This window comes from Dromaius novaehollandiae, chromosome W (genome assembly GCF_036370855.1).
Source record: "Dromaius novaehollandiae isolate bDroNov1 chromosome W, bDroNov1.hap1, whole genome shotgun sequence".
Lineage (NCBI taxonomy): Eukaryota > Metazoa > Chordata > Aves > Casuariiformes > Dromaiidae > Dromaius > Dromaius novaehollandiae.
In genome coordinates, this window is record NC_088130.1 from 54,955,921 (window position 1) to 55,100,099 (window position 144,179).

At 41.3% G+C, this 144,179-nt stretch overlaps 1 protein-coding gene across 2 annotated transcripts; it reads left to right on the top strand.

Annotated features, from left to right (window-relative positions):
• Positions 1 to 30,438: 30,438 nt before the first annotated feature.
• LOC112983604 (PI-PLC X domain-containing protein 3) lies at positions 30,439 to 107,975 on the top strand. Of its 2 annotated transcripts, XM_064500093.1 has the most exons (4): positions 30,439 to 30,557; positions 76,924 to 77,632; positions 105,339 to 105,475; positions 105,676 to 107,975. In XM_064500093.1, the coding sequence occupies exons 1-4, from the start codon at positions 30,455 to 30,457 to the stop codon at positions 105,690 to 105,692; spliced, it is 966 nt and encodes a 321-aa protein (XP_064356163.1). In that variant the 5' UTR covers positions 30,439 to 30,454; the 3' UTR covers positions 105,693 to 107,975. The 2 variants fall into 2 exon arrangements, with proteins under 2 accessions (XP_064356163.1, XP_064356162.1); XM_064500092.1 differs by lacking the exon at positions 105,676 to 107,975 and having other exon boundaries at positions 105,339 to 105,669.
• The last annotated feature ends 36,204 nt before the right edge of the window (positions 107,976 to 144,179 follow it).

The window sequence follows — 144,179 nt, forward strand, 5'->3', positions numbered from 1 at the left end:
CAGTGGTATGAAATGAAGCCAGTCATGTTGCAACAGGTAAATCTGTTTTGATTATCAAATGAATAGAAAGTTTAGGGATTATTCCCAGTTAATTTGATATACATGATATTCATTCCCTTTTCTGTACACACTAAATATTTCTATATTAGCCAACGAAGTTAGACAATCCATTGACCTGAAGGCTTTGCTCTCATTTGCAGTTTAATATGCCAATAAGAATGATGTAATTTCCTAAGAATGAATAACTATGGGCTAGCTGGGAGCTAATGGGCCAAGGTGTGCAGAGAAACAATCAAACCCTTCTGGTCATTAATCCCCAGGATCAACACGTTCTGGTTATTACTGGGTAATTATTTAATAAAGTCCCTTTCAACAGGAAGAGAACCACTTTCTCTGAGCACAACATGCAATGTATCTGTCATGGTTTATTCATTCTGGTTGAATCTGATTCTCACTCTGGAGGATGCATTCTTGGAAGATAATATATCTATTTTAATGTTTCTGTTGTTTTCAATACTGCAAAAACAAGAGATGACGATGTTTATGAACTCTTTCAATCTGAAGCATTTTTTAAAAAAGCAATGCACATTAAAGGCAGTGTTTTGGGCTGGGCATAAAGAGTAGTGGTGAAGGGAAATGATAATTTTGAAGGAGACACACCTGCATCTGTGACTAGGAGAAGATGACATATAATTTGAGTTTAATATCTCCTGCCACAAATATTTTTGCCCTTTGCTGTCCAGAAATGGAATGAGATTTAATGTACTATTTGATTTACTATTAAATGTATTTTTGAAATAATTTCTTTGAAGAGTAGGTAGTCTTCAAAAAGAATTATCTTGAGCTGTTTTAGCTGGACGCATATGTTACATGGCAGTTAAGTGTAAGTCTTAAACTCAGGCTGCCATGCCAAAGTTATAGGAATTCAAGATAAATTTAAATTTCTAGAGTATTCACTTAACATTAGTATTTTTTGTGTAGGCTCATAGAGTAAGTTCATTGAATAGAATATGTAAAATCTTAAATGAATATTCATGAATAGTTCTTTTTCCCTGCAGTACTTGGCCAGCTAAACTGATCAACTTCTCAAATCAAATTAGAAAGCAGATCCTTCCCTTTCCTTTGTGAACACTTTATGAGTTTAGGTACTGATCCAGACTTAGTGGGAATTAAATATAGTCAAAATTATTTCAATCCCTGATCAGTAGCAGTCTGATCTTTTTCATGATTAAAAGGCACTTTTCCAAGAAACAGATACCACTGTCAGCAGCCTGAAATGAGAACTCTAAGTGCCTTATTGATACTCCTTGGTTCAATGGAGCTGTTATGAATTCATATAAACAATGAACAAGATTGTACCTCCTAATACCTTCAGATCTGTAGTTTTCTATTCTAATTACAGATCTGTGATGGAAAATCAATGGGAGCATCTTTGTAGCCATTTACTGTACAACAAAACCTGAAGAAGAAGTTGATCAGCTGGAGCAAATCCAGTGGAGGGCTACTGGGATGCTCAGGGCTGGGGCACCTGCCCTGCAAGGAGAGGCTGAGGGACCGGGGCTCCTTCAGCCTGGAGAAGGCAAGGTTTTGGGGGGCCTCAAAGCAGCCTTCCGCACATATGAGGAGGGTATCGAAAAGACAAAGCATTGCACTCCGTGCAGCAGCGCATGGTGGGAGGACGAGAGATGACAGGTATAAGTTGAAAGCAGAAATGTTCAAGTGGATATAAAGGACAGCTTTCCCCCACAAGGACAGCGGATCAGGTTGCCCAGGGAGGCTGTGTGGTCTCCATCCTTGGGGGTTTTCAAGACCAGACTGGATAAAGCCTTGAGCAACCTGATCTGACCTCTCAGTTGATGCTGCTCTGAGCAGAAGGCTGGAGGAGAGACTGCCTGTGGTCCCTGCCAGGCTCCGTTACTCTGCAATCTCAACCCCATTTAGGAGACAGTCCACAGACAACTCTGGTCCTATTTGCTTAAATGGTGGCAATACTGAATTTGATGAAGCATGCAATTTCTTCAGACTGAAATGGCATGCAAATCTCTTCATTTTTAAAACAAGGTTATAGTTTGAAACTCTTATTAACTCTCTCTTCTGTTTCTACTGTTTTCTGTTCAATGCCTGACTCTTACTGTGACACACTCATGCCAGCTGACCACACTTTTCTGTATCGCATGACTTTTCATTTCAAGTAATGGTTCTCTCTTACAAGCTAAGAAGCTAATTTAGGATGTTTTATTGTGTGCTTACAGTCATTCTTTCATCACTGTTTTTTCTATATGCGTTGACCATCCAATGTTCTCTTCTTCAGTGTGAGCAGTCCTTGAAAACTGACTGGATCCCTGGGCATAACAGAGCTGATACTGAATATGCAAGGTTTGTACAGTCTGTATTTGCATTTATAGTTGAGTCGAGTGAATATTTCTTCTCCTAGGATTGAATTGGCTCAGCTTGGAAATCCTCATCTCTGTGAGGATTCAGCAGTGCACATCTGCTATCTGTTCATTTCTCAAATGCTTGGTGCCTTATTTACCATCTTCTGCTGTTACCATATAAATGTTAAGTATAATGGAGTTTGTTTCATGCCTTACTCACTGCTTAGGTTATGAGCAAGCTGCTGTGCACTGGCGCTCTAGAAACTATAGCTAATGGTGTTTTTTCAAAATTTAGGGAAAGTTCTCCCTGTTATCTTATAAGAAACATGCCAAATCATTACCCAGTTCATGCACCCCAGTTTTAGAGCACTCATTTTTCAGTCATGACACTGTATGGAATGAGGTCAAGTATATGTTACCAAAGTCAATGCTTCAGGCAAGTTACCTTTAGCCACTCAATAAATGAAAACAGCTTTGTCTGATAAAACTTGTTTTCCATAAAATCACATTGGCTCAAGTTAATTATTCTCATCCGCTAATTTTTTACTAGTTGAACTTATGTGACAGACTAGATAAACTCTACCTAATGTCAGCCAAGGAGGCTCAATGAATTAGGTGCTTCTCCAGCTACAACTGGAAGACCGATACGGCAGGTAGCAGAGAAGAGTGGGGGCAGCAGGTAGTTCGGATGTTGCTTTGGGAAGTGCCTCAGGTAGCAGCTCTGAGTGCTGGTAAGTGCTAGAACATGTTGCTGTGGAAAACGCACAAAAAAAAGAAAAAATAGAATATCCTAGGGAACAACTGAGGAACTGTAAAGAGTAAACCCTAGTACAACTGGGTTTTCTGGGTTTTCTCAGTCTCTTACTGTAGAAGAAGAGTGTGGACTCTGGAAAAAAAAAGCAGGGAGAAGGCAAGGAGCATGGAAAAAGCAGAAAATGGGTGAGGCCAAATAGGCCCTAACCTTTGAGGTGAGTGGTATCTTTTTCTTGTCTGCAGTGCAAAAACCTTCACTGTTTGGGCAGAATAAAGAGCAGCAGTGGCAGTCGTGTTGCTATGGCAGATGTAAGATAGCTCATTTTCTGGGGGCTGAATCTCCTACAATTGATTATTTGATTTCCTACTATTTTGCCTGAGATTGCTATCAAATTAACCCGCCATCTGTCATTGTTTGCTCCTGCTGAAGTGTGGACAACATTATAGCTCTTTAAGTTCTCAGTTATTTTCTCTGGCCTTTCCAAAAACTTATTTTAAATAGAAAATCTAGGGCTAGAATTTTCCACAGTAATTTTTTTTGTGACTTGTGTAGCAGTTACCTGGCCCTGTAGACTCAAATGTTTATCCCCTGTATATAGTTTGGTGTCCTTCTCTGGTTGCTGCTGGCCTGGGAACCACTTCATCATTGTCATGAAAATAATTAATCTAATACCTCATCTTGCCTTTTTCCAGGTACAGAACAGTAAATGATTATAGAAAGACTGTTACTAATGAGGTAGAAACTACTGTTCAGTAAACAGGTGCCTATTTTGCTTCGAGTTTTTCTGTTCTTAAAACGCTTCAGTGAAAGTTGCTTTGTTCTTTGCCCTGCCTGTAATGGATTTTTCTCTAACATTGCTAACTTTTCTTATTACACTTTCCCACACTTTGTGAGCTAGACATTATATTTGCTTTACCTTTTCCTCCTCGTCTCTTTTTATATGTCTAGCTTCTGTCTTGTCTTCATTTATCCAATAGGAACCTTTGCTCAAAAAAGTCCTCAGTCTCGCCTGTAGCTTTTTGAGCATCTGAAACTTTTCTTAAAGGAATACAGTGTTCATTCTTACTCCTGCTCTTTTTTTCTGAATTTTTCTTCCAGATAAAGTTGCCTAAAACTTTCCTCAGGTGCAAGAAAAGAACTGTTTCCTTTTTATCGTTACTGAAGGTAATCCATTGAATCTTATTTTACAGGATTCAGAAGGAACTGGAACAGGTGAAGCTTTCAGACCTTGAAAGACTTATAAGCAGGAATGTAAATGAAACTTCAGGGAGACCCCCCCCCCAACTTTTAAAAATGATCCTTTAGTGCTAAATTAAAACTTTTCAAAATGCACAGGAAGTTAAAAAAACCAAAAACACCAGTTAGTAGTCTGAAGAGATGAATAGATAAGGATGGAGTCCTGTAGCGTGCCAAGTAGCATCCAAGCCAAAGATGCAAATATCGATATAACAACCTGGCGAAAACTACAGTCTTATCACATATACTGTTCTAATTGGTTTACTGTGTTCAGTCTATCCATACATGTTAAATACGGAAAAAAGAAGAACTAAAAAAAGAAAAACAAACCAACTCATAGGTGGCATGCCCAGATTTCAAGCTGCCACCCATTTTTTTTCTTTCTTCTCATTATGCACACAGAACTCTGGTTTCAGGACCCTAAGGTGAGCAGTGGTGCCTGTGATATATGGTGCCATTCTTCTGCCTACCTGTTACCTGCTTTATTTGTCTTAACCAGCTTAAAACCAATGTTTTTAACATTGCAGACATGCAAGTCCTCCCACTAGATTTCTGCATTGCCAATTACATTAAATGTCTTGTCGTAAATGAGGAATTTCCAGTTCTTTTTGCTTCCCACTGCAAGTGCCAGCAATTGGAGTACTATTTCTTTTCATATTTTCTGTCATTGTAGGTCAATTTTTTTCAGGATTTTCTGAGTTAGTGTCTATGTTACATTTGTCTCCTTTGCATATTCCCTTATATTTTTAAAGTAATACCTTCCCTATCGCTCTGCTTGCTTCCATTCCTAATAATTGTTGTTGCAACACAGGAGATACAGGTCATCCAGTCTTTCAGAAAGCTGTACTATTTAAGGCTGTGCAGAAAGAAAAACTGTTTCATTCTAGTAATATGGCTAGTGATGTGCCTCTATTATTGTTTTCCTGTTCCTATCTCACTAATGGGGACAGAAAAAAAAGGGATGAGCTTCTTCTCTAATCTGTCTCACTTTGTTTGATATTGTATTGGTCCCAGTGTATGTCATCATTAGTGGAGGGTTTCCAGATGTGTTCATAATTCTATCCAGTTCGTGCAGTTAAAGCGAAATCTCAAGATTTGTGCTTTTCTTTCTTCCTCCAAGGAAACAACACACACAATCCTATTGTCCTTGCGTCCATTACTGAAGTTTCACTCATAGCAATCTGGAATAACAGACAGGAAAGGCTTATAATCTTGTATTGATAATGGTTGTTCATAATTTCGGTGTGGCTGAAGAACTTCTCTTGGTTGATGCTTACTTCATACCACAAGGATGCCCGTTAGGTTACATCCTCTGTAGTTGTGTTTTGCTTCTTCATAGACAGGTTTTTTGGCAGTCAGCTTGCTGAAAACCAGGTAACCATCTGATCATGCGAGATTGTGCTTTATATTTTGAGTCATAGCCTGCATGTCCTCTTACAGAGACAGGGTACATATATGTTATTACTGTAATTCCTCTGAAATCTAAGCATCTTCTTCCTTAGCCATGCTGGCTGTTCTGCCACCTTTCAGATCAAATTTTTAAAGGCTTTCCTAAACAAAAGCAGGGGCTCTGTAGGAGCCTGATGCTTATCCCTCCATGCTGGCATGAAGATTTTGTCAGCCGCTTACTGCTTATGTATGAAGCCGAGGCACCCTCTGCTAACACCAGTGCTGTAATGCAGGTGCTGGTGCATCCAGCCAAACGCACCTGGCCAGAATGGGGCACCTCAAGGACTGCAAAGATAAACTGAGTTACATTGCTGTCCCCCCGCATATATGGGCAACAGCAGATCTGTTTCCTTGTTGCCTGCACATCTTCTACCTTATGTATTCCTTGGGCAAACCAACTACAAAAGCAACTACTACAGGAAGAAAGCAATGAAAATGGGTCCCAGGGAGTTCACTGAGAGTTATAACCAGTACACTGTGAATAGCAAACAGGAGGAAGCATGCCTTGGCTTAGGGATGTGGCCAGGGCATTGGATATTGATATGAATGAGAGAAAGGAAAGATTAAGAGAAGTTGCTAAGCAACGAGGGAAATTATTCTTGGAAATGACATTTGGACTGAAAAGGGCCAATGTCTGATCTAAGCCTTCCTGTTGCAGAGGGGTTAACTTAATAAGACTGCTATGCAGCTATCTGCAGTGGGCTCTTCACTGTCTTAAATGGAAGTTACTTAATAGCAAGAGAACTGATTTAAAGACGGAGAAGTTGTAACTTGCAGAAGTGAAATGGGCTAAGATAAAACTAGAGGGAAAAGACAAGATAATAACTGCTTGCAATGAGAGAGGTGAAGCCCTGTCATTGCTGGAGTTCGAGCACAGATAGCACTGTGAAAAAGAGCACATAACTGTTCAGTACATCAATTTGTTTCTGCGCGGTATATTTACAAGTGGCGTGTTAGGTATTTTTTGTTTAAGAATATGATATAACAGTATAGTAACACGTTGGAAAACATAATGTTGTGCAAAAAGGAACAGAATTATAATGGATCACAACAGTCACTTATGTATTGGCCTCCTGAATTCGTATTCAGTATCAGTATAAGAATCATATATAGCTCATTCCCAACAGCTAGTCTAAGAAGAGTTCCCTGATGGCACCACCAGATGTGTCTATCTATGCCACACACAGGAACTTATTATTTAGTGTTGTCCTGGCAAGGCCAAGATCTTTAAAGCAGTCTATGGATCAGATCAGATCCACAGCACTGGCAAGGCACCCAAATTACCACTGATTTCAACAGGAATTTGAGTTTTTGAGTGTCTCACAAATTTGGTGGTAGCTCCTACCAAAGGATCTTGACTCTCTTGTCAGATTCTAAACAGTATCAAGAGTACACATATGAAGTGTTTATTTCTAATAACTTTAATAATCAAGAAGCTTTATGAATAATACTCCTAGCAGGCAATGTTTTTTGTAATGTGCCTCATAGCACTGTGAGGCCAGAGTCAGCTTACTCTGGTGGAAGGAAGAGAACTGCAAGAGAGCTCTGCAGGGTTCTGGTTTCTGCCTGAGCAGATGGAGGCACTAGACAGCCCCAGGGAGCAAAGCACAGGCTCACGCTAAGATACAGAAAAATCCTGTTTCTGTGATCCTAAACTCTAACAATTACAATTTAACCATGTTGTCTCTCACCAGTCATTTAGTCTAGCTCTGTGTGTTGAGCTAAGTAATGTTAAGTTTTGTACTAATTGAAACTAAGAATCTAATTTTGCACTGTTCTCTAGTGTGGACAACAGCCCTGCTATAAAAGGATTGTATCAGTACAGATCCTTCCTGTAAATTCAGTAACATAAGCTGTGTGAGAGTAACAGCCTTTCCATTATGAAACCATCACATGACATTAGCAAGGAAAAAGCATACGTTAAAAACAAAGACCATTTCGGTATTTTAATTTTGAAGTTGATCTCATAAAATGTTAAGGCCTAAACATACTATCATCTTAACCCCTTTTGCTGTCCCTGTAGCTAGACACGTACAAGAGGAGTAGGACCTGTGATTCCTGAATTTATTGCTGACCCATCTTCTGCTTTGTCGTATGGTATATGCTTACATCTCTGCTGCACCAAAAACCAAAAAACCCAACTCTACCGAGAAAAATAATGCCCAAGCAGTGCATGTTTGCTGCCAAGGTTTTAAAGCATGTCAAAATCCTGAAATAATGTCATTGGCTATGCATCTGGGGGAAAAAAAAAAACTGTTTGAAGTGAAAACCAACTTTTGATTGAAATACCCTGTTCTGCATCTGCAGACACTAGTCCATTTTCCTCAAATAGATCTACCAAAGATGATTTCCCTCACAAATAAAAAGCCATTTGGGAGCAGAAAAAGTAGACAAGCTTGTTCTCCTTTTCCAGTTTATGAATAAAAATGAAGTGTGAGAGAGAAATTTATTGGTTCTGAAATCTTGAAGGACATAGTCAGCAGAAACTATCTGTTCAGTTCACTGTATTTCTTAATAAATCAGTTTTTAATGTAGAATATGATTCGATAAGCTTATTTTTTTCTTCTGTGTCCAGCAAATTCAAAGCAATTTAACAAATGAAACTACTCTTAAATTCTGTTGCAGTATTTTACCTGACTTCCAGTTTCCATCTAAGTGTTGCTGAGACATATCACAAGCACAAAGTTTCTGGTAAACAAGGCGTACACTGTTTACATCTGTGTTAGCAACTATTGTAAACGATTATGTAGCTTAACATGGTTATTCAGTCTTATTTAATCTTGTGAATATATTGTGTGTATCCTTGTGCTATCAGGAGGATTTAGGAAATCTATTGAAAGAACTATAGCAGTTGGAAATTCACATGTAATTATAGCTCTCACAATGTGAATCAACTTTTCTTTGGGAAAATAAAAGGAGAATAAGATTAAGATGCATGACGACATAAACGAAGACCTCTTCTGTGGTGCTGGTATGGTGTTTTACATGAATTTATCCTGATAAAACTGTCTAGATCAGGTTTTTGAATCAGTCTGGCATAATCTGAGCATTATGAGATGTTAGAAACTCACAAGACAGCATGGTGGGATGTGTATTTGCCATCGCTAAGTAGCAGTGAAATGCACCAGACACGGCTAAGGAGACAGAAAGCAGACGTGGCAGGAAAAACAGGCACTGGAAGCTGCAAAAAGAGAGGTGCTAATGGAGCTTGAGTGCATGTCCATTTTCACAGACATATCCCATTTCAGCGAACTCCCTTTGCCCAGTCCAGAGCACAGCAAGCAAAGGACTACGGGAATTGCAGCAGTTGGACGTGCCTCAATCGAATGTGCACAGCCCACAGGCAAGGCTGGCTTAATCATCATTAGAAATCATTCCAGGTCTGAGTCTAAAATGATACAAAATTGCTAGAAACAAGCAGTACCAAAACTGAAGAATCTTTAAGTTCATCTCTGATTAAACCAATTCAGAGAAAGCACAAGGCCAATGTCTGTGCAGTCTCAGACTAGGGAGGGATGGAGAGGACAAGCTGGCAGCAATATTGCATTTGCCTTCTCCTGAGTTTCAATATCACACGGGCTGATTTGGGCCAGGGAGCAGCACAGGGATTGCTTTAATACAGATAGCTAGTGATTTTTACCGACAGAGAGTGTGCTCTGACCGCACCTGTGCTAGCTGGGGAATTGGATGTATGTGGCTTAACTCCAAGGTTACGGGGTCTCTTGCATTAAAGTTGTCTGTCACTCCAGGGAAATCTGCCACTTTCCAAAAGGCGGCTTTCTGTCCTTTTGTGACATTGAAGCACTGCTCCAAGTGTAATGGAATTGACCTGATTTTGATTAGGTGTATATAGTCATCTGTTGTATAGTATTTCATGACCATATCTGTGGTCATGAAAACAGAATGAAGTGTAGGGGAGAAAAGGAAAAGGTAGCAAACATCAGAATTTCAACTGTATTTTTCCTCTCTTTATCCATTTAGAGCACCGCATCTTTCCATTAAGTATAGTAGGTGAAGACAAGAGTTTGGTACTTCTTTTCCTTGTTAATACTGAATGCTCTGCAGTGCAGTGGCAGTAGCACAGTTCAGTGCAATGTGGAGACCTCTGTCATTGTCCCTTTCAAGGAGCTTGCAGAATAGGGGGAGGGTTCAGAAGTCACATTTTGGTGTGATTATGAATGCCCTGGTTCAGCCTCCCTGAGGACTTTTGCACTGAGAGCTCTTTGCAAAAGATAACCACAAGTATAAAGTTACCAATCGAGTATCCCCATTAAAAAATGTGGTAGCACTAAAACAGACACACAAATGAATTTCAGACTTAGCTCTTTCAGAATGATAAAAATCCCTGGCAAATCTGCTTAGATTTAAGAGAAATTGAAACATCCAGTGAACATATGTGTTTTAAACTGCCATGGGAAAACTTTTGAAATACATTTGTACACATCTGCTGTCTTATTTTTCATGCTGTTATGGTATCCAAGTATTCACAAAATATTCATTGACAGTGAAGTTAGGCTTCACATGCAACTGAATGTTAGGTCTAAAAACAAATGACTGGCTCCATACAGAACATTAATGTGCCAGATGTGCTGGTCTGTGGATTGTAACAATAAGCAGACTCCCCACATGGGCGCAGCCAGATTTGTCTTTCAGCTGTGATACCAGGTTGCCATTTCACCCGTGACAAAACTGTTCACTTGCTTCTATTACAATATGCCAGCGAATGACAAAGACGTGCCTCCTCAGCTACAGCAAATGTATTGTAATAGCTAATCAGAGAATAACCTTTCTTCAGGGGAGACAAAGCCGCATCTACCAGCCGAAGAAGCTGTGAGCTCCCTGAGAAGCCCCCTGGACTCACTCAAAGGACACACAAAACCTGGATGAAGGCTGGGATCTTGGGCAATAGCTGAGCGTTAGGTGGTCATATGCCACTGTTGCCTGAAACTTTCATTTGGGATAGTCAGTTGGTGACCTGGTGCTGGCTGCAAGGTACAGAGGTGCCTTTCCATAGTAATCTCAGAAGCTCTAAAACCTTCTTAAAAATCAGGATCAACAACTGAAAATTGACATCACTATCAGTCTTTGGGTATGTGTGAGTGATAGGAATTTAAGCTTATCAACCTGTCATTATAGTTGCATTGGTAGATGGCTATGTGCATCTATTTTATTTCATCTGACAGAGCTTATGAATTCACAAATCGAAAAGCATAATGAAATGTGTTTTAGCTCATCGAGGTGGCAGGCTCTCCTTCTTCCATTCTGTGTTCAGGTTTCCAGTGGAGAACACAGTAGCCACAACCTTGTTCTCCTTTGGAATGAGGATGCTAAAGTGATTTGAATCTGGCAATATAAGTAATACTCACTTCATCTTATTTATGTTTTTACACTAGTATACAATAAATATCACATCTAGGTGCATGCAAGCACGTGCTGTCTAATTGCTTATATGTCAGTAATGGAATTTAAGCTAGTTTTTGGCTGCTTTTCCCCCTCTGAGCAGCATAAATGCTTGAAAATATTGGCCTTTGTCAAGAGCAGACTAACGTTGCTATCAGTCAACACATTAGTTTCTGCACATTCACCTTGGAGCAGTCACTGTGTGAGCCTGTGCCCTACGGTCACTGGGCTGAAGAGGGCCGTGTGCCAGCCCTGCACATCCCTCTGCTCTGGAAGTAGGATAGAAGTCAATTATAGCTGCCTTGCTAGCGGTCTGGAGTTTTTCCAGCCAATTCTTGCTTTTCTGTAGCCAGACTGGAGACGTGGGTCTGTCACCGCTCCGGACAGACCCTCCTTCTCCATAAAGAGCCTTTGGAGCATGACACTGCCCTAGCTCAAATGTGTGAGAGTGATCTCCACGCCACTTCCTAATGATTTTATCCTTTAGATTTGCATTTTAACCGTTATGTTAAACCAATCAGCTCATCACCAGAGTGATCAGACCTCTATCTTTTGTGACCCCTAGTAATGACAGGGGCGGTGGGCACAGACTCCCTGGCCACCAGTTTGCGGGTCGCCTTCTGCCCAGCCCTGAAACGGGGGCAGAAACACCTCCTGCAGAATGGCCCAAATACCTGAAAAGAGGGAGCATGTCCCTGCTGGGGTGTGTTTTTCCACCTCTCAGGTGCCAGGGCTGTGAGACTGGTGTCAGCTCCGCGAGGGGCCGGTGGGGAAGGGCCCCTGAACCGCTCGGCTCCCGCGAGCCCATGGCTCTCCGGCGAACGACCCCGGCCAGCGTTGCTGCAAAGGGACCTGTGGGCACGGCCCAGCCGGCTTTCCCCCAGCAAGAACATCACGACTCCTACCTTAGTCAGTTTTTGTTTGCATTTTTTTGTTTTCTTAGTATAAAGCGTAACCCCAGAAACACTTGGGCAGTAATTGCACTCCTCATGAAACATAATAATCCCCAATATTTCCCAGGGGGACAAGGCAAATCATACACTTTTCAGTTCAAACTCCAGAATAAAACAACATTTTTGCTGTATTGTAAAAATATAATGGCCCTATGCTGAGAGACAAATAGTGCCGAGACACTGTATGATATATTTATTTAGTCACGCTCTTTGCCTCTGCTTGTTAGTGGATTGCAGAATATTTGAGATAATTCTTTAAAGCAATGATCAGTGTTCATGTTTGGGTTGGGGGTAAATGTTGTCATAGATGAAACAGAAATAGAGACAAAACAGCTTCAGATGAGCTTTACAGAGAAAAAAGTGATTTGCCTCCTTTTAGTTTCTGTGAAGGAAGACATGAAAAGAAGTTTCTTGCTTGGCTATATGGACACATGTATCTGTGTGTGTTTTTGTGTGTGTGTCTACATGCATATAAAATAAGTCTTGAATCATTCTTAAAAACTCTCTTCAGGAATAGAGAACCACTGTAAAAGATCAAGCATCTGGAACTTAAGAAGAAGGAAAGTCATACCGGCTGTTTAAAATCCTATATCTCATTTATTGACTCTTAAATTCCATTTAAGAGTTGCAAAGGCCTATTGAATATGCAAGTTTTGCTCCTAATAAATAGGTGTATTTTATTGTGCTGCCAGATGATCTCATGGGAAAGACAGCAGAATCTTAAAAGCAATCATAATCCGCTTATCAGTTACAAACCCTATTGATTTACTTTTTAAATGAAAATGTAACTGGAAAGGTAAAATATTTGCTTTTAAAAGATGACAATTTTACTGACTGTGTGGGTTGAGAATAAAAGAGGCAACTGACTGAAAGCCTGCAGATTTGATTGAAGAATCAAACAGAAAATTATTCTTGCATGTGTTAAAGCATAGACAAATAGCCTAGTTTGCTGTGTTTATGGTGGCTGATAGTGATGTGGGATGAGAGAGAAGGCAGGGATTAATAATATTTTATTGCTGCTTAGGGAAATTTTAAATAGAACCACTGAGATCCTTTACTGATTAAGGCTTCATAAGGGAATTTTATTCTTAAGAAATGACCCTGCTAGATACTGTGTAAAGAAGCAGAATCTTCTCACAGATGGGTTTTGCATGTCGATTGGGAATTTGGAGCTTTAGAGCTAACATGTGTTTATGCTTTAGAATAATAGGCACAGAAGACTACTTTTTTAGCCACCCAGGAGCCTTATTCCAGACTCTACAGGCTTTTTTTTAAGGCACTTTCTCCAACCACATAGGATAGAGACAAATTCTCAGGGAAGAACTTGTATGTCATATAGGGAAATTTGTTCACAGGGAGCCAAAGAAAAAGCCCCCCCCCCCGACTAAAACCAACCAAAATCTGGCTATGTACCTAACTGCTGCTGGAAGCTATGTACTAGGCCTTGAGACTGCATCTCAGAAGTGCCAGTCATGGATATTTTATAGATACTTTTCTATATATAGAATAAATAGCAGTAAGAAAGGAAGGAAAAGTGGAAAGTGTAGAATTCAAGAAACGAGGACTCCAGTGATGAGCTGCTTCAAAGGGTTTAGCAGTGTGGCATGTTTACTGTTTCTTTCCTGAGATGTAGTAAATCACTCAGTAATTTCTATGTTCCCACAGAGATGGAAGATAGACATTCATTAGTCTCATTCATTGTAAGTCACTGACTATAGGGAAAAAATCCTCCCTCAATTAGAAATCTGGCCTTTGCATTGTGAATCCCTGGTTAAACATACTGTTTTACTGTTCAAAAGGCATCACCTGTATTTCAAAAAAGCAGTTTGTAATACAGGCAAAATGCATTTTATCTATAATTTCAAGAAACTGAACACGTAGGGTCTGACACCTCCTGTTGACAGAGGAAGAGAATTTGTCTGGCATCATCTAATCTGATCTTCTTGGTCCAACGAAGAGAAGGGACCTAGGACTGCACTCTTCTCATGGTCTCTTGTCTTCTCTTCCCGTGGCAAATTGTAGTTTTGTGGATTTGTGGAGAGAGAGGGAGTGTCCAGTGGATCTTAGGTTTATTTCAGGAGTTTTGAGGAGGTGAGAGAAAGAGGGGAATATGGAGAATGTGCACTTTTGGACTAAACTTCTGTTACCTGCCAACCTGCAGTCACTGTGCCTCTGCTCGGGATACCAGGTGCTGCCATCCAGCCCCACACACCAGAGTGTCCATACAAATCCGATGGATGTATCTGGGATCACCTTCATTTTAGTCTTCTCAGGTGATGGATTTACTCGTTTTTTGCATCCACTCATTCACAGACACATTTACTCCTAGAACGGGAGTGTTATTGCAGAGTAGTGGTGAAAAAAAAGATTGTCCTTGAAGGGATTTGCAATATGCAGACCCACTGGCAGCTGGTTTCATCTCTGAATTTAATTAGTTTTACTAGACGTGATATAAGGCAGTGTTGAAATTGGTCCATTATTATCCTATAGTCTGTCTGCTTCTCTGTGCAGGATTAAACATACACTGAAAACCTATGGGCAATGTCACTAGGAAGCTGAAGAACTCTGCATTTACAAACAAGCTAAAGGGTGAAATATTAAGACAAATACTTCTCTCTAATATTCTCTCTAACAGGCTGCTTCCTTTAACTAAAATAACAAACCTAAATAAAATCATGCCATTTAAAGAGACCTAGCTTGCCAGAGGCAAACAAGTGCACACGAGGCATAATTGCTAATCAAGAGGATAGACTGCTGACAAATCATGAAACATTTGCACTGCTAGCTCATACTTTGAGCACTTCTGTAGAGAAAAGGTATCAACATCAGAAACGTTTAAGTGTCATGCTAGAATTTTTTACTCTTTGAAGCCTGAAAGCCAGGGAAAGCATAAACTACACATCTTTATTTCCACTGAGATCCTTTCAAATCTCATATTAAAAAATACATTCAAATAATTATAAATTGGTGAGCATTAAAGGAACTGAAATGGGTTTGTATTTTCCACAGGTCTGGTTCTCCTTTTGTAGGGGTTTTATACCAGAAAAATGTTATCCATTTCAGTGTTTATGTATAGATATGTATCTATATATCTACAAGAAAGAGATTCAGGTTTTTCACTTTTCTGTGAGGACCTGAAGGACGTTTAGCTGTTCATATGAGAAGAGCACAAGCAGAATATCTTGTATTCAAAAAGGCAGCAGTGATCGGCTGCTCCTTTTCAGTACCTTGTGCCACTTCCCGCAGAGGAGGCAGCTTGCCTCTCTGCAGATACCAAAACACAGGTGCACACCATAAAACTGAACTGGAACTTGGATCCTAAATGAAAAAGATCTGTGATCCTTTTGATACCATTAGGCATGCAATTAGTCCCACAGATTTGGTGATACTATTCACATGATTTAAGTTCTTTTGTAACTCATAAGCGAAATCCAACAGATGCTTAACTCTTTTGTTGTAATAGGCCAGACAGCATTTACTGAAGGTCTGAGAAACTGCTCTTTGAACCAAAACCTGTGTTTGATCATGTTTGGTTAGAACAGGCGGGGGAGAACAAGCCTGATTTTGGTATTGCATTTGCTCTCAAAGATAAATTGTATTTTCTTTTTGGACATTCAAAATGACAGTGAGACCTGAGCTACAGAACCAGTGTCAACAGAATTGGACACCTGGAATCAGGTAACAAATTCTAAAAATTTTTGATCCAATATTTTATATAAATCAAGGCTTACACCACTGCAAGAGTTTGCTACTCGGAGGAAAAAATGTCTTTCAGTAGCATGCCTAATAGTATTATTTTCTTTTTATATTAAGGAATTCAGAGCCCAGTCCTGAAGAAAACCGAGGAGCGGTCCAAAGGTGGACAGAGGCCCTGGGAGCTGCTGTGAGGGAGGCAGTCCCGCTTCCACCTTCTGCACGGAGACCTTGGCAAAGCTCCTGGTGGTGGGCAGCCTCATCCGGCTGCCCAGGGTGCCCCACTGCAGCAGGTAGCCTCATCCCAGGTGTAAAACGTTGACACAAGAGAGTGCTTGCTTGCTTTGCCTAACCTGTAGGTGTTAGCTCTGCACCTGAAAAGGGTTTGCTCGAAGAGCCTGATGCATAAACAGCAGCTTTTTCTAGTGAGTCCTCAGCTTCTGAAGCAAATTTCATCTTAACTAAAACAGTAATTTATTTCAGGAAAATAGCGCTATCTGTCATAATCGTACTTGGCAAGCCTCAGTAGGTCTACAGTTGTTATTTTAAAAGCCAGTGTTTGCCAACATGGTAAAATCAAGATGCAAGTATCTTTACTTCAGATACGAAATAGTGTTGAAATGCCCTATGCTGAAGTTTGGCAAATTTTGGCAACTATTTTAACAGTGAATAATTACTGAAATTACTCTTTGCTGTGCTATTGTTCTCCTTTCCATGAGAATTACTGCTAAGACAGCTCAGGAACAGCAGACTCAGTGGTACCACTTTTATAAGCAAAGATAAAGCCTTGGAAAAGTATTAACACATATCTACATCTGTCATCTAAATGCTGACTGATTTAAAACAGATTATTCTTTACATATTGAGCATTTGGTGTACTAAACTGAGGTGTTTAGGTTATTTGATTGATTTCCATTTTCATTACAGTCCCATATTTATTTAGTCTTGTCTCCTGTTTAATGTTAGGGATAGGTATTTGGGTTCCACCTTTTTTCCTCAAATCCCCCATATATTGCGTGCACAACAGTTGGCATTACAGTTCAGTTTGTTGCCTGGAGACAGCTGTCGGGATGCACGGTAGTATAAATCACACCTGACACTGTTGCTAAGGAAATAAGACCATCTCCTGCTTTTCCTTTAGGCCTTGTAATAAGAGAGGCAAACAAAATAAGTGGTTTGTATTCAGGATATTTAAATATTGCTTTAGTTTAGCAAAAGTGAAAAGGAAACTACATAATGTACATCTGTAACAGCTTTCCTGGGGAACAAATACTGCGTTTTCTTTCTTCTGAAGGTGATTATTGGAAGCACAGGATTACAGCTTGTTGTGTGATGGAGGAGAATAATTAGACACAATTTGGATTTAGGGCATAGCAACTCAGTAAACTTTTTGGAGGCTTTTTAAATTTGCAGAGCAGTGCCTGCTGTTCACCCTAATCTTTATGGTGCTTTGAAGAAAAAGAAGTATTTTTGTTACCAAAAGCCTGATAGTAAAAGTGAAAATGGGACCTGAGAAGTTACTTCTTCAGTTAAGAAGACCATAAAAGAATTTAATTTGTCGAGTTCATTTATTTCTTCCCTCTATGTAAAGAATCACAGAATGCATACTTAAGTTGTTCTTGACAAAATACTTGTTAGAGACTTAGTTAAGTAAATACATTTGGGGAACAATGGCAAATCTGTGAACACATTTCTCGGTCTCCCTCAGCTTTCTGTTAAGCCTCTTTCTCTAGAGGCGATTGCAGAGAGGCTGGCTGGGGGGACTGATCACCTCTTGCTGCCACCAGTCTGTCACACCAGCAGGAAGGAGTCAGGCAGCTCCTGCTCCATGCTGATTTATTCTTATCCCTTGGTTGAGAGCAGTGTGCAAAGAGCTCTTTTTTTAAATAAAAATAACTTCACAATGTGCACAGTAACAGTTATTTTGCTCTTTTCTAAAATAAGACAGACTTCTTGAACAGCTTTCTCATCTTTTATCCTCTGTAAAACCCATGCAAGTCCCAAATCAGCATAGCATACCAAATCTTTGTATTGCATAGTGTTGGAAACAAAGTTCATCACTACAGGGAAACAAATCCTTGGAAATTTCTCTCTCGAGAGATTTTAAGATATTTAGAGGTATCTAAACATTTTGAGTCTATTACTAGTATTGTAGCTGATTTATAAGTCTCATAATTATTTCTCTACTTATCATTTATTTATTTTGATTTATACAAACAATAAAGAAAGAACCCCTGTCCCTAGGCACGCCTCATAACTTTTGAGTATCTTAAATCTCTGAAGCTTTAACAGACAAAACACCAGCAATAATATTTACTCCCTTTCGTAAGTATATTAAAGACCCCATTTTAAGTTCTTGACATTTATCCTCCTGAGACTTTTTGCCCTCAGAATCAAGGAAAAAAGGACAGGCTTTGTAGTCTGGACCAGAATACCTTTCTTTGGGAGAAACAAATATCAAACAGTTCAAATCTTTCATGGCAATTCCTTCCCTTTGGTGCTGAGCAAGGCCAACCTCACGAGCCGCTGGCCACTGAGACGAATGGTAGAGATGCCAAATCAAAAGCTGGCCCAGGATTTCACACATTTTAACCACCTACATACTAGTATGCTAATTATTCATTCATATTATTAAATTGCATCACACTAGCAAGTAGAGGTTCCAATTAGCATGTCACTGTGAGAAAAACCTGAACTAAAGAATTTACTACTATAGGAGAGAAATTACTGTAGGGCAAGAAGTGCACAGGAGGAACGTGGAAGAGTTAACGGTGAGGCATTTCTCGTTAGGGTAATGAGCAGTGCTGTCCGTATACCTTCCTAACCATTGTAAAGTGTTCTGTAGGCACTGTGCTGTAAGTGGATTAAAGGAGAATTTAAAAGAAAGTATTATTCTTCCTCCTTTCTCTTACCCTCTTATCTCTGATTGACACATGTAGTTTTAACAGAGACAGGCACTGCCTTTTTATATTTTTATTTTAAAATATTCTCGCGTGTACAAGAAACACCAGAACTTTGTTCTATATCTAACAAGACTTCCTTTTTTCAAGGACTGGATGTACAGTAAAAGGATGTTCAGACTATTCCAATGTACTTTTGTAAGGATTTTTTTCCCCTAAGGTATTATTTCTTGGTCAGTAAAACAGTTATCCACTGCTATCACGCACCCAAAATCTGAAGTCCTTTGCTCTCGTATTTTTCTTTATTATTCTTCACTATCCTGCAGCTCTTCTTTGTGCAGCAGACAGAAGGTGGCATTTCAAACCAATCTCAGATGAACTTTTCTAACTTACTGAAAGTTGCTGAGCTCTTCCTAGTAAAGAAAATTGCTAGAATTGCTAGCAAAAACTATTGGACAACAGAATTGGAGTCATGGCTATCAGATATCTTCTTCAAGAAGGCTTGAAACACCTTTAGTGTGAGTGATTCATCATTTCCTAGCCTGATTTCTAGCTTCAAGTGTGCATGTTTGAAACACATTTCTCAAAATGACTTTTTTTCTGGAGGCAGCAGAGTTTAAAAGTATTGCTTTTGCCTTCTGGATGCCCTTAGTTTGGGGAACTAAGGGTGCCTTTCTCCAAATAGGTCAAGAAAATTTTCAGCCTGGAATCCCAAGTTTGTTTCCAGGCAAGAAGAATGATACAGTAGATCACAACTTTTTACCAGTAATTTTTTCTCTTTCACACTGAAAAAGTAGATCAAGCTTTTCATTTTCTTTCCACAACAGAGCAGCTGTTTAGCCAACAGTGTGACTTGAAAAGCTTTGCCACATCCCTGGGAAAGTCCAAGCAGCAGTCTTGAAGACTGGCTCCCTTGCATTTGGTGGCAAACTTCCTATTGACTTCAAAGGGGCAAAGATTTTACCTGCTATATCTCCTCAGTCTGTGTGTGATTCAAGCTGTTTATCATCCAGAACATTCAGAAACCTCCCGTTGCCATTTCTCTTTCAGCAATGGAAAATTCTTCCAAAAATGAAATTCTAAAAATGGGACTGAGTGTTGCCTGCTTTTTCACTTCATATGGCTAGTGGAATAACACATCAACACTCCTGTTTTTCAGATGGCATATGTTTAACGTAACAGTGAGAAACATTATCAGTCTATCTTTACAGTTTAGCTGCTGATGAATATGCTGTATCATTTTCATTCAGATAGTTTAACAAAATAGTAATGCCCTGAATCAATACACATTTTCTTCCATTCATGAACAGGTACTGTCCGATTGCGATATGCTTATATATGTATATTTGTATAAATCTGTTTTTTACAACTACATTTCACCCCGTTAACCCAGAAAGAACACAGTTAATATAGAAGAATACTTAAAAGTCTTCAAATTTAAGCTTGTACTTAAAATTAAACTAATTAAGCCTAAATACTTTGTTAAGCTCTGCCACTGTGCTCTGTTTCGAGAGGTCCTTTCATTTGTTTGGGGAGTAGTGACACCAAAACCCAAGCTGTTTCTCTCCAGCTTCTCCCTCTTCTCCAGGTTCCTTGGTGCTTCTCTCATTTTACCTTGCCATCGCTGTGGGCAAAAGCGTTCAGTTCCCCGAGTTTTCCGGAACCAGCCTCAGTTTCAAACCCAGCACCTGAGGTGCTTTTTCTGTAACACAGCAGGTGAGCAGTGAAATTCCCAGCACCTTACCAGCCACTTTCCTTCTGACATTATTTTAATTTCATCCTCGAATAAGTGGGCTTTACAAAGCTCTAACTACTATGCAGAAAACATCCAGAAACCCCTCTTAGGTGAAAGTACAACTGCAGCACTAGCTAGATTAAGTTTCAGCTTTCCACAGCAGTGGAAATTGGAACTCTATTGCTTTGTACACAGAAAAATGTATTTCAGTTAAGTCTGTATGGGTCTGTGTGCACGTCATCGCAGACCACGTGGCCTTGCAACTTGAATTCTTCCATTTAGTTGTCTGGTCCATGTGAGCCCCCATCGACCTTCACAGTGCTTGGAGCGGACATGAGGAAAAGTAGATGTTACACTTTACAGTATTGTCATGTTCTAACTTGCTAAACCCTGAAGAAAAATATGTTTCGAAAGCAGCTGATCCAGAGAAATAACTTGACATATTGCTGTAAAGGATTGCTTTTCCTATTACCCTGAAAGAATTTAATGAAAAGAGTGGGTCTCTTGGAAAAACAGAACAACTAGAAGACATGGCAAAGTGATTGTATCCTGAGTTCAGGAAGGCAAAAGAAATGAGCTGCTTAGACCTGCATGAAACATCAACTTTATTTCTTTATAGGACTGACTCTTCGGATTTGCAAATAACATTTTGAATTTGTACTCCAGTTTTGATGGGAGAGCCGCCTTTCCTTAAGAAAAAGGAAAAGAAAAGAGATGATCCTGAATGCTCGTACTGAGTGCCAGAGGGGAAGCCGTGAACGCCTGCCTGGCCCCGCAGCTGCTCCCGAGCGGGCGCTCGCGCTGCCCTGGGTCCTGCCCGCGAAGAGCAGCAGCCGACCTTTTCTCTCCAGCTGCAGAAGCAAGTTCATCTCAAATGAACCGAGCGCGTTAACCCCATCTCTCCCACCACTGTGCTGAAGAGATCTCTTTCTCCCCTGCTCCCATATATGATTTAGTTGATGCCAAAAGATACTTCTGAAGAGAAGGTTTTGATTTGGTTATCGCATGTTTTTTTCCTAACAGGCAGGAAAAATTCAATAGGCTTTTGGGTGTCAGGAAAATGCAGCTAGCCTTCCAGGACTCAAATCAGAAAAGCTCATGCTGAAGTTCCCTTTGCTAGGCCAAGAACGTATGTAGGTGCTTCACTGAATCAAGGCCTTATTCTGATTCCTAGACTATTGCATCAAATGAAAAATATTTTAAAATGAGAAAATGCTTTTGAAACACTGGCAGACTGTGAGGAGCACATTATTGAAGCTGCACTCACCAGTCCTTCAGGGTCCAGGGCAACTTTGTGAGACATGCTGGCAGTAGTTGGCCCTGGAAATAAAGTTCAGAGGCCTGATCCCTCCCTGACGGCTGCACTGAAAGCCAGGACCCAGCGTGGTCCACATGACTCCATGACTTCGAGAGAAATGAGTTACTAAATTCGATCTACTGTAACTTGTTGGTTTATATTGCTTGCAGATTATGTGGGGAGAAGTCTCCTATGGCTTTTTTAACCCCTGTCTTTCCCAAGGGAATTAGGCAAATATTGTACAGCCTAGCGTAAAATGTGTGACTTATATTGCAAAAATAATGAGTTTTAATTCTAAGGGGATTGTATTTTTATTAGGCATTCCTCATATCTTTTATTCACTCGGTGTCATACAGATCATTACACTTTCAAACTTAATTATCTTTATAATCCAGAGCTGCACTGCATTTAATGAAATTGTTTTTAACAACTTTTCTTTCTGGTAGCAAGTCATGATGCACAGCAATTAGAGCCAATCCTACAGGCAAAAAAATCAGAAACAGATACTTTATTTCCTAACTTTAGTTAAAAATACTTATGGCCTTTTGGAATGGTTCATTAGGTACTGCATGGTCAGGCGACTTAGATATTAGGTGCATAATTTAATTTGCCAGATAGGTCAAGGGCTAGGCAGCAATTCAAATCAGAGAGAAACAGAGCTGAGTTCGCAGGAATCACGGAAAGAGCTGTGTGGCAGAGGGTCACACTCTCCAAAGAAAAGGTGGGACCAGCTCCTCCACCCCATCGTCCCTGAGGACAGAGATCTAGGGACTGAGCTACACCCCACAGCCTGGCCTCTCACATTTGGCCCTAGGGTTGGTCTCTGCTCCCCTCTCTGGCTGCTCTCAGTAGTGCTTGGAGCCTGGCTTCCCCCAAAGGGTATGTCAGGGATGTCGTGGGTCCCCCGTAGGCAAACTGAATTTATGCTCTAGCTTCTCTGGGCTTTGAGGTCTGCTACTGTGGCTCCCTGGCCCCTATCAGTGTTTCAGGGTGTCACCTACTTGGTTGCTGACCACAGCTCTCTGTTTCCAAATGTCTGGTTTTCCAACTTCCTCGGGGCCCAGCATCAGTCAGACTCGCATTTCCGCAAAGCTTTGCTTGACCCCCCAATGTGTGGTCCTTTATTAGGCAGTATGAGAAGTCATGCTATCAGGTAAATATCATATCCTACTAACACCATGATCATCAGCAGACCCCTCAATCTGGATCCAAAAGTTGTGAGCCCATGTTCCCCTTGTAATAATTTGACTGTCTGCACTGCATTGTATCAATTGTTATCCTATTGATCATCACTTTTTATTGTGCATCTTAATGTCACACATTTAATTCATGCAGAAGCCCACCTAGTGGGGATCTAGTTCTGCATGCCGTATTTGGTTGTTCCTGGTCTGCAGGTCCTCACTGTGCTATATCCTTTCCAGGACCAATATAAGTCAATTCCTTTCTTTAATTAGCCTGGGCTCAGTAGCCTGTTTAGTTTGACCTGTTGAGGTCTCTATCACTTCATTACTTGGCTGCAGGTAATTAGCCAAACGTGACGTGTAGTGCAGGTTTCTAGGTAATGCAGTTGCCTTGTGCCCAGCTGTTAGTTACCTGGCACTTGGCCGAGACATCTGTGCTCAGTGTTTTCCAAGCCTGCAGCACACTGTGTGACTTCCAAAGGTGCTCTTCTCCCCATCTACAGCTCTCTTCCCTCCACCGATCTTGGAAGATATCTAGAAGAACAAGGTGTTTAGGATCCCTGTGGCCTGTGATTTGCATATAGGATCTAAGATTCTTCATAGTGCAGAGCCTACCTAAAAGCCTGCTGTCTGCTCACGGGACACGCTTGCCCACAGACGTCCCTGGAATCTGTCTGCCTGGGGAATTGTCAGGACAGTGGAGTCTGGCATAGACTTTCTTGCACCCTCTGTTGTGTTAACGCCATCCAGCCTTGCAATAATCTGCAGGCATGTTGATACCACCAGATCTCCAGGAATCAGCCTTGTATATCAACTTCCCCCATTGCCTCGAGGGATTCTTTTCCTGTCTTTTTTACCTCCTGTTTTTTCCATTCTTTTGTTCTGTCCCTCTGTCTCTCCCACCTCATTCTCTTAGGCTAGAAGAACAAATATTCCTAGTTTCAGGTGTATTTTTATGTTGTTCCATGGGACTTTACCTCCGAGCAACTACTGTGTAGCATTCCTTAACATCATAAGGTGGAATGGGATTCACTATGGAAAAGGTCGACTTCCCAGACTTAGTTGTCGTCTTTGTTTCTCTAGCATCATCTACCTCTTCCTCTACAGAAGCCAGACTCATCACCCGCTTCGCTGGGGTTGAGACAGTGCCCTGCATCCTGCACTACCTGGCCGGCAAGTCACAAGGTGGAATGACTACGCTGCTCATACCAGTCACAGGGTGGGTGTAACTAAAATGAAACATTATCTCTTCCCCCCAGCATGCGCTGCGGCCTACGAGATGTGGCTAGCGTATTCATTTAAGTGTTTGTTTGCTAAAATCTCATTAGTCCCACTGACTATTTTCAGCACCTTCTGGGAGTGCTTCATTACCATGCAAATAGGAAGAGCCTGTCTGGAAAGCCTAATCCAAGATGCAGAAATGCCTCTTTTATGAAACATGATTCCAGTCAACAAGAGTAGAGCTGACCATCGTTAACGCTCTGCAGCTCCTGTTGGAAAGTTTCTGTATCATTTGTCACGCTCCTCGGAATCAAGCAGGTTAAAAATAGAAAAGACTTTTCACCTCTAACAGCTTAGGTTATAGGTAGAGTAGGTGCATCGACTATTTACATAATATCTGCTCTTACCAACTGACACTAGTTCTTCATCCAGGGAATCCAAATACCACTGCATTCAGTGGAGTATTTTCATTATCTTCACTGATTTTGAACTTTTCTCCAACAGGCAGAGAGGCAGAAATATTTTGTTTATTACTGCTCAATATTAATCATTTAGGCAGTCATTAGACATTTATTTGCTTTCATTATTTTCCTATTTTATTGAGTTCCCACTTCCTGTAGCCTCTTTTAAATAATATCTACTAGAGAAGATGAATGGTTTGCCTGGTATTTGTTTTTTTTTAAACTAATCTTACAGCAAGGAAGTGGGAACTGCATAATAGTGCATATGTCCTGTTCAGTCACAGCTGAGATTAATTACAAGATGCCATTCAGAGTATCTTGAAGGTAAAGAAAGAGTCATAAAATATCAGTCACTTTTTATAGGATTTAATTTCCATACTTTAACAAGTAAAGAAATACTCTATTATTAGACCATCTATTTAGAAATAACATTTCTTTTTCCCTCAGTTGCTGAATACCCTGTCTAGCACATTTGAGCTATATCATAAATGGCTGACATTTACAAACTGACTGCATCTTACATCTTTGGTGGTCCACTGTAAAATCCTGCAAATGCTATCCACTACTAATAATCTCATGCATTTCATTCCTGCTACCTTCATTGATTTTTCTGCATATAGATTTTTTTCTTACCACAATGCAATGACATAATAAATATTGTCAAATGAGCATCATTTCTTTCTTGACTTGGTTCTGTCTTGCACTTTTAACAGTTTTTGCCCTGACTTGAACATCCCCGTTTTGTCTATGCTAGGTACAATCCAGAAGGTAGGATCCCAGCATTCAGATAATCTGGATTCTTCTTACTGTGTCTTCTTATAGTGTTTTCTATTATCATATCTTTTTTTAGTGAAGATTTCAGTTTGACTGGCCAAAAATTTCAATTCACACAAAGGACTGTGTTTTTTTGACAAAATTAAATAGAATCCATTGGAATATCTGACTGTTTTGAAAACTTCTTTTTTCTTGTTGTTAGAAAGCTTAAAGATTGTGAGGGGAGAGACAGGAGCAGAGATTGGTTTGGAACTTTCAACTCCTTTTTTAAAACAAAAAGTAGAGATTTTCCTATTCAAAAAGTCTTCTGGGACCACTTCAGTGCTTTTGTTTGGCTGCGCAGGTTATGATCAGCACTGGAGCCTGCTTCTGCATTGCCTCTGGTCACTCCACTGCTAAACTAAACAATGTAGCTCTTATTTTTGTACAAAACCAACTTTTATTCTTGAAAACTTGCTGAAATCGATATGTGTGAATGAAGTTTTCTCTGCTAGTTCTTTACCAGGCTAAACATGGGGCCTTTCAGTAACAGAGACGCTCCTTCATGAGAAAATGTTCATGAGCTTCTAAAGAAAATTTTGAAACATTATAAACTCTATTTAGGAATAAAAAGTGATTTATTTCCCATCCTTCCTTGCATCGAAGTTGCATCTTTTTATGTGATCTTATAAAATTGGCTAGAAAATAGGGCTTTTCCTACTTTGCCATCACTGCACTCGGTAATTCCATTATAGTCTGTACAATAATTCCAACCTTACCAGCCGTGTTTGTTTTTAACCACGTAAAGATGTAGCCACTGCTGCATTTTTAAACAAACATTTCAGATGCCACATAATGTGGGTGATATCTGAAGATCTTTCATTTCAAAATGCTTTGTGCTTTGAGTCATCTTCTTGTTTCATAAGGCCTTTCCTAAATACTGCATAGCTCAGAATGACAACCTCGGCACACAAAACAAACGCTCCCTTCCGGAAACCTTAGAAACAATTTTTGGAGAGGGACAGCTCCACTTGAGTACTGGGTACATGTATTATAATTCATCTTTTACTATTTTTATTTCAGTTTTCTGGATTTTGGTTAACTATAGCAAACTGCCTTTCCATACATTTTGATTATTTTATTCTGTTTTAATAGTGGATGTAATGTATGTATGTATGTAATATGTATTTTGGATCTGATTTTTATTCACACTAAGACGTGCACTTTTCTTGGGACCTCTGTATGTTACTGTAATAGCTCTGCTTTGGTTATAAAAAATGCAAGTATAAATGCCTATTGGATATTCACCCATCTGGGCCACAGACTCTGTAGTTTCCAACAACGACAGAGCAGGAATAACACTAAAATCCATATTGTCAGCTGCCTAGGACAAATACAGCTTCTTTTCAGGCTCAGTACCAGCACCAGCAAGGGTGGTCAGTTTTTTATGGCAGAGAATGACAAATAACAGTGCAGAATAAACCACATTTTCTTTTGGTGGAAAGAAACACAGATAATCTTCGCTACAGAATGAAGAAAAGACTATTTACCCTATTTTTACAAGGCTTTGTGTTTATTCAGAAATTTTGCAGGCTGTTTTGACAGCATGAGTACTGCCAAATACAGATTGCCTAATGAATGCACGGTGAGATTGTCAAAGTAGCGTGATGAAGTATGAAATGACAATAAAAAGACTTATCACCTCCTCTATTCATCTTTATGGCGACTTTAAAAATGTCTCTTCTCATTCAACCATTCTACTTTCTTTGTCTTTTTAAGGTTATATGCACTCGTCTTACAGATAAAAAGGACTTTTTACTCCTGTTAGCCATGAGGAATAACGAAGTTGAGAGTAACTTGGATTCACTGGGTTCTCAGGCAACGAGAAGATAATTGGGAACTCAGCCGCAAACAACTGCAAGGACTTTGCTGCATGGGATTGACTGAGGACATCGTTTGAAAGCACAAGAGCTACACAGGTGGGATGGTGGCCAGGATTTGCTCTAGAAAACCTCTATTAATAGAAGCAGGCTGTAAGAGGGAGAAAAACACTGAACCTCAGAAGCTGAATTCACCAAAAACTTCAAATATATAAAAACTGTTAATTCATTTTGTGTTCAAAACCTCATTTTGAATTTATTAACACAGGATTTAGAGTATCCTCTAAATTTAGAGGAAAAGATCCTGTTACTCCTTCGTTATTCACATGATTAAAATAGATGCCGAGGACATGTGAAAAGACAAAGTATCTCACTGCTGAAAGGACAAAGTTTAACTGTGAATGTTCACCATTAAAATGCTAATTTTTTAGAGAATGAAAACAATAGAGAGCCTTTTTTTACAATAAAATTATTTTTGAGTGCTGAAGTGACATAAGCCTACTGGTTAAATTACTTTGTTTTTCTACTGAATGGGTTCAGTAGAAGCAGAGATGCTGTCACTATTCATCAATGCAGTTATAGTCCCAGATTGGAGAGAACACAATATGCGATAAACAGATAGTATGATTTCTATTTTTCTTCTCTTCTTGCCATCTTCAGTGAGCTGAACATAGTTGTCATTAAAAGAGCAAGGGTGGAATTTTTCAGTGTTTTGGCACTGCCTTTCATTTTCACTGTATCTGGTCCCTCTCAAGCTTTTAAAGTATTGGATATATGCAATTCGCTTTCTTTGATACCTCAGGTTTGTTACGTGTAGGAATTTCAGTAATTTAACCCCTTCCCTCTAAATAGGAGCAAAAGACTCTATGGATGCTCTGACTTTGCTTTACAGGCTACCATTGTTTCAATCAGTTAAAATCAGTTAAACGGCAGGTTTAAGCTACACCAAACTAAGCTGCTCTTCAGTCAGAGTCAGAGATGAATTTGCTCTGGCTTTTATTAAACTCTTCCCAAGTTGATAAGTGGACATTTCCTTATTCTAAAATTTTAAACCACTGAAAAGCTTCAAAAAGCCACCTTTTTATTTTAAGTCAAAACTTTAACAGAAATGTTCCTTTAAGCTGCTAGAGGAATATTTCCTTCTTTCTGTCCCATATAAGCTTCCTCTCCTATCCCACTTCCTTCCAAATAATTGAAGTCTGCTTTCTTAGCAGTTAAAGTGTACTAGAAACAGAGACAAACATCTTCAAACATGATTATTGTGAGACATCTTAGAGAGGACTGCCTTTCAAGAAGTAGAGTATCCATGCTTGGAAACTGAGATTGCTAAGAAATCTTACTTTGGACATCAAAAAGTTAAGAGATACAAAAGCTCTGATTACTTTTGGAAGCAAAGGCCAACTTTCTACCTAGTGCAAAGAGGGACATTTACAGTTCTGCACTAAAGCAGAAAGCATTACTGAGAGACCTGAAAGAGCATCAGATAGTTCTAGCATTATTACATAAAATGCATATAAATATGACAGGGTTTTGCTTGTATTTGTTTTATTTTTGCTCTGAGTTACACCCAAAGCCTCCTGGCTTTAGAGACTGAAGGAGATCAACAATAGCATTAATAACATGCCTAACCTTTCAAAAAATGGTGTCTAATACTTTTATGTCAGAAAAGACAGAACACATAGTGGAACAAAAATTCAGCAGCAGTTTTCCAGGTTACCAGGGGAACCTGTTAATAACTTTGACACTTAAAATGACGTGACCCAATCTTGTTAATAAAAGCTTTACTCCTTACTTCAACACTTTTTGGAAATCTATAGTCTTTTGGCTACAGTTTCTTGTTCTCCTCCAGAGACAATGGGAAGCATTATCTTCCATCTTCAGGTCATTACTGGGTTTTGTGTCTTTACATGATTATGTGGACTTCTCGTTTTCGTGTTTGTGTGTAATATTTACTAATATCAATGCTTTTTGGAAAGAATGGATTGGCCTGCTAACAGGCAGGGAGCTACCACTGGAAAAATTATACCAGCCTGACAGTTTGTTCACTCCTCCCCCTTTTTCATGTACTACCCGATTCAAATTCAACATCTCTCCCGAGGTCAACCATCTGTTCGTATTTCTCCATTCAAATTCCACCCTAAGAGCTATTTCTATTGCAATAAATGAGTCAGCACATTTCCCTTATTTAAATACCTTAAAATACTTAGTCCTTTTCCAAGAAATTCCTCCTATGTTTTGTGGATGAGGGAAGAGCTTGTCTTTTTACTTGCTCTGGGAATTCAGACTCAAAGAGAAAAAAAAAATGCTATTAAGCGTTGCCTGCATTTTTATTTTTAAGAAGTCAGCTGTTACGGAAAACGTTGAGTAAGAATATAAACTAGAAGACCGGAGTCTGGTCTCCTGGGAATTCAAGGTGAACTCGTAACTGATCGTCTTTCACGTGCGGCTCTTCCCAGGCATTGGTTTGGATAGATGCATCAAATAAACTTCTCCAGAAGTCAACAAACCTTGAATATCAACATGTTGAATTCTAGAGCCGAGAACTGTTACAGCATTTCGCAATGGCTCGTGGAGCTTTATCGGGTTCATTAATTCATTGTTTCAGGGGCAGAAATGCAAACGCTGGGTTCATGCCGACGCTTAATACGCATCTCGAAATAGGGACGGCTGCGCTGGGAGCAGCGACCACGGCTACCCCCGTCGCGGAGAGCAGAGAAACTCGCCCCCGGCGCACGGCCGCCCGCAGGAGCCCGCGCTGAGCCCCGGCCCCGGCCCCGCAGGGACCCCCCGCGCCCCGCGCCGCCTCCTGCGCCGTTTCCCCCGGCCGAGCCCGAGGCGGCGGCAGCCCGCGGACGGCAACTTCCCAAACTCGGGGCAGCGCCTGCCCCGCGGCCGCCAGCGGCAGGGCAGCGGCAGGACAGCGGCAGGACAGCGGCAGGACAGCGGCAGGACAGCGGCAGCGGCAGGACAGCGCCGGGCGCGGGCCGAGGCACCGGCACCGGCGGCGCGGGCCGTGCGCGCCCTCCCGCGGGGCGGCGGGGCGGTGCCGGGCGGGCGGCGCCGGGCGGGCGGGGCGGCGCCGGGCCGGGGGGCGGCGGGAGCGAGCGGCGGCGGCGGCGGCGGCGGGAGAGCGGCTGGGCACGGCGGCGGCGGCGGCGGCAGCGGCATGGCTTCGTCGCAAGGGAAGAGCGAGCTGCGGCTCGCCGACTGGATGGCAGCTCTGCCCGACAGCATCCGCCGCGCCCCGCTCACCAACCTGGCCATCCCAGGTGAGGGCAGCGCGGCCGCCCCTTCCCCTCCCCTCCCCTCCCTTCCCTCCCTTCCCTCCGCGCCGCTCCGCTCCGGGGCGCGGCGGGGAGCGCCCGGTACCGGCCCGGCCCGGCGCGGCCGAGCGCTGCTGGCTGCGCCGGGGCCGTCGCCCGCTCCGCGCCAACAGGTGGGTCGGGCCCCGACGGCGGGGGGGGGGGGGGGCTCCTGCTCTGCCCCGCGGCGGCGCCCGGCGGCGGCGGTGACGGGCGGCGGGCGCTGCCGCTGCGGGGAGCCCGGGCCCGGCGGGTTCGCGCTGCCGCTCGCCCCTGCGCGACGGGGCGGACCGGGCCGGGCCGGGCCGGGCTGCGCCGCTGCCCCCCCCCCGCCGCGGTGTCGCATCGTGCTCCCGTGCGCGGCCGAAGCGCGAGCGAGCGCCTGGGATGCCCAGACCCGGGCGGCGGTGCAGCCTGCTCGCGGCTGGGAGCTGCGACCAACTTGGTGGTGGACGAAAAGCGCAGGCTGGTTTTACTTACTGAGGAAAGTAAGGTGTTTATGCGCTGCTTTCCTGGCATGATAATCCATAACCTGGACCAAGTGTAAGAGCAGAACGCCGGCTAGTCTGTATTTCCTTGTAAACTTCTGTCATAAGGTTTGAAAATCTTAGCTCTGCACTCGGGGGGAAATCAGGGGAGGATGCAGGCTTGTCTGCTTTCGCGAGGGTAAACAGGCCGAGAGACCGATACGAGACTTCATGTCTTGTAGCATTTAGAAAACGTACTGTCTCAACATTAACTTAAATAAGCTAAGTGATGACAGTTCACAGTACTCCGACTTAAAATTAGCTGGTTAATTGTTCTCTCCTGGACTTTCCTTTTTCACTAGGGTGTTAACTATAACTGCACTCTTAACATGAGCAACATATGTGTCGAAATCTAAGATGTAATTGGTTTGGCTGGTCCCTGGGTTGAGGAGGTCACCCTGCTTTGCAAGCCCTCTTTTGCAGCTTCCCACTCCCTCTTACGTGTCTGATAGAAGGAGACTTCAGAGATGCTGAAACTGTAACATCTCTTAGGCTCCTTGTGAGAAATGTTCATTTCTTGCAAGTTTTGTATAGCAGCTGTTAGTGTTACAGCAATTATTATAACACTAGTCAAAGGTATTTTTAAGTTAATATAATCACAGCTACTATTTGCTAGCATGTCTTCTATATCTGTTTTGTTTAAACATAGGTGTGTCCTTTTTAACGAACTTACTCATCTCTCTCATAGTCTCTTACTGTCTTCACAATGTGCTATGTCTAATGTTTTCCTTGCTACGCTGTTTTTTGCTATTAATTGAATATATGGTATATAAAATGGTGTTCCTCCAAGGCACAAGAATCCATAAGAGACTGTTACGTCAAACCATGGTTGGAGCTGTAAAAAGCTTTTGATGTTAATAACTTTTCCTTAACCCACAAGATGTACAATGCTCTTACAGAATGCTGCCTGTGATGAGAAATGACTCTGTTTGCAATACATTGGGACTTTTACAAGTTAAATTTATTGTTTTAGAGAGGTTTTATTGGTTTTGAGGAGATCATCATCGAACTTGCGTGCATTTGAAAGCCAGTAATTGCCTTTGATATGCATCAGAGTCAGCGGGCTTCTTGACTGCTGTCACCAGCATCTTAAGACTGCATCTATCTCAGCAAATTCTCCCAGTTATTTTTTTCTCATAGCTTTTTCTGTAAGATACAGATATGGCTGCTTTCACGATGGACTTTTGTTCAGAGCTTTCGTACAGCTTAGGCAATAACAATGTAAGCTTTCACGCTTTGTTAACATGTCTAAACTGTTTTAAGAACTGGCCTACAGTAGACTAACTGCCAGTTAATCCCAGTATGACATTAAGCACTGGGCCAATTCTGCAGTCTTTAAGGGAAGGAAATGCCTCCTTATGTTATAAGAAGGGTTTTGCTCATATAACAGTGATGCATATGGTCCTGCTTTCTGTGAAATCAGCAGCAAAACTTCTCTGATTCCAGTGGCAGAGGGTAGACCTTTGAAATTTGTCCTTCTGTTGGTATGAATTATCATAAATCCCGTTTATTTGCCTGTCTCACTTTTAAAATGCCAGCTTTGGCAGATAGAGCTTTACTGAGGGGGAATGTATTTTGTATAAAATTTGTATAAATCTGTCCATTGGGAAGCCTGGCACACAGCCTACGCGTAGTTCTTTGTGTGGCGTTTGGTTATCAGTGCAGTTCAAGCAGTGCTATCTTCGGGTAATCGAATTATTGTGATATTCAACATGTAATGTGGAAATACACAGCATTAGTACAAGGGCAAACATTGAACTGATTTTTTTCTTTCAAGAAGAAATAACCTTTCCGACATTTGTAATGTTTCTTTGTAGATTTTTTCCCGTCAGTCCACGTGTGCACATTAATACTGTGTGTGCATAGGAGCTTTTGAGACAAGTCCTGCTGCCCGAGCAGGTAATGTAAGGAATCTGTAGAATCAGAAACCTCTCATGTCAGATCTCTATAGCTTTAACTTGTGTAGTTTCAACTGGTTTGGAAACTAACGCTTTGGAAACTAACACTGCTAGTATTTAAACAGTACAATTTAGGATAGTGTTCATATTACATTTAATAACATGATTGATCACACATCATGTGGGATTTTTTTTTTTTTTTGGTCAGTTGTTAATGTAATGCAGGCACAAATTTATACTCCTCCTCAGCACTTGCATTTCCATGTGCCAGACTTTGTCAGTATCCCAGTGAATTCATTCACTCGTTTCATTCTCAGTAATTCCAGCCAAGTGTTCTTGGTTTCCTAAAATCAGAAATCCAGTATCTGGGGCAGAGATCTCCAGTATAACTTCTCTCAGCTTTGTCAGTGAGAAATTTTCCCATCTAGATTTGTTCCAAATATATGAGAATGATTCCTTATACCACGATGTTTTCTTCTTTCGTGCTGTTTGTATAGCTTTTCCCCTGCATTGCAAATGACAGATTTTCCTCAAGTGGAAAGGAAATTTCCTCAGTGGAAATTCATGTATATACAGTGTTTGGAAAGAAAATAATCTTTTAACTACCAGAAAATGATACCATGCATATTTAATCTTCCACTGCTATGAGGATGAGAACAACAAAAGGATATATTCTTATGTTTTCTGCCCAAGGTGTAAGTCTCCCAGCGTTTGTAAACTGCTTTCTGTGTTAAAAGATCTGCCTGGCTAAAGGCACAACAGTGCCATTAAGAAAAAGCTGGAGGATTGTTTTTTGGGGGGAGAGTTCTTTTGCTTTATGAGAAAGTGTAATTTTGTTGAATGCCTGTGCCTTTTTGACCAAAATAAAAAATAGTTTTCCATAGCTAATCCAGGTTTGCATAACTGAAATTATGTGTCCCCAAATTGGTGATAGGTGTAATATAGAGTCCATTTATTCTGGTCTGTTAATGACCCCTTCTTATCTGAGTTGAGGATATGAACTACGTGCAGTGCAGTAAAATAAAGTGGATCTCAGTAGACAGCATTTCCTTATGAGTTGACCCATATACTGATCAATTAACTTTATCTTATTGATAATCTGAAAATATATATCTGGTTTTATGAATCTGAGTTTTTATATAAATAATTTATATAAATAATATATATTATATGTATAATATATGTTACCTTTTTCCCTGATGCTGTTTCTAATATTCCAAACCCCTGGGAGGTATTTAAGAATAATTTATGATGGAAGAATAATCTCTTCCTCCCCAAGCAGCTAATCTTTCCACCAGAACTGGTGCACACCATAAGATCTGCCATATGAGCAATTCTGGTGTGTACTAGGGGCATGTCTGTAGTCCCTGTAGTGTAGATAATATCTTGTGAATGAATTTGAGACCCAAAATATTCTTTGTGCGCGTCATTTTGAGAGCGGAGACTCTCGTGGGTTTTGCTTCATATCAGACTTTTGTTCTTTCTTTGAGTAGATGAAGCCTTTGCCATTGACACATGTGCTCTTATCACCTGAGGTTTCACTGTGAGCAATACAATTCTGAGTGAAAATTATTTTTGTGGTGACACCAGCTTGGCAGCCGTGTTTGCTTAGTGTAGTTCCTAATGAGGAGTGCATTGGATCTGACTAACTTCTTTTGGCTCTCAGATGGGATTTTTTTTTCTATCTTGACCTATAACGTCCTTTGTCCATCTGCCAGAAAGCAATTACTTAGACAAAGCGGAGCTAAAGTTGGCTCATTTTAAATGAGAAGGAGCTGTTGGCAGGTGGAATTTGTTTTATGCTACCCAGATTTAGGAAGAGACTCTGAGACTTGAAATTTCTATTTCCCACTCTCCCACCATCATCATGCTTGGAAAAGAAAATACAAGACCTCATAGAGAATAGGCTTACAAAAAGGGAGGATCAAATGTCAAAGATTTTTAGTAAATGTATTAAGATATGGGAGATGGTACCTGGAGACTGGAGAAAACCATTTATGTTCTTGTAACTGGAATATTTTAGCCGTTCTGTGAATGTCAGCGCTGCTGAAGTAGCGTAACAGATCTGTTTCAAATGATATTTTAAATTCCTGTCTTCTATTGCGGTATCTTGCAGATGTTCAAGTGATTACTTCTTGGGCGGACATTTCTCATTCCCAGCCCCGTGGGAAACTTCTTTCATCTTGAAAATAGCTAAGAATGCTTCCTTGTCAGTTCCCATACACAACGTTTTCACTGTTTAAGAAGCTCTTTAATTTTGAGCTTGAATAGCCAATAAACGTGGATGTACTCAGACTGAAGAGCAGTTGTATGCAGGAAGCACCTGAGTCCTGTTTCATCCGTAACTGTCCACCAGTGGTCAACAGAGAACCTCCACTTTGCTTTCTGGGATCTCCTTCAGTGCAAAATCAGCTCTGTTCAGAGCCATTTGTAATGCAGGTAAACTTATAAATAAGCTTATAATGCAGGTTGCCCACTTAGCTTTTGACCTACACATAAATATTTGAAAGAGCTATTTCTTTTTCCAGTGTACCCTGTGCCTTATTTCAGTGTTTTTCCACCTGAAATAAGTACTTTTTGCCTTGTTTTCAGGTGAAAAAATGAATGAGGGTCTTTAACTGACTCTCAAGACTCTTTTTTTTTTTTTTTGGTAACTGTCTTTTTCCGTTGTGATGAGGTTCTCTTCACATCAGCTTTATCCATAAAACAGCCTCCCAGTAGCCCTGCACATGCTGATATGTCATTTCCAACACTCTCAGAAACACTCGTCTGTAATTTATTTTCCTGGGGCATTCACCATTGATTTCTCCTGTCACAGCATGTTTCTAGCATGCGTAGAATGAGCCTGTCTGGTTCCCCGTTCTGCCTTAAAAATCAAACAGATCAGGCCCTTTGGTGAGTTGCCCGTTTCCTACGAGAAATGGTTTGAGGCCGCTTTTGCTTGGTTTCCCAGAGGAGCGACGTGTGTCGTGCACCGGGCCCTGTCCACCCTCTCTCTTCTGGCCCGGCTGCGGGAGAGCGGTCGTCTCCGCTGCCCCTGCCTCGCCTCTCGCTGGGCTGGAGGCAGGTGGAGCAGGGCAAGGGGCTTCGTTGCCATCTGCAGTTACTCCTTTCTCTCCACCTCATTGACTTCCTATTTCACTGAATCTCTTGGTTGAGAAATGAAAACATTTTTGCTGTTCTCTCTGCGTCTCCAGCCTGTCCTTACTTCTGATGCGTTTTAACTCAGCGAGTGTTTTATGTTTGGTAGCTTTCTGCAGTTTTTACAATAGCGCAACTTGTGCTGTGTCTTTTGTACAAAATGATCATTGCTTTGCAGGTGTTCAGGTACACTAAAACTAAATGAGCAAGCAACTAAAAATACGTATACGAAGCAGACAAAGTTATGAAACTACAGCTGTCAGTGTTCACAGAGGGCTTTCTATATTTAAACGAAAAAAGCAATCTTTTCTACTGCTCAGCACAGAGATATTAATTAAAATTTTAGCTACTTAATTAGATATTGATCGCATATATTTAGTAAATACGTTTCAGATTTAGCAGACAGACTCGTGTTTAGCAGTTCTGCTCTTCAAAGAGCAGCCAGGTCAGGGAGAAGAACCTCTAAGCCCATCCTCTCCTTTGCTCTAAGCAGGTACCAATTATAGGGGCTCAATTTGTGAACAGATCTGCTTGTGCAGCACTTAGCATAAAGTGCATGGGGCACTGCAAAGAATATAATTGGAAGAAAGGTGATTCAAAATCTGAAAGTCTGTATTTTGATCTAAACTTTCCCAAGGTTGAATGGTTTTTCATTTGACCTTGGTTTCATCTGATCTTTTTCAATATTTGAATAGCTGTAAATCAATATAAACAAATGCAATGAAACACTGATTTTCCTTCCTCAAGCAGCCAGTCAGAAATTGGGATCAGTGGTGACTTCCTCTGGGGCATTTCAGTGGTGAACGGTTTGTGTGTGTGTATTTTCAGGTATATGCTGGTGATAGAAACCTGTACTGGTGCTGCATATCTTTCCACAGCAAGACAGCTCAAGGTCATATTTCATATTTTTATAGTAAGGATGCCATTTCCTTTTTGGATATACATAGGTAGCAAAGTTATTACTTTGTGCTGTTAGTTTGTGCTACAAAGTGGCTGGATAATCTGAAGTTTTTTATTTTTCTTCTACTGTTGGCTATACAGAAGAATAGCTAAACAACAGAAATATCTAATTGAAGTTTATAATAGACTTAGTAGTCCCTCCTCAAATGATTGTCATCTGCCTGAAATGCTTGAGGCAAAACTGAGTATGTTTTCCCCCTAATAAAACCATGCCTGATAGATAACAGGAGCCTGAATGGTGAAGGGTAGTGAGTGCTGCCAGCTCCCGTGGATACTTAGGGTGCTCCATATTTCATCAGATCCAAGTCCAAGTATCCTAAAAGAATCTTTATTATATAATGTTCCTACCACAATGTAGCGGAATGTCATAACCACTTAAAGGTGGTTTTTCTCAGTGTGAAATGGAGTCTATTTTATTTTCTTCTTTTAGAAGTACGGATTCTGTCTTTTTCTGTCTAGATTAAAACCGTCTCATGGTTTTCATCATGATCTAATTTAAAACAAATCACTGGGACAGTCTTCAGATTCATTGCCACCCTTTTAAATGTGTCTATTCATATTAAATAATGCTTAATCTTTGCTTCATCTAATCTTTTATCTGTTTAGCTCCCATACCTCATGCTTAAATGCTGCGGCTTGCCATTTGAACTGTGAAATAAAATATTTCCAGCAGTAGTTGGAAGAAGGGAGAAAGGGAGAGAAGAAAAAGCAGGTTTCCTTTGCTGTGGTTGCAGAGTTAGCTCCCCTCTGCGTGTGACACTTAGTAGGATGTTTCAGATGATTGGAGATGTATGGCATGTAGTGCTGCTACAAAGGCAAAAGCCTCTTCAGGAGGTTTATGGGATTATAAATTTTTCTCATAATTTAAAAAAGCCAGGAGAAAGTGCACTGAACTATCCTGACCTTTAAATAAATTCAATAGCACGTTTTCACAAAACAAAGCACAGTGGGGTAAAAAGCATACTTTCTGGTTTACATTGTCCTGTTATCATCTGTGATGTATTAATGTTTTGGTAGAAGACTTTTTAAAATCTTATTAAACATTTGGCATGTGACTTTATTTTGGCAGCCATGCACCTTGGTTTTATAACTACAAATGGTTACTAAACTGGGATTTAAGTGAGAGCAGGAAAAATGTTTAGTTACATGAATTACATGTAGTGCTGTGCAATCAAACTGTGCGATTAGTATGTCTTGAAGAGTTTTAACAAAAGGATTTAGCAAAAACAACAAATTAAAAGTTCAGATTCTGCAAAAAAACAAGCTTCAGACTAGTTTGGATGTTTGCACTAAAGCCAAGTGACGTGTTTGTACGTCTTCGGAACTGAAGTATGACTGGAGTTGTCTTCTGATGTTTATTACTCTGGTGCCTGAAATTAAAGGACAGAAAAAAAATGCAGCGTTTTAGTCACTTTTATTTTTTTGTGAAGCTGCTGTGTGATCTTAAAAAAGTTGTTAGCAACCTCTGCCACATTTTCTTCATCTGTGGGCCAGGGTTGCTAATCTCAAGAAGACAACTGATGCTGTGGCTGGCCTTATCTCAGGAGACCTTGGATATGAAGCACACACCATGGGTTGTGGAACCTCTAAAGCATGCAACAGTTCTTTGGGCTAAAGGCTATTATTATTATTATTATTATTATTATTATTGACTCAAAGGCCTCTCTTTGAGAGAGAGATTACACAAGCTTCTGGTGGAGTGCTGCTGTCCAGCAATGTGAATGCCATTCAGAAATTGTTTTGTTAGTAGAAGGGAATTTGATGGAATAGTTACTGCTTCTAGTTGCTAGCACAGAATTCCAGTGTGTTTGCTGTTTTAGGGTTCCTTATTTCTTTCTGTTGAAGCTCTTACATTTTTCAAGAATAGTTGTTTCAGTCATGCAGGTCTTGGTCACATATACTGACCATCTCAGAAGCCTTGCAAGCCAAGAGAATGGAGTTCCTTGTATGTCCCATGTACAGATGCCTGTTCCCATCATGTGATCTAAAAAGTGAGCCTTTGCATTGCCTCCTTTAGACCTGAGGTGTCAGCTTTGACTTCTCAGAATTGACTTATCTGTGCACGATACTACATCAGGAAATCACTTTAAATTTAGTGCAGAAGGCAGCTGCCTGTTGCTTTTTCCATGTCTGGAAAGCAATGGAAGACTATGCTGGAGCTCTGTGTTGCACTGCACTTGGAGTGAATCATTAGTCGATGCACTGGGGTGAGCTGGAGCTGGATGAAGCTGGTTTTGAACAGAAATTCTTCTGTCAACCCCAACCACAGAGAGAGGAGAGGGATGTTCAGTGAAAGTTCTCCTGGAGGCAAAGATATAGCTCAGCTGGATTTCAGTTGGAGGATATTAAATGGCAGATGCTGTGGTTTGTCTGTGTTCATCGCTGTATACAGCTGAGCTAAAAAAGTACTTTTGGGGAGTTGCTTGCTAGATCTCCAGAACCTCTTCTCTGCAGGTGCACACTGGAATTCACTGTGCTTACTGCCAGTGTGTGGCTAGCCTCGAAGTACAACCTTGGACTCAGGGTATCTTTTTGGTCAGCCTAAAACTCAGGACTGTTCAGGCCATGTATGTGTGTGAATCCGAAACTGGAATTTTCTGTTTCAGGGAATATTTTTTTATACTTCAGCTTTTCCCCTTATGTGGCATAGTTCTCTCACCATCTCCAAGGTCAAAATGGAGGCTTTTCCAATGGCAATGAGATGCTTGGTTTTGATGAACTGTAATCTAAAAAGCAGTGCTCAGTTGGGGTTCTGGCTTTCTCTACTTACGATGCAAAATTGACAGCCTTTATGCTTTCTAGTGGGAGAAGTTGTTCTCAAATAAGACCTGTTTAGGCTGGGAACAGGGAACACAGGTATTTCGATCTCCTAGTCATGCTTCAAGGCTTATCTAGTTGTGCAGGCTTTTGCTATGAGAGGGAGTTGGACTCATGCCGTTAGCGAAGTGTTATTTAGTGCATGTGCCCAGTGAGTGTTTGGAGAAGCATATTTTATAACTCGACAATAAATAAATAGAAATCAAGCCAGCCTCAACAGTTTTTGGATATAGCTGTGATATAGGGGAAAAAAGCCAAGGGACTCTGTAAAGGACACGAACAGTGCCTGTACAAATGAATACTATTGTTTCTAATGAGTAAGAGGCAGGAATCTCTTTAGAAATCACAATTCAGAATATGGAGAAAATTGGGATTTCTACGGTCTGTTTTAATGAGCTGGCTGTTAATGATGTAGCCTCTCTTGACTGGAAACCACGTGAATGTGAACTGATAAAAGCAGACGTTAAATTGTTTAAGAACTTGGGATAGTGTTGTAGTGGTACTGGGGAGAAATATTTTGTTTTTGTCCCGGTATGCATCTGGTCCTGTTAAGTCCTTCTACTCTGCAGAGATCAGAGCAAGTCATTGAAAGATTGGCTGATCCATTTTACGATTTCAATTCACAGCTGCTTGGTAGTATACTTGCTACGCTATGAAATTATTACAGTTGCCTTTGAGGCTGCAGCCGGTACAAAATGATGAGGAATCTCTGCTCTTTGAGAGTGACTCTGATTTGTGCAAGCGTGCCCTCTTGGTATGTGGACAACTAACCTTAACAAGGGTAAGAGGAGCCAGTGTTACATGTTGCAGGGAGTAAGGATCGAGAGCCAAGACCGAGGTAAGAACTGCTATGCCAAATGAGATCGAGCGTGCAGCTAGCTTGGCACTCTGCCTTTGGCATCTTCTGTGGCCTGTGCCAAGGAAAGAGCTTAAGGACGAGGTGAGAATAAAATGATATTTTCCCCCCTACTCTTCTGGCCTATGCTTATGCATTTTTTTGAGCTGAAGGGTTGTATTCAGATTATTATTTTGTATGATCCTTGATGGACTGTTTTCTTTAATGATTTTCAATGCCCTGTCTGTTAGGCTGTAAATGAGGCTGGGTCAGAGGCTCTCCCCTTGGCTGTTGGAAAGCACAAAGTTTGTAATGCCGTGTGGAGAGAGCGCATGAGGATTCGTGACGCTGAGGGGCAGTGATGGGAAACTGGAGTGGGACAAGGGAGGTTTGAGACAAGTTTGTGTCCTTGCTTCTGGGACTGTTTAGGCATTTGACACTAAATAGGCAACAGAAGCTGTCATGGGAGCAGTAACTGGAGCCTGAACTCCTTCATCGCAGCTGAGCTTGGCTGTGCAACAGCAATATTATTCTTGCTTGTGGTCTCCTGGGACTGTGAATCTTTCGCTCGCTGCTGCTGAGTTGCAGTGGGGAGGCTGGAGGATGTCCTCCTCCTCCTCCCAGCCTTCGTGGCAGCCTTGCTAAACAGTTACTGGCTACTTCCAGTTCATATCAAATACCATTTTTCTGCTTTGGAGTTTGAATATATCTTTCCGAATCTCAGGCATTGTACCAACTACCCTAGAGGAACTAACTTTTGCTGTGGCCTCTTTCCAGTCCAGCCTGCTTCTCCAATAAGTTTGAGGCAACAATAAGCTACCAGGGTCATTTTCAGAACTGTGGATTTTATCCTTTTTTGGGATTTGCTTCCGCAGATGTTCTTAGAACACAGAAAAAAAGAACCCAAATGCAAGCCATTTTACGCAGAGTTTTCCTTCATGTGTCATTTCAACTCTGTTTCAACAGTGTGAGATACTGACCACAAATACTTTGCTAGAGAATATATAAAGAAATATGGAGGAATATGGAGGCATGTTCTTTCAACACACAAATCACATTCAAAAATAAGTGGGGAGGGGCAGTCATGTCTCTCACTCTTAGATAATAAGCCATGAGCCCTCTTAATCTAGGAGGCAAATTAATGCATTTTCAAAACTCCCACTGATACATGAACAAACCAAGAAATGCCGTTTGGAGGGAAGGAAGCAAACACTAATATGCTTGAAATAAGCATTTTGCAGTAGTTCAACCCAGTTCACAGGTAAATATTTTTGGATGTTTTGTTGGATAATACAATTAACCAACCCCCAGGAGCAGTTTCAGCTTTAATGTCTGAGACTGCTGGGTCTAATTTTCCACTACTTTGTACCATGTGTAAGTGCAGATCTGTATGAAGTGTCACTAAATCAGAGCAGTAACACTGTATTTTTACTTTGTGCAGTGTATGTAACTGTGCTGTGTGGAACTGAGTCTATTTTGGTTAGCTCTTGATGAATAAATTGCTCTGAGCAGATGAAGAAAGCAATGCTGATTAGATGATGGACTTAAATATGGCCCTTTAAAATACCAAGTGCAACTTATTTGTCAAAAAGATGAGTACCAGCCGAAGTTGGTTGCTTCCAGTCTTTAACTGAACCTTTATGAAATAGCTGCATGGAAGAAAATTTAATCTGTCTTCAAAGAGCTGGAAAAGAATCAAAAGCTTTGAAATATAGCCTTATGCAAAAATTCCATTGTCTTTGATTGTGACCTATGTATAGATTAAGGAAAAAACTAGATGAGAAAAGCAAGATTCGGGATCTCACCTGCTGCACTTTGTGTAGAGGAAAAGATTATAAAACAGAGAATATGGACTGCCATTGTGTTCTCACTTGTTACATTTTTTTTGTATCAGCCTAGGTACCATCATGTGCTTTTTCTAAAGCATGTTAAAGAAACTGAGTTTCAGAGACTGTTGAGTCCAGATATCTGCTCCTAAACCCAAGTGCCTATCTGCAGATTAGAAGGTGAATGCTAACCAGATTTATCTCCATCATCTTGCAAAGGATTGCTTCAGAAAGCATCTAGAACACATCCCAGGAGTGGTCTGCTGACTGATTTCACTGCTAAGACTTGAGCAAAAGCAAAGGAAAATCTGTGCTCAGAAAGAGCATGCATAGGTGTTACACTGCTGTTAAGAAAAAAAAGTGAAACTTACAGTAACAAAATGACATTTTACTGCTAAATGAAAGAATGTACCCAGACACTTCAGCAGCTGCTGAATTTATATGTGGATTGTGAAAAGAGTTCCTCACTTCTGTAGTAGTTCTTATGTATGTTTTGAAAATGTACATCGTTGTGGTATCACTTTCTATTACATTTTGTCTTTGGGATCTCCATTTGGAAATAACTTTCTGTATAACGTTGCTGCCAAGACCTGTCTTTAAAAAATACGAAAGCAACAAAGTTTATTAGAAAGAAGTTTAAGTAAATTCGATGATAAATCATATAGAAAAAAGGCTTACGTGAACTCCTGGCAGAATGTAGCTGTGCTCTTGTGATCTTGTGGTAAGACCAAATTATTTTGGATTGTTGAAATATTCCATGAATGCCAAGCTAGGATATTTAAAATGAAAACTATTGGTGAAAGCTACTTTTATAGCTACCAAATTTAGATCAGGATATGAAATTGCTGAGGGCATAATACGATGTTTGGCAGTAGGGCTGTGCCTGCTGTTACATACTTCTTGCTTGCTACTCTTGACAGAGAATTCATGTTGACTCACTTGAGAAGTGAGCTTCAAGTACTTTTGGGGAGCTGATGAAAGACTGGCAAAACCTCAGAATATTTTTTTATAATACACAGCAGGACAACAGTAAACAGGTTTTAATCTTGGCAGTAGTGTCTACATCCAGTCAGTTTGAAAGTATTTTCGATGAAAACAGCACTGAATTGATAAAACTGAGTCCTCATTGAAATATGGAAGTAATAAAAATGGAAAGAAACACATGAGTAAAATAGTAGCGCTTATTGGACCACAGTGGAACAAACATTTGGGTAAAAAAGCAAACTAATAAACTGGGGCTGAACCATAGAATTGTTTGAAAGCCGCCTATTTGGCAGAGAAGAATTTTAGGGCTGGTTGTTCAGGAAGAGATCTAGGGGGGAACGATGGCTGTGACTTTCATGTGTGAGGCCTCAGGGCAGAAATGGCCATCGCAGTTTTCAGCTGCGTGTTCAGAAGCACTGTGGTCTAAATTGTGGCTGCAGTAGTCTGATGTGGCCGCAAACAGTGTATTGTATTCACCGCTGCTAGAAAGACAGACAGAAACGGAAGCTGGAAGAAAAGTGACAAACCCCATTATGATATTGAACTGTGGGGAGAGGAAATGAAGTGGTAAAAATGCTAGAACAGCATCTGGGAGTCACTGGAAATGGGGGGGAATCAACAAGAGGTGATTTTACAGTTATTACGAGGAAAAAATACTGATGATGTGTTAACACACTACTCAGTTCAAAGAGAAGAAATGAGACATGATTCCCGTGAGTGCCTGTAAACTTGGGCTGGAAAGACTGGCTTGTTGTAAAACAGGAAGCCATCATGTTAACAAGTGAGGGCTCTGACTGACCTCAAACCCTTCCTCCTCCTCTCCCCTCCGTACTCATCGTCAGGAAACCTAAGCTAAGGTAGTAATTCTTCAACCAGCCACAGTTACAGTAATGGACTATACATCATGATAGCCCATGTGTGAGTGCTCCCCAAGAGCTTGAGTGCTCCTGGGGAACCAAGCATAGGCAGTCCTTTTGAAGCTTCAGCCTGGCACAGCTTCACCACCACCCACCGCTGACTTTGCATCCCAGCCCTCTTTGCCAGCCTCAGCCGTCCGTCCTCCTAGGAACGACACTGCCCATGGACAGCATCAGAGCGATGCCAGCGAGCATCGGTCAGCAGCCATGCGGGGAGCCCTCTGCAGCTGGTTGGCAGCACGTTAGTGATGGTTTACTTGTGAGAGAACCTTTTATGGAGAGCTTTTAGAAAACGCTTAAGGGCTGCGAAGTGTTGATCCATGTCTCATTGATTTCTGTCAAATTGCTGTCACCGTCTGGCAAAAAATATTTAGGAGGACTAATTTAGGGGATAGCAATTAAGATTGTCTATAATTCTTCTTTAAGGACAAGATTGGAGTAAGTACTCTAAATTCAGAGAGCTGCTAGTGCAAACTGTGGGTGAATTACTGTAACTTGCCTTGTAAAAATTCATACTACTAGGACCTTGGGAAGGTTGTTTTTGCCATGCTGTATAAAAGGTGTGGGTGAGTACTGGATGATTGAATTCCCTTGCATGGCTTGGCCTGCTCTGAGCTTTTCTCTGCAGGTGGTATCTTAAACTCTGTGAAGAAGCAATGCTCCTCTTCAGTGAAGTTTTGTGTTGAGTAGCACAGTCTGGTAAAGAGCCAAGATCTGTGACCTTGGAGCTTCTCTATAGACAGTTTGGTGTATAGCAGAGCCTAGACCATTGAACTGGAGCCTAAGAACTATGCAGCAATCAGTCGTCATCAAGAACCAAATTTTGAACTCTGTCCTCTCACCAGTGAGTTTTTTGGATCAGTAGGCCTACTGATAGGACTACTTGCACCTTAAGAAACAATTCTCAGAAAATGGAGGATGAGGACCACAGTTTAGCCTTAACTTGTCATTGCTGTAATTCAGCTGAGATTTAAATTCATGCCTGAATGCTCTGCTGGAATTAAACCATGTTCTGTCTTGGAAGAAAAACTAAAGGAGATGTGAGAAATATATTAACACTTAAATATGTTACTCTGCCAGGTATGGTAATACTTGCAGGTTAGCTGTCCTTGAGCTATGGGGAACACCTGACCAAATACTGTAACAGGACAGTTTCCTGACAGCCAGGCTGCATATAGCTTGCTTCCCATCATTCTTGAGCGAGGCAGGCTCAATCATTATTTTTGGCTCCTGCCTACACTGTCCTTGCTGCGCTGCCAGCACCTCAGCCTTAATCACATGGAAAAACCTGTGCAAGGTCCAGGCAGTGAGAAAACTTGTCAAAGACCTCTCCATGTGTGTCCTGGGTTACAGAAGACGAAGGCCAAACTAGAGGTTCAGTGACGTGGGGAAAAATGGACTAATGTCTTCCTTTCTAAAGCTTATCTTGCAAAAATATATACCTAAAAACAACTCCTCTTAGTTCTAATTTACACAATTCCTGAATGCATGTATTAAAATACTGTGATGCCTAGCAGGGAGCCCATATGATATTAAATTACTCTCTTCTCTTAGAGAGTAATGGTAATTTCCTGAGCTCTTCTTGAATCTGCAAAGGAAAGAAGAAACAAAACAAAACAAAACCCAAGCAATGAGCACAGTATTTGTTATTCTGTTTGTACTACCTAAACAGCCCTTCCATCCCTAATACAATCCACATTTTACCCTTGTAAAGACATTATACCTTTCAAAGGATATTTGACTTAACTATGTGGCAGTGTCATTCTGTTTCTTACTGTGCTGTACTCCGTAATCATGATAGTCCAACTGCCTAAGACGACTGTATTACTGTATAATATGTCAGAGTAGAATTCTAAAGCATCAGGAAGATTAACTGGTGAGGAATTGCTTACCCCAGCCAAAGGGAGGAGGAGGAGGCAGATGGCAGTTTGAGGAGAAGAGGTTGAATTCTTTGCTGCTCCTGGGTATGTGCTGTGCCCTGGTATACTCGGATTCGGGGTTCGGTTGAAGATGATGTCCCCTAAGTTATTCCTTGAGAATGAGCTGCCCATTTAAAACTTTTAATAACACATTTTGTGTTGATGTTAGAAATAATGAAATCCTGAGGAAGCCATTTGCTGTATCAAGACTGTAAAGAAGTTTGGTGTTAAAGAGACCCTATGAGATTCATATTTCTGGTGGAACTGCCTCTTCCGACAGAGTATGAAAATGTTTCTGAGTGTTATGAGTAATGTTTTCTCAGGATGGCTCACCAGTAGGAACATAACTATTGCAGCACGCTCTGGGGGTAGTCAGGAAATGAAATATAAATGCCATTTTTACTCCATATATATTCAGCCTGGAATTAAACGGTACATTTTTGCCAATGAGGCTGCTAGCACAACTGATGCATGGAGAAGTGAAATCTGTTAAAGCAAGATTAGAGTTCTTTCCAGAAAAAATGCCCCACTTCAACACGAAGTTGCAGGGTTGCTGCAGAATCCATCACGTGGGATTCTTCTGTGGCCTGAACAGGAGCCTCTGCTGTGGTGTGCGGCGGTCCAGCTTAAACAGTCACTCTGTTGCGGCTTTAGACATCAATGAACCTAATCCAAAATCCTATAAGACTGTTGTTCCCTATATCACAGAAAATTCCATATTGTCAGGGAAAGAACTTGTAAAATAACTTTTTTGTTGTTGTTGTTCATTAGCAATTGTCAAAAGCCAAGAAAAAAGGAATACCTAATTTGGGATGGAAAAATATAGATTTTCTGACTTGAAATACAAAGTTTCACTTTGGTGTTGAGCCAGTTTAAATGTATTAACTCAATAATGACGCGATATATAAAACCCAAAGAAGTTATTTCAAACCAAGGCATTGCTTAAAGCATCATAAAAATAGCTGTACTGTTTCCAACCCACTGCCCATGTCACCATTATTTTGCTCTCCAATAGTAGCTATATGCAGACTCTTAGGAAAGAGCAAGAACGGGGCAAGCAGATCTGCTTTTTCCCTGAATATTCTTGCAGTTTCTGACTAGTGAAAAATAACATTAAGTTTGCTTTTATTTCAGTGAAATGTTTGTGATTCTTCTAGATGTTTTGGTGATGCTGCATGGAGACATGCATGATTTTTCAAGATCATGAAAAGTGTTCGCTTGTTCTCTTCAGAAATTCTCTAAGGTTGAAGTCGTTTTTTATTCTGTAAGTTTTCCCAGGTCTTAAAGGTTTCTAACCTTTGGGTTATTTTACAAATAGGGCACTTCTCATAAAGGTTTTGTTTGTGGGCACATGGACACCCCAGTGCAAAATGCCTTACTCCATTGAAACTCTACATATTAAGCTTCTATTTTAAAGTTGCTTCAAAATGAACAGATTTCTAGTTGTAAGCTTCACTTTCTGTGATGTCTGCAATATTAAAAAAAATCACTTTTGCTGCATATTCCAGTTTTTTATAAGCGTGGACTTTAAATCAGAAGTAGGACTTACAGGATGGAAACTCTTGACAAAGAGCCAAGACGAGGTGGAAGTACTTGGGAACTATAGAGATTTCAGCTTCCAGAGTTTTAAATCCACTCCTTTGTATCTGGTTGTTGTAGGCAGTTTTTGCTGAACAGCCTATATCGTGTTCTAATAAGATTTTGATGTGAATCTCCAGATATAGTCTGTTAATTCCCTCACGTATTTCTGTTCTGTAAACCAACCATGTAAGACTACTTTCCTCCAAAATAATACCTTGCAGGCATGCTTGAACAATAAAAAGTGTATGCTTAGATTGATGGGTGAGCTCACATAAAAAATTAATGTTAACCTTTACTGATTTCAGTAATAGGGAATACTCTATATACTGGACAGCGTGTCTTATTAATTTAGAATCAATGGTCCAACAAAAATAATGCTTTACCTATTTTCTTCAAGACCTGGAAAGTGTGGTACTGTCAGCATTTTGCAGACACTGCTGAGATAACTCTGTCAGAAATTATCACTTACTAAAAAAAAAAAAAAAAAGCGCTTGCAAAAGGCAGAGGCTACTCCTAGCAAGGTTATGAAAGAATGATGCATCTTGATGCCACTTTTGCTGATCACTTCAGTAGTAGTTTTACTTGGATGGGTAAGTGGCTGATCTACTTACAGGTACCCAAAGGAAGTGAATCTTAGTCTTTTAGAAGCATAAGTTTGGATTTAGGAGTCAGAAGCAGATGATGATTTCTGAAAATACTCACTGTACACAAAATGCAGGGAACACCTAGGCTGACACAGTTTTGCTTTGCAGTTTGAACGAGAAGTGATAATTGTAGCACAGTTAAGCTACGATTAAACATTCTTGATTAAACTCCTTCTTCAGCCATTTTTTATCATTTTATTGCTTCCTTCATACTCGTTAGACTTATTCAATTGAGGTATACAACAAATAGTTTGATCCAGTTGAATTTTCACATTTTTGCTTTCTTTAGTCTTACTCTTTTGGCATTATTTACTAAAATTCCTTCTTCAGTCTTTTAAAAATGAAGCTCTGATTTTGTAGTATTGGAGTTAGGTAGTCTGTCTGTTACCTTTTCCTCTTTTTTGGCAGGAAAAAAAATGTTTGGTAAAGGTTTTTCTTTGGGTGTTTGTTTTCCCTCCAGCAGATTAAGATCTAAAATATAGACAGTTTAGAATGAATTTAGAAGCACAGACTGTCTCGGGGAGGATAGCAGGAAAATAATGCTGGGTGTAGGAATGAGAAATGCATTGTGTTTCGTAACTTGTATTGAGTTTTTCTGGCTGAAGTTCAGTCCTTCAAGTATCACAGTTGCTTACTTAGAGCTGTGTGCTCAAGATGTTTTATGAAAGCTCAACTTCTGAAACAAGCTTATATCCTCAAAACAAAATGACAGTTTGTGAATAGATATGATATTTCTGGGACCATGGTTCAGTAGGTCGAAAACATTTGGGAAATAGTAAGTTAAACGTTTAAGAAGATATTTCTTGAATGCAGTGACCCAGTGAGCTTTCCTGAACACTGATGTAGCCTTTCTTCTGGGAAGCAATTGCATGCATGTAAAACTGGTCTGCAGGAGTTTACTCACCACTACAGTGCTATAAGGACTACTCACAGGAGAACAGATTGATCAGTCTCACTGATAAGTAGGTCCCAAAATGCAGACAGAGTTATTAGTCACAGTCAATTTTTCTCTTTCAGAGCAAACTGTGGGCTAAGCTGCATAATGTGAAGAGTAAATCTGTATGCTTGGAGTATGTACCTGAACTCACTTTGCTAGCTCTGTCAGTCAGATTTATACCAAACGCAGAAACTGTGAAGCCCACAGTCGACTCTTCACTGGAACGCGTCAGGTCTGTATGCGTCAGGTGGGCATCCAGACTTGGCCTGGGTCTCTCAGAATGCTTGTGAAGAGAGTGTCTTTTTGCTTGCAAAATGTTCAACCAGAGCTTCTTAAAGTGTAAGGACTGGCAGCATAAACAACTGTGTTACACGATAATGAGAAAAATTATGTGTGTGTGTGTGTGTGTGTACATACATATGTGTGTGTATGTGCACCACGCAAAGGCACTAAGGCTTTTCACTGGGTGATCAGCAAAAGGTAAAGCTAATATTCATGAAAACATGTTTATGATACAAGCGCCAGATTCCCAGCAAAAAAAATGGTATCTGTATACATTTTTCAGGCTTCCAGGTGTTTAATGTCAGGCAGTAATTTATAGAATGCAAGTATTTTTCTTTAACAGAGGTAAGTACCATACCTGCATTCTGGGATTTTTGCTGGCTCTTGCTCAAGTAACATTCATATATGGATTTATTTTCATGGGAGTTGGTAAAGATTTAAATGTGGAGTTTTCAAGTGCACCCTGAATTCTCCAGATCATACTCTCAGGAAGTTAGAGTTAGGCCGGTGCTGAACTCCATGTGCATGATGCTGTAAGCTGACCTATCTGAACCTTTAATAAATGCATATGGGCTCCCCTGAGGACATCAAGTATTTTATGTTTTCAAGGCATTTTGAATGGAGCGCCATTATGTGATCAGGTCCATGATAACTGCCCTTTAGCTAGCCCAGGCCAGAATACTGACTGACTGACTCTGTCTGGGTTTCCTTATTTGACCAGATTCAGAGATTCTTGGAGAGGGCGATGACTAGGGTTAGGATGTAACAGATGATTGCAGGGATCCATCACAGCTGTGTAAAGATTACTGTACAAGTTGCAAGGTGACTCTTCAAGGTCCCACACAGAGAAGTCCTGCACACTTTTTCATATATATTTAATTCGTCCATTCATTTTTTTTCTAACTGTTGTGCTGGGTTTTCACCTACAGTGATATTCTCAATTAATTATCCTTTGTGCAAAGGTCTTCTAAAAATGAAATGAGACTTTTCTACTCAAAGTTCAGTGTACTTCGTTTGTACATCGGAGTTGGCAATACGCAGTGTCCTTAGCTCTGCATTGTACTTTAGCTATGCCATTGAGTTGAGAAATAGTTATAAAAATACCTGACAGACTAAACTCTCTTTGTCAAATATTGTAACTAGCTGAAGGAAGGGCTTTGTAACTAAATTACCTCCTCAAACCTGAGTGAAAGTATTAGTATCGTTCATATCAGGACTTCAAGACTGCTCACTCAGCTCTCCTCCAGAGAGAGATTTTAGCAGCTGGGGTTTCTTTCTTTAATTCTGAAAGTTAGTTCTTTGAAACACATTGTGAAAAACAGACTCCCCGTGGCAGGCAGGTCTAACCTGGGCGTCTCCCTGCTGTGCACGCTCAAAGGGCTGGGGAGATTAAAGAGAGCCAGGGCTTGCTCTGCCTTGTACGTGACACAGACCACACAGCCTGAGGAGAGCAGTTAGGGGATGCGTTATTTTTAAGTCTTGTTGAATTTGTACAGTTACATGATCAAACAGCTGCTAGAAACCGGTACAATGTCACTTGTGTGAATCAGGTGCTGAGTTACAACAGCCCTCTAGGTGGGAGGGCTGAGGGTGTCCTTGGAAGCAGCTGTGTTACCCTTCCTGCAGGCTGGGAATAAGTGTACAAAACCGACAAAAGCATGAACAAGAACTTGGAAAATGAATTTTCTCTTGATTCATGGTTGCCACCTGCAGTGTTAAGCAGTGTTGTATTTTTCTTTTTTCCTTTTTTGCGCTTTTTAGCCTGTCCATCTGTTGTCCCTGTTTTAGGTTGTAAGATGTGGAGGGCCGAGGCTGCCAGTGGCTAGCACACCCACCATCTACTGCGAGGTCGTCAGTAGACTTCAGTAAACTCCTGAGTTCTTTAGGAAAAAGACCAGTGTGGAGGATCTCACTTGGTATTGCACTGCTTGCTGGGCTTTTTTGATGAGCAAGTGAGAGTAAAGGTCTCAAGAACTGAGAAGTTGTCCTGGGGCAAATCCCGGCTGTTTTGAAGTTTTCCTTTTGAAGTCAAGGCAAATCATTTCCTCCCCAGGAAAACAGTTTTCCTCTTCAAAGGATAAAGAGCTAGCTTTCGGGTGATGCTGGAGAAATCACTTGCTTAATGGATACTTTATATTGGGGCATACATTAATCATTACATTGTTTCCCAATATATATGTATATGTGTGTCCATATGTTTTTCTGTGTTTGCCCATTCAGGTCACTATTCCCTGCTGAAAATTTGTAATGGATGAAACTACAGAAAATTTATTTCACAAGCTACATAAAGTACATGGGACAAACTGAGTGGTAAAGGAGATGAATAAGCTAGAAGGAGAACTTGTTTGAAAAGAAAAGACTGTATTTTTTTTTTTGATAGCATCCTCTCAGAAGTTGAATGATCCTGTTTCCAGAGTACCTGCTGTCACCTTTCTCTCTAATTCTGTATTCCCCTACACATGTATCGCACTGTTCATCGCACAGGTATCCTATGCCAAATGGTGCAGAAGCAGTTGAGCAGTGATACCTGTCTAGCTCTTCCGAAAAGAGGGGTTCTTCAGACAAGAACTGCTATGGGGACTCTCAGAAAGAACATACCCAAGTTATGTCTGCTCAGATTCTTTTTAGTAGTGATTGCTTAGCTTTGCTGTTTGACAAAGATGTATTTATCAAAGCAATTTATGAACTTTCTTGTAAATAAAAGTACTTTTACCTCTGCAAAATGAAAGTACCCCTGAGATGATCCTTGCATAGACATTTATGCATGCTGTACTATCTAGACATCTCCCAAGTGTTTAAAATATAAATGATAATGATCAGACTATAAGTGATTTCTTTCTCTTAATTTATTTTTTCTGCAACACCTCTACACACTCTATTTGGTATGTCTGGAAAAAATTGCTGAGGGAAAGGAGATTTGAAGAAATGTGATTTATGTTCTGGTGGCTTTAATTCCATGGACCTTCTGTTGATGAATGCTCTAACTAACCTTCCTGTTGCAAGTAGTTATCAGGCAGTCCCATGCTTTGAGCTTGCATGTTTGTAAGATTACACTTAATGCCAGTAGCCCTGTCTGAGGGCATATTTCCTGGAAATAACTCAGTGTTGATGCTGCCTCTTAGGTTATGAAATTACAGGACTTAAGGTCACAAGTCAAGTGCCATTTCTCCATCACAAAGCCTTTCTAATAGCTAACGCTATCTCCACAGCTCTGCTTATGTATGGACAGCAGCATAGTCTGTTCCTTTACAGCTCTGACTACTAACAGCAATTTCACAAAGCCTGCCTGGACCATACATTTTTTATCTATAGACTAAAATGTGGGTTATCTGAAGCAACATAACAAACCTCTCCATTTCTTTGGCTCTGCTGAAAATCTTCTGTGCTGTAGGCAAGGTTATTATGACTCTGTTTCTATTTCTGTCCTCTTGCTCAGCCTTTTCTTCTGTTCTTGTCTGGTCTCTTCTGGTAGAGATGATCTGTTTTATCATACTCTCTCTTCCTGTCTTTGGGTTTTTTCTATTTTCCATATATGAGCTGCTATTTTCAATATCTTCTCTCTCTATTCTCCTCCCATCTCTTACTCTGTGGCTGCTGAATATTTCTGTTTGCTACTGTGGTTAATAACCATTAACAAGACAGTTGTCTTTGGCCAGGAGTCATTATTGCCAAGGATCAGTGATAACTACCTCTGGATGGCACAAAGGTATTTCCTTTCTGCTCTTGAAAAAAAGAGGTATGGTGAGAGTCTGGAGTAAAAGTTAAAAGCAGTTCTAAAATGGAACTGGAATTTTTAAGTTGATGCAGTCAGATTGTGATTATTCACTTAGTGCCACAGTTTGTTTCCAGTTCTAATATTGCTCCAGTGGGTTTGAAGGGCTTCAGAAACAGTGATGGTTGTGGAGAGAGTAGTGACCTCTCCAGGGACAATACCCTGAAGAATGTGTGTCAGGTCAGAAGCATGCGAAGGATATATTGAACGTGTTTTCCCTTGTGAGATCAAGTTGAAATTATGCTATTGACATGGATGCCCATATTGTCAGTCAGACTGAAGGAGGGGTCTTACTTCATTTCACTATGATGTTGCTTTTGAAATGAAAGTTTTACTTTTTTAGACAGAAGAGAATGGACACAGGAACCTCATTTGCCAGGGTTGCTTAGGGGCTAGTAGACTTTTCTAAGTGTGGAATACAGATGTAGAATTAAACTTTTGGCAGTGAAATGTGCACTGGCTTTGGAACTATTTGCATAGTGGCAAACTCCATGTCCTTTTACTTACTTAAATTTAATGCTTGTCATCCCCCCCAGCTTTGCTGTAATAGCTCTGTAAGACACTCTTGGATGCAAGCTGAGGACATTCTATACTGAATGGAACCTAATAGGACTTTGAAATATTGATGAATAAAAGGTTAATTTTTAATTCCCCATCATTTTGAAATAATTAGAATTCAGTGTGCTTTTATCCCAGAGACTTTCTGACATTATATGACTTAATGTGCCTGCCTGTTTAAATAAACGTAGAGCTATAGAGTTTTACTTTACCAGAGGTCAAGGTGTTAGATTTAATAGAAGAAAATGGTTTTGTGTGCTTCCATTTATGGTTATGCCAATTGTCCAAATTCTGTTCTTACTTAGTCTTTGACTGTCTTCACATAATATCACTTCCATTGAGCTAATATAGCCCTAAGATCCATAATCCAGTCCTCAAGAACTCCTACTTCAGATCATGTATGAATACATTTGTATGAGCCCACAGCGATACCTTGTATGCACAAGAATAACACTTGTCAGTGTATATTTATGCGTTCCTCCTTCATGTTGGATCACAAAACTGTTACAGCTTCAGTCTTGGTTGCCTGCATTGGTAGTTGCCCCATACTCATGCTTATGGCTTGGAAGACCTGAGATAGCTAGGATGATGGTTGTCACACTTCTGTCCTATTCGTACGTTGGTTGTCTGATTGTTTCACCTAAGTAAAATATAAAGAATTCTATTGCGTGTTCATATCCAGAAATGATGGACACAGCATAATGATGGACACAACCCCCTTTTTTTTTATTAGTACAACAGAACTTAATAGAGGACAGTTGAAAGGAAATGTTAATCCCTGTTTGCCTTAGTCTGGTGTTGTCTCATTTGGAATAGATGAAGTGTATCTAGCATTTCTCTTACAGGCTCTTTATGGTGCCATGATAAAGGAGCTTACTAGCACCATGAGAAATAGTAGCAAAGAACCGAAGAAGATGGAGAAATATTTCCTTCTGCCCCAAGGAAAATACATTATTCAGTGGCTGACACTGTGATATGTGCCTGACTGAGCCAAAACCAACATACTTTATGGTGAGATCGCATTTCCTTGTGAGTGAGCGTGGACAGGTTTGTATAAGTAACAGCCACTCACTAGGTACAGCCGCAAGGAGAAATTACTAATGGTAGGTCACCAAAATATCTGGTTCACTAGTAGTTGTCCAAAAGATCAGTTCTGTTTGTATTTTTGTCATCAAAATGTTTATGTGAGGCTGTCCCTTGTGTTAGGAGCTTAGCCACTCCACTGCCAGAGAAGATAAACTTGGACTCTTTTGCCTTTGCCTCCTTAATGCTTTTTTTCCTGTAAGATTGGGAAGCGATTGCTCGTGTTTGCACGGTAATAAAGCTTGTCAGACACAGCCAGCCAGAATGCTTCTGAATTCACATTTAATTTATTCACAGCACAGCATGCAGCAGAGCTGATGGCTGCTAGTCGATGTGCTGCACTTTAATGAGATAACTGTTTGCCTCCCAGGTTTTGAGGTTTATGCTAGTTTTATTTGTCAACCTGGCCAAAGCTAGAGCTATAAGAAATCACAGCTCTATACTGAAATATTTTATTTACTTAGTAGATGCTTTTGCCTGGAGAGAAGTCAGTGAAGTAATTAAATAGTGCTTCTTCTATTTTAGCACAGGAATTTTTCTTCAGAGTCTGCAGTTTACAATATGTCCTTGTCAGTGTTCTGGCTCACAAGTATTACCTAGATAAAAATACACTATTCACAATTTCTCTGTGCTTCTGGAATTAAATTTCCACCTGCTTTTGCAAACTGATCCCTTCTTGTTTCCTTCAGATGTGTTTATTTCTGGAGAGGACGGGCATCAAGAGCGATGTAGGAACTCTGTAATAACAAATGCAAATATAGAAATTTCAGTGTGACAGCTGCAATCTCCCCTTAAACAACTGATTATTTGTCTCCACTCAGGTTTTGAAATCCGGTTGTTTTGTTTGCAGTCCTGGCCAGCCCTAGTCCCTGTGTTACTACTCAGTTTTTTAATGGTGGCCCTTCTTCCTCATTAACTAATTACTGCATCCACCACAGAAAGGTGATGAACCCTATTCAAGGACGATTGTGATGCATCATTAACGAGAAGGTCTACGTGGCACGGCAGGCGTGCATGGGGTCAGGAGGCACCTGCCATCAGTGCTACCGGTCGCTGCTGAGCACCAGCACTTTCGTGCCGCTGTCCTGGCAGACCCGACCGCCCACCCCGGGGTGTGCAGGCACCGCCGCTCCCCGCTCTGCGCTCCCCCAGGCCTCCTCAGGCTGGAGCAGCAGCGCGTGGGCACTGTGGCTCTTTGAAACCAGCTGATAGCGATCTTGCAATCTAAACAATGTTTAAATCAGTGTAAGTGTGCTCCAAGAGGTTTGCATTGATTTATCTCAAGCCAGTTAAAATATCATTTTGGGTCTTGCTAGTACTCATGCAGAAGCAGTGTTTCTGTACGCAAGTGAGCGTTTGAAAAAGAGTGTTTGGGATGGAGCAAACATCTTTTGCACGTGTTAACCTTTAATGTCTGAAACCTGTCAAAGTGAGGGTCAGATTGCCCTTTCACTTCAACCGTTATACTCTTGCGCATTTTCTGCAAAAACAAAACCTACTAGACTCACTGCCTTCTTGTAGGAGGAATGCAGCCATGTTAAGAAAGCACGCACTTCTCCATCAATTTTATGTGCCACTTTTGACACAATCTATAGTCTGTTTGGATAAAGATGCCTAAAAAAGCATTACTAGAAAATAACTGCTAGCTTTGTGGCAAAATGCTGTAAGAGGCTTCAGCTGAAATGTGCCTGATGTTAGTTACAGAGTCTTTTCTCTTGTCTCGTTCCTGTTAACAGAAGGCTGGGGGGAGTGGACAGAGATGGGGAGAGAGTGTATGTGAGGGAATGTGCCACTAAACATAATTGTTTTGGGGAACAGGGACAACCAAATTTATGTCAAGCCTTTTACTGAGAGACTTCAGAAAAGGATATTCAGGGACTATATTTGAAAATATTAAATGATGTTTGATGATAGAATAAGGTGATATAGCCTTAGCACAAGAGGCAACTGACCTTGCTTGAATTTCTTAAACCAAATTAAAAATGATGGTAGATGGCAATACCATGCAGGTGCAAAGAAGCACATAGACAAAATACCAGCATATTTGTGTGTGGAATCCTTTTTACATATAGGCATACAGTTTTCCTAATAAATCTTTCCTCTCTCTTGGACCAAAAGCTGTCTATTAATGTGTTCGTCTTTGCCAAATGCCTTGAGCATATCAAAAGGAAAAATTGTGCTTATGTGCAGGGAAGGGTTGTGGAGGCGGCCAGGGAAGGACAGGTCAGTAGCAACACTGCTGGCTTTGCCTTGGAGCAAAAGCTGCCTCCAGGGCAAGACGGTTGCGTAGCTTGTGGGGTTTCTCTCTACTCTTAATGATAGGAGCCTTAAATATTAGAGCACTCTGAGATTAATATTTATTTGTGTGGCAGAAGAAAAGGTGAAGTACAGCAATGGATTGTCAAGTGCTGTCTGCTGGACCATAGGAGCTGGCAGCTGAGGTTGGTACTTGTTGATCAAGAGTTAGTATGATTAGCTTAATGAAGACTCTGCTCAAGATTCAGAAAATTATTAAAAGTTGAAAAGATCTGGGTTTTTATTAGCCTCCTGCTGTGCAAGAAATAACATTTTATTAAGGATCTTGCTCTAAATCTGTGTCCAAGGGTGTCCAATCAGGTATTATTTTTTTCTTGCTGTTTTCATAGCATTTCCAGGTCAATGTGATGCTGGCAGTGGGTATTTTCATCATGTTAATGTGATTTCATATTTTTTCTTGTTTTGACTGTCATCAAATTATTTTGGCAGCACTTTAGGATTTGCTGTATAGTGCTTGGTTTTGTTTCAGGAGAGTTTTCTTTTAGTCTGTTGGAGCATTTTTTTTGTTTCAGTTATTTCCTTTTGAGTTGAATAGCTGAGTGAAAGAGATGATTTCTGAGTGATTCTGAAATTCTCTACCTAGTTATATAGTATAGTTAAAACTGAGTGACACTTAAAGGATTTGGGGTAGTAGATATGGAGATGATGTGTTCCTGTATATATCTGAGAATTAAATGGTAATCTGGCTTCCTTTTCATCATTTTGGGTAATCTCCGTTCAGATTCCAAATTCAGTATCTTCCATATTGAAGTAGTGTCCTTGTAGCTGTGATAGCTTGAGAATATCAAGAGCCAGGCATGTAGAAAAGATATTATCTTTTATGAGGACCAGTGGCTATAATTATAAAAAGAATGGATAAACTTCCAGGTAAACCATTCTTCAGGACTGAAATGGAAACAGCAGACTTCAAGCTAAGAATAAAAATACAACCTGACGCTAATCTAATGCTAGTACCATCTAAGAATAAACACAGTGTGTGTGGCTCAGTCTGTGGAACATGAAACTGTCACTGTCTGGATATCAAATCTGAGTTTAGCTTGGTTTTTGATGAGAGTATCCCAAAGGCCGGTTTTTCTTGGCACTCCAAGAACTATTCATCTCATCATTTTTCTCATACAGTGGGCGGAAAAAATACTAAGGTCTGTGTGGTTGTTGTTATGATCGTATCTTTGTGATGAATGAAGGTAACTGAGACTTGGAGGAATGTAGAACAATACTTTAAAAAATCTGGTTGTCCTTGATACTATGAGGAGGTGGAATATTGTAAAAACATCAGATTTCTGATCAAACCATGGAGTGTAAGTACATGTAAAAACGATACCAGAAAGATGTCTACCGAGTCGAGCACTCAAAATCAGAAAATGCTTGAATTGCAATTGCTTGTGCAGTTTTAGTTTGTCCCTACTGTGTGTGTAATACAAGAAGTTGTACAATGATACGCTGTTTCTTGATGTAGGATGTCTGTATCATGTAGCTCACAGAGAGTTTTGGGTAGCATTTGTTTCTATTTTCCTCAGATGGCTGTTCCATATCTTCCTTTTTCTATGCCACTCATGTCTTGCATTTAAACAGAACAGTTCATTTTCCCACCAATATTTGTGGAGGACTCATAACAGGGGCTCTGATCTTGTAGGCTGTCCTCTCTCTTGTCCTTGTCCAGACCTCCTTACCCATCACAGCAAACACAGAGTGCTCATCCTTGGTATCAAGCCCTCACTTGGCTCAGCCCAGCCTACCAAGTCTTGGGCGAGCCGTGAAGGTATTGCTTCTTGCCTGCGTTCCAGCAGTAATAGCCCCCTTTCTTGAGCGTGAGCCAGCATTTCCCACAGGCACCATCACTTTTTCTCTTGTGCTTTTCTCTTCATTTCTGTAGGGGAGAAATGCTGTTTCAGAATGGAAGACTCCAGTCTCTTCTGAAAAAACAGCTCTTTTGTGATGCAGAAGTGTGAAGCACTTAGCAAGCAATTGATGAGCTGCGACCTTTTTCTTATGCTGTTCATAATTATTCTAGTATTTCTTTCAGCTCTTCTCGTTTGGTTGTTACTTCTAGTTTGTTCATTTCTTTTTATACTTGGGTGGTTAGATCTTTGCAGAGATACAGGCTGGCTGTGATGTGTCTCTGTAGAGGTTTGTGTAACTGAGATCTAGAGCAAGGCAACCTTGCTCCTTGAGGAGGGCTTCCTCACACTGTTCAAATACAGCTGTCACTGCTGTAATTGCACCTCAAGGAGACAGAAGGGAAATGCAGATGTGACTGAATATGGGAGAGCATGTTAAAAGGATTATTTTGGGTGCTGAATTTGAAATGCCATAGGCCTGGATTTTCAGATTCCTGGCACTCCAGCTGTTGTGCCTTCCCCACCACACACGCACACGTGCCCTAGCCCTTAGCCTGTGCCCTTTCTCTGGGCCGTGCGGTGTGATGTCTGCAGTTACTGAGCACCTTCAGGACTCTCCAGTGTTCTCCAGCGCATGCTGCAGAGGGATTTAGAGCGAGGGCAACTTCAGTTTGTGGATCCAAACAGGGCTTACGCCCGTCAGGCACTGAGCTGTTCAGCCCTGCTGAGACTGGTTCGTTTCTGGGCACCTGTAATTGTTTGGGAAACTCTGCAGTAAGAAGTGAGGCTTTGTGGCAGGCAGGCAAGCAATATGAAAAGATTTTCAGGGTCATAGTTTTAGACTTAAAACTGCTAAATTCCACCTAGAAGGACTTTCAGCCTCTCAACACCTTAATTTGCCTGTTAGTAATATGGGGATAATATTTCCCTCCCCTTAGGGATATGTTCATTAACATCTGAGATATGTGTGGTGGGATTAATCTCACCTAATTTTAGCTACCTAAAGTGAGCTGTTTGTCTCATTTGAAGAGTGAAGGAAAAGAATCACCTCCACAAGTGAATCATCCCAATTTATATTAGACACCTATATTCAGACAAGGTGAAGTGCCCACCAGAGGTGCCTCTCTTTCTCTGTTGACTCTGGAATTTAGATGAAAGTTTAGATGAGAGGCTTGATTTTAAGTGGCTACAGTTGGGTGAGATGGTCGGGGGTGAAAAACACGGACCAACCAAATGGGTGTGCGTCTGTGTGAGGAGACGAACTATCCAATACATCGCAGTTCCTGCAAACAGCATGCGTTCAGCTACATAGGAGACAGTTTCACTGCTAGTGTTCTGTAGGGATTTTCTGCTACTTAGTTTTTGGTGCTAAGGATTCAAATCCACCCATACGAAGATCCTGGATATCTTCTCTAAGTCTAAATATTTCCTCATAGTTGCTGGAGCCAAGTCATGAAAACATTTCTTTCCTTTGGCTTGGTTTCAAATAGAGTGACATCACTTTTATCAAACTGCCTCTGTTAGTGCTTTAATTCAGCAAACAGAGATTGCTAAGTAAGGTTCCTTTTCCAGCCAAAATGTCAATCAGAACTACATGCTCCCTAGAGTACTGCAGAAGTTAACATTTTAAGATCCCTATTGTAGTAATTATTCTGAGCATCTTTCTTTTATGACACTCACTAGAAAAGGGACAACTTTTTGCTGAGGTTTCCAGTCTCTAATTTTCTCCCTATATAAATGTGCTCTGCCGACATCTCTTTCCCCTCCGGCTGTGCAGTGTTACTCCTTTGCTCATACCCAGCTGGGAGCTCCCTGTCTTAGTTATTGAGCTGCTACAATAGAGGGCAGGAAGGATCCAAACATCCTTTGTGTGCGTGAACAGGTGGTTTGAATGTTCAGAGGATCAGATGAATAGACAAACATATGATTTGACTGCTAAGGAGATGATTTGATAGCAAACAAAAGGTCACATACTGGCAAAACTGTTAACTGGTGGCATGAGGGTGGTGACTGCTGTTCTGCTCACTACTCATTTTCCTCCTACATTGCAGGGCCAGTTCTGCGCCAGTAGCTGCTCTTTTTGCTGCATGGGATGAGAGCTTTCTGGGTGACGTGCAACAGGACTTTCCCCCGTTTTGTAGTGCTATTACTGTATGGAACATGTAGAGGAGAGGGATGGATTTTAGCACGGATCAGAGGCTATATGCGTCTCCTGTTCCTCTTTGTGGACTGTTTATCTTTGGAGTCATATGCAGGGATGTGCCTGGTACTCGCATTCACGCTTACCTCACTGTTCCTGGAGCACTTCATTTCTGTCCAGCGTGCAATGCCCTTGTGTGCCTCTTTGCTGCTGCTTGGCTTGTGAAAATCAATCAGCGCCATGAAATTTGGCTTTCTATATGCAAACAGTTGAACTCTGTCTTATTGTTAGAATTCTTCAAAGGGGGCTCATTTGTGGATATGGGAGACAGTTTATGTGTAATGTGGCTTTGTATCTCTACGTAGGGAGAGAGATGTTAGTCAAGACAAAAGCCAGAATATGTCTTTAGCTGGGGGATCAGGTGGGATTCTGGGGTTATTTTGGACAGCTGAACACCCGGAGTGAGAAGTATGTTGCAGCAAATAAAAACGCCATTGTATTGCCAATTTCTATTCAGACAAATAGCTTGCAAATTCAGAAGCTTTTCTTCCCGAGGTTTTGTACTGATTATTCATTTGGCTTTCATTCACCTGCATCTCCAGATTTGCTTTTTATTCTTACTGCTGTGGGGAAATTATGCTTCACTGAGTAGGTCCTGCAAATTCATGAAATGCCACACTTGATAACTGGGCTGTACTAAAGCTGCTCAGAACAATGCTGGTAAATATGCTGCCAAAATCAGCTGTGGATGCTGAAGAACTGTATAGTAACAGGATCTGAACGCTAGTAACATCAACAACTAAGTCATTGTTAAAAAGGGTAGAAATCTTTGATTTCAGATTTTGAATTTCTGCCTCTTCAATAGCAATGGTACTACACATTGTAGTTAAGCTCTGACAAGCTTAAAACTGTTTGCATGTCTAGCTTGTAAGAGCCTAAATGACACTGACTCTCAGCAGTAGTTGGATTCCTAGGAGTCAGTTCTTCAAAAGTGTTTGGGAGCATAATGGTATAAGTATATGCAGAGAGGGTTTTTCAAAAGAACTGCTATTGAAGCGTATTTAAAAAATAGTAGTCACTATATTAAAGGAATGATTTATTCCTTTTTTTTCTTTTTCTTCTTTAAGTTTGTGTTTAGTCAAGAGAGATTTTAATATGTTTAGCTATCATATTGGAAATGACCCTCAAAAAACCAGAGGGGAAGTGAGTACTTAATCGGAAGACAGAAATATCATAAATAATCTGAGTTTGTGATATGAAAAGAGCTCTTTTTTGTTGCATTAGTGACTTCTGTAATATTAAAACAACTGCACGTTGATAAAGATGCAAATCTGCTTCATAACAAGTGCATCACAAATTTTCTAGACAGTGATTATAATGTGTGAATTAGAGCTAATTAAAGTTTGTCAGTAACATAATGTACAAAATGGCTGATTGCCAGTAGAGAAACAGAATTAGGAACTTCCTGCAAATTTTAATTTTTGATGAATATGTTTGGATTTCAAAGCATACCCTCTGACAGAACGCATTTATTCTTTGTTTATATGTCAGCGCTCTTAGTAACAAAAGATTACAGACTAGGCATTTCTCATAGGTGAGAAATAACATGCCATGCAATTATTTTGATACTTTCATCTTAAAATACTAAACATTTTCACTACATGCAAGCCTACATGTTTTACGGTCGTGAGCACAGCATAATCTACTAGGCCTAACTTCTGCGAAAAGGCTTCTGCTGTTTTGTGTGGCATTAGTCAGTCCGGTCACAAACGAGGTGCAGAGTTACCGGGAGGGAGGAGAGGACAATGCTCTGCTATCAACACCATCTGGAGCACCGTGTGCTCTGCCTCAAAGGAAGAAATATAGCCTGTGCAATTACCGTTGTGGCCGTGTTCGGCTCGGTGAACTGACAGCTACGCCGTGCTGCTGCCTGACTGCCAGTAACGCACAGGCTTACAGGGTGGGGGGAAGAAATGCACCAAACCCAAACCCCTGCTTCTTGGTGAGGGGAGGGCAGCTAGTGGCTTGCGTCGAGCTCTGGAGGTGGGGTGGCTGTTGCATGGTCCTCCAGGTTTTTCCAGGTGCGCTCAAGTGCTTCAACTCCCTTTTCTCCTCGTCGTTTCTCAGGTGACCATCCATGATCAGTGGTTCACCACTGCGGGGAATTTTAGTGTCACTCTTGTGTTGCCTTGGTTTAGTGTCTCTTTGGATTTCAGATTCCTGGACTCTTTGCCATGCAAAACAGCTTCTGGCAGGTGGCAGGAAGGCGGGTGGCCTCGGGTGAAGGATTCTGTTAAGAGGGTAGATATCAGCATGATTACGGACAAGCTTGGTATGGCAGTTGTGTGTCCGCGGGGAGGGCGGTCCCGGGAACTTTGGCTCCAGGCGCACCACGGCTTCGGTGAGGCACCAGCCGGAGGTAAAGCCTGCGTCCTGGAGAGTGATTCACGTTGTGAAAAATGTGATGATCTAGGCCTGTATTCCAACTTTATCAGCTTTTAGATAATTGCGGATCACCTGCTGGATTGGTTTTCTCCAGTGCAGATGCTACTGAAAGAAGTAGCAAGGAAGCACTTTTTCAGAAGATCTCAGTTACTCAAAATTAATCAAATTCTTGAATTAATATATATGTCTATAACTGCAAGAAGAAAGGCGGAGGGGGAAAAAAACCCTCTGTCTGATATAGACTCTGCTTTGACAGCCTGCTTGAAAAAGGCAATAATAGCAGTGTGGAACAGCTGCTATTACGTTTAGTCGTGGAGTGGGACCGTAGAAAAGAGACAGTATCTGCCAGTGCCAATTTATTAAATAATAACTTCATAGTTTAAAGCAAAGGGTCTATTTTCACACAAGCAGCTCGTGTCCTCTCAAAACTGAGTTGGAAATGGTCCATCCAAGTGTTAAGCAAGTTCCTGCAAATGTCTTGAAATAAATATTCAGGATGGCATAGAGCTAGAGGGGGAAGGGGAAGGCGACAGGGAAGGGGATGTCAAGGCAGTTTGGACTGTGGCAGTCTCTACCCAAACAGAAACCTGCTGGTACAGAAGAAAAGGGTGACCTGTAAGTTATTAGGGAATTCAGAAGAAGAATGAAAGAATTCCTGCTGGAATCAGCACAGTATTTTAAGTGTCAGCATTACCAATATCACCAGCTGTAAGATAATTGCAGACAGCAATGTCGTGGCTTCTAAGCGAGGAAAAGTCACGTTAAAACCAAAATACAGTCACTCTGGAGTGGACTGCAGTCATTGCTGTGTTCCAAGAAAACATGATTTTTTGGGGCACATTCAATACTGAAATCATTCTATATTCAGATGCTTTGAAAAGTCTTTAAAATGCATTTACTAATTTACAAGTTTCATTATTTCAAAGTTGACTCTTGCCGGAGGAATGAAAACAGCTGAAATGAGTTAGAGGTAGGATAAAGATAGTATCCAATTACATGCTGGGAAATTACTGTGATATGTTATATTTATGTAGTGTTAGTGTGAAATAGCTAAATTAATGCTTGTGTTTAAAGTCTTGAACATATCCAGAGCCTCGACAAAGTGCAGATCAGCTGAGTGTTCATTCGGTTAATCAATAATACTGTCTGCGCTTTTTCATTGACTTCCTAATGCTAAATGGTAAACACTAACAGCCAGATCTGCAGCGGTATAAATTGGCATAATGGGTCATTAGAGCTATACTGATAAATACCAACTGGGAATGCGGTGTTGACTGTGGACTGGAAATTCAGGAAATGCAATACTGTTATTTTATAACTTGTTTCTTTCATTTCTTATACTCCTTGCTACTGTATAGTGGCTTATTTGATTGCCCTATTGAATCAAGCAGGGATACTGTTTGCAAAAAATAATACAAGAACTGGATTGAAATGTATTGCTAGGCATAGAGTGTTTGGCAGGACTCCAGGTAGATCGATTGTGCAGGGCTTTAAATTGCCTGAACAGTGATGGTAAAAGAGATGAGTAAAAGACAAGCATTGACAGTTTGATTCCTTTATATTCTGGGTGTTACTTGTTGCCTCTATGTTCGCAAAATTAAATTGTGATTATTAGTCTCCTTATGTTCCTGGACCAGAGAGGATGTGTACCAGGAGATGTAGCTGATCGACTTGTTTTACAATCCTAGTTAAGATTCTTCCAGCAGTAGCTCTGGTAATGCTTAACTGTAATACAATGTGATTTTTTTTTTTTTTTAACCTACCAGCTGAAATAGCATCCAAGTGCTGTGCATCTGTTTCTTGCATATTGGTTGGGATTGAGACCTGTCTTGAGGCCTCTAGTGTTTTGTTGTGTTCTTTCTTCTATTCTTTTGTGATAGCTCTTTTTCTTTGGGGTTAAAAATGAAACCAGTCAGTTGAGTGGATAGAAAGATTATTCAGAGTAGTAATTAAAAGCATGAAAATTTTGGAAGGAATATTAAACCTCACATTTTAGGGTTTAGCCTTGTTTATAAATCAGATTGTGAGCTATTGGGGAAGAAGGGATGGCAGATTATCCCGGACCTCTGTCTGGAGGTTTTCCTACGCCTTCTCTGAGGTACTAGACCCTGTCTGAAGGAGGACACGGGCTTGTCACAAGCTGGATAGTCTGATAGTACTTACCTTAACCACGTTTTCAGTCCTGAAAGACTTGGGTGCAGACACAATCACACCAAACTTGGATAGGAGGTGCCTTTAAACCTCCTTGTTTGGTTGCAGAGCAATCTGTCTTGTCTGTCCACACCTCGCAGTCAAGGAGTAAACGTGCAGATCATCTTTGCTCTTGTTTCCATTTAGTAGTCACCAAATAATTTTTTTCTAAACTTGTGCTTGGAGGTTCTCCTTTTCCAACTGCTTGCACCTCTCCACTGTTCCCCTTTATAAAGCTGCTTTGCCCATTGTCTTCTAGTCGTGGTGTTACCTGATTGCAAAAGGATATTTTGTGGCATTGATCTAATGTTTTACAGGTGCTATGGGTGCTTTTCTTCATCTAGTGTGCACCCAGTCAAATTTCTGTCTTCCGTACATGTATGAGAGTAGGACTGGGTGTCAGGAGGACATATGCTGGCATCTGTTACAGACTCTGGGCACCGACAAGATCAGAACATAACATCAGCTAGTGATCTGTGATGTCTAAATACAGCACCAATGAATGCCACAGCAGCCTTGAAATCTCACATTCTTTGAATGAGATTATTTTCCTTGCTCTACAGTTGTACCCGAAAGTCGTATACCAGTTCTGCAAAGGAGGCAAAGCGAGGCCTTCTAGAAGGAGTTTTTCCTCTGCAGGGCATTCATAGGGAGTAATTTTGTAAAACAGTGGTTGTATATGGTAAAGCTCTGCTGTACTGTATGTTCAGATCTCTGGGCCAGGGCATCAGAAGACCAGTAGCACCATGTCACTGTAACTTGGAGGATGGGTCATGTTTGTGGTCAGCAAAATGAGTCCGTGTTTACTCCTGGTAATACTGCTCCACTTAGCAATCTCTTGCACCTTGTTTAGTTACAGCGAAGCAAACTGAGACCACCTGTGTCGGAGCAGTACTCCATTTGTACATGCATAAATGATGTCTTCATAAAGCTCAGGTCCCAAGTGCTCAAGACTGTTTTCTGGATTTTTGAAGGAAAAAGTGCTTTAGGAAAGATGACATGGCACTTTCACCTGCTTTTCCAGCTTTTTCCCACAAGAATCAGATTAACTGCTCAGGTTTGTCCCAGCTTTTCAGGCTCAGTGACTGAGAAATTGAAAATGAATCTAGCCTGGATTTCTTCGCAGTAATAGAAAACTCTATCAGTGTTATCCCTAGGACAGCCCATCCTGGAGTGCTGATAAACTAGCTGTCAGTGCACTCATTAAAGTGCAGGAGGAATCCGTATTCTCTGCATCACAGGTGTCCCTGCAGCAGAGTTTGGTGCTTGTATAGTCAAAAAGATCTTGCCTTTAAAATTCTTGTGGCGGTGCATTTTCAGATTGCAGTGGCTTTATCTCAGGGATCTTAAAAGTCACGGAAAACACATTTTAAGGCATCAGTCTTCCACTGGCTTTGTTATGCAGCCTCATTTTATCCAGTCACACCTGCTGATTTTCTTTATCATGGCCTCAAAATAATGGGTAAAGATGCAAAAAATACATACACGAGACAAAGGATCACTGGAATTGTGCAGTAGCAGTACTCAGGTTTAATAGAAAATATTGCATTATTTTAAATAAAAGAAAAAAAAAGAAAAATAGAGCAAGAGCACAATGAAATAAGGACTGTAGTGAGGCCAGTACCTGCCCTCAGTGCAGCCATGGGTTAGGAAAGGACTGTAATATATATGCCAGGGAAAAAATGTAGATCTAAGAGGAGGGGAGAGGCAAAAGATGGGCAAAATGCAAAATCAAATATCCAAAATACTTCTTGTTGCAAAAAAGATGCAACAACTGGCAAGAGTGAGAGCCATGTAATCAGAAGCAATTATTTCAAGGAAAATTTCTCTCTTGTTACCGAGGGTATTAAAGACTGTTGTTCATGAAAAAAAATCAAATATATAAAAGCTCAAGGAGCAGAGGTTGTCTGATTTGATCCTTTTGTGGAGTGTGAACATTAAATTACTTGTGGCCATACGTAACAAGTAGTGCTTTATGTTCCTCTGTGTACGGAGAAGGAGGGATATGAACGTATCAACGGACTGTTCTCTTTATAAGCCTCCCCAGTCACATACTGCCCTTCGAGGCTGTCCTGTCCCTGGCAGCATTCACGTTATGGACAAGGATTATGGTCGGGAGGCACTCACTGTGGGGAGATGCCATTTCACGTGCTCAGCAGAGCTGCCTGGGGTTGTCGCAGCTTCTTGCTAGTCCCCAAGCTATTGGTTCACAATTCAAGTGTTGCTGATTGCCCCAGGAGATATGACTGGGATGCTGATGACATACTCAGCCTGACTGAGCTGGTGCTGGAATAAAATATGCCCCAAACTATTCCTGGCACTTTTATGTTATGCTTAGAATCAGATATACCTCTTTCTATTTTTTCCTCAGCAAAATGTTCATGTTCTTATATGCTACTCCTGATTTAAGTGAAAAATAGCTAATATGGTACTTTACTTCTGAGACTAGTATTTTACTAGCATGTCAGATGTGATAGAAATTTCTGATGCATCTGAACAAGTAGCAGCGAGCTGTCACAGCAAAAAGAATAAAACAGTAGATTTGTCTGCTCTGTTCACTAAGAAGCAAAAACTTGAAAGAATCGTCATTTGTGGAGCAGACAGTTGTTAGGGCTCTGCCCTTAAGTATTTTATTTCAAGGAATTAGGTGTTCTGTCCTCAGATATAGCTGTCCATAAAAAAACAAGGTTGTACAGAGTGCTCATTCATTGTGCTATAGAATATACTATTCAATCTTCATACATGTGGTTAAATTAATAAATGGTAAGGTCATAGAAGCCTGCCTATCATAGGATGTGACCTGCATCATGCAGGCCACTTTTTTTTCTTTCTTTTAGTTTGAGTTGGATTTCTTGTTCCATGAATCCTGTTACGTTTTTGCCTGATAGTGAAGTCATCCTTTCAATTTCACATCAGTAAATAAATTAGCTTCTTAAATTGCTTATTGTAGGGCAGGTTTTAAAAGTTTTAAGTCATTCCTACACCTTTTATTCCTACACCTTTTAAAATTTTCAGTGCAGGACACAAACATCCAGCGGGTTTTTTTTTGCGGTTAACGTACACACAGGCAGTGTCCTCTCCTTCCTCCTCTACCTTCTCTTCTGTGTACAGCCCAGAACTTTAGACCATGTTTGAAAAAGGCAGTGGGGAAAGAGCACCGACTGATTCTTTTGATGTGCAATGTGATCATTTCCATTTCTACATTTATAATGCAAAAATGATCCCCATGCCCTCTGAATTCGGATGTCTACAGGAGTTCTGGTAGCCTGGCTTGTGCTCTGCAGAGCAGCTGAGTGGGGCTCTGGGGGCCATGGAGATGGGGAAGCTGTGAGCAGTGCTGCTGAGAGCAGGCCGTGCTGTCGCCGTGCTACTGCGGTGCCAGTTCTCCACTGAGCTGATTAAATACGGGAATTAGCCTACTCCGCTCTGCCTTATGGCAGGATCTTGCAGTCCCTGTTCAGGCTTCCACTGATGTTAATATTACATTTTTCTGAGTAAAGACTGGCTCGTTTAGAGCTTAGGTTTGGTGAAACTAATAATTCACTTAATAGTGAGCTTTTTTGAGTTCACCATTCTGGGGCACTCAGAAAGCCCTTGCCATTTGAGTAATGTTCCCCAGGCTGTCGTCTCTGTATGCGATCTGCACAAAGTCTGTGCTGAAGTCTATCCGGAGGTGGTTTGGCTGGGAAGAGGTGGGAGGCTATGAACGCCAAGCAGCAGCTTAGAAAACATTGCAACGCCTCTTCCTACACAAATAATTACAGGACTATGGGGAAGTTATCAAGCGAGAGGGAAAACCTGCTCTGGGGAGGGCAGCATGTATTAATTTTTTGTTAAAGAATAGTTTCTTTAGCAGAATTGGCCTTGTGACATCCATAGTTATGACACATGCTCACAGTGTTTAGAGAGCTAGAAATATAATTACAGTTTGCTTTTTCTTATTTCTTTACTTTTCAACACAGCACTGAGAATTTGAAATGTGATATTAACTGATGTAGCATTCTAAGAAAAAAGAAACTGGTCTTTGCTTCTGCAGGAGGGAGCTGTAAGAGGCTGCATGCGGGTACGTTCTATGCACACTAAGTGTACTAGGATAAATAGAATGATGATTAACCTAATCAGATTTTTAGCCACAGCTTGCATGTAGTGCTGTGATAATTGCCAGTTATCTTTGGCCTAAAAACAAAGTAGATCTTTCCTCATCTTCTGTCTGGTTTGGTTTTACAAGAGAGATCCTTGCTAACAGCTTGGCTTGGTCCAGATGTTGGAAAAAATTCCCCAATGCAGGCACTGGTCATAGTTCTCAAGCTGTCTCTTAAAAACCAACTGAAAATGATAACACTTCTGGCTGGGTCGAGAGCATGCTGTTCTTCATGGTGGTGGAGATTCCTGGCAATATCAGCATTCAAAGGCTGCCCTTGGAAACAATTGTAATGATGTTCAAAAAAACCAAAACATCATCCTCGTACATGTTTCACAGTTGATAGGGAGATGCCAGAGAAACAATAGTAAGTTGTTGCTAAAACAATTTCTTGTGCATGAAAACTTTACTTGCTTAGAATGATTAATCTACTGTATTCAGCATCTGTGAGGTTTTTGTTTTGATCTCTTGGGTAATCTTTTTTACCAAACAAAGCTTGTATCACCCAAGCAGCTCAAATGCTGCAGGTAACTGGATTGCAAAGCCTGAATCACACCACTATTGTCAGCACCATTTGAGTTCCTAGATGTGCTTTGGGTGGGAGAACAGGGCTCAGTCATCTTGAAAAGGAGGTGAAACACAAGATTAAGGTGCACCAAGTGCTTGTACTCAGCCTTTGCTCTTCCTTGAAATCACAATTTGTCTAGGTAAAGATTCATTGTGTATGGGTGGGGTTTTGGGTGGGGTGAGGGGGAGGGATAGGGAGGGAGGAAGGATTGGACCAGACGGGATGGTGAGAACATCCGCTTTGGTCTCCTGTATACCAGAGGTCAAAGGAATTTGTCCTAGCTGTCCTCTGTGGAGTCCAAGAAACATGCTGTGATCTGGTCTCTTGTCACTGTAGAGTCTTCACTGGCAAGGATGTTTTTGAAGAGATTAGGTTGCAGTGCATGTGACTTTTCAGCAATAGTCACCAAGGGATGTTCTCTCCTAAATATCAGAAGACAACAGCAAGTGAAGCTTTTAATGACACCCAAAGCAGTAGTGAGAGTCCACTTTGAGGAATTGTTGGATAAATCCCAGCACAAAGACAGGAGAAGCTGTGGGAGAAGGGGAGGAGAGCAAACATGCCCCCAAATGTGCAATTTTGCTTCTACCTGTCTGTGTTTTTGCTGTGACTGGTGAGTCTTCAGAATGTGAGTGCTGCTGTTAGGAGCGTGTTGGGCAGCTCTGTTCATTTCGCTATTTCTATTTGAGGTGGTATTTACCGTGCTCTTGCTAAGACGTCAGAGCCACTGGTGAGGCAAGGGGAGAGCAGTGCGAAGGCCAGCTACACTTGCCCTCTCTATGGATGCTGTGTTAGAGCTTAGAAACCAAAAATAGTAGCTTCACTGTGCCTCTCTGTAAATCTCTGTGGAATTGAAGAAACAATTCTAAACTGAAATACATTCTCTCTGGAGGACCCTTTTCAGCACTGAGTCCAGTTATTTTTTAAATAGGGTGTTTAGCCCTCTAGAGAAGCCAGAAATATGTCCACAGCTGAGCCGTAGGGGGCTGTATATTCCTGACAGTCTTATTAAGAGAATTCAGTAAGGAAAACAGGAGACTGTTCTCCCTAGTAAAAGTGCTAGCAGCTCTTTTTCTTGCAGTCTAGGTGATACTGCACATTGTACTCCTGAATGTCTAAATAGTGTTTGGCTACATCTAAGTTCATCAAAATTTAATGTCTCAGTGGTTGAAACTGGCCACTTTAATTTTTTGGATCATGCATGGCACAAACATTTTTGGTGTCTCTAGATAATCGTTTCTAAGGTTGAGAGACAAGAAATGAAGCTTTTGTTTCTTGGGCAGGGCGAGGCGGAGAGATGAGCAGACACAGAATAATTTAGGTTGGAAAGGAGCTCTGGAAGTCATCTGATCCAACCCTCTACTCAAAGCAAAAGCTAACTCAAAGTTAAATCAGGCTGTCCAGCTGAGTTTTGAGAATCAAGGATATAGAGTCCAGCCCCTCTGGGCTGCTGTTCCCTTGCTTAACTTGTGGGGAATAATCTTTTTTTTTTCCATATGTCCAAGTGGAATTTCCCTTGTTGCAGCTTGTGACTGTTGTCTCCTGTCCCATGTCTGTGCACCTCAGAGAAGACGGAGCCTAACTCTTCTCAGTGACCACTCCCTAGGCAATTGAAGACTGCAACTGGAGCCCCTTTTGCCTCCTCTTCTCCAGGCCAGCTAGACCCCGCTCCCTCAGCCTCTCCTTGTACATCGTGTGCTCCAGCTCTCTGCTGGACTTAGTGCAGTTTGTCAGTATTTCCCTGGTCCTGAACAACCAAAAGCTAGACACAATACTCCAGATGCAGCCTCACAGATGCTGAATGCAGTAAATTAGTCATTTACCTTTACTTGCCTGCTGCACTCTTGGTAATGCATAACAGTGTGTGTTTTGCCTTCATTACTGCAAGGGCACACTGTTGACTTGGGTATAACTAGTGCACTAGGACTTCCAGGTCTTTTTCTGCAGAGCTGCCTGAGCTGCTTTCCAGCCAGTTGGTCCCCAGCCTGTGCTGTTGAATGAGGTTGTTCTGTCCCAGGTCCAAGGCTTCTCATTTGCCTCTGGACCTCGTAAGGTTTGGGTAAGCCAACACCTCCAGTGTGTTGAGGTTTCCTTGAATAGCAGCTCTTCCCTTCAGAGTATTAATCTCTTTCCCAACTTGGTGTCATCTGCAAACTTGCTGAGGGGTCTCCCCATCCCATTACACATTGCTGATGAAGATGTTAAACAGAATTGGCCCCAGTATTGACCCCAAGGAGTCGCTTGTAATCTGCTGCCAGTTAGACTTTGTACCTTCAACCTCTAGACTTTGAGCCTGATGGTACTCTGGTAGTTATTCACATAGCATACAGTGCACTTGTCTAGTCCCTATCTCCCCAGTTAGGCTATAAGGATGTAAAGAGAGCCTGTGTCAAAAGCCTTGCTGAAGTAAAGGGAAACAAAATCCATCGCTCTCCTCCAAATCAGTCATTTTGGCCCAGAGGGTGGTCACGCTGGTCAGGCATGATTTGCCCTTGCTAAATCCATGCTGGCTGTTACCCATGACCTTTTTGTCCTTCTGGACAAAAGCTGGAGATGGCTTCTCTGAGGACTTGCGCTGTAATCTTCCCTGGAATTGAAATGAATCTGATAGACTGTGGTTCCCCGGATTGTCCTGCTTTCCTATATTGAAGTGTAACTTTTTCCTATATTGAAGTGTAACTATATTGGGTGTAACTTTTGCCTTTTTCCAAACATGAGTGACCTCCTCCAGTCATGATGACTGATCAAAGATGTGACAGGGCAGTCTCACAATGACCTTGGCCTGCTCCTTCTGCATGTCCAGATGAATTCTTTCTGGTTCCATCTAGTTGTTTGTGATCTACATAAGTAGTCCTTAACTCAGTCACCCTTTACTAGTGAGAACTAGCAGTCAGGAAGAGGTGCAGACACCTAGAGTGCAGACCTGGCCAGTAAAGGCTAAAGCAAGGAAGGCATTGAGTACTTCAGTTGATTCCCTGTCCTTCATTATGAGGTCTCTTGCCCTATTCAGCAGTGGGTCAGCATTTTGCTTGCTTCATTTTACTACTGACGTATCTGCTCTTTTTATTGCTCATCCCATCCCTTGCCAGTTTAAACTCCAGCCAAATTTTGGACTTCTGACTCCCTCCCTGCATGCCAGGGCAATGCTCCTCTATTTTTCCAGGTAGCCTGTCCCTGCTTTTGCCTTTTGTACATTGCCTTTTTGTGTTTGAGCTCAGCTATGCTTTCTCCATTCAGCCAAATTTGCTTTCTGCCTTACCTCTGTGTTTTCTTGTACAGTGGGGGAGATTATGCTTTAAGGAGGTGTTCTTTCAAGATCAGCCATTTTTCCTGTGTGCCTTTGCACTTCAGCTAATTCTTTCACAGGATATGGCTTACTGATTTCCTGAACAAGCTAAGACTGCTTTCCTGAAATGAGGGCTCTTTTTTCTGCTACTTGCCTTCCTCACTTTCCCTAGGGTCTTCAACTCTGTCACTGTACGGTCACTCTAACTAAAGCTGCCATCAACCTTCACATCCCTAGCCAGTTCTTCCTTATTCATAGCAGATCCTACTGAGCACCTTGTCTACTTGAAGGACTGTCTGCAGAAAAAAATTGTCTGTGATGCTCTCCAGATTGCCTGTGGCCTGCTGTTTTGCCCTTCAAGACCTTAATAAAGAAAAATTATTTTTCTAAGCTATCCTGCTTGTAATGTTCAATAGCTTTCAACCATGCTGTGTCCCTCTCTCTCTCTCACCCTCTTCTCTGTCTATTTTGCTTTACCAATACTTAAAAACTATCTGCTGGCAAGGTGTTCACCTTAGTTTTCTGCTGTGAGAATCGTGCTGCTTCTCTTGACTTCATTAGTTTCAAATCACAGTTGGTACTGTGTTGCATATTGCCTGTGGTAATCAAGTTTAACTTCCTCTTCTGCAAATTTAGGTTCCCAGAGGCTGTAGACCAGGCAAGGAAGGATAAAAGGTCTAATTAATCTTGCTACCATCCAGGGCCCACTGCTGCAATCAGTTAATAATATTTATACATATATCCTTATTCTTATTCATAAAATCCCAGTGAAATCCAAGAGAGTTCAATGGACAAAGAATTCACACGGTGAGGGTTTGCAAGATCCATCCCTTGGTAATATCAATAACTATGCCCTGTTTTAAACAAGACTGGATTTACTTTGATTTCTAGATTAGTGCAGGTTACATTGAGCAGAACATTTAATGTATCTCATTGATTTTCCCTGTAATGCTGTTGAGACACAAGCCACTGTTCTAATCGTTTGTTTTATCATTAAAATTCTGTATGCAGATCTGGTCCCCTGGGATATCACTGTGTAACCAGATACTCCATGATCTATTCAGGCTCTGCAAAGAGTGTAGTATCACTTCAACACTTAGCAGTAGAAAGCATCATCAAAATCGAAAATTTGTCTGATATTTAGAATATAATGCAGTTCAAAGATAGAACTGTGAAAAGCAGGGGTGTACAAAAATGTAAGACATTTCTCAAATTAAACAAAGCCAAATTAATACCAAAGTTTGAGATGGCTTGTCGTGACTGCGTTTATTGTTAAAGAAGGAGATCTTGTAACTGTCATTTCAGTTCGTAGGGTTTGTTCCAGCTTGGTTAAAATAGTATCACCATCATAAATGACTGACTAGAAGAATTTCATTAATGTGATACTTATTTGCCACAAAATTCATGCTTGGGAAAGCAGTTTTCAAAAGCATCAGTGCTAGAAGGCAGGACTCATGCTATGAACCTATTTTGATGCTAGAAGTTGGACCACTGAGGGCCCAGTGCTGCAGTCCGTTTCAGAAATGCAAGTCCTGCTGGCCCGAAAGAGCTTTGCAAGCTGTGTGGGTTAGGCCCAGGGGCAGGACCTCATGGCTGCAGGGAGTTTGACCAGAAGTATCCACCCCAGCTGGGACGGGGGGGACGCAGCCTTGCAGTCGGACAGTCTTGCTGTATAAACTGACAGATTTACTGCCAGATTTCACCATGAGGTATTTGGAAAGCTAATGGTATACAGGGATGATCAACATCTAAGTTCAGGTCGTCTGTCAGTAAAGCAAGACAAAGTCCCTTACAGAAGACTTACCATATGTTTGCAAATGCCCTTAGCTTTATCAGCTGTTTTCATGCAAAGGGTCTAAATGCTGGTCAAAAGTATGAATTTTCATTTTCTTCCTCCTTCCTTCCTTCAAACAAAGAGAATTTTGTGTAGCAAATTGTTTTGTATATTTGTGTGTAACTATGTTATGTTTTGAAAAATTGCAACTTCTGTACATAGGCATGTAAGGTAGCATATCCCATTCTTTTCGAGAGCATACAATAGTGTTTCTTTATTTGAAGCAGTGGAAATCAATGCTATTCTTGGCTGTGTCTGTTGTACTTACGTAGTTTCCTCTACGGAATGCAAAGATTTCAGATGTGTGTTTAAAAAGGAACACGATATTGAGTAACCTGATTGCAAGCCAGATGAGACTTGAGCTAGAGAGGAGTTCAGAAAGGTTACATGTTCTTGGCATTTTTCAACCAATATTTTAGTATTTTAGCTGGCCATAAAGCGTTTGGTGTGGCAAGGGTGTTGTTCTGCAAACCCCATGCAGTGCATGATTCATTATGCAGGGTCAGAGTCTCTCACTTTTCTCTTTTTTGTTTTGTTGGGGGGTTTTTTTTGGCTCTAGGGGCCTTTCTTATTATGTGACTTTGGCATTACACTTGGCTTATTCTGAGGTTCAGAGCCCACTGACTTGAGTGAGATTAAAGGCATAAGTAAGAGGTGGAGAGAGTGAAGGAGTGCCTCAAGCTTTAAGATAGATGCTGCCTTTCATTCAAGTTCCTGTGAAGTGCCAGTGGAATAAATACTGCCAGACAAACACAGTTTTATTGAGTAAAAGGTCAGGGAAGGAGTCTGTTGGTGAATGTTCATGCAGATCAGGATCGTTTATTAAGAAAGAATCATTAATAAATTTTAATATATGACTGCAATATTGATTGTTTTCTTTTGTTGTGTTTTTAGGGTCTCATGACTCCTTTAGCTTCTACATCGATGAAGCCTCTCCGGTTGGACCTGAACAGCCAGAAACTGTCCAGAATTTTGTCTCTGTATTTGGGACTGTGGCTAAAAAGCTGATGAGGAAGTGGTTGGCTACACAGACAATGAACTTCACTAGCCAGCTGGGGGCAGGTATACGATATTTTGATCTTAGAATTTCCACCAAACCCAGAGACCCGGACAATGAGCTCTACTTTGCTCATGGTTTATTCAGTGCCAAAGTCAATGAGGGCCTGGAAGAGATCAATGCGTTTCTCACTGACCACCCCAAAGAAGTGGTCTTCTTGGACTTCAATCATTTCTATGGGATGCAGAAATATCATCATGAAAAGCTTGTCCAAATGCTCAAAGACACATACGGAAACAAAATGTGTCCTGCTATATTTGCCCACGAAGTAAGCCTCCAGTACCTGTGGGAAAAGGAACACCAAGTGTTGGTGTTTTATCACAGTCCAGTGGCTCTCGAGGTACCATTTCTCTGGCCAGGTCAGATGATGCCAGCACCCTGGGCAAACACGACAGATCCAGAAAAACTGATTCAGTTTCTCCAGGCCTCAATCACTGAAAGAAGAAAGAAGGGCTCCTTTTTTATATCTCAAGTAGTGCTGACGCCAAAGGCTAGTACAGTGGTGAAAGGGGTTGCTAGTGGTCTCAGAGAAACAATCACAGAAAGGTAAGTTTTTGCAAGGTAATATGTGTTTTGACTGTGCTGAATCTGTGTTGGTAACAGTGCTTTTCTAATTCATTTCAAAGAAAATCTAGCAGGTGTCTTTCCATCTTCCATTGTACTGTGGGGTAGAGTGAGAATTTAGGCATAATCCTGAAATATTTAAAGAGAAGCACATTGAAGGAGAAGCTTTTGTATCTTGAGAGAAAATCTGGTGCTAAAGCCTGATGAGATCTTGTTGGATTGGCTTTTTTTTTTTTTCCTTTTTTTCCTGAATGAAGCTTTTTCTTTTCTTTCACATTTGGTTTCTTACCATGAGCACTGAACATCTTCCCTCAGGTTTCCTTATTGGATGTGGACAAATCTATTTAATCTAGATCTTAAGTTTTGATTTACGCATTAAGTTTCAGGTATTAGGTAAAGCGTTATCTGTTTTGGCTCTTCACCAAAGCCTGGCAGTGCAGAATCTCCATCCTTAACTACTTCTACATACCTTAAGCAGGCATGGCTTTTTTCTCTGCATGCCATCACACGCTGTATCAAAAGTGTCAGGACACCATTAAAGTGTATTTGCCTCCTAACGGCATCATACAGATTTCTTGAGGGAAGACTCTCTGCAGACCGTCGTAGTGGTTGGGTAGATGAAATATTGTGTTGACAGGCCATTAGTTATTACATTACAAAAACCACTGTCCATGCAAGACACACATTTGGACTTTGATAAATCACAGCCAATTTTCAGCTTAAAGGCATATGTCTATGACTGTGTTCTTGACAACTTTGTGGGAAACCTGAAATTTAATGCTAAGGCATAAGAGCTTTTTCTAAACAACAAGAACAACAGCAAATATTGCAAAGTGGAAAATTTCATAATGGGGATCAATGGCCTGTTAATGTTCTGCTCTCTGGATGGATGTGCCTGTGCCAGGAAGGTCCATTGGGAACACTGTCTCCTGGTAGGTGATGAATGGCACAATGACTGCGACGCTACACCCTGCAAAGAAAACATGCCTCATTTTTGAGAAGTGCTTAACCATTTTTATGACAGCTTTCCCAAGTGACTGTAGACTAGAAAAAACAGGGTCAAACTTCACCTGAAATGATAAAACAGTGACACAGAAGGTTTTATAGGCAGTTGAATGTGAATCAGAAATGCTTGTGCAAATGCACTTGTGGCTGTTCATATATCCTGCTCCTATGTATTTATAGGCTCCATTTGACTGGGGATCTCCCTTACTGGTGGGTCTGAAGAGCATTTCTCTGTACTGAAATTCTACTTTGACTATTGATTTTACTGTTAAACACTCAGCTTGTTTGGAGAGCTTGTTCTTGTTGTATCGTTTTCTGTGATAAACATCTTTCTGCGTGTTCTTAACAACACGAAGCAGCACAGCTGAGAAACTACTTTTTTTTTTTTTTTTTTAAACTAGCTGGTAACATCCCCCCCCACTTCCCCCTTCTTTCCTCTACAGCTCATAATGTGCTTTTTTGGAGCTGTTCGGGGAAAAAATAAAAAGTACAAATGGATTCTGGATGTGTTTGGCTGAGTTTTGAATGGCCTGAACTTTTGAACTCTTAGTATCTCTTGCCTACAGCACATTTTGAGTTTATCACCAACTTACTTGCAATATCGGTAAATAATAGGGCAGGAATACCTGACAATATTGTTTTTCCAGATTGTAACTGAGATTTTCACATGAGCCGTAAGTGTGTAATCAAATCTATTCTAAAAATTTATTTTTCCTTCTTTGCATAGCTCTTAATCATTGCAAAATAAATTGACTTTCAGAATTATTTCCAGAACTGGTATTTTGGGTATTTTGCCTCCAAAGTGTGGTGTCGTTATGAAATCCTGTTACTTACTAGAAAAATATGCTTCAGGAAAACACAGGCTTGAAATATATGTTAATCTACAGGGTAACTGAGCTCATATATTGAGCTTACTGAGATAACTGCTCTGAAAGTAGATATGAAGTATACTCCAAACCATTCCTCATGTGATGAGGATCCTGTTAAAAATAAACAGATGAGCAATTCAAGGATGCAAAGCAATTTGCAAAAAATATAAAATTCTCTCCAATCTCACAGCATTAATATTTCAGTAATATAGAAGTATGTAATCCATACTAAAGGAATCAGGGAGTATATTCCAGCTGTACTGTTTGCTACTTTGAACCACCTAATATTTTTTTGTGAAAACATAATTTTGTCCTTTTCATAATAAATACGTAGCTCAGATTGCATTATTGTGTCCAGGTAGAGAAGACGTGCTTTTGTTTGCAGTCGCTTTATAGATTTATAAATTTTATATCGTTTTACTGGCTATCAATAGATGCTGGCCAGCAGCCTCACATTGAGGATGTAGCATGTAGGTCTCGGCAGCAGTTCTGTAACTGTAGTGGCACAGCCCCCCCCCCCCCTTTTTTTTTTTTTGGCAAACTCAGTCTTTATTGAATTTTGGAAGATCTGAATGTGGGTAATTCCTGAAGATCTGAATGTGGAATAAGGCTGTATTTATCAAATAAGTCCTGTTTTTTCCCCCCCCTAAATGAAGTATTTTATTTAAGAAATAGTTCTTTGTGGCATTTTCAAAGAAAACCCTTGGTCTTCTCGCTTTCCCCACCACACAGTGGTTGTTTGCATTTAAATTTTGACTTAATTCTGAAAACAGAGTGAAGTTTAGATCCTTTTGGATCCAATGAGACATATCAGATTTTGATCTCTGAAGTTTTTGTTTCTCATGAAATCATTTAAGATTTTAAAAGCAATGGCCTAAACTACACGTTTATCTCAGTTGCAGCATCCATCAGACCAGGAAAACTGAAAGCAGCGGCTGTGCAGCAGGCCGTACTCCTTTCTGCTGCTTTGCAGGCTGCAGCATGAAAGAACCTAGTGAAATCTTCCTCCGCGGCCAAGGCGAGGTGCTCAGCGGGTTATTGCCCCGCGGCGAGGCCGCCCGTTGGGGCAGCGGAGGGGTCTCTGAGGGCCGCGGATGCTCGGCGGTGACGCTCATCAACCCTTTTCAGAAAAGAGAAATGGTTTTATTCCTGACTTTGTGCCCCACACCGCAGTGGCAGATGTGCTAGATGGGAGGCCCATGGTAGCCTAGATAAAAGGAGTTTCACACCCTCCTAAGATTAAATTCAACAGAAGATATATACCGGGCCTGTTTCTTACTGATGATGATTGCTCAGTGGTTTTGCTGCTGTTATCACATATGATACTCAGTGGGATAATAATTTGAAAGAAAGAGAAATTATAATGTCATCAAGCTCTCTATCCTGCACAAATACAAAGGAAAAAGCCATTTCGTATAAGCTCTCCCTAGCGCCACCAAGTCACCGATACAGAACTTCGTACTACAACTTTTACCTTCTCTGCAGGAACGAGGAGAATTTGTCACATGCTCGTACGTTATGTTTCTTGGATTTGATGAAAAACTTCGAGGACTAACAATATGTTTTCAGGCTTAACATTCTGTCGTGCACAGTGTACGTGCCAGGAAATATTCTTTGATTAGCAAACAGTACGTACCAAATGAATTACATTCCCTCTGCTTATTGAATTAACTTCACAGTGAGGCAGCTGCCTTTAGTACCTCTGAAAGACGGTTGTGAAACAACCTTTTTGAGTATAGAGCTGTTCTTCATATTAGTCTAGTTCGTTTTCTGATTTGCAGTGATAACACCAATTTTATCTCTGCCTGGTAAATGACACTGGAGACAATCATGATATTCTCCTCTTTGTTGTCTCTGAGGTTGAATAATATAGCATACAGATCTCCTTTAGAGGACACAGAAATGTTGAAGTACTTTTAAAGCTTTTGAGGAATAGAAAATAAACAGATATCCAGCCTATTGTCAAATTAATCTCTAAGGATAATGTTCCCTGCAGCTTGCATGTGACTAAGTCCTTGCCCACCATGCTAAAGCTTCCCCCTTAGCAACCAAAGCAAAAAAAAAAAAAAAAAAAAAAAAAAAGAAAACAAGAAAAAATCCTGCACATGAGAAGCTTTGAAATGGAGGCAAAACATAGACAGTATTAATAAAAGGGGGGGGTAAGTAGGCCAGGGAAGCTGTCTGGAGAAAAGCTATCCCTGGATGCAGTTATAAACCAAGTGGGGTCAGATTTAGCTAGCAAATAGGTGGATATTAAGTGAAAAATAATCCCAGAACTTGCAAGAAAGGGGACTTTTGAGTCACTTAGTGGGGCAGGGGAGACTCTCTTCCTCCAACCATATCGCAGCCAGCTTAATTTTTGAGAGTTTCTGTGATACTGGAAGAGTGAGATTTTTGTAATGTTTCTAATCCATAGTTTGTACTGACTGATGCCATTTTTAAATTATGGGGAAAAACAAACAACAGCAGAAATGTTAACTATATTTTGCTAATTAGGTAGGCATCCTTCCTGCTTGCAGCTTTGCCGCAGGAGAGCAGCATGAGCTGGTTAGGGGCTGGGATTTAGCATACCCATAGCAGCACAGGCGCTCTGTGAGCCCTTTCGCTGCCAAGAAGCCAGTGTAAACGCAGTCCCTCACTAATGTGTGTGGTACCAGCACTCTTGTTCCTTGTTACATTTGACTTTGGAGGCAGCTGTCCTTTCTTTCCACATGGTGCAAACTGTTGTTCAGTAGTCTGGTATATTACTATAGACTTTAAAATTACACTGTGCAATCCAGTCACATCCTTAGTATTTCCATTCTCCCTTTAATTATCCTAATTATTTTTTTAGTCCATCCAGACAAGAGGCAATCGCTATGTTTTACACAAGTGAGCACAGGGAGACTCTGACTTCAGTCATGGATGGGTCATGGATGTTCAGTCTGATTTTACTGGCAGACATTTTAGTGGCATTTTATCATCAGAGAGCATCTGTGTGGACAAGGATTTCAGCGTAGTATTCCCCTGGGAAGTGTTGTTTGGTGGTGTCCGATGGCTTTGTCTGCTCTTGAGCCAGGAATAGCATTAAAATACCACAAAATATGACAGCACAGGATTTTTAATCACTTTGTCAGGGAAAAGTCTGTATCTAAATACATACTAACAGCCTGTGGGATGTAGTCTACAAGGGAAGTTGACTTGGCAATCGTCAGTTCTGTCTTTTCCTGTATGTGGCATGCTGGTAGCTTATATCACGTTAGGCACTAAAACACCTATTTGCAACTACTGTATATGTTGTCTCGCTACTCATAACTTTATGCGATCCCATCATCATACACTCTGAGCAGCATTGAATTTGCTTATACAGAAAGCAGTAAGTGTTTTTCATTGTGAAAGGTAAATTTTCATTCCCACAGCCCTGATTTCCTGAGCCAAGACCTACTTGTCTCAAAGATGCCATGCTTCAATCGATGCTGCTGCTGTAGTGAAATTGCAAGTGGCTCATTAAGTCAGTCGGGTTTCCTTTGATCTTTCTGACATTACTTAGATTACTATGGAAATACTACAGCCAACAGGTGATAACAAATGCTGACCCTGAGGGAGTTATATTTGTCAGGACAGGGTCTGGGACTGCCTAGCTGCTTTATGCTTACTGTGGAGGAAGCAGTTTCTTGATGGGTTAGTCCTTCTCCTTTTCATCTGTAAGAGACAAGACAAGCACTGAGATTTGCACAAACACGCCTTCCCAGATTTATTTGCAAGGTGGCTTTCGAGCTGATAGTGACGTTCTGTAATACAAAGACATTTAATAGTAACTCAGACAAATACAATCTTAGCAGGTATGACAACATCTAGGTTTGTGTTGTATTAGCACTTGCATACTGCAAACCATTGCATTCAGAACTATGTAAGTAACTAGATCTATAGGAGCATCATTGTCAACTTCTAAGCAAAGAACTGGGTAGTTCTGGACCAGCTAACATGTAGTCACTATATGTTTAGAAGTTTGAATTTTTAATTGCCTCTATCTGCTTTATGCTCCTGAAGTGATAAGATGTGGATGGAAAGTCGTCAAAAACTTCCTGTCAGCTCTTAAAAACCTTTACACATGCTGTATCCTTCCAGATGGATCTGGGCGACTCACAGCTTCCTCCAAGGCCTTGAAGGTTTTTGGAAGGAATCTGGAGAGAATACATCCACGTTCTTTCTAGAGAAGTCATTCACATATCTCCAGTTACTGTCCTTTCCTTTGGTAGTAGGCTGGAAATGTGGGAGTGAATGTTGAATGAGTAGGCTGTGGTGCATCCAAGGAGTCACAGGGTGAGGAACCAGCCTTCTAAGGCAGAAAGGTTGAGGATATACTAGAAGTGTGGCTCAGCTACGAAAATTCTTCCCCCAGGATCTGTTGCTCTGGAGAACTGTCATTTCTGGTTACATGTCATGTTGTGATAGGGAAGAAGGGAGAGACAGGGCTAATAGAGTCTGAAAGGCATGTCAAGAGAGTAGGGCATGAATGACCAACAGTAATGACCGGTGAGAGAAGGTACTGGCACGTTTCATAAAGCATCTGAATCATCTCTGAGGTTAGGAGGGGAGAGGAAGAGTTAAATGGCTTTCTCACCAGAAAGCAGCTATAACTGAGGAAGACAAGCCTGCCATCTGTGAAGTAGACTGCCAGACTGATCTAAGTCTTGAAAGTCCGCACAAGCCTGAAGTTAATTTTATGAAATGCTTCCCGATGCTTGTAAGTGAGTAGCCTGTGTGTTCCGAATGAGCAGTTAAGCATGCAGGATATACCCAGAATTGAGTTGGTACATAATGTACAGAGGAAGCAGTATGGGATCCTGGCAACCTCTTGCCATGTTTGTACAAAAGAAAGAACTGGAACAGGTGGAGAGGTAAAGCACTTGGTAAACAGAACAGGCAGCCAGGCAGGAGGTCTTGGTGATGTACCACGTTCTGTATGAGGCAGAACTTGCATTAAGCTAGAAAAATGCCTGTTTGTCATACTGCCTTCTATTAAAACGGAGATGATGATGTTTTCCTCTTAGGAATTCATTAATGTCTGTGGGGAGCTTTGAAATTTTTTCTTGGGGAGCCACAATCATTGTGAAAGATACTGTTTTGATACAATATAAAGCGTGTTTTGATTTCTTTTGTTCTGAAAGTCTGGAATTGTTTAAACTCATTTTATTGAACTTTTCTCCACAACTTTACTTGTAGGCACAAGCTTCATTATTCTGTTTTCTGCCAGGAATGATTTTCTTGTGGCTAAGATATAAGCTGCTATGTAACGTGAGATTACAATAGGACTATGTCTATAATTATAATGATAGCATTAGACGTATTGTCCTGTGTTGTGCTGTTGCTTCAACAGAGCACAAGCTATTATAGTAAAATGTCATTCAGTATTTCTCTCAGATACTAAGAAAAATAATAAGACGTGTTTAAGATACTGCGTGATCATTCGGTGGGATTTGACCTTTGGCAAGATTTTAATATTGTAACTGTTGATCTGAGAGTTTTTTGTAACTAAGCAACTGCTATCTAGAATGTATTATATCATAAAATTGTATGAAGATATGAAGCAGACTGAGTGGTGAGAGTCAGGTAGGAGCCATGGTGATAGACAGGCAGGCACTTCCCCACTGAAAATTTGTTTTCTGAGCTACAGCATGCAGGAAGAACCTTGCCATCATTCATATCATGGTGGGGTAGCAAAACCTGCTTAGCTTTGTATTACAAGTAGTGCACTGGCTCTTTCAGTTACTACTTGTTCTTACGCTGGCAGGCACTGTTGTGTAGTAGATGAAGAACTGAACCAGATCTTGGGTGATGCGGCTCCTTAATTTTGCTGCTGGCCTGTGATGGGGGACAGCTATGGGCCTTTGTTCCCTTCCTACTTGGATGTATATACTATAAAGTCAGGGATTGTTGTACTGTGAAGTCTGGGTCTCCTGTTTCAGTGAGACCCATTCAAATTAGAGCTCCTAGACAATGCCATAATACAAAGAATTCATACAGGTAATACTGTACTGTGTTGCTTGATTAACTAGGAAGTGAACATTTTTGCCAGTTCATTTGCAGTCTTGTTTCCCAAGTTTGAAGTGGATATTTCAGTGAAACTTGCTTCTCTGTGAGCAGGATTTTTCTCAAGAGTTAATTCATTAGTTTGCATTGCTTTTGCTGCTTACCACAACTTCCTGGGAGGAAGTAAGAAGACAGCAACCCCTTCATTCCCTACTCTTGATTCAAGGGGGTACTTTGAAAAGTTGGTGGCTGGACACAAGGGTGGAAGCGGAGAGCTTAGGCAATCAGTGCTTTAGCGCTAAAAAGCAAGATACAGAGCAGGGAATTGAGCCTGTGGGAAGGGCGTCCGTCCGCCTGTGGGGCAGGTGCTGGCTGGCCAAAGTGGTGCCCCTCTGCGCTCAGTCTGCCCAGTACATGGGGCAGGCAGGTCCTGCCCCACTGAGGACTTGGCTTCTCACGCTTCCTGGAGACTATTGGGTGTATGGGGCCTGCTGCCATAACTGAGCCATCAGTTGTTCAAGGCCTGTTATCACAGTTACTGTTTCAGAAGAAGAATCTGCTTCTGTTCAGGACGAGTATTATTTCATCCTTTCCATAGCTTCTTTTCTCCATTGCGCTTTCTTCCACCTGCATTCTTTTTTCTTTGTTTTCATTTCTTCCTTTCAACTGTTGCAAGTAGACAGTCCAGCAAGTTTCATTTCTGCTTCTGCTGCATGCACTGTGATGATAAGGGTTCAGACAGTTCAGACCAAATAATGAATTCTGAAACCAGAGTGCTACCATCAGTGTTTAAAGCTGAGGTGGTTTGCCACTGGGAAGAATAAGGGAGAGAGTATTTCATTTCCAGAGATGCTGTTTCAGGCTGCCATCAGGTACTAGGTAGACAGTCCTGAAGGTCACTGTTGGAAGGTATCAATGTGAATGTGTGTTACTTAAGACTGGTACTTATTCTCTGAAGAGTATGAACACATGGCGTGGTGAGTCTCTGGGCCCAGTTTCAGCCATCTGATAAACATCCTAACGTAGAAGTTACAGAACAGGAATCAGCTGATATGGATGAGTGGGTAAGGTCATCATGAAGACACTTGAAATTAAGTGCCCTGAAAACCACTGTTAAACACAATACATGAAAAACTCTGAGTCTATTGCTAATCTCAAATCAGAAAACATTGGCTCCAATTCTGGGCTGCCCAGTACAAGAGAGACACGGCACTACTGGAGAGAGTCCAGTGAAGGGCTACGAAGATGATTAGGGGACTGGGGCACATCTCTTATGAGGAAAGGCTGAGAGGGCTGGGCCTGTTTAGCCTGGAGAAGAGAAGACTGAGAGGGGATCTTAGCAATGTATACAGATATCTAAAGGGAGGGTGTCAAGAGGATGGGGCCAGACTCCTTTCAGTGGTGGCCAGCGACAGAACAAGAGGCAATGGGCACAAACTGAAACACAGGCAATTCTACTTGAACATGAAGAAAAACGTCTTTACTGTGAGGGTGACAGAGCACTGGAACAGGTTGTCCAGAGAGGTTGTGGAGTCTCCTTCCTTGGAGATATTCAAAACCTGCCTGGATACAATCCTGTGCAACATGCTCTAGGTGACCCTGCTTGAGCAGGGGGGTTGGACTAGATCTCCGGAGGTCCTTCCAACCTCAACCATTCTGTGATTCTGTAATAATGGTCCATCTCACCTCATGCATTTGCTTCTGGCTCCTCCTCCTCCTGACACAGTATTTCAATGTGATTGCTGTCTGGCTACACTACAGCAGGAAAGATGAACATCCAACTGAGCAGTCACCCCTTGGTAAGAAGCTTCCTTCTTTGTGCTCTGCAGTCTGAGAGACATTTGTGGAATTAAGACATTGTATGAACAGCATCTGGTTTTTTTTTCTTCGAAGCTATTTCTCATGAGAGCTATAGGTAGTCTGTTTCTTGGAAAAATATTTTTCAGGTCAGGCAGCACTCTCCTTTACTGTGCAGTAGATCTGGAAATGCACTGCATGAACTCTGACCACAAGGCTCAGTTGCTCTCGGTAACCTCTGCAGGGCTTCTGCCCTGCTGACAGCCAGCGCCGACCATGCCAGCTAGCCAGCTCTTCTCAGAGCTGTGTCCTTTCTTAGGGACAGACTCCCAGTGGCTAGCTAGGAGATGATTGCTTACTTTTTTTAAAGCAAGGTGTATGTGCACGCGTGTGTGTTTTTCTCCAATCCTATGCCTGTCAACTCTTGTCATCTCTTAAATCACATGTCTGCTGATGCACAAGGTGTCACTGTGTTGGGTGACACTGATGGAGGCTGTAGTGGACTGTATCGTCTAGCAGATCTCCATCTGAATTGTTGCTGGGTCGAGGGGTGCAAGGTCCCCTGGCTGTTCTCTGACCCCTCATGGGAGGCAGCTGCTCAGATGAGGCCAACCAGCCACCACTGGCATGAGGGGTCTGCAGAAGGAGACAGGCTGCCGCGGCTATGTTGCAGTTGTGCAGCTCAGCCTGCGTCTCACAAGGGGAGCGTGAGCCACCTGAGTGACTCGCACACGTCAAGTGGCTGATGTGACAGGTCTGCTTTTCCTTGTGCTGGTGGCCCTTAGTGATCCAGCACAACTCAGCGTCACTCTGAAAGAGGAGGTAACGACCTCTTTGCTATGGCATCTCTCCACCAAGTATTTATCCTGGCTTTACTCCAGAAGGATTTTAGTTCATTGTTGATATGTCCTGTGTGATCCCTTGTTACATTTTTACAATCTATAAAATGCGTTTTTTAGTCTACTGTTTCCCTGATCGTCTATGATGTGGTTTGTTTCATTTGTAGTACCGCAACCCTAGTTCATCAGTGTGGGGATGTCACTAAATAAAATATGAGATTATTTCACAAGTTTACCTTTACTGGAAATGTGAGACTTCTTACAATGTCTGAATATTTTTAGTGCTGGATACCCAACTTATGAATTTCAGAACCAGTAAGAACTCTCTAAATCATTATTTGCACTTGAAAAGTCTTGGCCATTTTTATTTTTAAAGTTGATTTGAGATCACATCAGTGGTATATTAGTTAATATTTTATTTCCTTCTTTAATATTTTGATCTACAGTTGTTTTGTTAGATGTGGCAGCAAGTGCATGTCTGTATAATTTGGTTCAATGAAGCAATCACAAAATCAGTTGTTCCCGCTGGTGCAGTTTTTTATTGAAAACTGCAGATTTCTTAAAAAGTCTACTCTTTTTTCAGGAATCCATCTTTTAATATTTTTCCTCCAGAGAGAAGTTTACTTTAACCGTATTGTTTATGTCAAAATGTTTCAACTTTATATTTCTATTAATTCCATCTTTTATTCAGATTTCTATGCATTATTAATTGCAATATTTAATGCTGTTTCTATATTTAAAGCATTTCATTTTTGTATTCAGAAATAGATTTTGAACTTTATTTAATGGGAAATGCCAACATTTTGTATTTGCTTTCTAATTTGAAACACACATTTTGAAATGCTGGAGTTTCTTGCAGAAGAGCAGTTCTGGTTTCTGACTAGATCTGTATAATACCATGATAAATGTCTAGCACTAAAGTATCCAGCCTTTATTGGCCCATGGACATCATTGTTGATCAAGTGATAGTCTGCAGACACTATCGTACTTTTCTCTCATTCAAAATCTCCATTTTAGTATGGCTTATGGCTGTAGAAAATTAGAGTCTTGCCAATCACCTATAGGGTGAATACCACTGGTCAAGCAAAATAGCAGTGTTATTAACAGTAATAATTCATCTGCTGTGCATGGTAGTAAACCCTACAGAAGGACAGAGTTCTTCAGGGAAAGGCTGCCATCTAAATAATATAGTGTGGCACATTTCCAGGACCTTTTCCAAGAAAAAATAAGTCAGAGCCTGTTTTTTTTCTGAGGGGGGAAGGGTTTGTGCAAAAGTTCAACCTTATTTGTGTGGCTGAGAGTGAAATGGTCTGAATGCCCTGTTTAAAATTTAAAATGATTTGAAACCCAGGCAGACAGCATAATGGTAGATGTAATCTAGAGTCAGTAATTTGGGACATGCAATATAGAAGAGTCTGGTGGAGATGACTTAGCTTTACGAGAGATCTGATTTTTGCTCTCAGTCATGTTACATTGATCCCATCATCATCCAGATACTACAGTATTGTTGGCAATGGCTGAATTGAAGAAAAGATGACTGTTAGCATTTGATTACAAAATCTGCCAGTAATGAATCTTAAAAAGGATGGCTCAAAGGTCAGCAAAAATATCTACCAGAGTGACATAAGCCATTTTCAGTCCTTTCAGTGGATTCCATAGGACAATACAGTAAATAACCTATAGCACCATTACCTTAATAGCACCATGTGAAGTTGCTAAAATAACTGTATTAATCCTGGTTATCTTCATATTAAGCTCTGTTTAGTTTATTCTGTGTGGAGCTTGGAAGTAAGTTTTTCATGCAGCAGGTAAGAAAAACTATGTGTAAATATTCTTTATCAACCAACCTTTAATATGAAGAATAAAATTTGACTTTATTAGCAAGCTTCCTTTGCTGAATCATCCTTTTCCAGCTTTACCCAAAATTTTAGAGAATGACCTCTATACAACTGGATAAATTCCTACTTCCTCAAGGCCAGAGGCCTGGAAAGATGTGTGAAAGAGCCATACTGCAGCCTGAGATACCAATGTTTGAATTGTCAGGATTCCTCTTGGAGCCTTCTTTGGGACTCCAGATATCAGTAGAGTAGATGTTTTATAAAAACTGTAAGAAATGAATACATTCAGCCAGAGAGGAGAACGATCTGTATAATCACCCTCCTCGAATTCCTAAAGCTTTAGGTGCTTTAGGAATGGTGCTTTAGGGGCTTTAGGACATGCATTGTGTGTCTTTTAAGGCAGACCTATGAAAACAATCGTGAAGCTGGTTTAGAGTGGAGGATAGTAAATGTAACAGCCTTACGTGAAAAGGGCAGATGAATGGTCTGAGCCCGCACGAGCTGTCAGGAGAAGGCAAGACTGTAGAGCATATTTGGAAGGAGGTGATAATTAACGATACAGAGGTTAATGGAAAGTCAGATAAACGTTGATGAGGTTTTGCCGAAGGTGGATTGTGTCAAGCTATCTTGATTTGTTCTTATAAGTAATTTTATGGAAATTTTACAGGAAAATTGGTCTCATCTGGATTTCAGTAATGTAGCTGGTAAAGTGTTAAACAGGAAATTACCAGCCAAAATGGAATTTGGGAATCAGCAATGGAGTGGAGAAGGATTGGAAGTACCAGATTGAAGAGAAGCTAATAGTAGCATTCCTTTAAGAAACTAGTCTTGTCAATAGTAGGCGAGGTGGGATCTCATCAGCTGGAGAAGCCAGACAAAATAGATGGTAGAGTATCACCAGTGGCTGGCTAAAGCTGAATCCCCAGTGGAACACATCTGGGAAAAGGACAGGTATCGTCTCGATATGTACCAAGGCATTGCCAGCATGCACAAAAGAGTTCTGTAAGCATTGCCCAAGGTGCTGGTAGGATATCTTTTTGGATATCATGTACAATTCTGATCATCCTTGTTCTAGAAAGTAGATGAAAATTGGAACTGATGCGGAGAAGGACTACTAGGGTAATCAGGGAATGAATTACTCAAGTCATCAAGAGAGCTTGTCTCGTTTATCCTAGTATGATGAAGCCTGAGAGGCTACGTGGTTACTGTCTATAAATATCAAAGGGGAATAAATACTGAGGAGGGAAAAAAACAGTTTAGGCTAAAGGCCAGTGTTCTCACAAGAGCAAGAGTTATAAACTGACTGGATAAATTTAGGCTGGAGGTGAGTGAGAGGAGAGCTTCCTGCCATCACAGCAGTGAAGTTTTACAACAGTCTTACAGTAGGAAAAGTAGGAGCAAGAAAGCTGACTGCTTTGAAGATGAGCTTTATCAGCTTTTGAAAGAGGAATAGATAAAATTAATTAGCAGATTCCTCCCAGGCCTGTGTTTCTAGGGAAGAGTGGCTGGCTGCTAACCTGCTTTTCAAAAGACAGCTGCACGCTCTCCTTGCCATACAACTTGCTCTGTCACTGGAGATGGAGGTACTGGACAGCAAGGCGCAACTTTCCTCCTTCTTACTGGCCTAGGAGCAGCCTGTGCCCTTCAGACATGTTAGAAGCCATCTCCTGGTTATTAGGAGAAGGACACACTTGCGGTTTTCGTTCATAGTCTGGGTGGCTGTTGGGAAGGCAGAGCCAGATGTGTCTCTGTTAGTGGGACGAATCTCACTAACTTCTGACCAGCAGGGCTGCCTTGGCAGGAAGACAGCCTGATCAGCACGTGTCCCTCCAGCTGTACCCAGAACAAACGTTTCTCATGATGAAAGAGCAGTGGCTATTCTCTAATATTTCCTGGATACTGTATTTGGCATAATTATTGCAGTGTTTACTGTGTGAATGCTTTGGGGTGGTTAATGTTGGGTTGTGAGGAAAACAAGCAGAAGGAATGAAGAATAGCTGAGGGTAAGCTACCCCTGGTAAATGCTTCACAGTGGTTTGCAGTAATGCCCAGGACACTATTTAGGAGGATTCTGCCTCTGGGATCCAGCTGTTTAACAAAGCTGGTTTCGCTGTGTGAGCCCAGAGCTAGAAGCCAGGAAATTTAAAGGATAATAAGCAGCTAAATCTCCATCTATTATAAGATTAAGCAGTTGTGGAGGAGCTATTCAGTGGTCAGGGAATCTAGACCTGTGCAGGCTGCGGTCCAGGGTGCTGGGGTGGTGCTGGGCTGCCCTTTGCTCTGGCCTCTTGCCTTCCTGCTATTTGGAGGGACCGCTGCTGGGCTGAGGCTGCCGCATGCCATTTACAAGTGTCCCCAGAAGAAGAATTGCCATTGCTGACCCTCCTCAGCTCTGTGCCAGAGAGCTGTGGAGTAGTGTAAATTGATCTGAGTGAGCAAGCATGGCAGCGAGAGCCTGTAACCAAGACCCAGCCAAGAGACTGATGGCCAGTTCTTCTTTTGCTTGTTGTGCATGTAAGGTTTTTCAGCGTGGTCTAGAAAAACACCTTAGGTGGCAATGTCAGCAATGTAATAAGGGTCTTCAGTGCTGTTTGTCTATTTGATACAGAACTTGCAAGTTCACTGGTAAAACAAACTTTGGATATAAAGGCTTGGTGGAGAATGAGGTAGAGGAAGTTCAGTCCGCACCAGAAGGTGGTTGCTAATCCAGTCAAAGGAAACAACAGCAGAAAGTAAAAGAGGCGACATCTCAGGTGAAAAGGAATGTACAGGAGGGAGGAATTTTGATGATAAACAGAAATTTGCTGGAAAAACAGTTTTGTGAGAAGCACTGCTACTACTTGTGAAATGGGGTCAAACTTGGTGAGTAATTATATTTTAGGCAAATATGTAGGAAAACATTTCATTTTGATATTTTCTAAATTAATGTTTTAGAAATATTGAAGTGTTTTGGCAATTTCAAAATAACGTTCTTTTAAAATGACACCTCATTTAAAACAATTTAAATTTAAAGTGAAAAGTCAGAAAAGACTATTTAATTGGCTAATTGAACATTAACTAGACATTTAGTTTTTTTAATTAACTGAAAAACTGTGTATATTCCTGTATCATTTTGGCCCCCATTATCTCACTTCCTCATATTTTTTTGTTCATGGCATTGTTCAAATCAAAGCTGTAGTTATTCCCAATTTCTATTACGTGGATGTGCAGCCCAAAGCTCTTGTTTTATTCTCTGCTTCTTATTGCTGTCCAGATAGCAGAAATGATGAAAAATGACTATTTGCCTGTACCTTTTATTTTAAAGACAATGATTTTTGTTATAGTTTTGCATTCCAACCTTGCTAGGTGGATTGCTGTGTCATGAGCTGCTTACTGATGTTCCACAACTGAAGCGTATTTCCACATTCTCTAAAAAATCTGAATGCATTAACTTCCTGGAAATGTTGCAAGACCCATCTCTTTACCATGATTTTCTCTGGAAAGACAGCTGAGTTGGAATGGTTTGAGTCTGGTTTTGAGTTATTTTTCTTGCTGAGGGGTGGGTTTTTCAACTCTAAATTCAGTGTGAATTCTTCTGTAGTATGTATGTCTCTAAATAGTATATTGTGAAATTATCGAGCAAGGTACTGTGATAAACAGCTGTATGCAGTTCTGTGTACTTGGACTGGTTGTCTGCTTTCTGCCACTGCAGACTCTAACTATAACTGCCCTTGACGTAACGAAAAATTAAAACCACTTAGAGTACTTTTGTTTGAAAGGAAATGGAAATTGCTTTGCTTTGTATTCAGTAGCAAAGGATTTGCATATAGGTGAGATTTAGTTTAATTTTGAAGCATCTGCAGGAAGAAGAAAACATTAATTTTGCATGCTACCCTATTAGACTGGAAAAATACATATTTCATCTATTTAATTAAGTCATTTAGATTTATTGTAGTATCTGTTTTGGGGGAAACTGTGCAGCCATGTGTAAAATTCTGTTACAGGTCATACAGCGGAGTGATACTGCTGGCAGCCAGAAATTTCTTAAGTAAACTCTGCCTTCCACCTAGCTGTTCTACTTTCCCTGATAACAGTACATACCTTTCGTTCTTCCTTCCAGTTCCTGAGAAGTGTTCCAAGATTCTGGGCAGGGGTAAATATTGGTAAAAAATCTCTTCCTCTTCTGCACTAAACCCTACTTCAATGTTCTCCACATCCAATTTGAGTAATATCTTTCATCCATAACCTTTTTTGTATTCATTGCCTTTTAATATCTCTCTTCTTGCATCATTCAAATTTTTCATGCTCCAGAATTTGAGTTACATAAAGAGGGGCAAAGCCTGTCTTGCCAGCAATGGGCAGAACGGGGAACTGGGAGTAACTGGGCAGCTCGGCACCTGGAGTCCCCAGAAGAACTCCTCAGCAGGAGAGCTCTCGGAGAGGTCCCGGGCCGTGCATGGGGCAGCCCTGGGAGAAAATGAAGCCCTCGCCTTAGTCTGATGGAGAAAACCTCGACTCCTTTTTACCTGCATGGCTAAAAAGAGTAGTCTAGTACTGGCTATAACTTCACTGCAGATTAAACTGAGCAATCAACCCTTATTCTTGGTGTAAATCCCTAAGAAAGAAGTTGTATTTTCATATGTGGTCTGTGCTCCCGCTTGTGTCACTAGGCTTGCAGAAAGCAGCTGCTGCGGTCCTTCATGCCCTTGCAGAATGAGGCCATCTGTTATCCGTCTCCTGGGCACACGGTGGGAAGACAGCAGAGGCTGTTCAGCGAACCAGCTATGTAACCTGTATCCCCACTGCATATCATACAGGCCTTTCCCTCTATCAAACTTTGAACCCCAACTGGTATCACCACCCCAGCTAGCTAGCCCCAATTTTATATCACTAACAAATTTTGGTGAAAGGTTTGGGTGTGTGGACGCGGTGTGGGGAGAGCAGGCTAACAGGAGATAAAACCTTAGCCTGACGGTGGCTCATGTCACATCGAGGAGCAGAAGTTTTGTGTAAGGAGACGAGACTGGTGCGACAGCAAGTCCTGGGGTCCTTTCCCTTACAGAGCACAGCAGGGTCCAATTACGTCTAGGGCTGCTGCTCATGGAGCCGTGGGGAGGTGTCTGCATTAAGTGTCTTCATTAAGCTCCTCCTTGTCATCAAAACTGCAGAATACTGTGCTGGACTTGCTAGGTAGATGGCCAAAACTATTATAAGAATTTATTCTTCTATTTCACAGTAAAGTCAGTGCTGTTTATATATATGGGCTTATATGTACACTTTTTCTTCTCTCATTTCAGAAAAGAGAACTAAGCCATTTTTATATCTGATTGCTTGTTTCCTTGAATGTGAATATTGAGCGCAGCTGCACCAACTCTAATATGCTTTTATACTGTTCTGTGGTGTTGTCTGTTATGTTTAAGCTTAAAGAAGCACTCTGAAGCCAAAATGACATCTAACTGTATTTCCTCTATTTTTGTTATAATATTAAAGATATCAAATGATTAATAAGAACACTATTGTCAAGATAAAAAATTGAAATTTTGGGTAGAAATGAAAAAAAAATTAAGAATAATTAGTTTGGAGGCTTTTGTTATCTTCCTGATTTTTTTTTTCTACTTAATTTCATCTTTCCTGGCTTGTTTCCATAACTTCACTGTTTTATTTTCCTTTGTAAAAATGTGGGATTCTTACATAATGTAATTCCAGGAAGTGGGGTTTCAATAAAACGGTCATCTATCATGAGGCCCATAAAAAAATGCATGAGTTAGCCCCAGATGACATCTTGGAAAACTGTTGAGAAAACTTTTGAGCTTAGTACAAAATGCAGTCACTCCATTTCCTTACTGTTTCTCAGGCTGGTGAGGGGAGGAGGGAGGAATTATTTTTTATCCTGTCAGAGTGGGGCTGGAGACCCAGAAGATAGGATTTTTCAAGACAGCAGTTTCTGAAACACATACTTGCTTTTCAGTAAGACATTTCTTTAATAGGAAGGTTTTAAATGGAAAAAGATTTTCTTCAGTCATGCAAGTGCCCTGTCAGATCATCCTCTTGAGGTCAGTGTCAGCCTGTGATCATTTGATGCAATGCTCACGTCTTTTACTGTCATGCTACCCTGCACTGGTGTCTCGCTTCTGATTGCAGTCTGGGTGGTAATGTCAGGCACCTCCGCTGTATCCCTGAGCCTCGCCTGGTTCCTCGGGACAGCGGCGGAGTCTAATTCTGGAATTAGCTCATCATAGCTTCGTTAGGTCTCAAGCCAGCATTTGATTTCTTTTTTTTTTTCCCCCACCTCTCTGGTTAACCATGGCAGTTTTATTCTTGTTCTCAATTTTCCACTAAATATTCTACCACAGAAATTGCAAAGGCACACTGGTGTATTGCTGTCTGTTAGCAAAAGGAGAACACTTATGCTCTGGGTTTTGGAGAGGAAGAAGATGGTGTGTCATACACGAAGCACCTTGCAAGCAGGGAGCCGATCGCTGCCTGCAGCTCTGTCCCCTCTGGCGCTTGTCAGGTCTCCGAAGCGAAGGGAGGTGGTGCCTGGGCTGCATCGAGGTGGGAAGCTGCCCTGGGAGCTGGGGACTGGCTCGGGGAACGCAGGTAACAACACTTTCGGGACATGTTCGCAGCATGTTGTGAGCAGCTGGAGTTGTCAGAAAGCAAGGCAGCATGAACCCTGAGCCTGCTGGCTGTCTGGGCTTTTACCTCCACAGTGTTCAGAAGAGCATTAATACAGCATAAAACAATTTAAGCCTTGTTCCTTCAGAAGGTAGGAGAGGAACTGTTGTGATTTACTCCTTGAGAGGTATGATAAAGACAAGGAAAGCAGTGGCAGAATTTTTAATGTATATAGTCATGTGTTAACAGTACAGATGGCTTTATCATAATTTGCATGGTTACCTGGTAGTCACAGGTGGTGAGAATTTATTCCCCCCTGCTGACAAAGATGCATTTTACTCTTTAGGGGTTTTTTGGAAGACATGTAGCTGTTCAGAGCCTCCTGCCCTAGGAGTCATTTGCCTTTAGTTCGTACAGGATGACTGCTGTCGCTAAGTACAGCTTTCTCAGCTGCAGGCTTGGGCAAGATCTTTGGACTGAAGAAATGGTGTGTCAAAAAGCTCAGAGATAAATAAATATGCGGGGAGAGGGGATTTGCCATTGCTGACAGTGCAGGTTTGCTTTTTGTGCGATGTTTACTCATGCAAGATTCAATAATGAAGTGATTCCTAATTCTTAACAGTGCAAATAAGGTTTATCAGAGTTTTATTTCTTGCAGCTTGGAAGAGTGGAAAGGGGCATTTCATTAAGCAGCATTGCTAGGGTTATGTATTTGTGGAGCTTAGAATCAGCTGGCAAGATTTCTGTTTAGCTACATCAGTTCTGTAGGTGGGTGCCGCAGTAAAATAGAAATGCTTGCCTAATGCGAACAAGAGATAATTCTCTGTAACAACAGGAGTGTTTAACTCTATGCAAAAGGAACCATGTAACTCAAAAGAAAAAGATACTAACTTGGCCAAAAAAATGCTTGACAACTCAGACCAGGACATGATAGAGAGCGTGGGGACTGAAAACTAACGTCAGTGAAAAATTTGGGGATATGAAGCAGGAAGAATGTTCAATGAAACATTATACACATGTGAGAAAGCAGTTCCCACCTTGTGGTGAACTCTAACACCTTATTTGAATGGTTTCAGTATAGTAAATTAAGTATAATGAGTTAAATAAATCACAACTTTTTTTAATAGAAGATAAGGGGGGAACCCCCCCATACCCATAGCTGTTCCCTTGATTGCTGACAGAGGTTTTCTTACATAATACAGAAGTTTTCTTCATTTAACAGGCAGTGCAACAAGTTCCAATTCTTATTTCCATAATCCATTCTTATTGCCATTTCTGTGAAATTCTTAACATTTCTTCAGTACTTCTATTTGGACGTTGGTTCAGAACCAACTGTCTCCAGCACATAAACAACACCATGCGCAGACACCCAAGTAAATGAGTGTCCCGCCTTATCTCTCTTTCAGCCATGAAATGTTGAAGAGAGTGACATCTGAACAATTTAAGATCTCTCAGCTGGAAGGTTAATTAGGAAGTAATTATGATTCTCTGTCCCTGGTTTTCATAACTTAAGACTTACACCACTCCTGTGGTAGATGATTTTCCTTCAAGTGATCTCCACAGAGATAATAAATTAGAAGAACAGCTAATGAGTTTGTCTGGCTTAATGTGCTGGATTACTAAAAAAAAACATGCTTAGGAAACAAACATCATCCGGCAGTCAGTAGTTTTCCTGCTAATACATGGACTGTTGGGTGTTTGTCCATACCAGCGTAAGTGTATATATTACAAGGCCTTCTTCAGTCCTGGCATAAAAGCTAAAAGCCCCAGTTTGTGTCGTAGCAGTTCAAGCTTTCATAGCTCTGGGTTTTCCCACGTTGATTCCCCACTATGCTGACCAAGAGAGCAGCCAAAATACTAGTGTTGTCTCATTAGTGAGTTCTCGTATGATACAGGGTCTCCTTTACCAGCTCTCTGCATTTCTAATACTGTTTGTTAATGCTGTAGGTGCAATGGCTCAAAAACAGAATTATAAATAAATATAGGATGGTGAACATTAATCACTAACCTTCTGTGTCCATTTGTTGCTATTAAATATCCCATTACATTTTTGTACAAGCATAGAGGTCCAGGTTCAATAAATTCAGCTGAAATGTTCTTTGAAGAGAGGGCACAAAAGGCTGCTTTCAAGCTCCTTTCTGCCTGCCTTTTAAAATGAAACCCAGAAAGCCAACAACAGCTCAACAGAAAGGCAAAGACATCTTGTGCCTTGTGACTCTACAGAGTACAGCGCTGTGATCAATTACATTAAAATATTCATCTGGCCCCAGAATTGTCGTCTGTGTCATTTGATGTGTTTCCAAACTTTATACAGCAATTGGAGATAGCTGAATTATAGATAAGCTTTTCGGAAGAATAAATTCAGGGCTGTTGGATGTTAATATAGGTAGTTCTTGCACCATGACGACTCATGGGTAGTGAAACCTGTCCATTCAGGGTCCTGAAAAATGTGTTCCCACCACTGTCCTTTTGGGGCTAACTATGAATAATAAAATTCACTAATTTCACCCAGCATTGCCCAAATTCTCTGGTTCTAGTCAGTCTGGCCTTTTTAGTGCCAATTTTATGACCACACTATTGCTGAGTGATAAGGAAGTTATTTAAGGACTTCCCTCCCAGCCCTTCCATGCCTGGGTCATGTAAATCTCTGTGCTTCAGTTCATTTGTTCCCTGGCTGTGCCAGTTCAACCATTTGTGATGTCCTGTTGTAAATCAAATCTCTTCAATGAACTGGGGCTGTTTGGGACAGGGGAAGAGTAAAAAGGTTGATTTGTTTCCTTTAATCCAGAACATTTCCATGTGCTGCTTTTTATCTGGTCTCCACAGGTGTATCAGCACAACCGAGAGGACAGTAAATGGTGATATGGGGACAGAAATAAATGGCTGGCCTGTAAAAGAAGGGAAACTCTTTTAAACTAGTTTTGCCACAAAAGAAAATTATGGCAGAGTGATACACTGTGGGATGGTATCTAAGCTTCATGTTTTGCAGGAAAGCTTATTTACTAGTTGATAGTAAATCTTTAGTAGCAGCAGGGTGAGGACTTGATGAACACTCGTGAATAGCATACCTCAATGCCATTAATTCTAGTGGCATCTATTTTTGGGTACTCCGGTTGAAACTAATGAGAAGGGATAAGAATACTTATGAAGGGAGATTCTCAATACACAGGGGAAGATTATGAAATCTCTGTCACTGGAGGTTTGTAAGAGCTGACTAAATTGAACATTTGCCGGGAATAGTTTGTACAGTTGATCTTTGTGTAGTCGATCCTGCCTCAGGAGTGGCTGGGTGGACCTGAATGACTTGTCAAGGTTCCTTTGAGTAGTGATGTTTATGATGCAGTGGCACACAAGACATCCACTGCTCCCCCTGGAGTGAATTCTCAGCAACCTTGAAAAGCCGAAGTCAGCATGTGCTGAATTATGGATCCAGAATTAATCAGAGTTTGTGTGAACGTGGGTAAAATTGGATGGGCAGAAAAAAGTTGTAGGGATTCAAATCCAGGAGCTCACAGGAGTCTGCACTGCCGCTCGTGTGAGTACATCCTCCTGCGAAGGAGTGCTGTTCTTCTTGAGTGGTATCGCTCCTTCGAGGAAGGCTGGGGGAAGGAGGGGAGTGTGCTTTACTGGATAGGGAAAAAATGCCACATGCCACTCTTGCCCGAAACGACTGGGCTAGCTTCAGTTCTCTCGTGCGTTGGTGGTAATGGGCACGTAATGCTAGACTGCTTTGCACTCTGTAAATAAGACTGATTTCTCTTTCTGGATTAGGTTGTAGTGGCTCCATATGCTCTGAAAGAAAACCTCTTGTCTGCCATTTAGTGATCAAACTTTCATTAAACAGTGAACAGCTCTTTTCTTTTGTATTTATAACACTGCTTTTCCTCCTCCTCCTCCCTTGAAAGCTCTGCAGAGAGGAATGGCTGTTTCGCCATGGGAGGTCCTATCTTAGCATGCTGCTGCCGTTAATGTTCTGTCACCTTGTCAGGCTTTGATGACTCAGACATTAAAAAAAAAAACCCTAATTCTGAACTAAAATAGCCTAAGAGCACATTTTTAAAGCAAATTTTAATGCAATTAGTTAGGTCATATTTTCTTTCTGAAAGCTCAGAATGGGAGCTCTCAGTTTTGCTCCATCAACTGAAGCTAATTGAATGTGTTGTTATTTTTTAAACAAAATTCAATAGCATGGGAGTCCACTTAAGATCTTTGATAGATTAAAAATAAAAGAGAGATCTGGAATATCCAGTAGCTTTGAAAAGGGCTGTGCATGTCTTGTAGTTTAGGGCAGTGTTTCTTTTCATTCTTAAACACATCAGAAAATGGTTACTGAAAGAAGTGTAAAGCTGAAAAAAAGATCTGCACACATTTCTGTTCATACAAGCAGAACAGGGAAAACAGAGGTAATAAAGTAACTGTCAAAGCTGAGCCTAGATTTTACTTGGTTGTAAATAAAAATCACTGTGGCAACACTGTGAGAAAGTACATGGCTCTTCAACAACAACAAAAAAAGCTGCGAATGGTGATGTAGGGCATGTTTGCACTGCATGATGCAAGTCATCTTGATACCTAAGCCATGCCCAAATGATCGATATGTCTGACTGGCCTAGTGATGTGCCAGTTAGAGATAAAAGCTTTGGTCTCAGAAGAAAAATAGCCACGTTAAACATCTCTGCACAACACTGCATTGTCCAGCGCAGACATGTCCTTACCATCCAGTACTCCAGTCTCCCCATTTTGCATCCACTGCTGAGCTTATCTGAGTGCTTCTGGACAGGACTGCTGAGCAGTGTGGGGGATGGAGACCGATCTGCTCCGTGGAGCTGAGAAGCTGTGGAGATAAGTCGGTGCTGCATTACTGCCCGTCTCACCCAGCCCTTCCTCATCGAGCCCGTTCATGTCTCTCTTGTTCCCTTGCTCTCAACCTCGTGGAGGTGAGAGGAGCCGCAGACGGTTACCTTGTCGTTCCCCGGGAACTCTGAGCATGAATAGATGATATGCTTCTCCTTAACGAGAGAAGCTAATGACCAGGAGGCAGCCATGGTACAGAGGTGAGAATAGAAAAATGTTTCTTTAAAATTAATGAGCATAGTCCACAGTGAGTGCCAGGTAACGTGCCATTCTCCTCTTCCCCACAGAGTAACCTTCCTCCACTGCTAAAGCCTCTGAGATTGTGACTTTCTTCTTTGTATTGCTCCAACTGCTAGCCCTTCTCTAGTGCCAGGCAAGAGCAAAAATGACTCAAATACAGATCCTTATTTGCAGGTCAGTGCTGTACCTTGGCAAAGAAACCTGTACTGGTCTGGCATCGTGTAAAATCTGGCCAATCTCCTCTGAGGGCAATGAAGTTACAGGAATGCGAAAATGTTAGTCAGACTAGATGTGTAAATTAATGAGATGAGAGAGGGAGACTTCTGTCTTTCTCCTCACTTAGACTTCGCTGTCAACATATCTTCCTTTAGAAGTGGCTATAGGCTAAGGCAAGCAGCACTGTGCTCCATACTTGTTTCAAAGTTTTAAGGTGATTTGCACAACCCTTAAGAGTTAGAAATGTATTCTTTGTGAACACTTCAATCCTGGCACGCAGTTGCGTTACAAGGACTGGGTTCTGCAGCTGTGGGATAGAACAGACATCAATAATTTTAAAGGGCTCACAGGATTCTGCATATGTAAGAATTTTCAGCTGCCTGGCTATTAATTTGTGACACTCATGCTAACATGGTACTTTTCATCTTGTATGCACTTCAGAACATTTATTCACAGTACTGAAGTCTCCCAACACATCTCTGAGGCAAGTGGGATTCCTGATTAACTCGTCATGCTTTCACCACGTCATTTTACAGCAAAGTCAGCTGGGGAATGGGAGGGCTAGAAAGCTTAAGATTGCTCAGAGCCATAAGGAGAGCTAGAGCCTGTCCTATATGCAATTCCCAAAGTGGCATCACTGTCTTTATCACCAGTGTAATGCTCTTTTATTATGAGGACTAGTTATATTAGCACAATGCAGTTGTGTACTACACCACTGTAATTTGCAGAATTATTTTTGCATAAAAGTAGAGATCACTAACCTTGACTGTCTACAAGTGTGGCCTGTGCCGAAAGGACTTTCAGCCCTCCTGGTGTTGGCATGAGAACCCTTGGTGCCAAACCCTCATGGAGGCCGTTAAATGTGGACATCAACAGCCCCCACAGGAGAGCCCAGACCTGCCTAGCACAGATACAGTGGTGCTGTCAGGATCCTCAGTTTGTTTGGATTTACAGACTGAGAGGCTTGCATACGCTCGTGCACAAAATCATGTTTATCAAGATCACAAGAATATTCATTAAGACCATGGTATCTACTGGGTTTCTATGAGCACAGAGTCATGTAGGTGGCTGTCACACAGCATGGTCTATGTTCTTCTGACTGAAACCCTTAATGAGAACAATTGCTGGTTTGGGGCATGCGGAGACTGGAAATTACAAGGAAGGGTGAACAAGGTTTGTGTTGTTATCACAAATACACTCTGGGGAACGTTAAAGTAGTCTTATTCTAATAATTGCTGTTGGTGTGTGAGAGAGATTTTGTACTGAAACTGAGCAATCTGTGGTGTCTTAAAATCACAGATATAGACTCACTTTCAAGATGGCACTGTGGGAGGAAGCTGTGTATGGTGGGTTTTTGTGAATTTCTGTTGTAAGCAGAGTTGCATAGCCTAGACCGGCTCCTTCAGGCCAGTGGAATCTTTTGTTCCTGTACTTATTTTTACAGAGCTGTGCTCTTTGGCTTTGCTATGCAAAAAAGCTTTTTGTTGGATAATCTTATTCACTTGCGAGTTATCTTTGAATGCTCTCTAGTCTCTTGAACAAAACATCTCTGTGACTTTATCTGACATTTTGCATAAGGGCAAAGGGTCCTGCAACTGAGTGCTGTTTGAAATATTAATCAAATGTAAATATCCCAGTTTAACAACCAAGACTATTTGGAGATAGTTCCACGGCAGGGCACACTGAGTTTAAAACAGAGTTAGTACAAAGGACACATGACTATCCCTCTTAAAGACTGGATTAACAAGAACACAGTAGGAAAAAGAAAACAGTATTTTAATGCATAGGGTTAAATGTATAGAGAGCAAACTCTATGGTCCGAAGACAGAATTACATCAGAATCAGATTCAGAACAAATAAAGGACACCAAAGAAGATGATTATGCCTCAAGGGGGAGTAAAATATCAAGGGTATCAACTTATGCAGAAAAAGGGAAGGAAGAATCTGCACCTGTCTACAGTCAGTCAGTTCATCCTTAAACCTGAAACTCTTTGTGTTTAAATAAGGTATTAAAGACAAAGGAAACATACTGCCATCCTCGAAGTTCACCCTCATGTCTTTCTCCACGGTTCAGCAATATCTTTTGTATGTGAAGGTGCAGTGGAGTTTTCAGCTGCTCTGAGCTGTCTTTCACCCATTTGGTGGTCCCCACAGTTTTGCCAAGATCTGTCCTAGTCCTGATTGCTCTCAAATCCTTTCAAACAGCCCAGGTGTTGCAAAAGATTTAATGCCTGTGCCCTGCCTACTCTAGTTCTGCTGAATGCAGCTCTTCAGGGTTACATACGCTTTAATCTCAAGCCATTGGTTGGGTCCTCATGCGGCAGGGTACTTAAGCTCAGTTTTATGAGCTGGTGTGCATACGTGTGTGTGCTTCAGTCATGTTGAATCAATGCCTGAAGTAAAAAAAACGGACTGCTGCACTCTCCAGTCCATAGATTCTTGCATTTAGCTCAACAGCTTCTGGTTGAATGCGAGTGTATTTTTAAAACGACAGTGAGGCTTGATTTAAAGACTCCAAATGCTGCAGAATTTATCACAGTCTCTGGGAATTTGTTCCAATGGTCAATTACCCTTTCTTTGAAAAATATGTACCTTACTTTGTTTGAACTCTGTTAACTTCTATCTTCCAAACATTGTATCTTATTTCGTGACTTCCTGCAGCCGAACTAGAGAACCCTCTATTTTCCCATACATTTTTCTTGCATGGATGATTTTAGATCATTGTTTTCTATTTTCATGGTATCAGAAAGATTTCTTTATATTCACAAACCAAAACAGGCAGACACCTTTTACTTGCCAATATCCCAGTGCTAAAAGTCTGATATGATGAAAATATGCTGTTTTAGAAAAGAGTCAACATGACTGTGCTGCTTTTTATTTCAATTACTAATCAGTGTTTTATGAAGAAACATAATTCAAGGCTGAGATATTGATGCTAGGAAAGAAATTATATTCAGCATATGCTGTACCTTACACTATGGAAATCATAGTTGTTCCAGTGTCCCCAAAAATGTTTTTTCGGGCTTTCTTAGAATGTGTCAAACACACTTTAGAAATGGCTTGAGTTCACTGTGATTTCTTTTTCCTTAAACAATTCCCATGAAATTATATGGCTGGATGATACCGAAAAGGTTTCTGGTCCATTGCCCCAAAACAAGGTCAGTAATCACTGTGAGATTGTATGACCTTTGTTTTTATTCTTTTCTACTGAGAAGCTGAAATGCAGTCAACATATCCTTTCCATAGAGAATGAAAATTGGGAAGAGTAGAATTTTCAAAAGGCCTGAGCAGTAACCTGTGTCCTTCCACACTGGGTTCCCTTAGAAATCAAGTAAGAGCGATTAAGGTCACTGTTGGTAAATCTGACCTTGAGGCATTTGCCTCAGTGCTTTAAGAGTAATTATTGTTTCTGTTTTCTCCTTAGAGCTCTTCCTGCAATGATGCAGTGGGTCCGAACTCAGAAACCAGGAGAAAGTGGTGTAAATATTATCACTGCAGATTTTGTAGAACTTGGTGACTTTATCAGCACAGTCATAAACCTCAACTATGCCCTGGATGAAGGTGAAGATGACACTACTTGATAGTATTATAATATGTTTGTTGTTGCATTATTTAGAATTAAAAAACAATGATTGCATTTTAAAGAATTATCTTGTAAAACACTGATCTTCCTATAACACTGAGGTGTTTAGGGCTTTAGTGGGTGGGCAAAGGGGAAATGTTTTAATCAATTATGATCATTTTTTACATTTGTGTTTCAGGTAAAGAGCAAAACTAAACATGTTTACAGTGTTTGATAAAAGAAGGCCACTTACATGTTTTCCATGAGGTACCAAATGTGATTCGTATGTCTTCTGCGGTTATGAACAGTGCCAAGAAATCTGCTGCATTCAGAGCAGTGAGATGTATACTGCCCTCTCTGCCCACAGCAGGATTCCCATAGGTGTGAGCATTACACTGGGAGATTAAGGACAGTATATGTGGCCCTAAAATTTTGAGTTGCTACACTTCATCTGTCAGATGATGTAACTGATCGTATTTATCAATGAGCAACAGGTTTAAATACCTTTGTGAAATAAATATAAAGTAATGCCTCCAACATACGCATAATCAGTGGAGAGTAAACATGATGTATTATGTAGCTTGCACAGAGCGCAGACTGAATCCTGCTTGCTTTTCCTTCTCACAGTGGGGTTTTCCAATGTCTCTGCCCTGTGTAAAGTCAGCAGTTATGTACTGCTAGCCGAACTCTGTACTAAATGCTGCCATCGTGTATTTTCCATGGTTTTAGCAGGATTGAAGTCAGGCCGGCTTGGAGCACCACTCTCTCTCAGGATTAATCTTGTATGTCTGATCCAAAGTCCAGTGAATTTAATAGGAAATTTTCCTTTGTTTTGAATGACTTGGGCTTCGGATCAGTATACTGTGTGCACTGTAGGGTGGGCAGGATTAGGTCTCATAGTGGAAATGTGCATTCTGCAGGATTAAAACTACACTTCAAAAAAAAAAGTGCAGCCTAAGCTTCTCTTTAAGGCAGCTATGAACACAAAACTTCTTTGCTGATTACAAAGAAAAAAATCAGTGCCAATTTCATCAGTGAAAAATTGCTGTACTAAAGAGTGGAGTATTTCAATATCTAGCTAATAACATTAAACTATAGTCCTTACATTGTTCCTGAGAAATAATAGAGCTTAACAAAAGGTTGGAAGTACACTGCATGGCACTGTTCTGGTGGCAGAATCTCTGATCACCCTACTTTTAATGAAACATGTAAAACTCAAATATATGGAAAATGTAGTGAGTTGTAAAACGAGAGCATTGCCACTGTATGATGCCCAACTGGATACAATGTGGTCATATGTCTTTGATATATCAATGTGTATGCACACAACTTCTGAAAGCCAAACATTTCATTTATGGGAAATGATAGATTCCGTAAGGTCTTACAAGGAAAATCCTCCCTGAAATATTGCAGGGCTTTATAGGATAAGACTAGGGTCAAGTTTCCATTGATACTGCTAGAACTCTTGCTTGAGTGAGAAGAGAGAATGGCATCTTATGATCCCTTGCTATTTTCCGTCGGATGATAAGGACTACCATCTCAAAGATCATCAGATCACAGAAAAACAAAAATGGTCTCATCAAAGAGGTGGGTTTTTCTTTTTTGTTTTTGTGGCTTTTTTTATTAGTTTATGAAGAAGTGGAATAAAATGAACGCTTGCTGCTATTTTGCACAGAGAGGGTGCCTTGGAAAAAGTGTGTGTGTGTATGTATGTGAGTAAACTATAAAGACACATTTAAATGTATGTATGTGATACAACGACATCCATGCACACTTGCTTAATGGTATTCTGGTTTCTAGACAAGAGTATTGTAAATTTGGTTAAAGAAAACAGCGCAGGTGTTACGAAGTTGTGATGCCTCCTTCAGTAGCAGTTTTTTGTGTAGAGATTAGGACCATAAGATTCATCCTCAGTGAAATCTGTGATCCAAGTCAGTTAGGTTTTTTTACAGCATTAAAAACTTGTCTCAAAGTGACCCCAAAATTCACCAAGAGTCACACCCCATCTTTGCATTGAAAAAGGCCTAGGACTTGGGGTTTTCACCCACAATTCAGCAAAATGTGTGTGTGTTGGCGGGGAGGGGGCTGGAGGGAGATGATGCACTTTTTTTTCAGTTGCCACATACTCTCCAAGCAAAATTCATGTAATGGACACGCAAAATGAAACAAGAGCGTATATTTTCTTTGTGCAAATTGGAAACTTGTGTATTTTGCACAGTTCCCGAAGCAGTACCTTTTCTTCTGTATGGGGTGTCCCATATAGAGACATGAAAATGTTTGCTTATTTATTAGAGATGTGACATGAAAAGGTCTTTTCATTCTTCTTCTTAGCTGGATTTGTTTGCTTCCAGATTTTCCTGTCATTCTTCAGTTACTTAAATGTAGTCAAAACATTTAAGCTCCCTATAATATGGCAAAATAATCTGAATATTACTGAATATGTGTGGGGAAAAATGTTTTCCTTTTTTTGGATTCTGATTGAAATTCTGCTGAATCTGAGAGCAACAACACTGAGTTCCTCCTGGAACCCCTTGCTCAAGCACACGCCAAACACAGCAAGCTTTTCACTTACACAAAGGTGTGCTCAAAGCAAATGTTTTGCTGTATTTAAGAAAAAGTGTGTGCATGTGTGTGCCTGTATATATATATATATATATATATATATATATATAAAATGCTATATCGTATCTTGAGCTTATTGGCATTGTTATGGAATGTTTGCTTAGCATCAGTTATGTTCTAATTGTCATTTAGGTGCTGGAAAATAAAAGCAAAAAAAAAAATCCTCTACGAAGAAGGATAATAGACAAATCATATAGTTTCTCCATTAATGGGGAAAACAATCTTAGCAAAATGTTTAAAAAAAATGGTTAGAAAAATTATGTTTTTATTTAGCTGTCAACCTCCTTTCTGTTGGAGAGCACAGCCATTTATTGTAGGGGACAGGTAAACAAACTTGCCTTAATTACTCAAACAAAAAAATGTGAGGGGGTATTATCTACACTTTTCTGGCAGTTTCCTCTCTGAGGCACCAAAACTGTAATTGAACTGTCCTAATAGGGGTACACTTCTAGCTGATATAATCTGGGAAATCTTGCCAGAAAAGAGCAAGCCAGAAAGGACTATGCAGCACAACTGGGCCATTCTAGAGCCCCGGTTTGTCATCCCTATGCAGCTAATACTCTCATTGATTTCAACCAGAAATGTGCTTGCAGGATTGATCATCAGGATTGGTTCAGATTAGCTATCCGACCTGATTCCTTTGGGGAGGTTTCTACACATGTATTTTGAGGAATCCTGTATGAGAAATTAGATGACTATAATCAGTTCATCAGAGGAAAAATACCCGTCTACACTATTGGTCTTCATAACCATCTGTTTACTCATACTGTAATGTTATTCTCTTAGTATTTTTTCTCTTCCTGTGTTCATTTCCCCCCTCATGATGTTCATTGTGTACACATGAAGTAGTATTGTCTTTTGAGTTTCTAGACATTTTCATGTGATTACTTGATGCTTTCTTTCAGTCCTACCTGAAAAATTACAACTGCGTTGCACAACATAAGCTGAAAGGCAGTAGAGCAGAGTCTCAGCTGGTGTAAATTATATGGCTCCATATTTCAATTTATGCAAGCTGAGAATCTCTTCCATAATGTTTGATGCTGATCCAGCTTACACTGATTTGAACCAAAATAGCAGCTGGCTCCAGGAGTCTGATTCCCACCTTATATGAGAAGGTATAAGATCAGAATTAGGCCAAAGGAGCCTGATTTTAAAATCAGTGAGTTACTTATGTTTATTTGCCCTTGGTTACACTGGTAGTTTTGTAGGTTCTGCCATTCCAAGCCATTCTTTTAAAGTATAAACATGTGTATATATATGCATATGTGTGTGAGAGGGAATGTGTGATCCTGTGTGCTGGCTCAGTCTTTCTGTCATACTGATAGAAATCTAGACCATTTCCACTAACTTCAAAGCAGTTACTGAAGATTTACGCTGGGATGAGAGGGAGCAGATAGTCACTGTGTAGTAAGTATATGCTGTGTTGCAAAGGAAAGTAAAAAGTTTGGAAGTTAACTGAGAAACATCAGAAAAGTGGAGTGCCCTGAAAACATAGCTTCAGTGCAGTTTATTCTGAATATAGTATATGGAGCACTAGGCATTAGCAACTGAATAGGCTATTTGGTGATTTCAGGAGGTCAGTTAACACCATTTTAAACTTCCGAATTCCTTTTCAGTGAAGCAAAAGCTAATAGTGTATATGATGTATTTGCCATATCTCAGTGGTAGCTTCTGTGTTACGTACAGTCAATGTTGTTCTGAATTGTATATGTTTACCCAATGATGAGGTTAAAATATGCTGTATAGTATGTGCAATGTATTGATTACAAGTCTGTTGGAGTTCAGTGATCTATTTAGTTTTTACTGTGCTGCTGTTTTGTAGGTATGTGTGTGTGTGCGTGTGTATGTGTGGGAGTATGGATTGTCTACAGTGTATGAGGAAATAATAATTAATCCTAAAGGAAAAGGGCAGTTATGTAACCTGCCTTAATGCATTCACATAATCTTGTTTAAATCCCATAATTATAAATTCAGATTTCAAACATTGCTGAAGATTGTTCGTACAGCTGCCTTTGGCATTAAGAAGTTAAACTTGAACTTAATTGGAGCTCACTGTACGTGGTGATAAAGACCTGGTTTTCTGTGTGATACAGGTGAGATCAGTTCTGTATACACACAGCCCCTGTTGATGCCAGTGGGAACTGTGCTCATGTAATGAAAGGCCTAAAATTCCTCTGTTGAGATATAATTGCGACACTGAGGGCATGGTACCCTGGCTTTGTAGAAGCGCCTGGATGCTATGCAATACTGCTCATGTCCTGTGCTGGAATGTAGCTGGGAATTCACAGGAAAAGCTCTGAACTCTGTTCCAATCCAGGTTCTTTTCTTAGGTAAAAATCAGATGTGGCTGAGGTTTAGTGGCCTGGCCTGGCCTGCCCGTGCACAGCATTCTGCTTTAAGGAGACATAGCAGCTTTATTTAAAAAAATTATAGTAATAATAATTTTCCAGAGGCTGGTAGGACCTAGTGCTCTGCATTGCCCAGAGATATGACCCTTCTGTATTCCCACAGCCAGGTCTAGCTCTCCCTTCATGGTTGCCGAGATGCGTCTGCTTGATGACAAGGGTAATTATGAAAGACATACCGAACACGGGAAGAGTCTACCTCGTGCCTGCCCAGTTGGACAAGGTTGGTTAGAGCATGCCTGCCCGAAGGTGTGTTTGGTGTGAAGTTGGCTTCAGTCAGGCCCATGCGAGCAGCCATTCAGGGAAAACAAAGAGGTCTGATTTCAGACCCTCTTCAGTTGTCTTTGTCTAGTTAAAGTAAAACATTTGCCCACTGTTCTCCTTTGGCTCTACTCATTGCTCCTTATCTCAGTCTGTGCTTCTGCCTACTCATCCCTTTACTGCAAGGTGTGAGCAACGCTGTGCTCAAAATATTGCTAGTTTGTCATCTTCAGCACACCATCGAAATCTGTAACTTCTGCATAAGACTATGTTGAATACAGAGCTAAGAGATGGGGGCAGGCTCTCGTATCTGACGTCCTAGGATGGTTTACCTCCACACCCCAAGTTATATACACGTGACCGCTTAGGCCTCACCTTGGCTGATTCAGCTGCAAACATTCTCACTCCAAATTAGAAACAGATTGCATGATAAGCCAGTAAATATTTTCCAAGGAGAAAGGAGATGCACTTAGGCTACTTTTCTGCAGTGAGATGACATGTTACAGTCTCTTCCCTCTGTTCGGGGTCCCAACAAAGTCAATTTGATCTGCAAAGATTTCTAGAGTAGCTGAAATGCTTGAAACTGGCAAATCAATTTGGCTATGAAGCTGGAATCCTTAAAGCAGAATCCTGGGTTTTGTGTGTAATTATTATCTTTGAAAGTAAGAATGCATACTTAAAAATGGAACTTAAAAGAAGAAATAGCTGGGCTTGTCAGGACAGATGTTAAGCTTTTGACTGCCTCAGTCATGAGTAGTTTTAGAATCACGCAAGGTGATGATTATGATGTTATTGCTGCACTGCCTCCTGACACTGTTCAGGTTCTCTGTATAGAAGCCTTATTATTCCAAATGAGCATTAATGCATTTGAATGACTTTACTCCATTTCTGTGGGAAGGATGATTATGTAACACTGAGGACATAGAGCTCCCTGTGTGTTGTGCCCACAAAGGTTCACAGAGCTGCACCTTCTCTTTTTAGGATCTATTCAATGGTACTTTAATAAATGTTGTGTAAAAAATGCCTACAGTTCTGTATAACAAATGTGAATTTTTATGACAAGAATGTGTATTTAATGTATAAAAAAAAGTAATATAAAATCCAGTTTCTTTGTATCCAGTGAAACATCTAATAAAGCTCTGGTACCTGTATTCCTGTTTTATGGCTTCGTTGTTGCATTCAAGACATTACATGTGGGAAGCTTCTTAAAAATAGTTTTGCAAAATGGGCTGCAGTCAGACATTAAACTCAGGCTGCGCTGTTATGTTAGAGGTCTACGTGGACTGTCCCCATGAGGGCGTTGTGGAGGCAGTACTGCTTCCACGTCGTTACTGTGGGGTCCTTGAATGCTGCAGAATGCCACCATTGCGTTCCTGCTGCCCAAGACGCAGCGGGCTCTCAGGTGCCTCCTCCACCTGGCAGGACTCTGCAGCCCCAGGTTGCCTGAAGTACTAAACCTCCAACTGCGTGAGCCTGCCAAAGCCCATGCTGCGGACTCTTGCCTTTAGCAGCACCTCGTAGCAAGGAGGGAGGTGGTAAGCAGGGACTAGACCTCAGAAGTGCTCTTCTTTCCTCCTGCTCCCCTGGGCCCCGTCTCATTGCTGGTGGCAGCTCGTGCTAGCACGGTGGAGATACCTGCCACCACCACATACTCACCTCACCAGGTGGAGCTAAGCAGCCGCTGCCTCAAGCTTGGCTCCAGGCTGTGCTGGCCAGCAGGTGACTTCTCTCCATCATCTCTCTGGTGACTCTGGTAGCGCTCTGGGACCTGCTCTCCGCAGGTGGACATAGGCCAGCCCAGCTCACCTGCGCCCAGGGCCACAGAGTGAGGGGCTGGGCTTCGGGGCTTTCTGCTAAGGTGAAGTGTGAGAAGTTGGAAGCTAAATCCTTGCTGCAGGGCAAGAGCTTGGGATTTCAGGTGCATGTTTCCAAGTGACGTAGAGGACAAACCTCTGTTGTTACCTCTCTTGAGTCATAGCCAAAGGCAGCTGAAGTGCTCTGCTCCCAAGGGCTCCAGGACCTGTCACTTGGCCCATTTTGAAATCAAGGAGCCAGGCCCAGGCTGCTGGGGCTGGAGAAGAAGATGCCTTGAAAGATGAGCAATGCCAAGGAAGCTTCTCTGTCAGTGCCTCCCTGCAGAAACCCATGAATTATCTTTGCCCACGTGGCAGCTGCATGCTGCTTAAATTGCTGCCCTCCACTTCCTACCCCACAGGTACTGTCTTATTAATGGGAGAGTATGGTTAGCCCAGTACTTGGAATGAATACTCCTCATTACAAAAGTGACTCACCTTGTTTTTTTGTTTTCTTCTATGTTTAATTTCTTTAGTAAAAGAGTCAGAAGGCCAGCTTTGTCCTGCTGTTGTAATAGCTACTTTACTCCAAGCGTAGGATGTCCATCTCCTGGTTAACGTACCAATCTGATGATACATGAGAAGACAGCAAGCTGAGATAATATTGCGTTTAAAAACTGAGAAAGCATGTGTAGTACTACAGGAAAAAGATAATCAGTAAGTGGTTTGAATTCCAGAAAGTGATTGTGTATTAGGCCACTGAATCTGGGAAAAAAGGAGAACTTTTTTTACCCTTATATCTTTTAACATGATAAGAGAGTTCAATTAAAATGCAATTATTCTCCTGGAAGAGCAATTTTAAACAGTTTTTATGGAAGCAAGCATTTGTGGGCATAGGCACAGTGAAAGAGATAAATATGACTTCCACATTTTTGGCTTAATTTCTTGTTCCTTAGTGCCCCAGCTGCAGTTTCTGGCATTGTTAATTTTTTCCCCCAGCAACTGGGAAATTTGAGAGGAAAAAATATTTGCAACTGTAAGTAGAATGATTGAAATAAAAATGACTTAAATAACTGGTCTTAATCAGCTTTACATTTTCAAGTACAAAACATTGATTTCAATAATGAATTTTAGTCTTTGCCTTCATACTTTATACATTTTTTTTCTCAAAGACAGGTTGATCCTTATGGATAACCATTAAGACCCTGCAAGTAAGTGCAGTCCTCACATTAGGTTTGGTATGTCTTTGCTAAATAGGAGGCTAAACTATACATATACGTAAACCAGTTTCCCTTTTAACATACATTCATGCAATTTGTTATTTTACCTTTATTTGTAAGGAAACAGTAGATACCATTTCTTATTTATGAAATGTTTAATTTCTTATTCATTTTTTTTTCAGGCTGTCTCCTGAAGGTGATTAGAGTAAATTAATGCACATAAAATCACTAATTTTGCTAATAAAAAGTCTTATAATTAAAACTGAGCTAATGTTGGATCCCAAAGAAATTATAATATCAATGCTGAAAGCTATGGAAAGTTATTTATTACATGAGGGAAGTTTTGTCTGGAGTTAATGATTTAAGTAGGATTTGTTTATAATTTAGCAAGTTCTCTAAGATTTTTAAGACCAAAAGGCCTCAAAAACTTACTTGTACTCTTTGTTCATAGATTGGCAGAAACGGGAAGTGTTCCTGTGTTTTAGGTTAATATTTTAGCTTTGAATAAACTAATTATAGAAATACACTGAAGAGAAGGAAAAATACACTGAAGAGAAGGAAAATTATTGATTTCTACTGCCAAGATCCCATGTGCCAAAAGAGGCAGTCACTTCAGGAAACTCTATTCCCAGGTACTTATCTGGGGACACCACCTATTTCAGTGGTTTTATTTGTCCATGTTTTGAAGTCAACCAAGTGGAAATTATTTTACAGTACTAAATATTAAATGTAAGCTTTAATTTAGATTAGGATCAATTCAATACTTTCATAGATTTTGCTTGTAGAAAAACCCTTTTAAAGGTATCCCTTTGTTTTTTAGAAATTGTTCTGGGTTAATGAAATTGGTGTCCAATACTCTGTGCAAGGGAGTTGTTTTTCTTAAATGGGGTAAAATCTTAATGCTGCTCAGAGCTTCCATTTCTCATTTAAAATGGTGGAACTGACACCCAATTTTCATATGATCATTAATAGCTAGCAAACTTGCTTGGAAGTTAGGGCACCTGGCTTAAAGTCTGCATCTTGCTGTCAGCTCTTAGGAGAGAAGGAGAATTTGACTCTTGTGCTGATGAAGAGGAGAGTAGTGGCGGGTGGCAAAAACTGTGAAAGAAGGTAACCAACTTGAAGGGAGACAAATGTAGGAATGAATTTCCCAGGATGGCTCTGAACAGGACTTGTTGCGAGGGGGCTGTGCTATAAAAAGAGAAATATTTTGTGGGAGAGCCAGAAGGTGGGAAAACCTAAGAACAAGAGGTTCTTCATTCACCAAAGTGGGGGATTGCTTCAGAAGGCGCACTTGCAAGGGGAGTTGTGTTTGCTTCTTGACAAAATGCAATAGAAAATGTTCCAGGTTTTGTGTAGTTGGGAGATACAGATGTAAATATGCTGCCCAGTTAATGACACAGATTCACTCCAACCAATATGTCCTGAAACATGTATGTTAGCACCTGGTTCACCTTCAAACAAATAGGTTTGAGTCAGAACAAGAGGTGAAACTGTGTAAATATTAAGATGGAATGAGCTACAGGCAGATATAAGCTTGCAGCGCTTCAGGAGAGCTGTTGCTCCCCTACAGACATAGTTCAGATTTAAAGGAAGAAAGCTTTAAAAAAACTCCTGCACTTGATTTACACAATGCATACAGTCCTTGCTTGCAAACACCAGCCGAGCTATGCAAATGTATTCTGTTTTCTTGTTCCGAGGCTGCTTACGCAGTCAAGGAAGCGTCATACTCATTAGCAAAGCCATTGTTCTGACCAAATCACTTCCCATTCTGCGAGCAGCCAAGCACCATCACGTTTCCTAACTCCTATACAGCTTAAAATAAGACTTGTACAATTTGCAAGCAACAATTAGAGAGCATGAGCTCTGGTATGCTGGTGTGTATTTTAAGTATTTTCAGTACAACATGTATGAAACAGCCAGAAAAGATCTTATTCTGGAATACAAAAGACTATTATTAGTCGATTTTCTAAGTCCTATGGCTTTGCTTTACCACTAACTCAGGACAAGAAATGAAACCAATCTATTGGCATGTGTTCAAAGCTAGGAGGATAGTGTATTACGTTGTCTGATGATATCTGGAAGAACTGCATATTCCTTAGCCTCTAATCTCTACCTGCCTGGGTGCAAATTCAGGCTTCCGGGGCATTATCTCTAACACACGTGCAACAGAAAGCAGGAATTTCTTTTCTTGTGTATTGGTACACCACAAAGCAGCAGATCCATAGAGAAGGAAAAGTATGTTTTTCAGGCATCACCAAGACAATTGTCCCCCCCCCCCCCCCCCGATGCTTAGAACTGCAACTCTGCATGTTCCCAGGAATGCATGTTATGCAGCAATTTTTTAACCTTTTAAAGGTTAGCTGCTGCTCAGGAGCTGCTGCCTCCCTGCTCCTATTCTGATGCTGTGGATCAAAGCTCAGAAGAGAAGTCTGTTGCTGCAAAAGTGCTGGGAGCCTGTGACTCTGCAGATCACAGACATTAGATGAATGTAGCAAAAATAAAGAGAAATCAGTGTAATCCCAGAGGTAAAGGCTGATCAGACTAGTCAGTCAGGGCTGGAGGGCTTCTGAACATAGACAAGAAGGCAACTCTAGCCAATGAGGCAATACAGATCAGAAATACTTGTAGAGCTAGGTGGTAGGTGAATACAACTTTCAAGATTGTTGTTGTGGGTTTTGGGTAACATCTTTCTTAAGTCAAAAAGCTTCCTGTTTTCTTGTAGAAGACGTGGACTGAAATAAGCTTCTTTGCTCCCTAAACTCAGGTTCCAGCCACCTCCTGCTGCCTGCTCAGCCCTCCTTCAGTTATTAAATGTAGATGAAGACACAAATTCATTAAAGAAACTACAAACAAATTCAAAAAGAAAGAAGCCCGTTCTCATACTAAACAGAATTTGTGAACACCTGTCTTTGCATTATGGTCTAGAAATAATCTAAACTTTTAATTCCAATTGCTGTTCTAGTTATTAAATTAACATTTTCAGGAAGAAGTACAAGAACTTTTAGAAAGTTAAGTCTAAATGCAGGTGAAAGACCTCCAAAAGATACACCATCTGCTTTGTAAATAAGTACAGTGTGGCTTCATTCGAGAGTTTCCAAACTTTGGTTGAGAAATTTCTTTTTCAAGAAGATCAGAAATTGTAGGTCACAGATTTTCTCTATGAAAGAAATCATAAAGCAAGGAAAGAAAATGATCAAACATCATGAAGAGCTAATACTGTGGTGTGAAAGGCTAGCGCAGAGCCATCTGCCTGGCTCAGATCAGGTTAGAAATTTAGCTTGCTGCTTTTGATATGGTCTGTTTGAAAATTGTTGTTTTCAAATGTGGGCCCATTAGAAAGTCTGTGATACTAGTGATACGGGCAACCATTGTCATATCTCTTTGCAGAGGGATATCTGTCCCCAAACATAATACTTATCCTTGCTTCTAAGTCCAGCTTTTTGTGTTTTGTTCTGTTTTTTTAATTAAAAAATTGACTCTTGTGGCAAGTTTTCAGGATGATGGCCAATCATTAACAGTCAAGACGATGCAGGGCTGAATGAGGGTTTCCTGAACAGTGCATAAAGCAAACCAACTATCCACAGCTAGACTGAGAGAGGCAGACAGACGCTGCCAAGAGTCTGTCTTGAACTGTTAGAAGTCAGTAAAAATAACCAGAGAACAAGATCCCTTGCTAAGGCTTTCACTGATTGGAATTAACTAATTAAACCTGCAAAGTGAGAGGGTCGATGTGCCTGGAACGCTAGCTGCGGCAGGGTAGGGGAGGCCCTGGAGGGGCCTCATCACTACAAGCGAGACTACTAGTGTCAGATTTCGTACTTAGACCTTTTTCTAGCACTGTGTTAGTCAATCTGGCCATAGTCTGGTCAGATTTTGCTTCTTCGATAGCAAATTGCCGTTTATTCTCCGGCAGTAATTGGAAGATTTGCTCACATTCATTAAAAATTTCGCACCACCCAAAATCTGAGCAAAATCTTTCTCTGCTGTTTGTTAATACCTAAAATATTTGCTGCTCCATAAAATTCACCTCTGTTCTTCCTCCAATTACAGCATTCAAAAACAGAAAGTGTGAATAGTTGTCATAAATAAAGCATACTGGATGCATTTTTACATGCTCAACAACTGCAGCTTCTATAGAGTCATTGCAAGCTCCCAAACTGGTCAATACATTTTAATAATTCCATTGACATTGACTTCTTTCAAGAATAAGTGTCTGGTTTTATATTTTAGCTGAAAATAAATATTTGCTGCAATGCAATTAGCAGTGAACACTGCACGTCTATAGCCTGTTCTCCAGACTATTGAGATTCATGGGTTTGTTGTCTGCCTACCTTTCAATCTTAGATGACTGTTAGCATCATCACTGAAACAAACAGATTATTTTTATCTTTGCCCTGTAAATAATGGAGCAATAAAATTCATTCTCTTTAGTGGTCAAAAAAGTGAATCAAATTAGGGATAATGAGGAAAGAAACAGAATAGAAACCAGAGCACATCATTATGCATTGTGTAAATCTGAGCAGTGCCTGCATCTTGAATACTGAATGCAGTTTGGTTACCCAGTCTTAAGGAGGATGTGACAGAGCTGAAAAAGACTCAGAGAAGGGCAGCAAGGATGATCAAAGGCATGGATAACCTCTAGTTAAGGAATGACTAAGTCAGGACTCTTCAAACTGGAAAAGAGGCTAATACAAGGAGATATGATAGAGATCTATAAAATCAGAAGCGGCATGGAAAGGGTGGACCACAACTGGTGGTCCACAAGGACTAGGAAGCATCAGCTGAATCTTGCTGGAAGCACGTCCATAACAAGCAAAAGGGGCTGTTTTTTCACAGGCTCGTGTAGTTACACTGTGGAGCTCCTTGCCACGGGATGCTGTAGGTGCTGAAACTTTACTTGAGTCCAAAGGGAGACTAGACAGGTTCATGAGAAAGAAATTTATTGAAGGTTACTAAATACACAGAAATGAGATTCATCTCAGGAAGTCCCTAAGCTGCAAATTGTTGAGAGCTGGGAGGGTGCTAAGGAGCTGTAGTTTCATAACAGAAAGAAAAGCTATTACTTTTGACTGGTAAAATTAGAGGAATCTTTCACACAGATCAAGATTCAATAACACTTGGATAGTGATAAGTAGGAAAAAAGTTCATTCATGTTATATTGATGCAAAATAAATTGCTGCGTCGCTCACCCTTGAAGACCGCACTGATCTGTTATCACAGAATCACAGCATAATTTAGGTTCATCTATTTCCATATTTAATCCTTGCAGATCCCTCAGCTAGACAGGATGATCTTTGAGGAAAAGATGTTGTTATGCCTTCATTCATCTATTTGATGTATGGATTTTCATAAAGCTGTCCATGGCCATTCACCCAACATGTATTTGTGTAATTGTATTTTGTAGGTTAAAAATTTGTGCATATAATTTACAGCAGAATGTAGAACCAGCACTACTTTACTAGCTGTAGTGCTGGCTTGTTACAGGGCTTGGTATCAAAAAGGTCCGTGTCCAATGAAATCAAGGCCAAAATAGCTTTTTCCAGATGAAAAGCAGGCTACCTCATTGAATGTTTTGTGTATGATTAACTACATAGTTATACAAATATGTAATCATAATCACAATTCATGGACTCACACAAAATAACAGTGCCCCAATTAATCAGATGTTTTAGAGACCAGGTTTTCTTCTGCTTGAATTACTGTATTACTAGAACTAGATGGTCAGATCAAGAGCATTTCTGTAACACTCGGATTATTACTGTGTACATCTGTTTGTACAGACATCATACTCTGCAAGAAAATCAGGTAATCTGTATGCTCTGTACTAGAACAGTTAAATGTACAAGCTAAACTTGTTTCAACATTTTTGTATGCATGCATAATCAGTTTGCATGTAATAGGGAGGGGAGGGGGACCTACTAAACAGCCATTTACAAAATCTGATAGCATCACCATAAGCACTGACTGCATGGTTTGAACACAGAGCAAAATCAAAGTGGAAAGTGAGGGAAGGGTTTGAGCAATTAGCTACGTCCTCGTTTTGAAATACAGCAAGGCAAAGATAAGGTATCTCAAAGTTAGTAAAAATTAATGGGGGCTTTTAAATCACAAATGTACAGCTGGTGCTAGAGGTGCATTTGCTTTTTTAGTGAGGGCTAAGCCTCCTTGCATTTACTGCAGAATGAGAACATATACCATCCAGCCATTACAGGTTACTTAAAAGAGTATCAGAAATTTAGGTTTTTTTTTTTTTTCTGCAATTATTTATTGAGAGCTTGTGCCCTCAGCTACCTACCACCCTGCCTAGGAGAAAACACATCAAATAGGATCTCAGCTTTCTTAGGGTTCAAATAAATGGTTCTGGATTTATACAATTTGGCTGCAATTTAGCCTGATGATGACAAATTGGCCATTTAAAACCAGAAATAGGAGCTGCTGAAAGCAAATGCAAACCCCACCCTTCCTGGAGCCACGTAAGAGGAGTCTGTTTGTTGGTTAAGGGAGTAAATACGGCTATTTCTGCTCTCAAATGTTTGTCATCTTCCCCCTGCTTTCTTTTTGATAATGTCTGAGTCCTAAATTAGAGATTGCTGAAAGGATTTGACAAAGAGAAATGTAAATTAACAATTTATGATGAAGCTGCTTTTCAACTTTTAGAGCTACTTCTTCCGTACTTTGAAAGTGTCAGTTGTGCAAAGGCTGCAGTTAACAAATATGCGTAAAGTGTGTTAATTTGCCTGTAATCATAATGTTTAACATGATAGAGCTCTGAAGAGATTTTCCTCTGATGTTCTCTCTCTGCTGCTTTCTTTGTGCAGCTGCAATTAGACTTTGGATTAAATAAATACAACTCTTAAAGTAAAAAACACAGCTCAATTTAAATGACAAAGTTACTGAGGCACTGATGTGGGAACTTGTATATATGGTACTAAATTAATTGCTCAGTGAACCTCCTGCTTCTTTAAAAAAAATTGCCCTATTTGTCAGACATTCAGAAGAAGCTCTTAACCTTCTAGGAAGATTAAATAAATAACTTAGAATTATGCTGACAATTTTGTGCTAACTTTTACTTGCATAGTATTGTGCAAGGGAATAGGAAGTTTGAGTGAAATTTCTCTCTTTTCATATCGAACCAAACCCTAGAGTTGGTTAATGCTTTCTGGGGAGGCAGGAGGGAAGGGGGTGCTTGGGCAGAGTTTGAGGTTGGGTAGGTGGTTGGGTTTTGGCCATTAACTGAAGTTCGAAGAGACACAAAATTTGGGGCCTGCTAAAGTCCTCCTCGACAACCAGTTGCAATTTAATTCAAACCTCATTGAAGTCAAGTGGGGATTTTCCTGTTTCGAAGACACATGCTAATGTGGGCATCACGTACATTTGTCAGACCCGGCCTGAGCTGCATGCAATGTGCATCATGGGCCAGGCACTTCCTGGGCTTCACGATGGTTGGGCTGCGCTGCTGGCAAGGCATCGCCGAAGGCTGGGCCGGCAAGCACGAGCGTACAGCCAAGCCGACCAGCGCGGGGGAGCCAGACAGAGCTGTAGGTAATGGAAACTGAGGCTGGAGTGCTAGCATCTACTTCTACCAAACCATCTCCTGTAGAAACCTGCTGGTACTGTAAGGAACTTTTTTTTTCCCCTCCCCTTCTTTTTCTTGGGCACAATGGAAAAACAGGACAAAAATCTGATAATCAGTGTTGTTTAATGCAAACATCTTGCAGCTCCTATTGCAACCTTTGCTGTGTCAATTGAATCAGGGGGATGGATAGAAATAGTTTAGGTGAACCTTATTGGAGCAGAATATTTGTGGTAACTGTCTTGTGCCTGAGCAGGAACCTGTGCATGCTCAGAAATAGTTTGTTAATAAATACAGATATGATCTATCTGCAGGTCTTCACAAGCTCTCTTTTATTTCAAAGCAAGCAGACTGAAACGCTGCATGAGGTAAATACTGTAACAGTAATGATCTGATCTCTATTTTGATGCATTGAGCATTTACGAGATGAGTTACAAGAATTTAGGCAACTCTTTGAAAGGTGATTTAAAGGACCTGGGCCAAAGTATGTTTACAAAGATTCATCAGTAAATCTATATCTTTTTCTGCTCCAGGAAAAAAAAGAGTGATTCTGCCCTGTAAATGTCATGTGTGCATGTGCATGAGCATTGGCATAAAAGTATGCGCTTGTGTGGGGTGAGAGGTGATCTTATTCAAAGAAGAATTGTCCTGTTTTTTATATCTTAGAAGTTTGCCTGTTTTTCTCTGTTCTTTTTCTTTTTGAATAATTTATTTCCTGAAAAGTACAGGTTTGATCAACCCCAAGCCCTACTAATCTCTGTTGTGTTAGGCATATATTTTGAGCAGTCTTTGCAAACCAGCAATATGAGGTACCTCCAGTTATTTCTTAAAATGTACAGAGGAGAGCACCAGCTCGCGGTGTGAGAGGTCTGGGCTCTGTGGACCAGCTGTTGTGGGCCTCTTTTATTCTCTCTTCTCAGAGCTCTTTCATGTTGCATGAAGTATTTAAATGCCAACAGGCTTGTGGAAAATAGAATATCTCAATTCAAGTCCATCTTCCCCTAAAAATCAGACAAGGGGGAAGGGAACAAAATGGTTCTGAGACCTTTCTGTCTCTGTTTTTATACAGGGGATGGGTAGCTTCAGAAGAGTAAAGCAGAAGACAAAACATGTTTGTCTACTGTTGTTCTTCATGCGTCTCTTCTCAGACTGCTGTACAAAGCCTGTATGGCGGGCAGCTTAGAACACATTGACCTTCCAAACAAATCCTTTCTGAGGGGAAAAAAAGACACCGATTCTCCCTACTGTGTTATAAGTATGTATTTGCATCTGTGTAGTTGTCTGTGTGGAGGTTAGGTGACATCTTTTAATGTGGGCTTACCCTGTGCTTGCCTTTCACCAGGTCTCTGATGCTAGGACGTACCCACGTTTTGCTTTGTCTTCCTTGCTTTGAGCATGTTTGCGCCGCTACCTTGGTGCTTGTCTGACATCTGTACTTCGGCAAAGCCAGGCTAAAACACTGACATTCTAACTTGCCAGTGTTTCACATTCACTTGGCAAAAATGTTAAGCCTCAGGAACTGGAGTCCTTCTGTTGACTTTGGGAGAAGCTGGGGACAGTGGTGGGGATGCGGCGCTGGGACTGTGCTGCAGCCCCCGGCCCTCGTGAAGGGGAGGGACTGCCTGCAGGTGAGCAGGTACATCTGCTGGGGAGAGAAATCCCTCCCGCGCCAGCGAGGTGTTGTGAAGGTTTCTCTTTTAAACTACAATATGACTGTCAGTGTCTATACCTTCACGCTGTTCCTAAACAATGGCATTTTCTTCAGCTGAATGGCTGGGAGTTTTGCTTTCACATCTAAGCTCTGTCATTTGGAATGCTACTAGCTGCATTTTCTTGGAGAGCTAGAAACAGTACTTCCATTCGTTTCCTGTATTTCAAATTGTTTTCCACTCTGAGCCACAGCTGGCTGTTCTGCGGGGGTAACATCTCCCTTACAGTCCCGGGAATGGTGGGTTATAAGCAAGGCTCCATAACATATACAGGTGCCTTTATGTTGCAGCTGTGTGTCCAGATGTCAGAGTACTTTCTCTAAAACGGCATCTGCAAGTTACACTAGTTTTGTTGCTTTGAAGGTGATGAACTCTGCAATTCGCCAGCATTTCTGAGTGTATTTGTGCACTGCAGAAAAAAAAAAATCCAAAAACTAAAATTTTCAGAAAATTCAGGAGCAAGATCTGACCCTCTGAAACAAGCTCCCTCTTCACAGCTCAGAGATGGGGCTTGGATAAATCTTAGCCTTTTAGGGCTGGGTTCTTGGTTGCTAGAAATCCAAGTGTTCCCATTACAATTGCTAAAGCAGCATATATTCCAGCTTATTGCCTGGTTCTCGTCTTGATATCAGCAGGTGTATGTTTAATCAAAACACTGAATACAACCATCTGGGAATGATAGAGGGTTCAAAATATTGCCAGTCAAGCTGACCTACAAGTCAGTACTTAGCGACTAAGAATATTGCACTTATATTGTGGCTTTTACAGGAATTCTGCAGTGACTAAGTATGAACTAAGCCTATCCCTAGGGTCCTCTGTTGGTCTTTCTGTTTTCAAACCCAGAAGTCTAGCATGGAAATTTTTTTTTGTTTGTTGTTTTTGTTTTGCTTAGGGAGTGGAGGGAAAGGGGAAAAAAATGAGCACTTTCAGGACTGTTCCCCTGCCCCTGGAAATGTGCTAGTGAAATCTAAACACACAGAAGTTCAACAGGGTTTAGAGGATTTAGGTTGCATCCATCTGTGATAATTTTTTTTCACAGTGTTGCTCAAGGACCAAAGCAGTAGAAGACAGGCTGTTGGAAACCAAACAATGAATTTGCAATATGGGCAATTGTGAAGCTGCTGGGAAAATACACCTTAGAGTAATCAGCCAAATATTCAAATGCACTTGTGTGATGATACTTTTAATAACTTAAAATTTAAATCATGAAGAATGCTTTACAGCCATCAGTCTTAGTAATCTATAAAATCCTGCATTAAGGAGCCAAACATATGTAATACAAGATGTGCTTGTTTTGTCCAGAAATCCGTAATTCTTTTGCTTGGCAAGTGTTCATTATATTGGCTCCAGTGCCTGCCACTCTTAAGGATGGCATGACTTGCTTTTTCAATCTCTGCTGCTTGATTCTGCAGTGCTGTGATCTAAAAGTTCTGTAGTTATGAATTATAAGACACAGTAATTCTTACTGCAACACTGATCCACACAATCTCAGGGTAAATTAGTCCTGGTAAGTAGCAGTGAATACTAAGGCGTTAAATGGCTGTGTATGCTTCTCCTTATGTAAAGGGTGATGGTGCTGGCTGCAAATCGCTTTGCTGAATGCAGATAACAAGGTTCTGCTGTGACTTACTTAATAAAGATCCAGTTTTCACGGTTATCCCTGAGGACTTGAAAAAGATCAGATGTTGCTTATGTTTGTGAATTCTCAAGAGAACAGTGCAATTAGGCTTCAAGTAATATTTAAAACATTAAATCAATATTTTAGTAGCACCTCTTTGGCATTCTTGCCTTGTGTCAGGCAGAAAGCAGTACACTTAGCTATAATACACGTGTATACACATATATGCTAGGCAATATTTATATTAAATAATAGTCATGGTCTCTCTTGGGAGAAGATCCCAGTTATAGTGTTGTTCTTCTCTCCCTCAGCTGTAGCTGAATATGTGTCCTACAAATCCATCCCAAATGGTTTTGGTAGTTTTGTTTTATTTAATATAATAGCCCGAAAAACCTGCCCCTGGATCACACCATCTTTCCTTTTAATCTGATTGTGAGGGTTCTAGAAATGAGAAGTCTGTGCACTCAGCTGCCACAAGGCACCAGCTGGATCATGTCTAATTAGATAGCACACATTCTGGATAATTAATTTTTTTTAGAGAACTGATCCTACTTTTCCCCAGCCATTCTAATTCTTCCAAGGGAGCTTTACAGTCATCAAAACAAGAACACCAAAATCCTTTCAGTGAAGATGAATCTCACTTCACTCACTCTTAAGAAAAATAAAGCTGAGTTCATGTGGTGACATCGAAACCCTGAATGTATAGGTATCTCTTTGAAAACCAATTAAAACTCCTTCATGAGTCTGGTCACACAAAACATGATCCTCTTTGCTGTCATCCTCTTCTCCAAACTTTCAGCTCTTATCACTGTACCAGTCCCTTCTTTGCATACTCACCTTTTGTTATACTTGCTGTTTTCTCTGACATTTCCTCTAAGAGAAGCCTCTCACTTGATTTGCTCTTAATGTTAAGGGAAAAAAAAAGCCCCAGCCACTATTATCACAAAAATATCACCAGCATTTCAAAATGAAGAGTCCTTTGCTGTTCTTCACCATGTTCTGTCTATGACCTTGCTTTGAAGTTTGACCTTTTTCTAATTTTTTGTCTGAAGGAATGGCCTGATTATATCTAGAGATGGAGCTATCCGTGGCTGTGGCATTGTAATTGGACCATGCTGTTTCTACACAGCTTAGAAAATTCAGGTCACTAGCCATTTTCTCACCTCTGCAGAACAAAGTCAACACTATAGTGTCAGCCAGACGTTAATGACTTAAATTGCCTTTAATGAAATGAAAGTCATTTTGCATGACCTTCTTGACTGGGGTGAGGAGGGAAAAAAAAGAAGGCAAATGTCTGAAATATGCTGCTTAATTTGCTTCTACAAGTTCCCTTGGGCTGAATTACATCAGTACAGTCAGCTTCATAAGGCTGCCATTGGCAGTGTTGGAAAACCTCTCATTGTGAGTATCTTTACAGGGCAAAGGTGGCGTTAAGAAAGTATTATGCATAATGCACAGTGGGCTTGACATCTTGTAGACATCTGGCTTAGGATTTACCTAGCCTGGCTTTACAGCTTATATTGTAGATATCTCTTCTGAGCCAGTGACCTTGGCCTTGCTTTTCTCCCTCTCTCCAGAGACAACGAGATGCTCCTGGGCTGCCATTCCCTGGGCTCCCACCTTTCACCAGAGCTGGCCACACGTGGCAGGGAGGGCTTTGGACTCTGTCTCAGCATGAATTCACTTTCCAGAATACCCATTTGCCTTTTCATCATAACTTCCCTTGCACCAGCATCAAGGATGGCCAGCGGCATGCATTGGGCCGCGTTGTTCCCCTTGTTCCCAGGTGGGTTATGTACCTGGAAAGTATGCAGAATCTGAGAGCTAGGGTTACATGTGCCCAAGCATGTGGGAATAGGAAGATTTAGTGGAGAAGCTGTGGATAAGAAAGCAAGCCTCAAAATGCCCATAGTTAGCAATGTTCATGCACCAGAAGCCCAAGCGCAGTGTGTTAGTTATGACACCTCCTTTCTATGGGGTTAAATCCCAGAGGGCAACATGGGCATATATCTTAAACGATTTCCTCTGTCAGCAGTCTCCTCACATACTGCATCCTTGTGGTTCACAAGTACAGAACATAAACCCTTCTGGTATATTCTTCCCTTCTGTAAAACACTATTTTCTGTCTACAGTGCGACTACATGTAGCTGGCAAGGAGCAGAGATGAGAATCCAGACTGCTTTTAAAAGGCTATGCTTGACTATGCTGCAATGTGTGATGAGAAGCAGAGCTGATGATTGTCAGTGATGTCTCTATCCAAGAAAATTAACAATTTAAAGATCAGGTAGCGGATTTGGAGGTGAACACCTCTTTTTAAAAATAGGTGAATAAACCACAGAACCTAAAAATAGATGAGGAAAAATGTCAGAAAAGTAAGTGACTTGGTGAAATCCATAGAAAAGAATCAGAAGCAGACATGACTGTTGTAATTTCTAGTTCCTAACCTTGTGTTTAGTTGTCTGGACTACATTTCCCTCTGCTGCCCTATTCTGAATTTAATTAATTTAATGACTGCAATGGGAACAGGAGTAAGACCTTAGCCTGGGATTTTAAAGGACAGTTGAGGGAGTTAGAGACTCTCTATTGGTTTCCAGAGGGACTTAATTATCTTTAAAGTCTATAGAAAAAACAAGGCCTCAATTACTTGTAAATGGTGTCTTAGGGAATTATAAGTTCTTCTGCTCTCCATCTGCCTGCAAATAAGGAGATTAGAAGAACTATGTGGGCCCTGGTAGAGATGTCAGCTGTTTGTCTTGTTGGTCATTACCTGTGGCCATTGGGTTCCTTGACAGATAAGTATTCACTTGTGCTTTCTAGGGTACTTTTATAACAACACCAAAAAAATGTAGAGGGTTGTGTGGTAGATGGACTTACAATCATACAATCAGTGTGACCTGTTGGATCTACCTCTTGAATGCCTCAAGATGTGTTAATATAGGATTATTGGTAGGGAGGCCGAGGTTCATAAACTCCTCAGAAATGGGTGTTTTTATCTGTCTGTTTAAATCATTGAATTTTATAGCTTTCACTGTCAAAGTGTCTGTATGTCTGAAAAATATCAGTGACCCTACTCTTCCTGGCACCGGTGGCTGGTGGGGAAGGACAAGATGTTGTCTCCTTTTGGTGATGCAGCATTAAGTCACTGAGGAGCTATCAACACCTTGGCCAGGGGAAGGGATAGCGTGCGACTGTATGGATATGAACAAGGGGCAGGGAACAAGCATGGAGTCAGCTTTCCTCTTCATCAGTCTAACTGTGTGCGTTTCCATCCACATCTGCTATGAAGGATACAACAGCATGAGACCATGTAGGCTCATAATGGAGATTCTTCTTTATTCTCCTGCATATGCAAGGTTTTATGGTGAAGCTCAGGAGATTAAAGCTGTCAGATATAGCAGAGCTGGGAGCTGGGTCATCCTGAGAGTCTCACCACACAGTATGAGAGAGTGCAGTGGCAAGGGTGAGAAGGAGGGTTTCTAGTAGAATGACTGTCTGAGCCATATTATATAGTATATAATTTTTCTTACATCTTCATACAGGTGTTCAAGGAGTCATGCACATGCAGTTATCTTTGGATGCAAAGGCACACATATGATTTGCATAGCCAACTGTGCTCTGCCTGCAGATTACGCACAGGTAAATGCACATGCAGGAAGTTTGGCATGCAGCTCTCCTTCAGACACAAATGTTGGTGCAAGGCACAAGAATTAGAGAACAACAGCTAAGAACCTAGCCATCAGCATGCAAAAGAGCTTCAGCACCATCAGAGTCCCCTGTGCTTTGTCTTACTGCAAATGGATCATGAATAAAACATTCTGAGTCATGGAGAAGAGGACAGTTCCCATAATTGCAGGTGAGCTGTGTACAAATGGTACAGCAACACCGCAACCTCCATCTCACTGTGGAGTGGGAATGGAGGGGGATGACAAAGAAATAGTCATCTCAGCTCCATCAGTGGAGCCATCTCAGGAGTCTGCCTGCCTTTCATGGCGGTGTGTGTTCACCTGGGCAGCACAGTTAGAGAAATCCGGAGTCAGCTCCTGGCAGGGCTGTGTGGATGCTATTTTGTGCATTTAGGTGTATTCTTAGGTTCGAACACCTCCCAGGGTACCATGCTTATCATGCCCACGGTGACAATGGTTCTGCCTGCCTTCCTGTGACCCAGCAGAAGCTATGGTGTAACCTGCAGTCTCTAAAGCTTTTCCATAAAAGTGAAGACATTAATTGCAGAAGATGGAGATGATGTTTAGTCAGTCGGCAGAAGGAGAGCAAAGTATTGTTTCCATACTCACCCTTCCTCTGGGAATGCTTTTTATAGGATTCCTTGTGTGATGAAGGAGCTGCTACCTGTCCTGCTACTTCAATTGTGGGTGACTTGTAGAACAAGGACACAAATCCTCACGTCTGTCATTCCACCTGTGGATGTAATTATAAAGATCTAACCATACACTTGTTCAAGTTACTTTCTAAATCTGTCTTGATTGCTGGTGTGTCATGTTTCTTGGAAGCAGCCTGTTTCAGGTCACAGATTGTAATTAAAGGGAATTAATGCAATTACTCACATCTATGCTACTTATAATGTTCCAGATGCCATTATGGCACTGTGTTTCTTGCCACTGCGCCTTGCAGGCTACCTCCTTTATGTTTTCTTCCTAATGCTGTCATTGTGCATAAACCAGGTGGCTGGAAGTGGGAGGAAAGTGCATGAATTTATTGTTCTTAGCTCCCCTTACCCTCAGAAAATTTCAAGTGTTCCTGACAGGCTCTAAAACCATTTTTCTCTTGCCTCTTTTGTTTACTAATTGATGAAGAATAAGAAAGGGACAAGGTGTACTGGTTGGTAAAGACTGCCACGGAAAATGGTCATAACTAAAATCTTATAAAGCACTTCTAATATTTTACCATACACTCTGCTACAATTAAACGTGTACTAAATGTGTTGACTTCCACTAATGAGTTTTATAATTATAAGGACTAACCATTCAAAGAACTATGGCTTTAGGTAGTGAAATCTGAAAGACTTGAATTGGCTGCGAAGTTCAGACTTTTCCTCTGGCATTCAGCCTTGCCTTTCCCTTCTTTCTCAGCTGCTGCCAAGTAATTTACAGTTCAAGAAAGGCTAATGGAGCTATAAACAAAGCACAGATGCCTCTTGCATTTCCTTTATTGGGCTGTGGCATGAAAATAGCCACTGCTTCCAGAAGAGGGAACATTAGTAATTATAGGAGCACCTCAAGTCTCCTATTTATCTATAGAACAGGTACAAAATAAATCATCTTTTGTCTACAGTGGGACCAGCTTAAGGGGCAAAAACCTGCCTTAATTGACTGTCTGTCCTCTGGGTTTATTTTTGTAAAATGGGCACAGGCTTACTGGGATGATCGTTAAACTCATTAAACCTCTAAAGAATTGACTACTGCAAACTGAAAACTTGTTTTTAACAGGTGTCTTAGGTAGATAGTAGGATATCTTAAGATAACCCCATGAGCCTGTCAATCACGGCAAACACATTTAAGTTCAGAATTTCCCACTTATACCAGCATGAATCAAAAATAATTCAGCTGAGCTGAATGGTGTTAAAACCATTTTATAGTGATACAGTCATGACCAAGTTCATTAGCACAAAGTTAAGGCTGCCTGATGCTCTCTCATGTCTTTCCAGAATTGCAAGTTCAGCAGTGCTGGGGCTTCTGTAGCAGAAAGGGTGAAGAGCACTCATGCAAACATCACTCTGTCCCACTGGAGCTGGTGTCCCCTCACCAGGGATGTCCCTGAGTGCCCGCCTGCCTCCAGGGCAGCTCCTGCTGCTGGGGCCGGGGCATGGGGTGGCCTGAACAGGCCACGCGCTTCTGCAGGGAGAGCTGAGCCCAAAAAGGGAAAAGGGAAAGGGCAGGGAAAGGGAGTCCGTGACCTCAGAAAGGTCCAGGAGAATTCGTTCAAGCCTTTCTTTGGAGTAGGCTGACTGTTTTTGGATGCTGGTAGCTGATGCTCAGCTTCACTGCAGGCTGGTCTGCTAGTACATACATGGATATTTCAGGACATGAGTCTAAATGAGCAGAGGTAAGCTTGCCCTTGCACACACTTGCTTTTCACTCTCATTTGTTGAAGCAGCTTCTATCTGCAGTGAGTATTATTTATGTGCTACATTTTTCGACCCATATACAATGGTCAGCAACTCTCAAGATTTTAGCCCTCTGTATGAGTCCTCCTGTCTAGCTTTGCAGAGGTACAAGCCTACTTCACATATGCTCCTGCTTGGTCTCAGTTTAACTTGTCTCAGCTGCCTCACTTCTTGCTCCCTTTCCCGTTGCCCCCAAACACATGGTGGCACGGTGAGCTGAGGAGTGCCCAGCGAGGGGACTGATGTGTCTGCCCAGCCTAGCAGTGCTGCAATGCAAAAGCAATCCCTCTGCACATGTCTCCTTCATTGTCATTGCAATGCACAAGTGAACAGGACCTTTCCTATTAAATTCCATTATCCCTTTTCTTCATGTGAAGAGCACATTTATTGCAGTAATAGGACAATTGGGAAGAACAAGATGTGAAATAGCCTGCCATTGTGGGGGAATCTTAATCCAGCTGGAACTGGGCTACCATGCTGAGCTGGATGAAGGCTGTTTAGTTTCCATATAATAACCAAAAGGGTTTGCATAAATTGGCAACTGTGAATTCTGCTTATAATTTACAGAGAAGGCCAAGCTGAACCTTACTGTTATTCTCTTCAAGGTCTGTATACCTTAAGGCAGCCTCTATATCTAGCAGTGTTTACCTGCCATTCCCACTGCAAGATCACTAGTGTTTTCTCCCAGCTTGCACACAGTGCTGTACGTGGAGGACGCTCACAGGGATGGTGTGCCAAGAGCAGCAGTGGGACTGCCTGTTGCCCTGGTGCCCATTAGAATTGCAAGCGAGCAAGTGCTAATCTTCGTGCCAGCAGAAGACTGCTCAATATACCATCATCCACTTAATCAGTTCTGTAGATGCTTACAACTTCTGTCTTTTGACGGCTGCTGCATGTTTATGTTAGCTTGGAGAATTTACTTGCAATCGTGGATTCAGCTGCAGAAGAAAGGCCCTGGAAGCCCCTGTAGTGGTGAACTGCTCTGCAATCAGCTCCTCTACACTGCGGGAACCAGAGTGAGGCATGCAAGAAGCTGCTTTCCAAAGGATGGCACATTTCAGCTGTCATGTCCTGGCTGGCAGGGAAAATAATGAATGGGAAGAGCTGTAACTTGAGTGGGTCCTGAGCTACTGAATAATCAAGGCTAATTCCATTTTCTATGATTAAAAGCTGAAGATGAGATGTGAAATCTTACATTAATGATAAGTTTATTATACACTTTGGTGTGTAATCACAAAGCCATTTAGGAGTTGAGGTTGTATCCACCTGAGCCTGGCATTCATCTCAATGCCTTTAGGCTCCCGAAAGCCCTTGTGAGGCCAGGCTGATGGGGATATACACAGCTAAAACCAGAATGCCTGAAAAGTTTCACAGCTGAGTCTGACAATGTCCTTAATGTCAACCCATTGTGCATAGATATGATAACAAAGCTGATGTTCCATGTCCAATTCAGATAGAAAGAGAGGGTAAAGAGGATATATAGCCATGCTGCTGGCAAGAGGAAGGTGAATGAAGGTGTATTGGGTGAAGTGTTAGCTACTATCTCTGGACAGTCAATTTGGCTGTATACACTGGGATTTGACCTATAGCTCTGAATTTTCTCTGTTTGACTCTGACACAGTTTTAAACACTGTCAGGAACCTCTAATCCTGATCTGCCACAGAAAAAAACAAGATGTTTGTTCTCTCAGCTCTGTAATGTACTTCAGATTTGACCTAGATGGTTCATAGCCAGTGGAGAAAGACTCCTTCAGTGCCTGGTATTTGTCTTTTTTGATTGCGATAAAGATACCAATCCTATGGAAACTGGAAAAAAGAATAGCCACCAGTTGCAGAGATGATTCAGCACAGCTCTTGATTGGTATCAACTTACAGATCTTGACTAGTGATCAAATAAATTAAGATCTCTTGCCCTACTACTCCTGGCTCACCTACTTTCTCAGTAGCAATTTTTAAAAATTACAACTTTAAATGTTTATTGTGTCAGTGTCAAATGGCTTCAATACTGTTCTTTTGTACTTGCGTTTTAACATCAACACAGGAAATCTCTAAAATACTCTGTCCGTTGGTGCTCCCTAGTGGTGAAGCTTGCCTACGGTAATACTACAAGAATTTTGCTAATGATTAGACAACGTCATATTTAATCATTTCTAGAGATTTAAATCCCTCAGAGAATCTGCTTTGGGGCATAAAGTCATTCATTCCTATCAGTGCTTGGAGGACTGAAGGTTTATGTAGTGCATGCCTTTATGACGTGAAAAAGGTACACACCAGCAAAGAAAAGCCTTTTTCTTTCCAAGCTTTGGTTTATTTCTCTCCTTAGTATTAACTTAATACATAAACTTTTCTAAAGAAGATGAAATTTGAGACTCCCATTTCTTTTCTCATTCTATATCAGGCAGAAAGTGAGGCACCAACACGGTCAGGCAGACAGGCACGCACACAGAAGCACGGAGAGTATTTCTGTTCTTAAAAACCATCCCCTTGGATCCATTTTCTGCAAAGACCTATGAGGTTGCCAGCAGGGCATTGCTCACATGCTGTGGTCAGTGGCTCCCTCCCTATAAATGTCCCCAGGCCAGTGACAAAGGACAGGCCAAAAGGACTTTTGATAAAACCCAAACTCTCCCTTGGGCTGAGCTTTACCAGACAGAAGTGGCTGAGAGTGGAAGAAAACCTACAGCTACAAGAGTTCTCCTGTCTGTAAAATCACTGTACGCCAGCCAAGCATCACTTCTCCCTAGTGCAGAGAGAGCATGTGCAGCAGAAGTGCAACCCTACTGTGCTTGAGCAGCAGCAGTTAAACCAAAAAAGTCTCCTCTGCCCTCATCCAGCGCTTTGGCACTGTGGCACTGCCAGCTGTGATGTGGGAATCGCTCTGACCCTCAGATAATGTGCAAACCCCTGCTGATGTTGACCGCATTTGCACTGATAAATCTATATCGTGCATCTCCTCCAGCGTAAAACCCCTAAAGCCAATGGGTTTCCACAGCACACAGTGGGATTTATGTCTATATAGCCAAACAAAGGGAAAAAGGAGAAGCTGGTAGAAACTGTAAATCAAGATTTGGTATCTTTTAAATATGTGTATGTATGTATTTATATAATATATATATATAAACAAATAAAATACGTATATAGCTTTTAGAGAAACGCAAACCTAGTGCAATAGTATTGGCTGGGGTTCATTAGTCTCTGTTATGCAAAAGGTTAATAAGACCCCTTCTGGCTTAAAAACTCATCCATTGCAACAAACTCATCTCTCCCAGTGGTTTGTAGGTTATGCTGGCCTAGTTTGGAGCTGCCTTATGCCTGAGCAAAGTGAGGTACATACGTCTGGGAGCACAGTCTTCTTTAAGCCAGTTTAGGTAGCATTTCTCAACCTTATAGGACAGATTTTGTTTTCTGCTGCAATTACTTCATTTATCTAAAAATGAACACTAGGTTTTCCAGAAACCATTGCTCTATTCTGGAACATACAATGATTTAGCAAATTATCTAGCTAACTCCAAGGCAGACATTAGGCAGACATACTTGTGCTGCAAAGCTAATGTGGCTGTTTAGATTGCAATTTTCTTGTTGTTCAGACAGGGCTAGAATAAAAAGCTACCTCTCAGCAGGTCAGTGTTTCTGCTGCCCTGGCGTGGGCAACATGGCAGCAAGTTTCCATGTTGTACTGACCCTCTGTAGACATTGCGTGATCTTAAAACTCTAATAATTCCAGAACTTCTGCTCTGAACTGATATGGATGCAACAGCTCAGAGTCTGTCCCAGAAAAGACAGATTATCTCAAAAAGAATACATGAAACGTGATATCAGATAACAATTCTACTTAGGAATGCTTAGCAGAATTAGTGAAGATTTATCAGAGGAAGATTCATAAGAATCACTTTCAATTAACCATATAATGACTAACTAATATATAATATAGTTTAATATAATTTCAGCAGTATCCTCTCGTATCCTCTCTCTACTATCCTACCTTTTGCAGCCTTTCACAGCAAAATGGCTTCTTCTTAAGGACTCCACGTTTCCTGTCCAAACTGATGTAATTTGGAATTGGAGGAGCAGCAGTTGCTTTTCCTCCTTTTGCCTCACTGAAAGTAAAGCTCAAGTTATGACAGAGTAAGCATGGAAACATATTTCTATTGTATTAATCGTTGAAAAAGCACACAAAGATCTCTGCCAGTGTAATGATATCACATTTAGACTTTTTGATACTGCTGCTCTGTACTGACAGGAGCTGTTACCTTTCTCGTAAGCTGTGGCGGACAGATGAATGAATTTTTTGCCTTAAACATTTCTTGGTGCATGGGGTGCAGGCAGGCCATAACCCCGAACAAGCCATCTGTCCCTGGCGGAAACAGGACTGGGCTGCTGCGACCCCCGAGATGGTCTCCCTGCGACCACCCGGGACACACCGAGCCTGCACTGAACGAGACCACAATCAGGCAGAGACTTTGGGATCCGTTTTTAGCACAACTTCTATAAAACTTGCTTGGCATGAGTGGCTAAATTTGCTGAAGCCTTAGGCCGCACTCCCTAGTTTGGTGAGAAAGGGCCCCAGAGCTGGTGCAGGCAGGAACGATAAGGGAGTTACCAGCAATTTGCATTCCTGTGCACTGCTGAAACAGTGCTAATTGCTGGAGTTACCACCTCTTTGTCAAGACCTTGAGAGATGATGGTGGGACCCGAGGAAGGAAGACACACCTATAGGATGGAAGACACACCTGTCGGCAGAAACTGCAACAGAAAAGATAAGGGAGAAAAGAAACAGCCTGCCTAGGAACAACGATGAGATCCAATAAGGAGCAGGAGACCCCAGACTCAAAAATTACTATTGGTCTGAACTACCACGTGGGGGGGTGGGAAACTTAATTTGAAAAAGCTATAATTGCCCAGGGATCTCTTTGTTCAGGGTCCCTCTTTGGAGGTACCCAGCTCGAGCTGTAACCACTGCACGTGTGTCATTCCGAGCTAACCTAGGGTCGGACCCAACTCGAGTTGTAATTACTGCACGCGCACCACCAAAACTTACACCCAGGGTGAAGAGGACCCACCTACCACCAGACGGGAGCCCCCCCACTGCCGAGACTCCCAAAGGAAGAGGACCAGCAGGACGCCGCTGGATCCACGGGTGGTGATATCTTTCTTTCTTTCTCTCTCTCTCTCTCTTTCCCCCTCTCTTTTGTTGAATGTTGGTAAGATCTGTTTTGTCTAGCTAGTTGCAGTATTCGCCATTGAATTATCCTATTTGACCACATGCCTTATCTTTGTGTTAATAAATCTTAAAACCGGTTGGCTGGTGTCGTTTCACCTTGATTCAGTCCAAGGGCATCACGAACTTGGTCGTTTGGCCCCAAGGGGAGGGAGGTCGTCCTGAACGACTCCTTTCGGGCCGCGACATAAGCCTCAAACCAAAAAGTTTTATTACTGAATCTTAGTTATGCAGGACCTCAACTGAAATTAAATCAAAACTTGGCATGCAAACAATCTGTCTGGATTTCAAATGCATTCTGCATTTTTAGAGTATTTTCAAGGAAAGCATATGTAAACCCCATGTCAACATCATGAATTGTGAAATGCTGGTCAGTCTCTGAAGACCCTGTTTTAAGTCAGCAGTCTCATTGCAGTGCACCACATCTGAAGGCAAGTGCCACCATATTTCACATATTCTGCAAGGATTTTTTTCTAAACAATTGTGTTCTTTCAGTGTGAACTAATTGTACTGGAGGATAGCGGGAACAGCGGAGAGGAAGAAAGAAAAGCTAGTGGCTGAGGGGGCACAGACTAACCTCAGGCATCCTCCCAGTCTACCGTGGTAGCAGCTGCCCCTGAGCCTTTCTGCACCAGGCAGAAGGAAGTTTAGTGATGGAAGATGTTTCCTGACAGCTTCTGTGAAAACACTGCTGGAGGAAAGCAGTTAAAGGGATGGGGGATATTTTGCTGCCTATAGGTTGCCGTTTATGCCAGCTGGCAGGTTGTTTTATCTTTCATGGAGCAAGAAAGGCAACTGTTCAAATGCCACTTCATCTCCCTGGCCCAGAGCGATGTGCTGGGAAGCGCTGTTTTCTTCAGCTGGGCGCTAAGGTAAGTCTCGGCGGGTTAACATCGCCGCAGCTCCTTGTGCTGGGGCGGGCGCTCGGTGCGCGGTGCCTGGTGGGGTTTAGCTCCTACCCAGCTCCCCACTCCCTTTCGGCCGTCAACAGTTGGCAGCTCATCACACAGAGACCCAAAGGTGCGAACTGCCAAGACACCCTCAGGAGGGAGTCCAGCCTCTCGATGCCAACCAGGGTAAATGCTCCGGGGGCCGGTTTTGCCTGGCTGGGTACCAGCAGTGTGGGCTCTGTCTGCGCTGTCAGGCTGCTCACACCCCGTGGGACAAGCGCCGCGTGCCCACCAGGCGCCCCGGCCCCAGGGCCCTGAGGGATCTGCAGGCAGGAGCAGCTGCCGAGAGACCCGTGCCCCGGGTCCCTGAAGAGTGTCTCCTGCTTGACGGGGAGAGGCATGTGCATTTGTTCCTGCAACCCACACATCTCATACAGGCCCTGTTAGGGATCCTGTGAAAGCCCAGACTTTTTCTGGTCCTGCTCTTACTTTACTTTTTCTTATCAGAATCTCTGTGGGTTTCTCTGCTCCTCCTGTGTCACTGACAGCACCCACAAATCCTCCTCTTTCTCCTGTTTCAGAGATGATGGAAGGCTAATGAGGTGCTTGTTTCTCCCAAAAGGAATAAACTTTTAAAAATGAAGGCTACCCAACAGCAAGATGTCTGCAAAAAATTCAGGTTTGTGCCTCTGATTTCCAACGTGCAAATCTGTCCAGAGCTTCTCCCCAAGCAGAGTGGGAACCCAGTAGGGAGCTCCTCCAGGATCATGAGCTTTGGGCTACAGGCATGTGTGTCTGCCTCAGTCGGGGGCTCCTGAGCTTGAAAGAGAAGCAGGTATGTCACTTCACTGCAGAATGGGTCAGTTAGCAGTGCCAGGTAGAAATGGCAAAGACCTATGCTTTATCTATCTGGCAAGGAATTTCACATAGAAATTAGAAGGCATACAAGGTACCGATGACACATCTGGCCAAGTTCTGGTTGCTTCTATTTAGGAAAAAAAAAGGGAGGAAGGGCTGTGAAGTTTAGTATGAGGGGCAATGGAAAGGCAAGTGAAAGGGCTTAACTTGTCCAAAACAGGGGGAACTGTGCCATTTCTTGTCACTTTGAAATACCCCAGAAATTAAAAACAACAATTTAAGCAAAAGTTTAATATTGGCATAACAACAAGTGGAACTAAGCTGGCCAGAAATAAAGGTAAAATAGCTTTTATAGCTATCAACACAGTGAGTTTTAGAGCCGTGTTCCACTAGGAGCAGGAATAAACACACTAGGTTATAATATTAAACCTGATAAATTAACCATAATTTAGGTACTTCTAGCAGCAGGACCAAGGAAATGTCCTCCAGGCCTATACTCCTACTTGGCAAAATTCTTTGTTGCTAATGCAAAGCAAAATGCCTATGAAATGATAAATAAAATAATCCACATTGGTAGCTGGAATAGATTTGACACTTTTAAACTGATACTGCCAAATATCAATGGGCAGGTGTTAGATGTGTTCGAATCAGCTAAGAATATAGTCCGTACTACAGGGAAAACCTCAAATAGTCAGCACAAATTAGTACAGGAGGGTATAACCACAACTTTGCAGCACACAAGAGAAGATCTGCTGAGTTTCTAAAGACAAATGGAAGCTTCATCATTTCTTTGAATTTACTGGTGGTCTTTAATTACAGATGAGGATGAGAAAGTACTTGAAGGAGACTTAGCTGTTTTTGTTAAACAGGACAGTTTTCACAGAGCTTTTAAGTCCCATCCAAAAGCTTTCAATCAAACAGCCCAGCTGTACCAATTCTCCCAGAATTCATTATTTGGGGTCAAGGCAGGGGGATGCTATAGCGAGAAATGTTTTGCCAACACTGATTTAGTATTTACAGACATTTTTTATTTTAAAGGAGCTTGTGCCATGTGAACACAGCACTTAAAGGTTAGAGGAGCACTGGTATATCGGTAGTAAAGAAGAGGTGGGGGAACAGAGTTATAAATCAGACTGCAAACATTGGCTTCAGTGGGGAATAATCTGCTGGAATGTAAGTTTATTCACAAATTCTGCGTTGTGATGCCTGAAAGAATAACTGAAAGAATAAGGAAAAAAAAAGGTTTTTAATTAGATCTAAGCATACTGATGGTAAGTTTAATTATATCTAAGCACACAGTGTTATTTCCAGTTTGCCTATTTTTCTGCTACTGACAGATTAGTCATAAAAAAGCTTTTCTCCAACTTCTTTCATTTTAAATACTTTATAGAAGTTAATTAAATCAAGCATCTCCAATTAGGCACAAGGTAGCATTATTCTACTGGGGTCAGATAATAAACAGGAAGAAAATATTCAGCTCCTTCCTTTCCTCCTGCAATTGCCATTGCCAGCTACGGGCACCGTTGGTCCTACATGGTGTGAACACAGCCTGTGACCCCTGTACGGAAGTGTGTTCACCCGGAGAACCCCAATCCCATACGAAAGCCTGCACAGAGAGGCACTTTGCTTGAACAGGATTTTATCTGGTTAGAAGGGACACTGGGGAGACATGAAGCTGCTGTGGGAATACTGTGTCAGTCTTTGCTGAGACAGGAGGTCTCTGCTTCAGTCCAAGGCTTTTCCTCATGGTCTCCTGTGGCCGTGCAGAGGCTGCCCTGGTAAATACTGGGGAAAGGCTGATCAGCTGTGACACAGGCTGCTGTCTCCTGAACTTTAGGTGTGCTGACAGCTACTCACAGTACCTCCATCTGCACCAAGCATTGATATAGCTGCAGGGGTATTCGTTATGTGAAATAACAGGTATTTTCCTTTGTCTTTTGTCTGAAATATCCACTAAACTATGCTACACAAAAGTACTGTGCTTCACAACTATGTTTATCCTACTGTTTGCTAGAAGTCCAAAAGTACTGTCACTTCTTGTAGGAGAAGCAAATGCAGATACAGCTTCCATTAAAATTTTGACAAACATTTCAATTGTTCTCTTATGAAAGTAATGATCAGAGTGTGTTTTGCTGGCTACTGATAATTCTGCCATCTTATTAGTACCTATGAAGTGTTAACCAGGAAAACAAGTAAATAAATCGCTTGCTTGACCACTGCTTAGTGGTAGGTTTTGTTTATTCTGGGAAATGTTACAAGGTAAAGTCCAGTTCATCTAAGAGTTTTGGGAGAAATCCAGTGCTACTCTGATGCAAGAAGTGGGTCTTGAGCCCCAGCTCCTCCATAGTCCTTCCAGCTGTGTACCCTCATCACTAACTAGCATTAGCATTAGGTGCTTTCTTGCCTGCTTCCTTTTGCATAGGTCCTGCAGTCCTCCCTAGAGTAGGTTCTTTGCTGCTGTGCTAGAGGGGTCCTGAGTGCTTTCATCTCACACAGTGTAGGATGTGCAACTTTTTCCTGAGATGGGCTCAGACCCTCTTCATCCAGATGGTGGATCCTTCTTCCTTGGTGAAAGAAAGGTCTGGCAAGCACTGAGTTACGCAAGCGGTGGAAGACTTTACATCCGTCCATGGAAAGGAGGTGAGGCAGCTGTGTACTGAATGATTGCAAGTACATAATATTTCCGGTTGGTTCCTTGTCCTCTCCTTTGCTGGTTGAATGTCCTACAAATTCAGAAAAGCTGGAATTTTAGATTCCCTAGGCTCTTGCTCTTCTGTTGTGTGGAATATAGAATCTATTTCTAAGCATTTTGGCCTCTGGCAGAGGGGGTGCTTTTGCTGCTCTCGGGGACTCTTGCTGTGCTGTAGTTGTATTCAAGTGATCCTGTGTTTATGCTTCAGTTTGCAGAGCAGTCCCTGAGCATTAGTGGGAATAAAATCAAATTATGCTTCTAAAGGTGAAAGATTGTAATATAAATTCTAGTTCATTTGTGGAATGAGGAAATGATAAAATAGTGGTCTGAAAGCATGAAAATGAGGGAAGAGCTGGAAAATCTTTTTCCTTGTCTCTCCACCCTTGGCTGATCGTGCAACTGATGAATCTTCTCCTTGAAGCTAAACCCCTCAAATTGTGTATTGACCTGAGCAAAGCTGCCTGAAAGCATACAGTATCTTCTGAGGAGGTGACCAGTTTTGCTTTGCAACCACTGAGCAGCCTCTTTGCCAGTTGCCCCAGCTTCCCTGCTGGAATCCCAGGTCGAAGCACTCCTCTCGCCTTGCTTGCACCTCCGTGGAGGGTCAGGAGTCATTGTTTCCCTACTGAAGTGAAGATTGCTTCATAGGTCAAGCACCACAGCTTCTTTTCAGCTCCTTTTTAAGAGGTTGTGTAAATGTTTGTCCCACTCCCGTGGCCCAGTGAGCCCCTCCTAACTTCAGGGAAGTGGAAAGGCAAGTCTCTAACTTGTAGCATGTATTTAACACCTTTCTAAGCCAGAGACAGCAGGCACCAGAATTGTGAAAGCACTTCTGCTTTTAGCAGGGCTCATGGTAGCCCCAAGAAACAGCTGGAGCTTGGCAGAACTTATTCAATAACAAGGAGAGGCTGAAGGCCAGTTACGTGAGCACTTGTCTGGTGCCATTTGCTCTGGCAGTGCCACCTCTCTGATCCCAGCGGAGACCCGAGCGCTGCCTGGTACCCCAGCCCCGAGCGGTGGGAGCTTTCTTATGGGAACACTTCTCCTTCCAGCTGGTGTGTGCAGAAAGGGTAGTTATTATTTTGTTTCAAGATCAAAACCCAGAGACACAGAACTATCTGGTGTGAAACTGTTCTGTTTGTGGAGACACAGGGATTGATCTTTCGAACAAAGAATTTACTGACTTGCAGGTGAATTTCACAGGTTAAATAAAGATGTGCAATCACAAATCTGTGGGGATGTTATTCCAGCGATTACTAACAGATGCATCAAATACTTATGGCTTCTTAATTAAGAACAAGGAGCAGCAAACTCATAAAATAGGAGAGAGAAGGCCTGACTGTTCAACCCTCTACAAAGTAGCCCAAGACGGCAGTTAGAATTTAGTGCTCCTAAATCCTGCAGTATAAAATCTGAATCCAATGTTAGGATCCTTGAGCAGAAGCTGTCTCCTGCAAATGCTGTGGTTTGCAGCACTCTGTGCTGGTATAGCACCTCCTCCCACCCCCTCTGCATCTGCTCTTAAACCTGAGACCTCTCTAAGAGCAGCAGTAGAACCAGGGACTAGGAAGCAGGAAGCAGTGCGGGTTTTCAAGTGAAGAAAGCATAAGTGACTGGTCCCACTGCAGGCAAGGCCAACTGCCTTGATGCTGGAGGATAATGTCACGCTTGTCATCGGGGCACCCTGTGATGGATGAAGGAAACATTTTATGGTTCACTTTTTTTATTGCCATAGGATATGTCAAAACAGTTCAATATTGAAGACACTCTGATGGCCCTTCGTGCTTACAGGTGCCTTCATTTTTCAGTTTGTTTGTTTCAATATCTCTTCTCATTGGGGGCACATAGGGTGATAAAAATTTAAAGAGGAGAAAAAGCTCCCTGAATTATTGAAGCCTGTTTTCCCCCCAGTCCAGACCGATATTAAATTTTAACCTGCCATGTAGGGATAAGAGATTTCTTTTGTCTATTTTCAGGAAGATTTTGAGGAAAAAATGTCTAGTGAATGGTGTCAGTTTATGCTCTTAAAACTCCAGACTTTCTCTACAGTGAATGTGAAAGCAGACAGCTCAAGCCAGGTGTGCATGATCTGTGTGAAATGTCTGGGCAGTTGTTCAATAAACTGTTGCTGTTCATCATCCAAAGAATTGGACATATGTGGTAACTGTCAACTAAATAAGAAAAGATTGTGAAAATTATAGGACAGAACGAATCTTCCTATCAGTTCTCAGTATCTCGGAGCCTAGAAGATTTGAAGGGCATGAGGGGATGTAATTTAAGTTGAAGCTGAATCTGACTTGTGTCTTGCTACCTCCCAAAAGACATTTTGGAGTTTGCTCCCTTCCTTCTGCTCTTTTGACTTCACAGTTTTAAGGTTTTTCTCTTGAGCATAGCCCTGAGGCAAGAACTTAGGCTGCGCTCAGTGAGGATTAGAAGTTGACATGGGGGGATAACATGTCTTTTCTCAGTAGACGAATTAGATATCTGAAACAGATGAAGTGAGATTCAGGCATGATCTTGTGAAACTCAGCCAGAAACACGATGAGCTCAGGCAAAATACTCACTGGACTTCTTGGCACCCTGTGAGATAACATTTCCCCTTTCTTTGACAAATGATCTTTTATAAAACCACTGCAACAGAGATGAAGGATTGTTATGTTTGTTTTGCTGGAGAGATGATTCTTATAGAAATAATTAAACTGAGGCCATGGACATGTGATGTTCCCACTCCTGACTTCTAAAAAATGCTGTAAAATGATGTGCTTCTACACACAGGCATCTCTGGGTTGCTCCCAATTTGAATCCGGTGATAGTGCTTTGGCCTCTTGGGAATGCAGGACCAGTGCTCCAGACCAGAGGCTTAGTAAGGCACAGCGTCATGTGTGTGTAAAAGCAGGCAGGACTGCAGTCCAAAGGAGGAGCATCTTTTAATGCTAATGCTTTTCCGTGTGAAACTCAGTTCCAGAAGGCTGCTTTGTTTGCATGAACCACCACCTACCTTGTTGCTGGCTGTATTTCTAAGCGTATGTTTCTCTAAACAGATTTTATATGTATTTAATTTCTTATACTTTTAAGAAGCCATGAAGATACCTTGTGAGTGCCTGACTGCAAGGGCAGAAAGTGAATGGGAAGTGAATTGTTAACATTAGGGTATTGCTTGCCATTTGGATGCCTTAACACATCATACTTTAAGGATCATCTGAATTTGTGAGTGCTGATCTCTAGCCAGGGCAGAAAAGGGTGAGATTGCTTCAAGCACATCCTTTAGACAGAGCTTACAAGGAACTGAGAAATATGTTGTTGAGAACAGTCCTCTAATGGCATGAGGTGAGCTGTGATGCTTGGGAGAAGCTCTTTTCACCGATGGCTTCAACTACAAGTGTGGTCCTGGTCCAGACCCTTCATTCCTCTGATCAGCTTGTCTACTTGCAGATGAGCTGGCAGCCTCCTGGGGCATGCCGACAGTGGAGTATAGCTTTGCTGGAAAGTTAGCCCAAGCTGTGCTCTTTGCTGCTGTGGCCCACCAGCTTCAGGCAACTGATTGAACTGAAGCTCGTGTAAACCCACATTTAAGGCTGTAGCATGCAACCCATGCTTTCTTAAAGCCCTGATTTTGGTTTGAAGTCTACTAGTATCAGTCACCATCTAATGCTTTTATTAATGCTAACCATGGTGGTTGTCTAATAGCTTGTTCTGCGATAATGAATCACACAGACTGCTT

What these genes read in the sequence shown, in the direction of transcription:
- LOC112983604 (XM_064500092.1), top strand. Translation starts at nt 30,455, where the DNA reads ATGGCTTCGTCGCAAGGGAAGAGCGAGCTGCGGCTCGCCGACTGGATG. An exon ending in CACCAACCTGGCCATCCCAG is followed by an intron (nt 30,558 to 76,923) that starts GTGAGGGCAGCG and finishes TTGTGTTTTTAG; the next exon opens with GGTCTCATGACTCCTTTAGC. An exon ending in AGAGAAACAATCACAGAAAG is followed by an intron (nt 77,633 to 105,338) that starts GTAAGTTTTTGC and finishes TTTTCTCCTTAG; the next exon opens with AGCTCTTCCTGCAATGATGC.